The 118531-nt window shown below is 34.6% G+C and overlaps 10 protein-coding genes, 2 long non-coding RNA genes, 1 other non-coding gene and 3 pseudogenes across 33 annotated transcripts in view; 11 read left to right on the top strand and 5 right to left on the bottom strand.

Annotated features, from left to right (window-relative positions):
- Positions 1 to 3317, bottom strand: part of LOC7472654 (WD repeat-containing protein PCN) — a 5577-nt gene extending 2260 nt beyond the window's left edge. Inside the window, exons 1-8 of the mRNA XM_002301108.4 lie at positions 3006 to 3317; positions 2761 to 2904; positions 2286 to 2595; positions 2135 to 2198; positions 1838 to 1951; positions 1549 to 1711; positions 1177 to 1327; positions 423 to 1018 (exon numbers count right to left, since the gene is read on the bottom strand). Of these exons, the coding sequence (XP_002301144.1) occupies positions 423 to 1018; positions 1177 to 1327; positions 1549 to 1711; positions 1838 to 1951; positions 2135 to 2198; positions 2286 to 2595; positions 2761 to 2904; positions 3006 to 3170 (1707 nt within the window). The 5' untranslated portion in view covers positions 3171 to 3317. The remainder of the gene's footprint in view (positions 1 to 422; positions 1019 to 1176; positions 1328 to 1548; positions 1712 to 1837; positions 1952 to 2134; positions 2199 to 2285; positions 2596 to 2760; positions 2905 to 3005) is intronic.
- Positions 3318 to 8164: 4847 nt separating this feature from the next.
- On the top strand, positions 8165 to 35384 carry LOC7472652 (calcium-transporting ATPase 3, endoplasmic reticulum-type). Of its 6 annotated transcripts, none has more exons than XM_024595852.2 (34): positions 8165 to 8360; positions 8443 to 8493; positions 8629 to 8662; positions 9230 to 9247; positions 10576 to 10712; positions 13383 to 13457; positions 13867 to 13912; positions 14736 to 14795; positions 14897 to 14977; positions 15671 to 15756; positions 16084 to 16185; positions 16632 to 16685; positions 17059 to 17160; positions 17606 to 17664; positions 18165 to 18309; positions 18636 to 18743; positions 19983 to 20135; positions 20277 to 20381; positions 21080 to 21276; positions 22212 to 22323; positions 22918 to 23016; positions 23114 to 23259; positions 23431 to 23488; positions 24464 to 24556; positions 25062 to 25112; positions 25582 to 25713; positions 25940 to 26041; positions 26959 to 27013; positions 27567 to 27652; positions 28198 to 28346; positions 28818 to 28923; positions 29030 to 29083; positions 29866 to 29914; positions 34187 to 34856. In XM_024595852.2, exons 1-34 carry the CDS (start codon positions 8328 to 8330, stop codon positions 34213 to 34215), a joined length of 2967 nt encoding a protein of 988 aa, XP_024451620.2. In that variant the 5' UTR covers positions 8165 to 8327; the 3' UTR covers positions 34216 to 34856. The 6 variants fall into 6 exon arrangements, with proteins under 6 accessions (XP_024451620.2, XP_052306671.1, XP_024451618.2 ...); XM_052450711.1 differs by lacking the exon at positions 34187 to 34856 and adding an exon at positions 34893 to 35384 and having other exon boundaries at positions 8166 to 8360; positions 24509 to 24556; XM_024595850.2 differs by lacking the exon at positions 34187 to 34856 and adding an exon at positions 34893 to 35384 and having other exon boundaries at positions 8168 to 8360.
- Positions 35385 to 37953: 2569 nt separating this feature from the next.
- On the top strand, positions 37954 to 42630 carry LOC7467250 (70 kDa peptidyl-prolyl isomerase). Of its 3 annotated transcripts, XM_002302365.4 has the most exons (13): positions 37954 to 38381; positions 38488 to 38574; positions 38676 to 38933; positions 39036 to 39116; positions 39218 to 39298; positions 39460 to 39654; positions 40148 to 40237; positions 40338 to 40513; positions 40705 to 40827; positions 40921 to 41067; positions 41646 to 41773; positions 41848 to 41968; positions 42176 to 42630. In XM_002302365.4, the coding sequence occupies exons 1-13, from the start codon at positions 38183 to 38185 to the stop codon at positions 42296 to 42298; spliced, it is 1809 nt and encodes a 602-aa protein (XP_002302401.3). In that variant the 5' UTR covers positions 37954 to 38182; the 3' UTR covers positions 42299 to 42630. The 3 variants fall into 3 exon arrangements, with proteins under 3 accessions (XP_002302401.3, XP_024450273.2, XP_052306142.1); XM_024594505.2 differs by lacking the exons at positions 37954 to 38381; positions 38488 to 38574 and having other exon boundaries at positions 38865 to 38933; positions 39431 to 39654; XM_052450182.1 differs by lacking the exons at positions 37954 to 38381; positions 38488 to 38574; positions 38676 to 38933; ... (2 more) ...; positions 39460 to 39654; positions 40338 to 40513 and having other exon boundaries at positions 40214 to 40237.
- A 2310-nt stretch (positions 42631 to 44940) lies between these two features.
- LOC7472650 (uncharacterized) lies at positions 44941 to 54650 on the top strand. Of its 9 annotated transcripts, none has more exons than XM_052450700.1 (9): positions 44941 to 45307; positions 49432 to 49620; positions 49717 to 49821; positions 50237 to 50384; positions 51101 to 51190; positions 51815 to 51869; positions 51976 to 52098; positions 52669 to 52725; positions 52870 to 54650. In XM_052450700.1, exons 2-9 carry the CDS (start codon positions 49457 to 49459, stop codon positions 53001 to 53003), a joined length of 876 nt encoding a protein of 291 aa, XP_052306660.1. In that variant the 5' UTR covers positions 44941 to 45307; positions 49432 to 49456; the 3' UTR covers positions 53004 to 54650. The 9 variants fall into 9 exon arrangements, with proteins under 9 accessions (XP_052306660.1, XP_052306661.1, XP_024451379.1 ...); XM_052450701.1 differs by having other exon boundaries at positions 44942 to 45307; positions 49477 to 49620; XM_024595611.2 differs by lacking the exon at positions 49432 to 49620 and adding an exon at positions 49147 to 49290 and having other exon boundaries at positions 44942 to 45307.
- On the bottom strand, positions 46451 to 47453 carry LOC7472651 (uncharacterized). The gene has a single exon (XM_002301107.4). The coding sequence runs from the start codon at positions 47451 to 47453 to the stop codon at positions 46971 to 46973; it is 483 nt and encodes a 160-aa protein (XP_002301143.4). The 3' UTR covers positions 46451 to 46970.
- A 3243-nt stretch (positions 54651 to 57893) lies between the features above and the next one.
- LOC18096273 (UDP-glucuronate 4-epimerase 2-like) lies at positions 57894 to 58840 on the bottom strand (annotated as a pseudogene).
- A 963-nt stretch (positions 58841 to 59803) lies between these two features.
- Positions 59804 to 63578, top strand: LOC18096272 (lecithin-cholesterol acyltransferase-like 1; annotated as a pseudogene).
- A 1255-nt stretch (positions 63579 to 64833) lies between these two features.
- LOC7472647 (U-box domain-containing protein 30) lies at positions 64834 to 67456 on the top strand. The gene has a single exon (XM_002302362.4). The coding sequence runs from the start codon at positions 65440 to 65442 to the stop codon at positions 66781 to 66783; it is 1344 nt and encodes a 447-aa protein (XP_002302398.1). The 5' UTR covers positions 64834 to 65439; the 3' UTR covers positions 66784 to 67456.
- Positions 67457 to 73841: 6385 nt separating this feature from the next.
- On the top strand, positions 73842 to 76358 carry LOC7472646 (U-box domain-containing protein 30). Its single transcript, XM_024595107.2, has 2 exons — positions 73842 to 74023; positions 74642 to 76358. Exon 2 carries the CDS (start codon positions 74722 to 74724, stop codon positions 76069 to 76071), a length of 1350 nt encoding a protein of 449 aa, XP_024450875.2. The 5' UTR covers positions 73842 to 74023; positions 74642 to 74721; the 3' UTR covers positions 76072 to 76358.
- Positions 76359 to 83603: 7245 nt separating this feature from the next.
- Positions 83604 to 85326, top strand: LOC7467248 (protein PHLOEM PROTEIN 2-LIKE A10). Its single transcript, XM_024595882.2, has one exon. It carries the CDS (start codon positions 84010 to 84012, stop codon positions 85246 to 85248), a length of 1239 nt encoding a protein of 412 aa, XP_024451650.2. The 5' UTR covers positions 83604 to 84009; the 3' UTR covers positions 85249 to 85326.
- A 1649-nt stretch (positions 85327 to 86975) lies between these two features.
- LOC7472645 (phytosulfokines) lies at positions 86976 to 87697 on the bottom strand. Its single transcript, XM_002301106.4, has 2 exons — positions 87484 to 87697; positions 86976 to 87320 (listed from the first exon to the last, which is right to left on the bottom strand). The coding sequence occupies exons 1-2, from the start codon at positions 87580 to 87582 to the stop codon at positions 87195 to 87197; spliced, it is 225 nt and encodes a 74-aa protein (XP_002301142.1). The 5' UTR covers positions 87583 to 87697; the 3' UTR covers positions 86976 to 87194.
- Positions 87698 to 91892: 4195 nt separating this feature from the next.
- LOC7472644 (uncharacterized) lies at positions 91893 to 92880 on the top strand. Its single transcript, XM_002302359.4, has one exon. It carries the CDS (start codon positions 92079 to 92081, stop codon positions 92421 to 92423), a length of 345 nt encoding a protein of 114 aa, XP_002302395.4. The 5' UTR covers positions 91893 to 92078; the 3' UTR covers positions 92424 to 92880.
- A 1190-nt stretch (positions 92881 to 94070) lies between these two features.
- Positions 94071 to 97878, top strand: LOC7472643 (uncharacterized). 4 transcript variants are annotated; one of them, XR_008058471.1, is made up of 7 exons: positions 94078 to 94396; positions 94717 to 94828; positions 94906 to 95012; positions 95246 to 95306; positions 95914 to 96191; positions 96429 to 96633; positions 96800 to 97878. It is a non-coding gene; the product is annotated as an uncharacterized LOC7472643 (long non-coding RNA). The 4 variants fall into 4 exon arrangements; XR_008058470.1 differs by lacking the exon at positions 96800 to 97878 and having other exon boundaries at positions 94071 to 94396; positions 94655 to 94828; positions 96429 to 96751; XR_008058468.1 differs by lacking the exon at positions 96800 to 97878 and having other exon boundaries at positions 94075 to 94396; positions 96429 to 96751.
- A 5375-nt stretch (positions 97879 to 103253) lies between these two features.
- LOC18096269 (kinesin-like protein KIN-7N) lies at positions 103254 to 107584 on the top strand (annotated as a pseudogene).
- Positions 107585 to 109582: 1998 nt separating this feature from the next.
- LOC18096268 (uncharacterized) lies at positions 109583 to 114368 on the bottom strand. 3 transcript variants are annotated; one of them, XR_002980526.2, is made up of 8 exons: positions 114222 to 114362; positions 113714 to 113778; positions 113029 to 113076; positions 112791 to 112960; positions 112591 to 112715; positions 110684 to 111658; positions 110156 to 110564; positions 109583 to 110075 (listed from the first exon to the last, which is right to left on the bottom strand). It is a non-coding gene; the product is annotated as an uncharacterized LOC18096268 (long non-coding RNA). The 3 variants fall into 3 exon arrangements; XR_002980524.2 differs by having other exon boundaries at positions 113714 to 114368; XR_002980527.2 differs by having other exon boundaries at positions 110156 to 110309; positions 113714 to 114368.
- A 1829-nt stretch (positions 114369 to 116197) lies between these two features.
- LOC112326716 (small nucleolar RNA snoR8a) lies at positions 116198 to 116285 on the top strand. The gene has a single exon (XR_002980646.1). It is a non-coding gene; the product is annotated as a small nucleolar RNA snoR8a (small nucleolar RNA).
- Positions 116286 to 118531: the final 2246 nt, after the last annotated feature.

The raw sequence follows: 118531 nt of genomic DNA, 5'->3' as shown, positions 1-118531 counted from the left end.
ATACATCCTATTATTTTGATTTTTGATAGGACAGACAAATTGTTGTAACAGCAGAGAGCAATATTTATTAAATATTTTTCCCCATGTTAAAGAGAAAAGCTTGAGGTGAGGTTTTTTTTTTTTTTTTTGTGGAGGGTCTTTCAAAAATAATTATTGGGTAACACAATCACAGTAGAATTTTCTTTACCACCCAACAAAAGCTAGAATTACAGGACCTATTTCATGACGCAAAACTAGATTTTTTATGAGGTGACAGACTAAGCAGTATGTCCTGCAATAAAACATTGCACCTACAGTTTTACACCTAATTGAAAATAGGTGTTTGAATGGTTTCATTTAAATCTTGACTCGATGCAGAAGACCTCAGTGAAATTTCCAGTGACATAATTTAAAGAAAAAAGATCGTCATTGAAAATACTTACATATATCTTTCTATCATGTCCTGCTATCATCAATCGAGATGAATCAGCACTGAAAACCATGGAATGTGCATATGGCAAGTTCTGAGGGAGAGGCTTTTTATTAACAGTCCATGCACTTCTTCTGACTTCCTTCTTCAATTCAAAAAGGCTGGGTTTAACATGGTCTGAGTAAGCAAATAAAACCCCTGCATTCGAAATGGTGCTGCAAATAATTTTCCGAGATCTCTTAGTCTTAATTCGAGCTAGAATATCCGTTGTCGCACGGCCCCTTGATGGGCCAGGACCAGTATCAGTCATGGATCCACCTTTTGTTTTAACACAAAGAATATCCAACCAGGAAGATGATTGTACTAGAAGCAAACAATTTTGGTTGAATACGGTATTAAGAGCCAACTGAATTGGCACTCTTTGGGGTGCAGGGCAGATATCATGGGGCGAGAACTTAGTGAATTCCTGAGCAGAATAGGCAAAGAGCTTTGTGTCATCACCAGCAGAGATAAGCATAGGAACTCCCAAATGCGCCCATTTATGGTAACTAAACTCGATGGGCTTCTTCTTATGACGAATTCTTTTAACTTTATCATCAGGCATAGGATCTTCATTCAGAAGCACACAGTTTCAGTAAGTGAGAAACATCAAAATGCAGAATCCAAGGCAACAAAAATCATACACAAGTATTTGCAATATACATTACATAAATACATACTAAAGTGCCATGAAAAGTACAGCACAGGGTAAAAGATACTATACACACCTTCTCGACTAATTGGTACTGCCACTGTCAAGGCTCTAACATCATGTGTATGAGCTCTTACATAACCGACATATATCCATTTCTTCAACATTTTAGATGATGTGTCGTAAACAGATTCAACTGCCTCACTAGAAAGCTTATAAAGAATAACCTGCAAACAAAAGCGTAGAAAACATTAGCCAAACAGTAAACCCCATTCCCAAATGGATAGCAAATGACATTTTTGTCAGGCAAATGCAGAAATGAGTATTATATGGTAGAATAACATCAGGTTTTCTCGAGGATTGAATTTACTATTTACATCTCATAATGGACAGATACAGTTAGAAAATTATAGCGTGTTTAAGCTCCACATATGCGAAGTATCTGTACCTGACCATCGGATCCTGCAGAGAACACCCTGTTATGAGAAGGTGCAGCTGCCAGAGCATTCACATCACCCTTGTGAGAAGTGTGTGCCTGCAAAAGTGTCCCATGTTCAGAGTCCCAAAACTGAACAGCACCAGTACTGTCTGCACTAACAAGGGTCCCACATCTGAAATAAGAATCAATTATCAGATGTGTTGAAAAACTACAGCATGACCTAAAGTACACTGTACACCTGCTTCCTACACATACTTCGCCACAAAGAACAAACAAACAGGAATGCTTGTGTATCTACCTCAGTGCGAGTAAAGACCATATACAAAGGTCAGGTCCGCTACCCAAACCACCAAGCCCAGCTGTAATCCTGTATATCTCGTTACCCAGCTTAGCATCCCAGCACCTTACAAACCTGCAAGAATGCTGACATGCATAAGATAGTATATACTTGAAAATGAAAATCATTAAAAAATGCTTCGAGGCAAAAAAGCAACAATATTCCAGAACTGTTAGCTAATGTTATGATTCAATCTGAGGGTTTTGAAGTCAAAATCACTAAGCTACAAGTGAATAGAATATTGCAAGGAAAACTCACCCATCGCTAGTGCCTGAATATATTCTACTCGCATCAGGACTCCACGTCACACTTAAAACACGCCCTGCAAACAATCACATGAGCAAATAGTTCTTCACAATTGGGAAAGCAACAACTCAACAGAGGATTCACAGAGGTGCAGATGTCTCACCACTGACCCTAGGCAATGTTCTATTGTATATTAACTCATCCGAAGCAGGAATAGTGTATATCCGCACACACCCATCATCACAAGCAATTGCCAAACGTGGATCCTCGACAACTATTTGCTCATGTTGTTCATCCGATCCTGAATCATCTTCACTCTCGCTACTGTCTTCAGAGGCTTCACCACCTTTGTATCTATTATTTAAATATCCATTTCCAAGGTGCTGTGACTTGTGCTCTGTATGAATTTCTGAATCGGTAGATGGTGCCACCGCCATCTGCCAAATTGAGACCCCAGTTGACTCCAACACATTCTGCCAGTGCATTCAACAGCATACGGAAAGGTTAAAGAAATTTAATCAATTCTCAGTATTATGTAGCACCACATTCAGAGAGTACATTTGCGACTGTAAAAAATAGGCAGCAGAATATTCCATACAAATTCTTAACAGTAAACCAAATGCAAGCAATAATTTCACCTTCTGCTTTAAGTGAAAAATATCCCACTCCGAAACTGAACCATCAATGCTAGACGAAAACAATCTACCACAAGGTAACCCTTTCGAGCCAGCACGACACCACACAAGCGACGAAACTCGTGAGTTAGGGTCCCCGTGAATTGTCTGCGCGTAAGAATTCGCAAAATGATTAAGAAAAAACTCTAACTACTTAATTAAATTAGTTTCATAAAATAAATAAGACTAAAATTGTTACAATTAAGTACCAGCTGGCAGTGCCAACCGACGGAGCCAGGAGACACGAGCCAAATCTCGAGTGAGCCGTCTTCACGAGCGGCAGCGACCTGAGACTCGTCGGCGCTGGTGGCTAGAGATACAACTGGAGACGGCCTCCACTCGATTGAGCTGTTCCTATAAACAGCTCCTAGCATTTCTGCTTGGCTAAACTCAAAGCCAAAAGGAGAAATCGGCGAGCTATGTTACCTAGGGTTTAAGTAGTTAGGGAGTGATGATTTTATGAGGTGAGGAGGGAGGGAGGGAGGGAGAGCGACGTGAAAGAAGGCGACGCGGTGCGTGTTGGGTTTCTTATGAGGGTTAAAGCGCGTGATTGATTCCTGTGCATTGTTTATACCTGAACCGGACCCTTGTTGGACCGGTTTATCTGTCGAACGACAGTGTTTCTAGGGTTTCTGCGGTTGGGCCGAGGCCTCTCTCTCTATGAAAGAGAATTAGAAAGAATAAATATCAAATGTCTACGGTTGACCCTAATTGGGCCTTTAAGATGTACTTTCAATTAAAAGTTATCAATTTTATGGGTCAATGTCAACTGTTGGTAAGTTACATTTAAATACTATGTTAGGCTTTAATTGTGTTTATTAAGGTTGTCAAAAATAATTTTTTAACACGATATAAAAAATATAATATAAATTCGGATTGTAAAATTATAAGTAATTTTTTTAACTAATTAAATATTAATAATTCTAGTCAAAAAATTAAATTACATTAAAATCTGATAAAATGAGTCAACAATATTATAATCAATGAGTGATCTAAATAAAATAAGAGAGATAGATAGTATGAATTAATAAATTAATAACATGGAAAAATAAAAAATCTCAGAATAAAATTTCTCAATACAAAGGAATCATTGAAAGGTAGGAAGCACACATAAACCTATTGACAACCTGGTTATTCCCATCACAATAAGTCTTGATAGATCTCTTTTAAGTTGCAAGCTAATGAGTTTACATTAGTAATTAACTAACATAAATTCAATAATGAAATAAACCTCTAAACAATGTCTAATGCGCTAGAAAAAATTCAAATTAAAAATAATTATTTAAAAATAAATAAATAAATAAATAAAATAATAAAAAAGTTTTCATGTTAAAATTCCTCTATATAGCCTGAATCTCTAATTTTTGTATATTCTTGGCAGATTTGAGTTCTGATTTCAAACATGTCGTTATCTCCTGATTTAGAACATGTAGTTCTCTCTCGTTTGGATGAATTATTGGGCCTACGATATATAGTTGGACAATTTTATATGTCTGGTTTCTATCCCAACTTTAATCGAAGCAAAATTCCACCAATAGCTCTAAATATGTCACAAACAGCACACAGATGTATTGTTTGACATATTTGACAATATTAGTTTACTAAATTTGACCCTCTAAAATATTATGTTCTCTAACTCCATTTGACCTGAAAATTTACCACAATATATTTTCATGTATCTAATATTTTCCTATAAAATTTCAGTTTTATCCAATATACGGTTTGAAAGATATGTTCAATCTCGCAAAACTAGTCAGCAAACATTTTAAGGTCAAATTTGGACATGACTTGGTTCATATCACAAATTTAGTAAACTCGTAAAATCGGATCGAGTTTACTGATTTTGCACGAGTTAAGTATGATTTTACTGGTTTCGAGTTTTTAGTCCGATTTAGCACGTTAGATACATGTTGACTCGTAAAATTATAAGATTTTACGAGTTAACTCGCAATTTTAACAACCTTGTCGTACATTGTCATGGGATAGATAATGTAAAAAAATATATCATGTTCGGGTTTTAAAAAAATATAAAAAACTATTTGGGACAAATATGTAACCAAGTTAAGCTAATCCAGATATCTTGTTAAACTCGTAATCTAGATCACATGATTAAAATAACATGATAAAAAAAATACAAGCCTTTTTTTCCTGTAAAAAGACTTGTGCTAACCTTTTAAACTCGTGACCTAAATTATTGACCCCGAAACACCCAAACTAGAAAAAAATATGAATTGCAATTCCTAATCAATCATATATTGAATGACGAAATTGAAAAAAATAAACAATTTAGTAGAGGCACAATAAAAATTTAAAAGAATGAGACTCAAAATTGACATAAAAGATGAAAACAATATTTTAATTATATGGTGAAATTGAAAAGGATAGCGACTTTTACATATAGGTTAGGAAAAAAATAGAAATCAAAACAATAAGGACCAAGTTGAAAAACATAATACCATCAATTTGAATTGAATGATAAAATTAAAAACCAATAAGATTTTTACAAAAGAACTAAGGCCAAAAAATTAGAAATCCAAAAAATAAGAATTAAATTGAAAAATATAATATTTGGTGAGCTGAGATACAAGGATAAATTTGAAAATTAATAAAATTTATACAAAAAGGTTAAGACAAAAAATGAGAAATCAGAAGAATAAAGACTGGAGTTGAAATACCAACAATCAAGAAAGTCAAGCTATGGTTTACAAGGAGGAGAGAGGGAAGATTGGGAAAAAAAAAGGCTTATCGAAGGAATGTGTTGCACCAACAAATAGAGGACACAACGACGCTTTAAACTGCACAACGAAAAGGCATTTTGGACACTAGAAGGTGCTGTTGATGGGGCACAAGCACCTCCCACAAGTTACCCAAAGGGCACGAACGCCCCTCACGTGTTATGCCTTACAATTTCATCCATCACATTAAGTTTAATTTATTTTTCATATTAAATTTGATCTTCATTTTTTTTACCCTTTTTATAATTATTGTTTTTTCAATTTAATCCACGAGCATTAGATTTTAATTTATTTTCATGTCAAATTGGGTGACGATGAAGGCATCAAAGACATGATAAAGGAAGTGGAAGAAAACCAGCTGAGAGAAGAAAAATAGGAAATTAGGGAGAAGGCTGATTTTTCCCAAACTTTAGCTTCTGACTTCTTGATCTTCAAGGTATGGAATCCATCCCTATTTATAGGAGGTGGAAGATGGACATTATGTTTTTTTAGGACAAATCCTAGCCCTTGATTCAAACCATAAGGATTTCAACCGTTGGTTCAAAGTTGTCATTGTGAACTGTCAGATTTTGACAACTCAAGGCTGTCTGAGTTGGCTTTTTTGGGGAGACGTTGAGGCCGCTATAGTGTCAATTGGCTAGAAAAAATCATATCGGGTATGGTCAAGTGTCAGACCATTATGTTGGTGTATAGTTTATCTGATTTGGTTAAGAGATGAAGCATTAAATGCTCTAAAAATGTGGTCACCCGATCAGTTTTTCAGGTGAAAAGAAAAAGGAAGATGATGAACAGTAACTAGAAGACAAGTCATCTTATTTGTCTTTTTTTTTACTGTTCGGTCCAAACAACAATGTTTTGGTCAAAACACGTCGTTTCATTTAAATGAAACGACGTTGTTTTGACTTTTAAGGTTTTAATTAGGGACTTGACCAAAGTTTAATTTGGTCACTCGTCTTTTAATTTCTTTCTACTACACCCCTGATTGACCATAAACTTCTAGCTTTATGCAATTTTTTCATTTTGCTTTCTATAGGGTTATCTTATTCTTATGACCTACGATGCAGGTTAGACTGGTTTACTCGGGTTGACTCGAGTTGTTTTTTTTATGATTTTTTTATTTTTTTTTAATTTGTTCCTTTAGCATTGGTTGTTTAGGAACTAAGTTTTAATTTTTTTTAATGATTTGTTTTTTTTTTATATGAGTTATTACGGTCTTATGACCCAATTCATATATTTTTATAGCTTGGCAAGGGTTGGTCGGGTCAATCTAGTATATCTCCATCTCAATATTTAGAAAGAAACGATGTTATCCAATATGTTACTATCTTAATACTTAAAGAAGGTATTGTCTAATATGCATTAGATTTTTTTTCATGATTAAATTATTTTTCTATTAGGAAACATGTCGGCAACGAATTTGCTTTAATTAATATACACTAAAAAAAAAAGGAAAAGGAATATAAATGAATAGTTTTGTTTTTTCTTTCTCAATTTATTTTTCTTCAACTGTACCCTACTTTTATCAAATGAGCCATTGATTTATGATAAATTGTTATAGGAAAAAAACAATTAAAAAATACAAGACCAACGTGTAAAGTGCTGCAAAATGTGCTGATCAATCTAAAATTAACATGAAAAAGTTTTGTTTGATCCCTCTACTTTCATTTTTCACCGTCTTTGATTTTTAAAAGTTTCATTTTGCTTCTAAACTTTATTTTTTTATTTTTCAATTTTTTGTATAAGAGAGAAAAGATAAGTCATTGGATTATAATAATAAATAGAGATGACTATTGAGTTTCCACTACAAGGTGATGAAGATGGCTGGTTTTTATATCAACGAGTCTCGTTCAATTATAAACTTTTTTTTAAGTGTATAATCACATAGAAACCTTAGTAAATTTTATCAAATTTATGCTTTAAATTTTGAATTCACCATCATGATTTTTCTTATTATTAAAAATCACATTAACAATGGTTGCTTTTTTTTTATTCTACTCGTGATAAAGTACAAGCTAGGACAATCTAAACATATATTAATCCAAATATTACTAAAAACTTCAAAATATTTGGGGTTTAGGATACTATTCACATGAATAGTGAAACAAATTAGTTTTCTTTTATCATTTGATTTACTTTGGTAGTTTGACTTTTTTTTCAATTTAAATTAACAAATTTGTTATAATTTATTGATATATATATATATAATTTTTAATTTAATTTATTATATGAATATATTAACTTTTTAATTTAAAATATAATTTTTTATTTTTTTAATTATACGAATATATCAATTTTTTAATATGAATTTAAAATTTTCCAACTCCCTTTATTTTATTTTTCTTGAAAAAAAAAAAAATCTTTGTCCCGTAGCATAGCGGGGGAATTATTTTGAAAAAAAACTTGAAACATAACTGGCATAAGGTGACTCGCTGCGTTCTCTGCCTGACGAGGTGACTGATAAATAAACATTCAGAACGCTGCCCGTTATCGTCACATATCTCAATTTCAGGGCCGGTATCGAAGCCCAATTGTAGGTTCAGGACTCAAGTCTGCTCACGTCCAACCTCATTAAGCACCCCGCGTTTTTCGACTACCACTCCCACGGCCCAGCGTGAGGTTGCTTAAGCACAACGTCCCGAAGAATTAAATGCTCAGATTTTGAAACCGAACGAAGAACATGAAACACCCCCACTCCAGATGCCGGACTGAAGCGAAATTCACTAGAATGTCAAAAGGTTCGCTATAATAAAATTTTCAGTCTCCTCTCTCCCTCCGATTCAATTTCTCCGGTTCTCAATGGAAGACGCGTACGCCAGATCCATCGCCGAGGTAATCGCCTTCTCTCGCTTCTTTTACACTACAAGATTCGCAGGGATCAATTTTTAACAAGTTATGACTGCCTTTTGCTTAGGTTTTGGATTTTTTTGGGGTAGACCCTATGAAAGGGCTCAGCGATTCTCAGGTATGCGTGCGTTTCAGTTTTGCTTATCAGGAAACAGAACTAAATATTTTTGGCGTACAAGTGAAACCAACTTCCTTGGGATTTTTTTTTCCTTTCTAATTGGTTATTTAAGATTTATTGTCGGTGATGTTACAGGTGACGCTACATTCAAAAATTCACGGTAAAAACGGTATGTTCAAATTCTGACATTTTCATTTACTTAATCTCCACTTCCAGATTGTTTTCCTTCAAACTCGCTTTAACTCTCTCCCTTGTCTGTCTTCCAGTTCTTTCTTCTACTTAGTTTTTTTTTTAGTTCTCAGTCGCTACGGAATTAGGTTCGGTCCTTCTGGAATGTGATATCTTAGGATAGTAGTCTGGAGACCTTTTTTATGGATAATTTGTGGAGCAGTGAGTGGTGTTGTTTATCCAAGGGCACCAGGAAACAGAGATAGCTGATGTCCTAATTTGCCATCTTGTTATCGTGATTTCTTTGCTCGTTTCCCTGTAGGCGTTTCTTTTTCATTTATGTTTAAAATGTTTGCTGGTTATTTGCTCTATCGCTTGCAATCTGCTTGTATTTTGAGTGCTACGAAGAATCTAAACTGATTTTGATGTTCCATTTCACCAATTATCTCCATCTTTGAGCCATTGGTTTCTGTTCCACTATATATAGATATTATCGTTTTTAACCTTTTTTTCTTTTGCATCTAACGATTTGTGTCATTTGGCTGTATGCTTCACTCGTGGTCTGCAGTGCTGCCTGAAGAGACAAGTAAGTACATGGCACATGTCTTTGGTCTCCCAAGATTTTGTATGCGTACAAATTTTGTAGGCGTACAATGCCTTTATGTTAATCACATGAAATTTCTTGGGTCATCCATATGTCTATTGTCTAATATGCTAGTCACGTGCATTTGGTACAGTTGCTCACTCCTCTCTTTCTGTCTGATTTTTATGTTTTATCATTGACCTTAGTTGGGTTTAAGGCTTAGTTGAGTTGAGTTTGTTAATATAGTTTAGGTACCATGTGTTCAGGATGCTTAGGTTAATATGGAATCTGAACCAATCAAACTAAAATATGTAAATTGATTTCGATGGGAGGAACGAGGGGAAGAAAAGTATGCAAATTGATCTGCATACTTGGCCTCACATGACTTTTTCTAATGGTGGTTGAAGGTTTGACTGCATTTGGTAAATATTGATGTTCTGTCAAGGGAACTCGAAGTTGTTCCGTGAGGACTGCCGAAGGCATGGAGAGGAGGTAGAGAAAAAAAAAAAGGAGAGGGATTGCTAGATTCTTGGACTGCATCTTGTAAAAATGTTTCTTTGAGGTGTTTCTAAGTAGATTATTTTCCAGCGATTCATGGTTCTTAATTTTGTGAATGATTGTCTTGGACTCATCTAAATGCTTAAATACCTACTTTTTGAATGGAAATTTAAAAAATTGTAGTTCATTATTAGCTTCCTAATTTAAAAGTTTGAAAATTTATATGGTTGCATGTTGAACCTGGAGGTTGGTTGGGTTGACCTGCAACAGCCTTGCTTCTAAACCTGCCCATATCTCATTGCCACCTTCAGTGTAATTACAGTTGCTACATTGTCTTTTAACTTAATCAGATGTAGTCGAAGTATGTTAGGTTGGGTCTTATGTTTCTTAATGGTTTGATGTAGAATTAGTTTGAAGTTAATTGCAAGAGACTTTTACAAATGGGTCAAGGATAAGCTCTGAATGGTGATATTGGTGCTCATTAAGGCTTTGGGTGCTGTTTAGGCAATTTTCTTGCTTTTTGAAGGTGCGAGTTCTAGGGAGGGAAAAAATGGAATTTTGAGATGTTGGGAGTATCTATTCAAAGACAGTGAGATGGGTTTCTTGAAATTCTATATGCGTGGCTCTCCTTAATGCCTTTTTTATGGATGCAATCCTGTTGTAGATTCTTGATTGAGAATGTTGTTTGGATAATTAAACCTTTTTCTTTTTGATAAATCGACATAAATTGAGGGTCTATAATTGTGCTTCTTATTTTGTTTAAGCTATCTATGATGATGGATGTTGTTATTTAGAACTCGAGTCTTATGTGTTCCACATTTCTCTATATGCAGGGACTCCCTTTTGGAAATTAGTTCTAAAACAGTTCGATGATTTGCTTGTTAAAATATTGATTGCTGCTGCCGCTGTTTCTCTTGTTTTGGCTTTGATTAATGGGGAAACTGGCTTGACAGCTTTTTTGGAGCCTTTTGTAAGATATGCTTTCTTCCTTGTTTCATAAGAATTGGTTGTTTTTACATGCCAACAAAATGAGCTACTGTACTGATACTTAAATTTCATGAATAATTCATCTGTCTTTCCTTTAATTAATAAATAAACTTCCATCCTTTCCAGCTACAACTTTATTAGCTTTTTCACTAACAAAATTAATGGATATTTATGTATTTTTAATGCTGAAATGCATCGAGCATTCTCCACTAAAGTTATTCCAGCTTTTATGTATTGACTATCAAAGTCGCTTATTATCAAAGTTAAACAACTACTTTCTCTCAACTCCTTCTATATAATGATATGAATTGTTTTTACACCTTATATAAATTCAATATCTCAATGCTTTTGTTCCTTTTGTATTATTGTGTTGCTTATTTAATATATATCTAATTATTCTAATTTACAAAATTTGTTTTAATCTTTTCAATGTTCTCCTCCTTTTATAGTCACAATTCACAAATAAGGCATCACTCTCAGAGAGCTGATAAGGTTCTTTCGATGTCGTTTCCCCTCTTTGAATGATTGTGAAGCTGAAGATATATTTCCTAACCATGATAATGCAATGTAATTTAGGGGTTAGTGTAAAAAGTATTATTCTCAACTTTTTTCACAGGGACCTATTTGTTGCAGCCATGGTCATTGTGTTCCATATTGTTTCATAAAAGGCGATTTGAGAGTTCCTATTATTAGTTTTATCTTATATACTTTATGAAAAAGAATAGGTGTATGGTGACCGGCTTCATGAGATTGTTATGTCTCATACACTTAAAACTATCTTATTGCTACAGCCCTGCCTTTGGTGCTTGCTACAATGACTTCAAGTTTTGTCAAAATTCATCTGTCTATGTGCGCGCACGCGCGCGCGCTACGTTAGCGGATTTTATTCACTAAATCTTTGTGTTTGCTTCTTCATTCTGCCTAAGAAGCTGAATATAATGAGGGTGTGGTGATAGTTTCAGTAAAAAAAATCAGACATTTTTAAGGAATACTTCAATTATTTGGTGGGGCAATTTAGGAATCTGTGCGCACTCATTATTCTGTACTTCTTCACAGAAAGATTTTTATTGTAGCTACAGCCTTTTGTGCTCCTTCCCTTTTGTTGGTTTGTAGATACATGGACTTATATTGATTTGATGCTCTGAATCTTTGCTCCTCCTCCTCCTCCTCAATGTCGTCTTTTGCTAATATTTAAGAATGGGGTTTTGCTCTTAGAGAGCTGGTAGGGTTCTCTAATGTTGGTTGCCTGCTTTATGAATGACTGCGAAGCTTATGACATCACTACCATATGAATCAACAACCCTTCATGTGGTGCCTGCAACAATGACTTAAAGTTTTTGTAGAAGTCACTGTGTGTGTTCATGAATCATAGTTGATCTTCAAATTCTTGTTTTGCTTGAGGAACACATTGGTTATTTGGCAGCACAATTTATGAATTTTGTGCAAGGAACTATCCTGTACTTTTTCATGGAAAACCTTTTGTTACAACCATGGTTTCTTTCTTATTGTCTAGCCCTTTTATTTTTTGTCCTTAGAAAGCAGATCTTCTATTCAAAAAACAAAGTCTTTTGTTTTTCTACTTTTATTGTTTTTTTCTTATTTTTCAACTAACCCTTTTCTTTTAATTTTCTTAATTCCATGACTTGTATTTTAGATTCTAAACTTATGTAAGATTTAAACTGGATGCTACATGGGCAATGACACACCAAAAGTTTCATCCATGTCAGGATCAAATTAAAGTTAGGTTGCATACGTGACATATCTTTTCAGTATTGAAACGCATTGAACAATGTTCATTAATGATAAAATCAGACATTTTAATCAAACACTTCAACTTTGTTCCTTGCTGTTTGATAAAAGGTGAATATGAGGATCCCTGCTTTTCATACCTACCTTAAAAAGTCTTTTGTTGTTTTACTTTGAATGCATGATTTAAACAACCTTTCATCTCTTCATTTTTTTAGTTTCATTTATAAAGTGACTTTATATTTGAAATCTTAGAAGCTTTAGCTACCTGCTGCAGGGCATGACAAAACCCAAAATTTTATTTGTGTGGATCAAACAAAAGTTGGTTTTTTCTCTTATAAAATATGAAAGTTAGATATCTGCTTTCAAAGTTGGTATAAATAGATGCTATTATGGACAAATCATCATGAGTTTTCTATCAATGATGAAAATGGCAACATCTTTATTGGTAATGGGATTGTGCAGTTTTTTAGGTTTAGGATGGTATGGTCAGTTGGGTTAGCCTATTGTTGACTTGGTATGAATGTTTGCCAAAGTATACAATAAATGATTTGTGCTAATGTTGCTGGGCTGGCATTGCTAGGCCCATCATTGATTATGAGAGGTTTATCCAATTTAAGTGAGGCATTGTGGGCCAAACTGATTTTTATTGGTTAAAAGGATATGGAAATATTTAAAGTGCTTCATGCAAAGAAACTGGTTGACGTGATCTGGGATTTATTTTGGTGTTCCATCTATATCTTTCTTCTTTATTTCTTTCTATGCATGGTATGTAGTAGTTGGTACAACATGCAATTCTCATATATGGTTCTCCAAATCTATTTGCTTGTTTTTTGTTCGATGGTTTTTCTATCACAAGCACACATGGTTGTAACATTTTTCTATGTTGATTTTGTTATATGCTTAGGTCATCTTGTTGATTTTGGCTGCCAATGCAGCTGTAGGTGTAATTACAGAAACAAATGCTGAGAGGTCTCTTGAGGTAAGTTCTGGAGTTCTTATGGTTCACATAAACAGTAGCTGACATCTGGTTATGGAAAATATAGATGATGATCTTTAATTGTTCTCGTAAATAACGATCCATTAACAATTCAATCTACATAATTCTCTACACTTTCTTATCCTTATATACAGTTTTGTAGCAGCTGCCTGTTTAAGATTTGAAGGAAGTTGTATGGATGCAATGTACCTGTGTGCGTCTCTTGTTTTTCACCTAACGAATTTGGTTGCCTTTTGGTTACTTTGATAAATCTAAATGCACCCCTCAAAAGTGAAAGTACTATGGTTTTGACATCTGATATAGAAAATGACATTATTCTGCAACGATTACGGTTTTGGTCTACAGAGGTTCATCTTGTGTTGATGATGGTTCTCTCCTCTCTTGCATGCAGGAATTACGTGCCTATCAAGCTGATATTGCTACCGTGCTGCGAAATGGTAATTTTTTTAAAAAGAAACAACCAGATGGTTGTGATGATGACCTTGTAATTGTGATATCAATTTCTTGGTTCATTGCATGTTCTCTTTTGTTGCCGTTGAGGAGCTTTTCCTGTCAATTTTTATTTTGGGATTATTAGCTTTGTATAAAGTTTTATTTTGCAGTTTGCCCTTTATCTATGGGGATGCTACAGTGAGTCCCTCTAAGATATTATATTCCTGTAATATTACTAGCTGCTTTAGCTTTTGACCTTTGCTTAACTATTTAATGGGCAGGGAAGGATTTGGTTAGTTGCTAGGTGTATGTTTTGCTGATGAGGGATTAATAAAAACTATTGAAGCTATGCCAAATTCTTGTTGCCCTTTCATTGAGTAAGGGTTTCCTGTAGTCAAGTATCCCAATAAAGAACGTTTATCCTTGTTTTTGTTTGCTTTAGGGGATTGTTCTTCCTGGTTGAACTTGTGCAAGTCTTTGGGTCCTTCTATTTCCCCAGAGTGCTGAGTATTTGTGGTTCTTTCACTTTTGAGGCATTTTGACTATGCATATGTTGTTCAAGGCACGCCAATTTCTGTATATCCTTAACATCTTTTTTATTTTCTTTTTATTGGCCTGAACTATGCAAGTCCCACTGAAATCTGAACCTAGACTTCTTGATTTAACAATTGTTTACTTATATGGGTTGGTAGTTATATTGCTTGCAAATGTTCCTTTAAACTTATACTATATGTTTTTTCCATCCATTCAGGTGTAAGCTCGCAAATTATATATTGATTCTTTAGACATGTTGGATTTTTATCACTTCCTGTCCATTTATTGTCACAGGTTGTTTTTCCATCCTTCCTGCTACCGAGCTTGTTCCAGGTGATATTGTGGAAGTCAGTGGTATGTTAATCATGTGGTTTGAGTGATCAAGGTTATTTATTTATTATCATGAATGAAAATGCCAAGGATATGACATTAGGGTGTTTTGTGTTGTGATATAGTGGGATGCAAGGTTCCAGCTGACATGAGAATGATTGAAATGTTAAGTAATCAGCTACGTGCTGATCAAGCAATCCTTACTGGTACACCAGCCTTTTCCTTGGATAATGCTAACTATTTGTTAGATTACAGTCATCTAGCTCAGATGAGAATGATTTTTTTTTTTTCCAACCAAGAAAGCCATTATAGGCTTCTTCATAAATGAATGAATGTGATTTTTTGCTGCCCTTGCCATTCTAGTGTGGATTTACATCTCATGCCACTAGGCTATAGATCTCCCATTCTAACAGCCGCTCTTTTGACTGCCTCACATACTTAGCATTCACATGGTGACTCTTATATGGAGTAGGCCATGCATTGACACACAACAATCCTTTTCAATTTAGACCAGGTCATGTGCCACACTCCATTGCCACTCTTGTGGACTAGTTGATATATTACTTTCCCTAACATTTTGTTGTGGAAAAGGTCATACACCTCACTCTCCCATGATCGTTCTTCCATAGGCTAAGCATCCAAGGCATGTCTCTTTGTACCCCAATGTTTCACAGGTGCTGCATTCAGTGTTTCCATTTTATTTACTGCAGATACACATGGTCTGTACAATTTGGAGTTTACTTTTTGTTTGCATTTACATGGAAGAATTTGGTGAATTACATTACCAATTGACTGGGGAATGTTTATCTTCTACGTGGTGTTTTGGATTCTCTTTAATTATTTATTTTTGAAGCATGTTAAGGTTCCATCCAACTGATGATTTTGTTTGACTCCTTAAGGTGAGAGCTGTTCTGTTGAAAAAGAGCTTGAGGTCACCATAGCAACAAATGCTGTATACCAGGACAAAACGAATATTCTCTTCTCGGTATTTATTCTGAACTTTGTTGCAATCTTTCATCAAATTTACATAGAGGATGTAACTGTTGTTCCCTTGTGATAACTATTTCCTGTAAATTGGGTATATTGATTATGACTTCTACTACTGCCTTTGGTTTGATTAGATGGACTGAACTTGGCTCCCCTTATACTAATTGTGTATACCTGGTGGAAATACTTTATATCCAGAGTATTTGGTTGTCTCCTTATCTTTTAGGAACCATAGTTTGCTCTTCTTTTTTTTTTTCACCAGAAAATTTCAACCAGTATTTGCTTTTCCTATAGAGCCATTGAATAAATGTATATTGACTGCCAGGGTACAGTAGTGGTTGCGGGTAGGGCAAGAGCTGTTGTTGTTGGAGTTGGAGCTAATACTGCCATGGGGAGCATCCGTGATTCCATGTTGCATACAGATGATGTAAGCATTATCAATTTTCCAAGTCTTTGTATAAATTCTAATCTGCAAGTAAATTGTTAACTCTGTTTTGATCTTTCCCTGTTTTTCCCATTTTATCTTACCTTTTCTCTCTACAACTTTCTCTAGAGTCCTTAAGTTTGTGCTTCATGTAATTGGATTGAATCCTATTTATGCTGCTTGCTGATGAGTTATAAATAGACAGGATGAGGTTTCATAGTAAGAGGGGTGAGCTTTTGGCAATACTTATTGTAAGCTAGGTTTTCTCTTGATGCATGTGAGTTATCTTGTTTCATGGCATGCATTTTATGGAGACATCATAATTCGGGTTATAACTGGTCTGTGTCTAATGGTTTAATGCTCCCATCTAGAAGAAAACTCCTTGGTTGAATTATACTGCACACATGCAGTGTTTGTGTATAACTATGTGTTTCTGCAATGCTATTCAGGAGGTGACTCCATTAAAGAAGAAGCTGGATGAATTTGGCACTTTTTTGGCTAAGGTATTGCTCATCGGCCTCTCTCCCATTTTGTGCGTGGCAATGTTATACATGCAATTTGCTTTTACTTCAGCGGGATTAAAACAGCATGGAGATTTTTTTGCTAAGTAACTCCATGCTTGTAAAAAGGAATGGCAAATGAAAGTTCCATCCCATACTTGTCAAGAAAAGGAAAAAAACAGAAAATTTTCCCTCTTCCATATGTCTTAAAGTTGATATGTTGAGTTGAACTGAACAATTCTCTGAAAGCTTGGTCTAGTTTTGGCTTATTTATTAATTGACACACGTGGAACTCTTTTTTCTTTGCAAACATAAGCTGATACCTTTTAAGTATTATGCTATGAAGTGAATTACTGATTATTTGGTGCAAATTTAGGTTATTACGGGGATTTGTATACTTGTGTGGATTGTAAACATTGGTCACTTCCACGACCCTTCTCATGGTGGGTTTTTGCGCGGTGCAATCCACTATTTCAAGGTATTGTTCTGTGGATGAGTCCAATCTGTTTCTTACTGTCAGAATACAAACCATTTCTGATTTTGTGCCTCTTCTGCTCCTCTTCAATAAAATCTGTAATCAACTGCTTTATGGTATTCGTCGATAATTAAATAGTAATGGTCCCTGAAACCTCTAGATACTTAGTTGCTTGAAGGTATCATGCCCTGTTATGAATCAGATGAATACGATGTCTTCTTAGACATGCATGCGCACAGGGGTTCTGGTTGAAATTTCACTTCTATTGTGTGAAAAATAAGTGAATTATACCCGGCATATTATTTTTTATAATTCCACAATCCATACTCGAGTTTGTATCTGGCTGGCTGAATTACTCTTTTAGTGGCCTTCTTTGGACTACTTTGCTGTTTTATGATTCATTACTACCACTGCTGTTTACTCTGAACTACTTGCTGTGCCTGCCTAGATTGCAGTTGCTCTTGCGGTTGCAGCAATTCCTGAAGGGCTTCCAGCAGTTGTTACAACGTGAGTGCTTTGTATTTTACATGATGGAAATTATGTGGCTGTTATGATTTTAACCAATATAATTTAGGAATTTGCTCGCTGAGTGGTTCTGATGATGTGTGTTGCACATGTATGTAATAAAAAAAAAGAATGTAAATCTAAATAGAGGAAAGAATGAAGAAATAAACAAATAATTAAATGAAAGAGCTTTCTGCATATTCACTAAGAAGGCACCTTGAAAACGCCTGAAACATAGCACCATGGTGAAGCCAGAAAAAGTAATTTATCCATAGTAAGAAGGAAAGGTAATTGCTTTATCTGAAAGTAAGAAGGAAAGGTAATTGCTTAATCTGAAAGTTCTATGGCTATCCAAGTACACGTTGAAACCATTTCTGGATAATTGAAATTCTGAATGCTTTTCCAAAGCCATTTCTTTTTTATGTTTTCAGTATAATATGAATGTATCATTTTGGAATCTTAGTTCCCATATTTTGCTTCATCATCTCTCTTTATTCATTTAGGTGTTTGGCTCTTGGAACAAAACGTATGGCTCGGTTGAATGCCATTGTGCGGTCGTTGCCATCCGTTGAAACTTTAGGCTGCACTACAGTAATCTGCAGTGACAAGACCGGAACATTGACAACTAATATGATGTCTGTTTCAAAGGTGATCACCTCAAAACTTGTAAATACTGAATGCAAAGTTATGAGTCTGAGGGACAATAGTGATCTTTGAACTAGTCAGAGGCTAACGGGAAACCTAAGCCATCCTTTTTTGTCATTATTTATAATTTTTCAACAGCCATGATCTCTGGGACCTGTCGAGATTAAAGGTTTCTTTATTATCTAAAGCTCAGTGAGAGAAACCAATGACATTCATTTCTTGGTCAGAGCATTTGATTCAAGACACCTTTTGACAGCACCTTCTTTTGGGGTCATAGTTAGATACCTTGATTAATAAAAAATAAATTTCCTGTTATTTTGTTTTCGCAGATATGTGTTGTTCATTCCGTTCATCATGGTCCAACAATTGCTGAATACAGTGTGAGTGGGACAAGTTATGCTCCAGAAGGCATTATTTTTGGCAGTTCTGGCATGCAGGTACTTATTTTGTTTCAGATTGTTGGGATTATACCAAAAGTTCAGTATAAAAGTCTGTAATCAATTCATGAAGACTTATTGTAGTTGTGGTTTCTGTTTTCTGTTCATTTGGAAAAAAAAGGGAAGAAAAGCAAAAGTTGGTGGTTTTTCTTAATCTCAATCCATTAATTCCTTCCATCTTTGTCTTGTTTTACTTTAGCCTTTTCACTTATTCCCTTTGCTTTGATAATCATGTCTGCCTTGGTCTTGTAACCTCTTGGCTACAGGATTGAGGCCTCTGAACACCCGTTGTTTTTTTTTCTTTTTAAATGCCATGGAGTAGAGCCATCTTCAGAGTGTTTTTTCAAGTTTTTTTAACCAATGTGGCAAGAGAAATAGTTGTCATTAAGTAGGTATTTGAGAGAATAGTGGGACAAGTCAAATGTTGCAAGTACTTGGAATGTATTCCATGTAGAGGCGTGAATGATTCTGGTATTCTAGCTTGCCTTCTGGTTTAGATCTGAATTGCATGATTTTGGCATACATAGATTTTAGGCCCGTATACGGAAGAATTATATCAGGAGACAGAATCTAGGTTGATTGAATTTTGATCTCAGCTTTTATAATTATATCAGATTGTATGAGCAGATGTTTCAGGCTAGGGAAAGAACTTGTAGTGGGATTTTCTTAGCTCATCCATTTGATCTTGATTTTCCTCTGGTTTTTTCTAGTAACGATCACCAGATTCCCTACCACCATTACTAGCGGTAATTACCTGTAATTTAAGCTACAAACTTGAGCACAATGCTGCCCGGATCCCTTATACTACAGCTGCTTTTGAATTATGGTTGGAATGAGGGTATGACTCTTCAGAATGTTAGGTCTTTTCAATGAGTTTTGAAGATTATATATGGAAGCTTAAGTATTTTATCACATTTTTCTGACTCACCATGACAAGATATTGAGTATGCTTTGTGCAGCAAGCTAAAAGTGGCTGCGGGGAAGGTTCACTCTTCCCTGTTCTTTTTGTCAGATAATTCAATTGAAAATTAAGTCTCTGGTGCAGAATTGATTCTTCGTTTCTTCCACATCTTTAGATTATGGCTTCTCGATGCTTGTTTAGTCAATTTCCCTTACATAGGAAAAATGTTCTTTTGATTGTTTATTTCTTATGGAAACATGCTATTAGTTGGTTCACATGGTCCCTTAGGATTCCTTGTTAGTGCCACATCCTTTTAACCTTGATTTTTCTTTTTGCAGATTCAGTTTCCAGCTCAGTTGCCTTCTCTTCTTCATGTGGCTATGTGTTCAGCCATTTGCAATGAGTCTATCTTACAGTACAATCCAGACAAGGGAAGCTATGAAAAAATTGGGGAGTCCACTGAAGTAGCGCTACGTGTTCTGGCGGAGAAGGTTGGGTTATGTAGCTTGGCCTTATATAGAGCAGCTCAATATTACCATAGCTGTTCAGTTTTTCCCTTCCTTCTCTTCTCCATTTATGACCCCTCCTCAATTTAATGTGTGAACTTGTTTATTTTCACCACATCTTTCCAGGTTGGCCTTCCTGGTTTTGATTCCATGCCTTCTGCACTGCATATGTTGAGCAAGCATGAGCGTGCTTCATACTGTAATCACTATTGGGAAAGCCAATTCAAAAAGGTTTGTTTTTTGTATACTGGATGCTGTGTAATTCTTCCTTATGTAGAGTTAGCAAGTTAATTCAGGTTCTGTTATATAGTATAAGAATGTTGGACATGAATGGCAATGAAGGTCATGAAAGATAGATATATTTTATATAGCATTATATGGCTCTAGATTGTTTTGTTTTGTTTTCTTTCCTTTTTTTTTTGTGTGTGATCAGATCTATCTTCTCTTACTTTGTAAGAATACCTATGAGCTACTAGTCTATCTGTTGTTTTAGATTGTTCTTCATTTTGAGATTGTCATCATCTTTTCTGCTGGTTCATTGGTGGTTGATTTTTGACGCAATTGACTTCATACACCATATGTCCAGTACTTTTTGCACTTTATTAATTTTTTTTTCCTTATAATTTTTTACTTGCTATGGTAGATGTCTTCTCATCCACATATATTTAGTTTTCAAGATATATTGTGTACCATTTCTCATGTATTAACATATGCTTTCTTTAATATTCTGTTTCAAATATTACAAGTTATTTAAGGCCAATTGGTTTTATAAAATTTTCGTTCGCATGTTAAATTGGGCTGTAAGGAAGTGATTTCATAAATCCTTGAGAAATAGATTCTTCTGTATTTCAGCATTTACTCTTCAGCTGTTCATTAAAAAAAAAAAAATTGACTGCTGACGCAAGCTTTACCATTTTGATGCTTTATAGGTTTCTGTTTTGGAATTCTCTCATGATCGAAAGATGATGTCTGTCTTATGTAGTCAGAAGCAGAAGGAGATTATGTTTTCAAAAGGTGCTCCAGGAAGTATTGTTTCTAGATGCTCCAATATTCTTTGCAACGATGATGGTTCCACTGTTCCGTTTTCTGCCGCAGTCCGAGATGAGTTAGAGTCAAGGTTCCGCAGGTTAGAAATGATGCTAAAATTTTAGTGGATGTTACTTGAGCCTCAATGTTTTGGCACAATATGGTGAATTTCATTGTGCAAGAATTGAAGTAGACACATGTTTCATTCTGGGAGATATGTGGTTAGCATTCATTTTGGATAACTTTGAATTTAGTCCATGTAACTTATTAATTAAATCATGCATGTACTTAGTTGATTCATGGAAGCTCGAGTTGTCTAACATGTTAGAGAATAATATAAGTCATATCCTAGGACTTCACCTAACAGATTAAGCTATTGGGTTGAGATGGTTCTTGACATGGTATCAGAGCCTTGATGACCAAGTGGTCATGAGTTCGAATCTCACCATCTCCATTTATTTGATAAAAATTAAGCACAAGGTAAAATGGACCTGTGCAAGTTTCAAGCCCAAAGAGCTTTCACTTGAGGGGGTGTGTTAGATAATAATATAAATCATATCCTAGGACCTCACGTAACAGCTTAAGCTATTAGGTTGAGATGGTTCTTGACATAACAGAAGATGAACATATATATACATGGCTTTACTTAGAAAGGTTGATCTAACTGGCTGTATATGGAATCACCTTTCACCCAGGTGGGGTTATGTTCCCCTAATATTCATTTTCCTTAGGTTCTCTTCTCTTCACTGCCCTTCTATATTTATATATTTATCTTCCCTGAGTTTCCATAGAGCTAAATCATCCACGTTGTCTCTTCTGCCAAGGCGGTGCTTTTATGCAAAGTTTGACTTTCACTCCTTTTACTTTGTATGCTTACTGATTTTCTTCACAACCATTTCTGCTCTTGTAAATCCTTCTAAGATGAACCATTGTCTTGACTATCATATTTAAGATTCGTGTAGGCATGTTATATTAGTATTGTCTCTAAAACTCTACATTTTTGTTTGCAGTATTAATGCCATGTTTATTGGTCAGTTTTGCAGGAAAAGAAACATTGAGATGCCTGGCTCTAGCTTTCAAACAGATGCCCATTGGTCAACAGACTCTCTCATTTGAGGATGAGAAGGACCTTACATTTATTGGGTTGGTATGCTTTCTTTTCGAAATGGAACACTAGATTAAGTGCTCTGTATACTTAATGCCCTTCCATTTAATCATTTATGTTTATCTATATGCAATTATCTTAGATACCTTCATTTATACTATGAGGCGATGAAGCAACTTGTATAACAATAAATTTCATGGTGAACAAAGGTTTTTTTGGAAGGAAAATAAATCGGAGTGAATAAATAAGGAAGAGCTGAATCTGTTCTTCTTGTTCTTATATATTTTTTTTAACTACAAAAAATGAGTTCGGAAACCAGACCTATAGTTCTGAAACTTTGTGACCACACTCTGAAATCTATGTAGTTTCCAATCATCCGTTTTTGCTTTTATGTTCTATGAACCTTCTCTTATTTCCAGTTTTGTTTTTTTTTTTTTTGCACTGCATGTTATGTGTTTGTGGGTACATGACCGTTTGCATGTACCCTTTTATATGCACGTGTCAGTGTGCACTTGTGCACCTTCCTCCTCAGCTTGTTTGTATTTGTGGCTCAGAATTCCTGCACCTTCTAAGTATGAGGTTGATTCTTCCACTTCTCACATTTTCTTTGCATCTGCTCCTTTACTTCAATAAAAGGTTGGAATGCTTGATCCTCCTAGAGAGGAAGTGAGAAATGCTATGCTTTCATGTATGACTGCTGGAATACGTGTTATAGTTGTCACTGGGGATAACAAGGTAACTTAAATTGAGTGATGTATATTTTTCTGTTATATGGTATAAGCTACAGTTTCCCATCTCTCTGGTTGCCTTTCTAATACAATTACTTATTCAGTCAACAGCAGAATCACTTTGTAATAAGATTGGTGCTTTTGATCATTTGGAAGATTTTGCTGGACACTCATACACTGCTTCTGAGTTTGAAGAGCTTCCTGCTTTGCAGCGAACACTGGCTTTGCAACGCATGACACTTTTTACCAGGTATGGTTAATTCTGCATTTTATAGCCTTAATAAATTCTGATAGTCTGTCAAGCATCATGCCATCTTCCTATTGTTTTAACCTTTCCGTTCTTTCCTATACACATAAATGTTTGTTATTTGTTGGAATTTTAGTAACTTGTTTGGTGACATCCTCTTTTCTGTCTTGTTAGAGTTGAACCTAGTCATAAAAGGATGCTGGTGGAGGCCTTACAACATCAAAATGAAGTGGTAGCTCTAGTATTTCTTTTCATCAGAGTTGTTATATCTATATTTATACCTGCAAATATATACGTGCAATGCATGAACTAAGTTTTGGACAATATTATGCTATTATTGAAACAAACACTTGTTTGTTTTTATGGGTTGGAAGTTTTAGATTGTAAAGTTTGAATTATAATAAAAATAAGGAAACAATGATCTTTGTAAGATCCATACCATGAACAAAATTATCATGGAATATCTTGATGGGTTAATCTAAAAAGGTGATGTGGGGTCCCACGTGAGGATATAATGCTAGTAATCTATCAAAGGCGAATCATTAAGGACATTTTATAATTCTAAAAACTGTCATTTTCCAGAATAGGTTTGGCAAGGTCCAGCTTTTTGTATGCAATATTAGGTCAATAGCTTTAGTCATATAAAGAGGAGATCTGAGAAATAATTTATTTGTGAAAGCTTGTGCTAGCAGCTACTGAAAAAAATTATAAAGGATGACAAGAACTGGTTTCCATTGTGCAACAAAGAATGGTTACTGTAATGTATGAAGCTGTTTGATTAACATTTATGGTTAAAAGGCACTGATAAAACAATAGAAAAGAGTATGATGTTGAGAATTCATGACAAGAAAGCATGTGCGCATCTAAAATGCGAGGCATGGGATATGGGGGCTTGAAGCAGACGCATTAAAATGACAGTTGCTTTGGAATAGTTGCTTTGGAATAGAAATGTAAAGCTGAGGATTGGATGGCACATTAACTTTGATATTTACATAAAAATAATAGTTCCCCTTGGTTAAGCGTATGTTTTGTTATGGTGCTTCAACTGACTAAAATTGTCTGTATAAGGTTCTTTTGAGTGACCATAGAACCTTTTTTTATGTATTTACACGTGTATTGTTTCAAACATGTAGTGTGGTGTTCTCTGCCTTTAGGTTTTCTTGTGGTAATACTTCCCCATGGAAATCATTGATCTTGACTTGTTTAGGTGGCAATGACTGGTGATGGGGTTAATGATGCACCTGCACTAAAGAAAGCAGATATAGGAATTGCAATGGGATCTGGAACAGCAGTTGCAAAGGTAGGCAACCTTCCAAGGATGCATTTCATAGTACATTCATGGATGAGTCTGTTTCTATGCAGTGTACATAAAAACATGTCTCTTCTTTATGATCTCTCTATTCAAACACACTTACACATTTATGTATGGTTGCAAATTTTAGCAAACCAATGGAACTTAACCAATTGATTTGTTGCCTGAGTTACCTGAATGAACTTATTTCATTATTAAGAAAAAAATGTTTTATGTAGAATCTTAACCTTAAAGATCCAGTGCAAAGATTTTTTTCAGTTAATATGATTGGGAAGCTATATGCTGTGGTGCAACTTTAATAGTCAGCTTCATGGTTTTACATGAATAATATCAGAAGATTTGTGTCAGATGATCCAGTTAAAAGTGTAAAACATGATAAATTGTTATCAGCAGGCGCACACTTTATCAGTTTCTGTTATTTTTTCCAATATTATTATTTAGTGTAAATGCATAGACCCCTTAAGTTTCTGACCATCTTTATCCTTTTTTCCAGAGTGCTTCGGATATGGTTTTGGCAGATGACAATTTTGCTTCCATTGTAGCGGTATAGGACTCTCCCCCTCTTATCTGCTGTAATTTCATTACTTCTTGCTATGTCTGTACTGTCTGCTGGGTATTGTTTGACAATTGTTTTTGTTCTCCAAAAAGGCATATAATAGAATATAACATATACATGTCAAAGGATATAATGCTGACAAGTTTTCAGTTATCAGGATATGACAACTATTCCATCGATATATCTCTTCAAACTGAACTTGATATTCTATGATCATAAACAAATTATCACATCACAGTGTGGAGTGTCTGTTGTGTCCAATTAACTTAAAAAAATGACAGATTGAATTTAATAGTTAGTCAGGAAAAATTAGATCATACAAAAAATTTCTTGGAGGTGTAAGAGTTGTTTGTCTTGCACCAATTGTAACTTGTATGTGGATCCCCATAAATAAGTACCTAAGCTTTCAGATATGGTTTGTGCTATTCTATTTCTTAACAAGTTGATTACTTAGCAGGCTGTTGCGGAGGGAAGGGCTATTTACAATAACACAAAGCAATTCATCAGATACATGATCTCATCAAATATTGGTGAAGTTGTTTGTATCTTTGTGGCAGCTGTAATTGGAATACCTGATACCCTTGCTCCTGTGAGTACTTTAGTGTACCACTTTAATGTATCAATAGTGAACTCATTTTGCAGAAAAGAGAGGAAATACTAGAATTATTTTGTACCAGAAAAATACTCATTTGGGATTAAATACGTCGACATTGAGATAGGGAGAAGATGCTGGTCATATCATTTTGTTGCTTTCCTACAATTCAATGCTGGTCAATTGGAAGAGCTGGAATTTATTTTTTGTTTATCACATTTAGGTCCAACTGCTCTGGGTCAATTTGGTTACTGATGGATTGCCCGCAATTGCTATTGGTTTCAACAAGCAAGATTCTGATGTGATGAAGGCTAAACCTCGCAAGGTATTTATTCAATGATTTGGACATGTTAGTTTATCTAATAGGTCTGTCTAAATGGTTGGTTTGTGTGTGTAAATGGTTGCCAGCACTCATTGGTGCATTTTGAAACACAACCCAACCCTAAAACAAAAACAAGAAGATGAATGGCTCGACAGGCATAAATGAAGTCAGAAACATTAGGTGGGCTGGATGATAGGCTGTGTTTATGCTTGGGGCTTATTGGGTGGTAATATGCCAAACAATATGGCTAGGGTTAAGATGCTATGTGCCAAAAGGTTCCCCACAGATATTCTTATCATAATTGGAACCCATGGTTTTTTTGTGAATTGCCTTTTTCTTGGATTTCTGGATTGTTTAGAGTTTCATTTATTGTTTTATGTTTTCCTTGTTCGTGGTGTTCTTCACTAAGCTTTGAAATAGCCAGTAGCAAGCATGAATAAGTATTACAGGTAGGTGGGAAACTACGTTAGGTTTGGCCTGATGCCTGTGGAGATTGACTTAATGGTTCTTTGAAGGAGAGACATTCATTGATATGGTCCGACCTACATGTTAGATGGTCAGACTTATACTTGTTTTTCATCTCTTCACCTGTTTCTGAGATTGGTCTCTGCTGTAGACTTCTTGTAGATAGGGCCGTGCCTCTTGACCTCTTTAACCAGATTTAATTACCTTTGAGAATAAATAAAGAGCTAAATAACTCTCTCTCAAAAAAAAAGGAAAAGAATAAACAGAGTGAAAGGGCTAGATAGTTTGGGCTGACATTTTCCTTTTCTGCGTGCATAACTTTTTTTAAAGTTGTTCAATATGCAAGATTCCATGTTATATGATTTTTATTATTGAGCAGTAAGTTCTACTCTCATAGCTCATCACAATTTCCAGTCATCAATGTTGAATATCAACTTTTTCAATATAACGTGCAGGTGAATGAAGCAGTTGTTAGCGGGTGGCTGTTTTTTCGTTATTTGGTAATTGGAGGTAATAAATAATGATAAACCCATTTCATGTGGATTTCTATCATGCTGAACAAATGCATTACCTCAGTATAATTTGGCAATTTCATGTTCCTTGCAATGTGATTGATTCGAGGTGGTATTTTACCTGCATATGCCATAAATACCTTACCCTCATAGTGCCATTCATGCAGATATTCATATTATAGTGAACAAGTTATTTATGATAAAAAGTTTTCTTCAAATAATTCAATCAAGTGTTCGAGAAAACTATTTTAGTACAGGTAATTAAGGGTAATTCTAAAAAGAAAATTAATAAAATGTAAAAGGATTCTTTTGTCTGAAAAATGTGACACCTGAGATCCATATGATATATGATTAGGGATTTTCTGCATTAAATTCCCAGCATCATAATGTACCATGCAGGAATCCTCATCATGATGTGCCTCTTTTGAAAAGGGAGAAATAATTTATCATTTCTTCTGATCATGATGTGCCTCTTTTGAATTTATAATCAACCTAGTGCTGAATGCTCTTCGAATTCTAGAGGTGTTTGATGCAGTATCTGGTTGATGCAGCTTATGTGGGCCTTGCAACTGTTGCTGGGTTCGTGTGGTGGTTTGTGCACTCTGATAGCGGTCCCAAACTACCATTCAAGGAACTGGTAAGGTTTTATTCTGTTAGTGGGTGTGCTTTCTGATAGGCCAGAGTTGATTCCTTTCTGGGCACATTCTCCTTGTGTATTTTGACCTGGAGATCTGATCTGCAAGGCAAAGGCTAATAATAGTGAAGGTGCAGTTCTGTATTGAGATGGTTCCATGATTAGTACACTGGAGTTGCTTGACTTTCAGAGTCTTTTGAGTTCCTTTCTAGCAGTCCTGAACATTCCCAGCTTTCCGCATCTCCTTTTTTTGTGTTATTATCCATTGTTTTGAGATCAACATTATTAATTCATCCATGAAAACTAATGGTACCAAACATGAAGTTGATGCTGAATTTGTTTAGTCAAGTTTTGTGCTTATAATAATCGATTGGGACCCTTTCAGGTGGAAAGAAATGAAAAGAAAAAACCTAAATGACCAGTTAGCATGCAATGACTGGGTTTTGGTTTCTTTGTGCCCAGCATGGATAAATATATTTCACTAGTACTGTTACTGAGCATGTTCTTCAAATTCTACACCAGAACTTTTATTTTTTCATTTATTGCAGATGAATTTTGACAGTTGCTCGACAAGGGAGACAAATTACCCATGTAGTATATTTGATGATAGGCATCCATCAACTGTATCCATGACAGTGCTTGTTGTTGTTGAGATGTTTAATGCTTTGAATAATCTCAGTGAGAATCAATCGCTTCTGTGAGTATTCTGTTTGATTTCAAAGTTATTGAATATTTAGTGCTTTTTGCCGAATCAATTTGCTCAATTGTTTAGAATGCTTTGCATGTAGTTTAATGGTAGTTAGATGCATGAGATTTAGTTTTGACATTTTGTCATTATATTTCACTACAATAACTTGTTTTTCTCATTTAGACTCCATTTGGGAACGCGGTTGAAACCGCGTTCCCTTAAATTTCTTGCTATTTTTTTAATGTTTTCAGATCGTTTTGATGTGCTGATCTCAAAAATGATTTTTTAAAAATAAAAAAACATCATTTTGATGCATTTCTAAGTGAAAAGCACTTTGAACCGCAACCGCTACCACAATCCTAAACAGGCTATAAGTGATTATTTTTCCCTTTTGCCTATGGAGTTTTCATAGAAAAAAATAAACTAAAAGTTACATTAGGACAGACTTGGAGCTGTAATGCTTTCCCCTTTTTTTTCCAGTGTTATCCCTCCCTGGAGTAATTTATGGCTTGTTGCTTCAATTGTCCTGACTATGCTCCTTCACATACTGATCTTGTATGTGCACCCACTATCTACTCTATTCTCTGTAAGTTCTCTTTCCTTTGCATCCCGATATTATGAGGTAATAATTTTACTTTTACCCATAACCATTAGGTACTTAATAGAATAATTTGCAACGTATCTTGTTTCAGGTAATGCCGTTATCTTGGATTGAGTGGAAAGTTGTCTTATATCTCTCCTTCCCTGTATGTTGTGAATCTTAACTTTCCCAGTTTACTAATTTTGTCTTGTATCTGTGTTTTGATAATCATTTTTTAATGCAATGAGATTCTTGAGAGTTGAATGTAGTTGCTGGAATTTAGCTTAGAACTGTTTCCTTGTAGTGGTTTTACCTCTAATATGGTAAAAACAACAATGTAAGTCTCAAGGTTCCACTGTTAATGATATGTTTTAGTCTTTCATGCTTTTGTCTTCTTTTTTTTTTCTTATAGATGTTGTTCAAGCACTCTTGGACTGAGTTTTAATTGCAGTTGGGTTGGGATTCTATATGTTTTATGAATATTGTATGCAAGCTAGGATCATGATTTTTTATTTATTTATTTATTTTGGGGGTGGGGGGTTGGCACCCTTAAATTTTGGAAATAAATATATTTTAGTCTTTACATTTTGAAAACTTTTATTTATACCTTTCAATTTCACATGTTTTGAATCCCTAAAAGTCACTTGTTTTCTTTTTTCCTCCCTAATCCTAATTTCTTATTCCAACCCCGATCATGACAACCTCTTAGTTTGTTTTCTCATGAACTTTATGCCACTTCTATAACCTTTTTGCCTATATATTCTATCATAGGTGAAGTAAAATAGGGAAAGGTTACCTTTCCTGAGTTTTAGTCAATGTAAAGCCATTTGCATCTTAGATTGTTTTTTTTTTTTGGTTGGAAGCAAGAATTGCCTTGGTGAATGCATTTCAAATATCTTAAGCCCGGTTTCCTCCCACGGCACTTCTAATATAGTGTTTTTTGTGTAGGTCATAATTATTGACGAAGTTTTAAAGTTCTTCGCGAGAAATTCCAAGGGTAAGTTCACTATTTTGCTTCATCTTCCTTTTTTTCAACATCTTGTTCTTTGGTGAGAGATTTTATTTAGAGAGAATAATTAACAATTAGAAATCAAACTTGGACCACGATGAGAAGACATCTCCTTACTCTAGACATAAATTTCATATGTTTCTCTCCTCATACACACCTTATGCTTTTGATTGATGTATCTCTACGAGGGGTTGAAATGGGAACCCAAACATTTACGTGACAACACAACGCAACAACTTCCCAGACAAGCCTCTAATAAGAGAGAAGTTTAGAGTTCCTGGTGGGGATCATTACCCATATCAGACATTGGTAACAAGATCCATAGGTTAACAAGCTTTCAGGCACATTAGCTAAACATCTAGCCTATCATGTCCATCACTCAGTATTCCATCTCTTGACATGTTGCAAAAACTAGCTTGATTGCCCCATAATTTTATTTTCCCAATATGAGAATCCTTTGTCAACAAAAGGGTCTCCAATCAAGGTGACTTGATTGGTTCCTGACTACCCAAAAACATACATCTTCAACCAATGCCCTTTGTATGTCACAAGTAATATTTTTGTATAGTTGTATGTATGTCGCTTTGCTTTCTCCTTTTTTTTCTTCTCACCACATCAACATACTAACAATCATGAAATGGTTGTAAACTAAACCCATTTTTTTCCCACTTGCAACCCTTAATATCCCTCCTCCTGCCCTTAGTTTGAGGGTGTCTGTATTCTCTCCAAAATGTGCATTGTGTTGATATAGAAAAATTATCTAAGAGTTTATGGACCAGATTGAAGCATGAAGTTATTATTTTTCTATTTAATTTTAGATTTTAATTATTTATTTCCTACTGAGCTTGAGAATTTTAATTTAATACGTATTTTACTAGTTAGGAATTCTAATGCTAGATTGATTCTACTAATTAGATAAGTTTTAATTAAGAATCCTTTTTTATAAAGGATTTTAAGATTAATATAAATAGGGATGTCTAGTTAATTTTATAGAGAGGGAGGCTATTATACAAAATTAATAAAAATACCAGAGAATTTTCTCTAGATTTCACTATAGTTAGGTCTTTAACCTTAGGGCTTGAGAACAGTAGTTTTATCTTCGTTATACGCGACATCAAGTGGTATCAGAGCAGGTCAACATCCGAATTGATGGCGAATTGTGAAGAGAATTGTGGAGCAATTGGTGGCAACCATCTCCGTGACGGTGATCAAGGGATGTGGGTTGTTTGGGATTAGCTAAATCGCCATTCAGTAGCGATAGCAGCTTTAGAAAGGAGAGTGCAAACTGGGTTTGGCAACATTAATGCCAAATTTGATAACCTTACAACCAAGCTTGAGGCACTAGGGTTGTGCACAAACATAAATTGAGAAAAAAAATGAGGCACACACCAGGCATGGAAGATAAAAGACTTATTGAGATTTGGGAGCGGATGAAGCAGTTGTTGAGAGTTAGATTCTTGTCCTCTGATTATGATCAACTTTTGTTCCATAAGTATCAAAGGTGTTCTCAATGTTCTTGAACTGTGCATGAATATACAGTGGAATTTTTGCGTCTAGTTGAGCGAAATAATTTGCATGGAATTGATGAGCAACGAGTTGCTAGATATGTAGAAGGACTGAAACCTTCCATTAGAGATGGAATTGGACTTCAAATGCTACTCAATGTTACTAATGCATGAAATATGGCATTAATGGCAGAGATGTTGATACAAGATATAACCAATACAAGATTTGATTATCACATAAGTGTTCCTACCACAAAGCCTTGACTTACATCTACTGGGAAGGGTAAGCTGCCATAAACAAATAATCAATTCAAACCAGCTATTGTTGACTCCGGCTGTGATAAAAATAGGCTCAAAACAATTCCTAACAAGGATAACCAAAAAAGGGATAATCCTCATGCCAAACCCCCTCGAATAAAGTGTTATAAATGCAATCAAGAAGGGCATAGATCCAATGCATGTCCTTAGAGGCTTGTGAATGTGGTTGAACGTGAGAATGAAAGGTGTGGAAAAGATACAAAATTGTATCCGGAAGAGTGTTGTGAACCTATTGGTGAGGGTGAGTATAAGGATGATGATGGTCAGGTCTATGTGGTGAGACGATTGCTGCGCACACCGAAAGCTAATGGCGAGACAACATACAATCTTTTTCGTACTAGGAGCATGTTAAACCAACAAATTTTTTATCTTATTATTGATAACGGTAGATACGAGAATATTATTGGTAGGGAAACTCTTGTTAAATTGGGTTTGAATATTGAGATATATCGTGCACCTTACTCTATAGGTTGGATTAAAAAGGTACCAAAGGTAACAATAACAGAAAGATAAAGTTCTTTTTTCATCGGCAAGTAAGAATAAAGTTTATTATGATGTAGTTGACATGAATGCTTGTAACTTGTTGTTTGGTGTGCCATGGAAGTATAATGTAAATTCATGGCATAGGGACGAGTAAACATGTATAGATATGTTAAGGATGAGATTAATTTTACTTTGATGCCTCTGAAAAGGAATTCCTAAGCAAAAGCCTAAAAGTTTGGATGAAGGGCATTCCTTACTATTACCCAATCTTTGTTAGAAATTTAGAGAGATTTAAAGGAGATGAAGGAAGTACATGCTTTAATTGTGAAGTCTTTCTTGTTGTTCGAAGAAGTTGACAGGGCAGTTAAGGTCCCTGAAGTTGTTAAGCCTTTATTGCAGGAGTTTCTAGAAGTTATTTCAGATGAGCTACCATATGAGTTACCTCCTATATGTAATATCCAACACTAGATCGACTTGATATTGGGGGCTAGTCTTCTGAATTTGCCTCATTACAGAATGAGCCCAAAAATGAGGGAGATCTTGAGGGAGAAAATAGAAGAATTGTTGAAGAAAGGGATGCTTCAAGAGAACTTAAATCCATTTGTTGTCCTTGCTTTACTGACTATGTGTGTTGATTGTTGTGCCATCATCAAAATCACCGTGGGATGCGATTTTTTAATTCCACTATTGGATGACATGCTAGATTAGTTGTGTGAAGCAACAGTTTTTTCAAAGATTGACTTGAGAAGTGGGTTTCATCAGATTTGGATTCGACCAGGGGATTAGTGGAAAATGGCTTTCAAGACAAATGATAGGTTGTATGAGTGGTTAGTTATGCTATTTGGGTTAACGAATGCACCAATCACATTCATAAGGCTGATGAATCGGGTTTTGTGACCTTTCATAAATAAATTTGTTGTGGTTTATTTTAATGATATCCTTGTGTTCAGTCACAATGAAATAAATCATATTGAGCACTTAAGGAGTGTTTTGGATGTTGCATCAGCTCGGACAAAATATGCTTACAACAGTTCCAAGCATAATGTTACTAGCACAACAACATTTGAGATTGTGTACATGAAGCCTCCAAATCATGTACTTGATTTACATTAACTGCCCAAAGCTGCTAGATTTAGCAAGCCAATAGAGAATTTGGCTGAATAGGTGCAAATTCTGCATCAAAAGGTGAGGAGAAAACTAGAAGTATCAATTGCCAAAAATAAGTATGCACAGACAAGCATAGGCAAGTTAAATTGTTTCAAGGAGACATGGTCATGATTTTCTTGCGCAATGAAAGGTTTCCAACAGGCACCTATAATAAATTAAAGATGAAGAAGTATAGTTTGTACAAGGTGTTGAACAAAATCAATGACAATGCTTATGTTATAGATCTTCTAGATAGAATAGGCATATCAAAGACCTTCAATGTTATTGATCTTTATAAGTACTTTCCAGATACTGAACTCAACTCGAGGACGAGTTTTTCTAAAGTGGGGAAGACTGGTTTTTCTAAAGTGGGAGAGCCTACTGTAAAATAATTATCTCAAGAGTTTATGGACCAGATTGAAGCATGAAATTATTGTTTTTTCATTTTAATTACTTTTCTAGCTAATTTTTCATTTTAATTATTTATTTCCTACTTAGTTTATGACTTTTAATTTAATTAGTATTTTACAATTTAAGAATCCTAATACTAGATGGATTTTATTAATTAAGTTTTAATATTGATTTATTTTCTATAAAGGATTTTTGAATTGATATAAATAAGGATAGCTGATTTATTTTATGGAGAGGAAGACTATTATACAGAATTAATAAAAATATCAGAAAATTTTCTTTAGATCTCTCTACAATTAGGTCTATAATCCTAGGGCTTGATAACCCTAGTTTTATCTTTGCTATACATTGTGTCATAGTTCAAGTTTTGTTCACTTTTAACCCACATCCTGTTCAGTTTCTCCATCATGGCTGCCGCATCCTTGAAGCATCTACCTGTTTCACTCAATACCCTGAACACAAAAATGTCACCAATTACATGCTTGAGGGAGGTCTCTTACTGACGGGATTATCTCACTGGGGATAGGGGTGCTAAGCCTTATTAATAGAATGACGAGAAAGACGTGGAGTGGAGTGAGGGGTGGTGTGAGTTGGTGGGTGGATTTTTTTAAGGTTGGGACAGGGGAATGAAGGCGGGGCTTCAAACTTGCTCCGGATGAAGTGGGTGGGGGACTTGGAGGAGGGTGAAAGGTACAGTTAGGTGGTTGGAGACTGGGAGACATGCACTGGTGTTGAGTATGATTGAAACGGAAGGAGGGTGGAAGTTAACTGTAACAATTGCTGCTATCTGAATTTTTTTCCCCTTTTCAATGTAAAATGTTGTTTCTGTCTCTGGTTATTGGGGAGGTATGTCAATAGTTTTGAACCTTAAACTGCTTGTAGTTTAGATGATTAGATATTCACATCATTGAACTGGTTCAATATTTTGGAGGATAACATGTGGGGGAGCATATAAATGCATGGATATTTTATTTATTTATATGGGCACAGAGACACACACAGATGCTGGCAATGGTTATGAACTTAATTCTGGTGCCAAAATATATGGTGAGTAAAACAGTTATCAAACAAATTGCTAAGAGTTTCATGCTCCTTGGTTGCAGGCTTCAGGTTTGGTTTGAGATTCAGAAGGCCTGATTTACTTCCAAAAAGAGAATTGCGTGATAAGTGACAGGGAAGCCTTGTGCAGTCAAATTTTGTTCCTACACCAAGTCATACTGTACACAAATTTTCCTCCCTTCAATACATTAAAGTTGAATGGACCTTCATCTGGTTTCCCTTTGCATTTATTTGTCTGCAAGGGTGGAAGTTATAGAGAGAACTCTACACAACTCGCCTTAAATTGTTACTTCTCGTCACGCCAGATGCCTTGTAAGTTGTCACAAACAGCAAATGAGGCCCAGTCATGTTTAGTTTCATCATCAGGTTCCAAAGAAATGTTATTATTCTCTTGTTTTATGAACTCGGAGTTTGTTGTATCCTTGCGTGGTTAAATTTCTAATCAATTTTGTACATCCAAGAGGCATTGAACTGTAATTATTAACTTCAATTAACTTTAACTAGTTTACTGAAATACAATGGTGTTTTAACGTTCATCATTTACTCATTTACTGTTCATACATACGCGTATCACTAATGACTGTCATTTGTTCACACACAATTTGAAATTAGGTATTCATACTTCAGCATATTTACATTTCGATTCCTGTAGTTACTTTATCTTGCATTTTAATCCTTGTCTATAGAGAGGAGAGAATAGTGGAAGAAAGGGAGGAGAAAGAAAAGTTTGGTTATCATATTTTAGCAACAAAAACTATCAAGCTTGTTGTTATTGAATTCATCTTGAAAGTAAACTGGAGAATGAAAAATAAAATTGGGTTGATTTTGATGCATTTTTGGAAAAATCACCCCAAAAGTTTATGAAATCCATATTTCATTTTAATCCTGATTATAAACATAATGTTGTTTGATTATTCCCATCATAACAGGTGACAAAAAGTTGCAATGGGTCACAACCGCGTTAGCAATATGGATCTCAAGTGGCAGCTCAGGCGCTCCCTGAAGTTAAATGCTTCTGCAAAAGATAGATGATGTTATTCTTTGACATTAATGACAGGAGAGGGAAAATCATAGTCTTCGAGGAAAAAGAACTCGTAATCCACCTGGAAAAAACATTATGCCTGAAGTCGTGACTGGAATTTTGAAGTCAGTGCAACACCAACAGGTTTAGTTGGGTTTAATGTTTATACATTTATTTAATTAAATGTATGGATATACGTTTTGATTTATGTTTAGAATTTTTTATATAAAAAAATCTTACACGTTTATTTTTTTTTGTTGGAAAAAAAATTATTCTACTAGTAACGAAATACAGGTCAGATAGATGGTAAAACTCATTACATGTTGTTTTTACTGTTATGACTTTTATTATTAGAATATCGAATATTGAAATTAATTTTTTTAAAAATACATGAGAATATTAGATTAGTTATTAATAAGATAATTGAGAAAGCCTAATGAGTTTTTTTAAAAGAAATATTTTTATAATAATAAACAACAATGTTAGCAATTAATTATAGAATTTTTGTTACAGAATTATTGGAAAAATCTAGTAAATTAAAAGTTATAACCCATGATGATGATTAAAAACAATACAGGTAAGTAATTACATAGTTAATGAGTATCTTATCCATTCAACAAAAAAATGTTTTCCTAAACAAATAAAAAATATATATATATAAGGGGTTGGGGCTAAAGGTTTCATAAGTCTTTCATGCTAAGAAAATGAAAAAATAATTTTAATATTAATCATATTATTCTTTTCTATAAAGATTATAAGCTTTTTTTTTAAGAAAGTCAAAAGGTTTGGTAAATGCTGAAACGAAAATAAATAAATTCAACAAGTAGTTGGAAAGTCAATAATTTTAAAGTGCTTTAAAAATAACTTAGGGCATTGCAAGGGGGTGAGAAACTTCCATGCGTGTAACTGAACTCCTCAGCCTAAAAATATTTGGCTATTTTTACTTATTAGAAAATTTTTTTAAAAATATTGATGAAATAATATAATTAAAAAATAAATAGATAAAATAGCACAGTTTATACATTTAAAAAATATGATATTTATAGCTTATCATTATTTAAAATAATAATATCTAAAAAATTTATTAAATAAACAAGAGAAAGGAAAGAAAAAAAAAGACCTTTAAAACATATCGAAACCTTCGATTATAATATTATTGGTACTATAAAAAAAATATTAACAAGATAAATCTAATTACATCAAGAAATGTTATCAACAATAACTTAAGTGAATTACACTTGTCATAAAAAACAAGTGAGTCACTTGCCATCCTTGAGGGGCAAATGTTATATACTTGAGTCATTGTTGATGACATTTCCTGATGTTGTTGGATTCATTCCATCAAAATATTTCCAATAATATTGATGGTGTCATAATCAGAGTTTCGGTATATCTTTAGAGTCTTTTTCTCTTTCATTTTCTCTTTTATATTCGGCTCATTTAATATTTTTTAATATTGTTATTTTAAATAGTGATAATTTATAAATATCGTGTTTTTTAATTCTGACATATACAAAATATATTATTTTACTATTGTTTTTCAATTATTCTACTAATATTTTTAATTTTTTATATTAATTTAAAAAAATTAAAATGATTGGTTGCGTAACAGACTATACTTGTCTTTAACTAAGAAAAAAATTAATAATAATTAGTTAAAATAAATGGATTTAGATAACTAATCACACCATTATCAATGATTGGTGACGATTTTAAAATTTTTAGACGGTCAAGTCTCATAAATAAAATAATAAATATGGTCAAGATTCGTTGTCGTCACTGAAACATGACGATATATAGTAAGGTTGATTCAATAATAGTAATTGTATTTTAGAAGCAAATACAATTAAGATTTTTAATTAAAAAATAATAAACCATGGAAAATCAAGGATGAGTACACTAAAAAAACTATAAATAAAGCATATGAAACTACAAAAAAAGACACAAAGATAAAACACAAAATTTATAATAATAAATAAATTTAATTGAATTTTATGTATTAATAATAATAATAATAATAATAATAATAATAATAATGAAAATTAATCCAAATTTCAAATGCCTAAATATCGTAATTCTCCAAGCAAAATCACAATCCACAAAGCATGCTCCTATGCCGTAATCATCAAAATTACCTCGGACTCCTCGCGTCCCCGTCCCGCCACATTACAGACTCCAGAAGCTACTACTATCGAAAGGATCACTGCTACTGCTACTAACACCGTCAACATCTCTCATTTATCACCTCGGAAAACACAAAAACATTGTGCGACTGATCGGAGGCCGAGAAGTTGAAGTCGACGGAGTTATCATATGGGTGTAGAGAAAGGGACTCGTGATTCAGACATTGAACACGAGGAAGACCTCGATGAAGAACCAGGGGAGGTGATCGAATCAGCTCCTCCTCTCAAGGTTGGCGAAGAGAGAGAGCTTGGTAATTCTGGTATAAAGAAGAAGCTCCTCAAGCGTGGCCTTGGCTGGGAAACTCCAGAATTCAATGATGAAGTCACTGGTACTAATTTATTGTTTACTACAGCATTTACTTGTTTTAGTGATACTAGTGTGGTTTTTTGTGATGAATTTTGAGAGAAATTGCTGTTCGTGTGATCTGAATGCAGTTCATTATGTGGGCACATTACTTGATGGTACTAAGTTTGATTCCACAAGAGATAGGGATTCATCTGTGATTATGAAACTTGGTCAAGGTAAGTCCCTTTTAAGAAAAAAAGTTTTTTTTCCTGCTCGGAGTTGCTTAATTTGTGTTTTTAGATTGATTGATTGATTCTTATGTTTGTGGGTCTAATAGGGGAAGTGGTGGCTGGATTGGATCATGGGATCATTACCATGAAAAAGGGCGAACGTGCATTGTTCACGTTGCCTCCTGAATTGGGCTTTGGAGTGACAGGGCGTGATGCTGTGCCGACGAATTCTTTTGTTCGATATGAGGTTGAGCTTGTTTCGTGGATTAAGGTGGTGGATGTGAGCAAAGATGGTGGAATTATAAAGAAAATTGTGGAGAAGGGAGATAAGCACGACCGTCCTGGTGATTTAGATGAAGTCCTTGGTACTTCAGTTGCTCATTTTGTGATGTACTTTTGTTCCTTTCTGTTAATCATTTGGAATGCATGAGTGGGATGATGTGGGTGGGTTTCTGTATAAAATGCAGTGAAGTATCAGGTGGCCCTTGCTGATGGCACTATTGTGGCAAAAACACTAGAAGAAGGAATTGAGTTTTATGTAAAAGATGGTAATGTTGATCAATTAGAATTTTGTGGTTCTTGTCTGGGAATATCAATTATTTCTTGATGATGCCTACTTTTGTTTAATAAAACTTGTGCTTTTATTCAGGTCATCTATGTCCAGCATTGCCAAAAGCAACCATGACCATGAAAAGGGGAGAGAAAGTCAAACTAGTTGTTCAGCCTCAATGTATGTCTTTCACCACTGCTACAAATAATTCATGAGAGGTTATGGCATTGTTCATCTTGATATTGAGTCCAAACTTCATGCTTTTTTAGTTGTGTATCTCATAGGCTCCCTTCTTTTAAATTTTAATTTTAGGCCTTCATCTGGAAAAATGATGTTTGCAGATGCTTATGGACAGGAAGGAAAAGATGCTAGTGATGCAATCTGTCCAGTCCCACCAAATTCTACTCTGTACATTGATCTGGAGCTAACATCCTTTAAGCCTGTTATTGATGTTACTGGTGATGCTAAGGTCTTCAAGAAGATCCTGAAAGAGGGGGAGGGCTCCCTTGTTGCAAATGAAGGTGCAACAGTAACCAGTAAGTATTCCGATATTGGTAAAATCAATTAGGTAAGGAGTTTTTTGCAAAGTGACATCTCACTTGGGTCTAAAATGAAATTAGTGTGCCAGATATGTAAACCTGTCCAGGAAAACCTTAGTGAATGGGGATTGCTTAAATAGTTCCAGCTTCATGTACAAATACCTGCTTAGTTTGATAGGAATATATAGTTTAAATAGTTCCAGCTTCATGTACAAATACCTGCTTAGTTTGATAGGAATATATATGTATATTTGACATTGAATCCCTCTCTCTCTCCTTTTCTCAGTGAATCCATTTATGCCACGAATAACAGGCATTCAGAAATGACAACAGCAACTGACTCTTCCAATACTGCAAAAACTATTTACTTACTTAAGAACTGATTGATCCAGAGAGCAAAACATCCTTTCTAGCCCATAGATTTCTTAACCATGGCATTGCGTAAATGTATGCTCTGGAGATATTAATCTTTACAAAATTCTTCATGCAGTTAGCTATACAGCTAGGCTAGAGGATGGAACTGTGTTTGAAAGAAAAGGAATTGATGATGGGCAGCCTTTGCAATTTATAACAGATGAAGGTTAGTTTAACTCTGATGTGGTTTGATCTCTTCGTTATGGTATATCATTTACTGTTTCTGAGAATTGCTAATAGAATAATATTGCATTTTCTGTATCTAGAGCAAGTGATCGCAGGTTTAGACCGAGCTGTGGCAACAATGAAGAAGGGGGAATATGCAATATTAACAGTAAAGCCAGAATACGGCTTTGGAAACGTTGAAACAAAGAGGGATCTTGCTATTGTACCCCCATCATCAATCTTAGTCTATGAAGTTGAAATGTCAGATTTTATTAAGGTAGTCAGTTCAGTGATTGTATTGTAGAGCTACAGTTGAGATACTACTGGCTATTGTCAATATAATAAGACATGATAAACCACACAATCAGAGATGGCTATTTGTTAAGCTGCATCCCCCCTCCCCAAAGTCTCCTTTTACTGTCTGATTTAGGATTGTTGACCCAATACTTTCTGCTGTCTAACAAATAGGAGAAAACACCATGGGAGATGAATAATCAGGAGAAAATTAAGGCTGCCGAGAGAAAGAAAGAAGAAGGAAACCTGCTATTTAAAAGTGGGAAGTATCTAAGAGCTGGGAAAAAGTATGATAAGGTAGCTCAGCACTTGATTTCTCCCATATTTCATTGCTTATGGTCAGATCTAGAGATTTTGATTTATTTTTAACTGCATGTCCCATCCCATCAGGCTGCAAGTTATGTTGGTGAAGAGGAAGTTTTTGGGGATGATGAGCAAGAGCTGGTAACAGCAATGAGAGTAACTTGCTGGCTGAACAAGGCAGCATGTAGCCTCAAACTTAATGATTTTCAGGGAGCAATCAAGTTATGTTCAAAGGTAAGATGCATCAAGGAAAGTAGTCGCCAAATGCTGTCAAATTTAAAAAATCAGATTACTTGAAAAATTGTTTTTCAGTGAGAGATTATATTTGGGAGGAAAATTGATGATAAAATAATAAACATAAGAATTGAGTGTGAGGTATGGGATCTCTAAAGTTAATTCTGAGATATAAAAGTTATTTACTGGGTTGGAAAAATGTATGCTCGAGTTTGTCATTCTAGTCCCATAAGCTTTTACAAGTGAGTAGAAATTTGATGGCATAACAGGTTTTTCCGTTGGCACCCCTGAGAAATGGGTTCTAATTGCTATGCAGTATTTTCATAATTTCATTGAAAGGGGCAATGGCTAGATGCTATAAATGTCCTTCGCTCTTGTTGAAATGATGACTCTAGGCTGTTCAGTGTTCAGTAAAAATGATCTCCGCATTTTAACTGGTTATGGGTTGAAGAATGAAGCTTCTATTTAAAATGGATAGAGAGGAGCAAATTCTCTCGGCCTTCAGCATTTTATAAGGCTAGTTAGGGATGATACAAGACAAGATGACATTTTGTATTCTGTGTTTTGATCCATTATAGGTACTGGATATTGAGTTCTACAACATAAAAGCCCTTTATAGGCGGGCACAAGCACTGATCCAAACTACAGATTTGGTCTCAGCTGACATGGACATTAAGAAAGCTCTTGAAGTTGATCCTCAAAACAGGTACTAGAGGACAGAGCACTTTTTTATACGTTTATAGCTAAGATTTTCTCATGCGTGTTCCGTGTCTTTTTCAGGGAGGTGAAGTTAATTCAGAAGACATTGAAACAACTTCAAGCAGAAAGTAACAAGAGAGATGCAAAGCTCTATTCCAACATGTTTGCGGATATGACAAAGCAAACATCTGCCATAACCAAGGTAAAAAAGACAATAACCATGTCAAACACGCCTTAAATTTTAAAGCTGAAACGTTTGAGGTGCTTTTCCAGCATTCGGAGGAAATGCTGTGAAATGGTGTCAAATGCTATTATTTTATGATTGGATTATTTTACCAACTTTCATGGAACTAGTTTCTACCACTTTTGAGGAGGATGGTAAAGCTGACTGTCAATAATATTCTGACAGAAATTGAAAGTCGAGAGAGCAGACGATGACATGAAAAATGTAGAGGCTGTGGCAATGGAAATGGGAAATGTTGCTGATAGTTCATATCCACCTGACAATGCAAAGGCTGTTGATTCCTGTTAGCATCTTTGTTAAAGAAAACGTATGTATCATAATAACCTTACAACCAAGAGGGAAAATGCACGCACAGATGCAATAGAATTATTGTCTACTGTGAGATAACAAATCTCGTTCGCTGCTCATCTTTGCATTATAATATTAACCGTACAGGGAATGCAACATTTGGACACCAATGAGGAATTATTTTTTCCAGTTTCCTGCGTGCTCTATGTTTTCTTTTCATTCTATTTTTGTTCCCGTTCTTCATACCATGTTTTAGATTCGAAATTGATAATGTACTGCAAGACATGATTTGAAGTTTCAAATTAGTGGCTGAGAAGGTTAACTTTGTTTGATGTCCGGAGGTTTGATTAGTTGGATGCTTTTACTTGCTTCTTCGGAAGTGCGCTGTATTTGAGTGTGTACGTGTTTTAAAAAAATATTAAATTGTTATTTTTTTTTGTGTTTTTTTTTATGATTTTAATATATTGATATAAAAAAAATTTAAAAATTAAAAAAATATTTTGATTTATTTTTAAAAAGTAATATGCAGCAAGATACTAAATGCACACTAATTCAATTATTGCAGTCCTGACATTTGAGATGTGTATGGTATTTAAAGAAAAGTGTATTTTAGAAAAATAAAAATATATGAATAATTAAAAATTAAAAAATACTCTTAGTTTCATCTCTCTCTCTCTCTCTGAAACATCCATAAATTTATTTCCGCTTTCTGTTTCAAATCAATGAACCTCACCTCATCTTTTCTATTTCTAAACAATTTTATTTCTTTATTTTTGTCATTATATTTTTTTTAAAGCTCAATCACCAACCATGATTCAGCTTTTCTAATCACAAATCACCATAGATCGACAGTCTGAAATCAACACCCAAAATTCCGTATAAACCTTTTTATCTCATCCTCTCCAGTCTCCACCATCCACAAATCATTATCATCAAGCGGGAAATAGAGGCTGAAGTGATTGTTTGGGGTTAAGGGAAAAGCAAGAAGAAGGGATGTACAAGCATGCCATTGATTTACCGAAGACAATCACTTAAAATAAAAATAAATATTCTTTTAATATCAGCACATTAAAATAATCTAAAACATAAAAATAATATTTTTAACAAAAAAAGTAAAAAAAATTTAGAAGGTGCATATCGAGTTCTCAAATAAGCACTATATCTTTTTCTCTTCTCAACTTTTCTTACTACTTTTCCTCTCTTCCCTGAACTTCTAGTGATTGAAATATGACAATAATAAAATTTAAAACTAAAATACAATAATTTAAAAGAATAAGAATGAAAAAAAAATTAAAACTCTAGAAGTTGCATGGAATTTTTGTTGGCGCTAATTATAAAAAAAAAACTTATTTCTTTTTTATATTAATCTTGATCCTCTATTTGATTTTTAAAGGAAGCCAAAATTACATTTTATAAAATCAGTTGCTAATTTAACATTGAAATATTTAAATACACATAAAAAAAATAGCATGAGAAGAAAGGGAAAAACAAATTTGAACTTATAAAACAATGAAAACACAACTTTAAAGAATGTCATTTAAAAACAAATAAAGTATAAGTGATTAAATTGAAAAACATGCAAACTTTCAGGGACAGAAAAGCTTTGTGAATGAAAATTTTAATTTTTACGAGAGCGTGAACAGTAGATTCCAAACAATAAAATTGCATGTTGTTTTAGTTTTTTTTTTTTTTTTGTATAATATAATATATAATGATCTTCTTCCGGCTTCTCAAGTACAAGATGGTAGATGTGGCACAGCTCTGTGGTGAGAATTCGTTGACAGAGTTTGAATTCTGTTTTGCTGCCACGTCACCTTCAAGGTTCATCGTATATTCTTACATGATCTCTCTCTAGGATCTTGTCTTGGAATGGGTTTGGACTCTAATTTGAAACATGGCCTCTAATGGGCCAGGTAAATCTGTTTTTACCTTTTATTTATTTATTTATTTTATAAATTAAATACGTATATGTGTAGGCAAAATTGAATGTCTCGAACTCACACTTCGTTTAATGGTGAGATAGTTGTTTTCCCCTTACAAATTACTATAAATATTACCACCGTGTACTTGAAAAAAAAAGTTTTCACATGATTTATCTATTGAATTTTGTTAATCTATAAAAATATAATAAATGTGAAATGTAATAAAAAAAATATAAAGTCAAATTCTCTTAAAAAAAACTAAAACAATTTGAATCAATAAAAACATAAAATTGTGAAAAATACAATGTGAGATTCCCTTAAAATCCAATCAGTGAAAAAAAATACATATGTTTCATTTAATTTAATTTTATAAAAAAAATAGGAAGAAAAATATCAACTTGCTAAATAAACTAATTTTTACACATTGAAAAAAAAAAATAATGTCAAAACAAAATCTACATGCATATGCTTTGTTCTATTCTTTTACCTTCTTTGTTGCATTTTGTTTAGTATAATTTTATTTTTTTGGTATTATCATCATATGAATATAAAAGCGAACACGTCTAATCGTATTGATTGAAAATCAATAATTATAAGAAAATTCTAAAACATGGGGGGGAAAATGTAGTGCCTCTCAACAGTAAAATTATATGTTTGGCCTTCTCAAAACAAATCAAATAAATAACTATTTTTTTTATATTTATTGACATAAATAGTTACACTCGAAGCCTCTCCTTAGTCCTCACAAACCCGCCTCCTCTCTCACAAATCACAATTTTCTCCTCTCCTTTCTCACTGCTCTTTCGTTCTTTCTTGATCACCAATTCTCCACCCAAAATCCAGCAAAACCATACATAGCTAGCAACCTTTCTCCGTCGTTCAAATCACTACTCTCTCATTCTCTCTCGATCTCCTTCTTCCATCACCAAATCCCTCACACGAATAACCTTTCTCTCCATCCTCTACCACCACAGACACGGTAATAACCTCCTCCTCCACATCACAGTAGCGCCCCGCAACCCATTGCAATGAAACCCACACCAATAACCCAAAACGAAACCCAACAACATTCTCAATCTTTCTAGAGGTAAGTCAAATTTATCTCTTTCTGTTGTTTTTTATTTATTGCTTTAGATTTATTTATTTTTTCATGATTTTTCTTCTCTGTTAGTTTCTAACTTTTAAGCCATGATTTTACTTTTTCGGGCTGGTTTTGCTATTAATACTGATATTTTTATTTAAATAGGATTTATTGCCATGATGAAGAAATGGTAGTTACTTTTGTGCTATGTGACTCGTTGATAGAAAATATAAACCCCTGCGTAAATGTAGGAACTAGTGTAGAAATAAATGGAGGAGTAATAGAAACTTGGGATGAAAAGAAAAATGAGTAAACTATATAAATAAAAGGGAATATAATGTGAAATGGAGAAAATGGTCTCCAAGTATGGATGGATGAGGATTTATAATTTTAGTTTAAAATTCAGTAATGAGTTTTGATGGATAAAAAAGTTAGAAAAATTTAAAATAAACATGTTTTGAGAGAATGAAAAATTAATTTCAAGGAATTATATCATATTCGCAGTGAAAATAATAAAAAAAATTATTCGAGAATTCTTAGAATCTTGTTAAATAGATCTAGAGTTGTTTAAAAATTTCTTACCTAAAGATCTAATTTTTTTCAATTTTGAATAATACTTTAAAGGTTGAGTTGTCATAAATTATAAGTTGTTCAATTGTTTGGTCTCTAACAGTAATTTACACGAAACTCTAGTGAAAAATCTTTTAAATTCTTATTTAGTAGAAAAGAATTTTCATGTCTAAATTGCCAGCTCTATATTCTGTGACTTATTTAATTTTTCTGTATAATAAAGAACTACACAAAAATAAGAGGCATGTCCTATTATTTATAGGAAAATCTAAAAACCCTATAAATTATTAAAAGATCTATTTGTTCATTGAATAATATATATATATTAGTTTGAAAAAAAGTTTAGAAACTAAGTTCTTCTTTGAATTTTTTAGAACTAAAAATATAATCCATGATTATATTTTCTCCATGTGTTTCTATTAAAAGGGAAACATCTTAATATAACTACCGTGATTAGATCAGGTTTTGTTACATATCTATCCAAACAAATAATTTGCAATCGGAACTCCAATAACATTATCACCGCAAGAATCATTGTATGATGGCTGACTCCATCACAACCGTTACTATCTCCAACAATATCAATAATATTTTAATAATTTTATTATCATCTCCACAATTGATGTGAATGAAAAATAACTTACAAAAAAAAAAATCATAAACCAAACGCATCCTAAATGTAGTTTGTTAACTTGCAACTTGCAAATTCTCTTCTCTCTTTTGACGAATGAAGGATTAAAGAAAAAAACAGAGAGGAAAAGGTGGGGAAATAAACAATGGGGCCAACGATGTTCTTCATCATTTCTTGAGTATGGATTCGGATTTAATCCATTTGATATCCAAATATGCAAATGCTCTCATTAAGTATATATTATCACACTCCAAAAGCCCAAACGCCTTAAGCACAGAAATTAAAGATTCCCAAACTAAGCTCCATTACAGCCCAACCATTATCCAAGAACAACAGAAATAATTAAACCAAATTAACCACGAGGGAGGGCTCTTTACTCAACTCTCCCCATGGTGAATCCCTCTCAAAAAATCAGAAGGCAGCCTCTCTCTCTCTGTTTTTTTTTTTTTTTTTATGAATTTCAATTAATTAACCCTTCCTTCCAACAGCAAAGCTTCTGCTTCTTGGCCCCAACTGTGGCTTTACAACGGCGCCTGCGCCTGTTTCAAAATCACATGGTTTGTCTCCATCAATCCTTCCCATGATACCCATTCCAAAACCGCAACTCTTTGGCAAAAACATTTTGGATCCCACCATTATCGATGATTGCTGCTGCCTCAATTGCTGTATGAACATCTCAATTTCATTTCTTTGACCTAAGCTCCTGTCAGAAGCAGCTCTAACAAGCTTTCTGTAATCTTCATTGTCGTTGCACCTTGACGAGCCAATACTGAAGCTCCAGGGCAAGGGAGGGTATTGTCCCGTTGGCAAGGCCATGGAGTGGCCATAACCCATCCTCGTCGAGCAGTCTATTATGCTTTTAACATAAACGTCCCTTGCTTTACACAAAAGTCTTACTGGGATTGCAACGACTCGCATGAACTTGCTTTGGTTGTGTGCTTTTGTCTTCATGCTGGATTCTAGCTGGCTAGCTAACAAAAGAGGGTTTTGGAAAGTGATCAAGAGTGTGAATTGAAATGGGATATTTGAAAATAAGAAATTCGATACTAATGTTGAGAGACAGAAAGAAGGAGATGAGGTGATGGGGTTAGGTTTGTGGGTTATAAGTAGAGGAGAAAATGACGCCGATTAGGTTATAGGTATGAACTAAAACAAGGCAGGCAGTCGTTGGATTTGGACGTCTTTTTTTAGTTTTTCAACTAGCACACAGGGTTAGAAAACCTTGTAAACGATGGGGAGAGCATTGGTGCTGAATAAATAAAGCTTATTATTATTATTATTAAAAAGGAATGTCAAATAGCTGGATTTACTTCCAAAACCGGAAACTGAATTACCGAAGAAACCGAAGTGGCTAGTTATGGGGCGGTGCCCTACCACCTGCATAGATTATTGTAATGAAATTTTGTAAGCCCAATTGTTTTGAGTTCGGTCCAGAGAGGAGCCTATGGATTTAAGAAGGAAAAGTAACGACTTGTCAGTTTACCTAAATCTGCAGGCGCCCATAGTGAACCCTCTATAAAACATTGGCTTTAGCCGCTCTAATAAGTCAATGACAATCTTTTTAGAATGCTTAGTGCTTGCACTATGTTGGCCTTTACTGTGCTGCAAATCGAATCAAGTTGTGATTTTTTGGATTGTCTTTTATGTCACTGCTTTATTATCTTGAAGTGCTATGTAAATTATGCCAAAAAATGCTTCATTCTGCATCAAAAGAACTCAAGTCTCTGAGTTGAAGTGCCTACGTTCAAAATTGTTCTGGAATGGTGTGTATTTTTGTTCCAGTAGAAGTTTCTTTTCCATGTTTTTGACATTTACATGCTAATAATACAAAGTCCTTTTCTTGGTACAACCGTATAGCTTGGCCAAGCTACTCTGATATCTGTATTCTTTTTTTTTTTTTTTTTTCTGGAGGCTGAGCTTTCATATGCCAACATGAACAATCTTATGGCAGTGATATCACTTTATTATAGTTCATCACATGCAACAGACATTTTAAAAAAGTTTCAAATGTAACTTACTTGTGTACAATAATATGATTTGAGGCATTTAAACAGCACTGTATTAAATGCATGTTCACCTAATTGTTACTTGTATATAGTATCACTATCTTACTCATTAGAAATGATGCTAGGTTATAGAATTATCAAAACAACTTTTTACCTTCTTTATGTGGAAATATTCCTGACAAATGTCCTTGTAAGATGGATTTTTGGATGCTCTTAGTCGAGAACAAGGATTTATGAAACAACACAATACTAATTGTAACACATGACAAAACTATGATTTATGACATACTTTGTATGATTGGTGCTCTCTGTTGTCACTGTGGTCTAAACTTGCAGTTACAGGGTGTCATCAATTCTAACTAAATAATTAGTTAAAACATTTTTAGGAATTTAAGTTATTTAAACCATGTATAAATTTTTATTTAAACTATGTATTTTAAGGTGTTTGGATTTTTTTATTCTTTATTTTACTTTTATTTTAATCATGTTATATTGTTAATTAGTACTTGAGTATAATTGTTAATATATAATTAGTTAAAATATTTTATTTACAATTTTACGATCCGAGTTTATATTATATATTCCGTGGTGTCAAAAAAACGTTTTTAACAGCCTTGATATGTGGCTTTTATAAGCAGTGTTCGAATTCTAGGCTGCTGTCGTATCTATCTTGCAACCTCCTCTACTTTACATAAGCGGTCTCCACCATTTGCTTTTGCTGCTTCCATAAAAAACAATACAAACAACAACATGAGCTCTTCTTTTTCTCATTCCAATAGAGGGTACGTTTCTTATTCTTCTCACCTAATATAATTTCCCCTTTTCGCTTGGTTTTGTTTGATTTTTTTTTGAAATACTATATATAACTGTGTACCGATTCTTTTCTTGGAGGAGGACCGAATCATATTTTGTTTCGTTTATAGGTTCCAGAGTTCCATATGATATGACATGTGGGCTTTTATAAGTAGTGTTCGAATTCTAGGCTGCTGTCGTATCTATCTTGCAACCTCCTCTACTTTCCATAAGCGGTCTCCTCCTTTTGCTTTTGCTGCTTCCATAAAAAACAATACAAACAACAACATGAGCTCTTCTTTTTCTCATTCCAATAGAGGGTATGTTTCTTATTCTTCTCACCTGATATAATTTCCCCTTTTCACTTGGTTTTGTTTGATTTTTTTCTGAAATACAAAATTGGGCATTGATGGCAGAGGAAGAGGTTTGGAGATGCAAAACGATAGAGAAGGGTCTAGAGGCCGAGGCCGCGGCAGAGGGGGATCTAGTAAGGATAAAATTGATGCACTTGGCAGATTGTTGTAAGCACAACCTTGAACATTACACTTTTTTTTGTCGTTATAATTTGAATTTTTGTTGATATTATTAATTTTTAGTGGAAGCATATTATGAATGATGTTAAACAATTTTGTTGATTTTGTGTCTAATTTGTCACGTAATAATATAAATGATATATAGGTGATAACTTAAGTTTTTGGGCTTATATTGTTTTTTGACATATTATTAGTGACTTGTTAACTAACCGGTAACGGTTTTGAATCTCATTATTCCTTTATAACTAATAAATTTAAGCACAAATTAGTGTTAACTTGTACAAGTTTCAAGTTAAAAAAAAAGATATGTTAGAGAATAATATAAATCATATCTTGAGATCTTTCTTAACTGTTTAAGTTTTTAGGTTAAAATGATTTTTTTGACATAATTGAACATTTTCAGGACACGGATCTTGCGTCACAAGGCTTCAGAGTTGAACTTGAATATGCGAAGTGATGGGTTTGTCAAAGTTGAGGATTTACTAAAGCTCAATATGAAAACATTTGCTAATGTTCCGTTAAGATCACATACTGATGATGATGTTAAAGAGGTTGGTTCAGTAAATACTTTTCTTTATATACATTTGCATCTTTGTTCCTGTTAGGCAAATGATTTTCCTGGTACTATTTGATTGAGCATTGATTTCTCTAGGAAAACAATGTGGGGTGAGGGAGAATATAGCTCGCGTTATGCGTATTGCATCATTTTTTTCCTGCATTGATAGAAAACTTACTTACTTTGATGTTTCAAAGACTGTCTGACAGAGATTGACGAATGATTGCCAAGGGTGTTTGTAAATTCGTAGGACATGATCTTATAACTTTATTTCCCTTTTTAGACTTGGTTTCTTATCATACTTCTTTTGGAATACAAATTTTCCTACCATAAAAGTACCATTAAATAGTAAGTTGTGATGTTTGGGGGCATGTTTATTTACTTTCTTACTCCTATAATGTTGATGGCTAATGTATGTCTATGTACAAGGTAAGAACATTTATGATGGATAAAAGATACATGTATTTATATTCTATTTCACCATATTCTTATCCGGCTGTTAATGAAATATGATTTTTACAATTGCTAAATTTATAACAAAAGGTTTGGCTTTTCTGTAAAACTTACTCACACCTGGAGCTCATATTATTGAAACTTGCTCATATTATTGAAACTTGTCGTCACTCCGCACAATGAAGTTCTATACCTTTATTTATTTTTGTTTATGAATAAACTTCCTAGAGATAACATCTTTTGTTATTGCAAATTCAGGCTGTTAGAAAAGATAATAAGCAGCGACTTAGCCTCCTGGAAGAAGGCGAGGAGCTTCTGATACGTGCTAACCAAGGCCACTCGATAAAGGTGATAGATATTTACTGTGAAACAACAATCTATTCATCCCAGTAGGTTATCTTTGTGATTATGAGTAAAACTTGGACATTCAACTGTGTCTTAAGAGTGAGATTTTGCAATAATAACATAACAAAATTGGTTCTCATGCTTTTGCTGCCCCAACATGTTTGATAATTCTTGATATATTTATGCCTTTAATGATTGCTTAGGGCACTAGTAGCAAAGCAAAATAATTAGCTTAACTTATCTGGAAAATATCTGAATATCAATCTGGATGAAAATTTTAATCTTGTCAAGTTAGAACATTTGATGTATTTGTAATATTCACTTCAGGATTAAAGAAACAGAAAATGAGAAGATTTTATGCTGTTTATGAAATTTATGTTTACTTACAAATTTTATGCTCTGTTAACTTTGACATATATGTTCCTTATACTTGTGACCATCAAACTGTTTGTTACAGAACTACACAGGTCTCACTATTTTTCTTTGTACCACTTGAATTTATGTTAAAACTAGTTTACGTCTCAGTTCTCTGTATACTAGGGTGTTGTGTCATTCATTATGATGTTTTCTCAAAAGAAGAAGGATGTGCATTAGTTTAGTCTGAACGGGTTACTTATGCTTGTGCAGACAGTTGAATCTGAAAGTCTGTTAAAAGCAATTCTTTCGCCCGAGGAAATTACAGGTAAAAGTTACTACTATGCTATATTTCCATCCTCTCAAATAGGACTTTTCTATTTTCCCTTTTTTTTAGGTTATTATTTGGTTCATTACCTCCTTCCCTAATGCAGTGTGTGTACATGGGACCTATAAGAAGAATCTAGACTCAATTTTGGAATCTGGTTTAAAGAGAATGCAAAGATTGCATGTTCACTTCTCCAGTGGTTTGCCAACAGATGTTGAAGTGATTAGTGGTATGATACATAAGGAAACTTGCTTTTAAGTTGTTCTTTTGACATTCATGGCTTCATGTTCTAGAGATATCATGCGATCATTGTCTTTTAAGATTTGAAGGAAGAGTCAAAATGTAGAGTGCATGTTTTTTTTCCATGGGTTGGGGGTTGGGGGACAATAGAGTCTGCTTATCTGTTTAGTAAGAACTCTTCCCAAAATAGCAAGCCTTTACCAAAATTTTGTGGATCTGAATTTTACTCGTCAGCATCTACATGACTAGAAAGAAAAATTGCCCATGGTAACGAATGGCAGGTCATTTCAATAGATTTTACTTGAGTGCTCCAATGTTTACAAGAACACCTTTTTGTAGCCCTAATTTGAAAGAAAGCCAATGATGGAAGAAGGGAGGAAGTGCTTTAGTTGCTAGCTGGGAGTATCTTTTGTTGGTGCCTTTTGCAATTGTTTCTCAAATCTGAACCTTGACTAGCTCATGTTCAATGAAGCAAGGCTTTCAAATTGATAAATCACTTAGCATACTTTTTAAGATTGTTGATGGCTTTGTATGATATATTTGACTTTTCATCTTTCAGGTATGAGACGGGATGTTAATGTTTTGATATTTCTTGATGTCAGAAAAGCACTTGAAGGTATAAACATCAACACCTCTGATCTTTTCAACCAGATAACAAGTTAGATAAAATATGTATACATGTTGAGTACAAAATTTAGTAGGACAAGCATGGGTGATAACTGATTCCTTGTTCTGTGTTTGCAATTATGTTTGATTTCAGAGGGAATGAAGCTTTACATTTCAGACAATAGGGTGATTTTGACAGAAGGTTTTGACGGCACCGTACCTGTCAAGTATTTTGAAAGAATAGAATCTTGGCCTGATAGACGGCCTATACCCTTCCAGACGACCTAAATTTGATTGTAGGTGGTCCTCCTTTTGACCCATAAAGATGGTAGTTTACATTTGATAAGGCGTGGTTCTTCAGCTGCCATGGCATGCAAACTGGGCACATATTCAGCTGACGCTATTGTAAGTTAGAATGTTGCAAGGAAGGTGATGAAAAAAACCAAGCTGAAGCTTTCGCCCTGTTTGGAATTGCGCTTCAAATGTGATCAGGCGAAATTTTAATTTTTCTATTTAAAATTAATTTTTTAAAATCATTTTAATATGTTTATATCAAAAATAATTTTTAAAAAATAAAAAAAATATTATTTTAATATATTTTTAAATAAAAAATATTTTAAAAATAGCTACTCCAATTCTAAACATTCCCATCATTTGAATGTGAATGTGAGGTATTATGTTATGTTTATATTTGCTTGTCAATGGTATGAAACTGTGATGAATGATATGCTAATTGTTTTTAGACAAAAACAGGAATTGTAAACCTTCAAACGACAATTTGAATTATCATGTTATATAAATACACAATGAAAATTAAAAAAAATAATCAATTTTTAACCAAACTGAACTGGAACTGAATTGCTTAGTTATTTCAGATTTGATAATTAGGTCTGAATCGGCATTAATTGGGATTCTTCTCAGCCCAAACCAACCTCTAAAAGCCTCTCAATGTGATGGAGAGTAGAAAAGCCAGAACCCAACAATAAAGAACAAGTCACTTTCCTTGCCCCATTGTCTATAGTTAAAAACCCTAATTCCTTCCATTGAATCCAAAATAGATAATGGGGTGGAAGGAAAGATTGGTTAGTGATGAGAGCTTTCTTTAATCTCTTGTATTGTGAGCAACTGCTAGGGTCTAGATCTACAATCTGAAAGCATTTGCTGATCTCAATGCTAATTCTTGGCAAATGGTTGATCTTGCAACAATTACAAGACAATCAAGCTGGCGGCTGGAACTAGTCAGTGGGGAGCAACACCCTCAATCTTAGCCAAGTAATAAACTGCGACCAACGGGAACTGTTCTTATCTTGTGGAGATCACCGCCACCCTCAGTTCCACGGTCACAATTTGGTGATTGCCGCTTCTCTTATCCCCAACCAATGATGTTCAGTGGGCAACAGGAATCGGCCTATTATGTTGGTGATCAACAGTACATCCAGCGTCAAACAATGATGGACAGCGAGCGGCAAAGATCATAAGCCTTTATTTTGGTGATGAACAGTTATCTCACCCTCCAAGAGCGATGCCCGTCAGCCCGCGAGATCACCGTTATTCTCAGTCTCAGTCTCAGTCAATGATGATGACCAGCAGGCAGAACGGAGCAGTCGTGTCCTTTGTCAATGGACTTGTGGATGGATCACCGTTACCGGCCCTGTTAAACTTTATTCCATGAGATAACTAAAGATGTTTATCGCACAGAAGCCAAAATAGTCGACATGGTAAGAACCATTATTATTATGGTTCACCGTTATTCCACGAAGTTCTTAAACCACATCAATTTTTGTTCATTGAAGAACCATTATTATGCAAGAGTGTCCTTAAGGCTTGATGAAGTTTGTTTAAGGTGATGGTCAAGCAAAGGAAAAAAAAAATATGATCAAAATATTTACTATTGTCCAAATGCAAATTTGTTTTGTCGCTTTTTTTCTCCTGCCCTATCCCTGTTGTCTTGCTTTCGTGTTTGCTCCGCCTTGGGTTACCGACGGCTTCCGCCCTGATCCTTGTTATTTTGATATCCCGGTTGGCTTTCTAGGTCTCCTCAGTTTGTGCTTTATGTTGGTGGGGTCTGTTTTTATCTCCTGTTGCTAGTTTCAGTTCTTTTATTCTAGGTTCCTTCTCTGTTCTGGTAGGCCAGACTAAATACAAGAAATTTCCTGCCCTTTGTAATCAAGTTTTCCTCATTTATGTTTTTCAATAATAAATTTTAAATAAAAATAGTTGAAGGATTACATGGCATAAAATACTGGAAAATATGGTTTTATTTATTTATTATTATTATATTTTTTTAAAAAAATATGTTTCCGAGTGGGAGAGTACCTTAAGGGCATTTATGTAAACCTAAAAAAAATCCAAAACTTATATATTGGATTTATGTAGTGTGTGCCGATTTAATTTGTGGTGCCAAGGATAAAAGTTTGAAAATGAAGGGACCCGTGAGGATACCAACCAAAGTTCTCCAAATTACTACTAGAAAAGCTCCATGTGGTGAAGGTATTGATTCAAAATCTAGATTTAATTGATTAGTTATGTCCTTTTGTTTTATTGCTCTCAAAATTAAATATATTTGTGTTGATTTTAATTATTTTATGTTAATTGCCATTGAAATTTAAAAAATAAATCGTTTCTTTATATTGGATCGATCATGACAGGATCAATGTGTATATTCAATGATTTTATTTATTAATTTTCAGGAACAAGCACTTGGGATGGTTTTGAGCTCCGCATTCATAAACGAGTGGTTGATCTTTTTAGCTCAGCTGAAGTGGTGAAACAGATAACTTCCATTACCATTGAACCTGGCGTGGAGGTTGAGGTTACAATTGCAAGCTAAAGGATCTGTTTTTTTTTTTAATGATTTTCTTATGAATTGCAGAATGAAGTCTAGAAATTCTGGTTCTTGCAATGGTTTTTTGTTTCTTTTTAGAACAAGTTTGATTAGCTACATTGGATTTCAATTTCCTATATTTAATTGTTCTCTTCGATGAACTATTTGGTGAATCTTGAAGGGTTTTTTTTTTCTTTCAAATTATGCCATATTTCTGTTGATTTTTATCAGCTTTGTTTATCATGATGGATGGGATTTTGACAGAAATTTTAAGGGTGCGTGGATGTATTTATATTTACAGCTAGTCTCCTTCATGACAATCTCTAGATGTAATTAATTTGAACATTCAGTTTTCAATTTAAGTTATTAGTATGTATATATAGCTTGTTTACACTTCGTCTTTCTGGTTATTGACTCTATATTTACTGCCTCAATTACCCCAAGTTGTCAAAGACCAAGCCCTTTTCAACTTTTTGCGAGAGCCTACAGAGAAGGGATTGAAAAAAGGAAAAAAAAGGATTTAATCTCTTACATTTTGGTAATTTTATTTTTCCTTCCCTTTTCGAGAAGAGCATTTAGCGATTCAAAGAATAGAACGAGGAGGCGGCAAAAAGGGCCATGTTCATTTACTGCTTTTGTCAGTATGCAGCATGTATATTCCAGCTCCCTGTATCTGAAAGCAAGAAATTAGTATATATGGATGATGTTTTTGCAGAAGATGCAATATGCTTCATGAGGAATTTAAATGCGAGTCACGTGCAAGGTGTGTCGATGCTTTCTTTGCACCTAGCTGTTAGAATGGAATTGAATGCCCTGGCAGTGTCCAGCGAGTCGAGAGTTATTTCACAATTGGAGTTTGTGCAGTCCAATTTTCGGCTGTTAGCTTAAGCGAGTCCAGAGTTGGAGCCAAGGGGGCTTCCGCGCTGCAGTGAGCGGTGTTCAAGTTGGGGTTACCCTCCTCGACCTCAACTTATGAAGCTGACACTGCCACCTCCATTTCTGTTTTATGGCTGGATCACTGCTACGATTCATCGTTCAGTATGGTCTAGGAATCCAACCATGCCTTGTCCTGAAAAGGTTACATTTAATCCCATGGACATCGAGTTGATGATTTCTCTTTGCTGGGATGCCACCAGGGATTGCAGTCTTCTACAATCCCTCAAACCACGTAACAAACGAGGGTGTCATCGAGTAGTAGCTCTTCTAGAATTGGAAGAGAGAGAAAAACAGCTAATTGCAACAGCTTACTTCATGCTAGTTTATCCAAAATGCTCAAATATTTGATGAGAAGAAACTATTAATCACTGAGCAATTTACAGCAGACAGTAAGGATTTATAGAAGATGAAATGGGGAATCAAACTAATCAGCAAAGCATATGCTTCAAACACAAAGCAAGTGCATCTATACACAGACACACACACACACAACCCGGGATACCTTTCATTGGCATCCAAGAAAGTTTCTTGCCTTCCAACTCAAAGAATCATATCCACCAAGCTGAGATCATCCTCATCCATGCCATTTGGAATAATATTAAATTATATACTTTCCAGAAAGGGAATAAAGGCTATTCCAGCGCATAAGTTAGGATTATATGGAATGGAATATAATTGCACAGAGAGCAATTCTCCAAGTTTAAGTCAAGGAACCAAAACAAGTCCCCTGCATGATGAGAAGATATAGACAGAATACAGCAATGGAAATGGAGAGTAAAATTGCCATGTTTTCAAGAAAATACTTCAAAGTCTCAGGGAAAGATCAAAATAAACAATGATGGTTTACCTCCTCCAAATTCATTGCTTAATAACTAACTCTTGCATATTCTGTCTGATGAGTAAAAATCAAACCCAACAAAAATGCATTGAACTAGAAATTACCAAAAATTGCATATCCAGAAATGAAAAAAGGAACAGAAGGTTGGGCCAAGACCACAGTGGCAAAATTTAGTTTCGGAGAGTTGGGAGCTTAATAAATTTAATCAGCTCTGGCAGAAATGTGTCCTTCAGCATCACATTCATCAACAGAACGTTACAACATCCTGGAATATATCATGTATGGAGAAGAAAGGATAAAACTCTAGGTCAAATGCAACGCATAACTAATATCTATTGTTCACTCAGAACAGCAAAAACAAAGTGAGGGGCATGGTGGACTTTTGAATCAAGAATATATGCCACAACACAGACACAAGCTGGTCTAATAGAAACCAACCATCAAGATCATTCACAACAAGCAAGAAAGAAATAGCTGCAGCTGAAATTGTCATGGATATCATTACCACACCGAGCCTTTGTACAAAAAAAACACAACTATACAGTAGTCAAATGAATTCAATTTGTTCAGTAAGAAGAAATAAATGTGAAATTCACGTGTGCTATTTTATTAAATGATACAAGTCCAACAATCAGCATATGCTCTATCGGTCATGAATTCTACAATGCCGAAACTACAACAATTACATATTCCAAAAAATAGGAAACAAAAGAGAAAGATGGTTCTGGCTTTGTTTTGATACAGTGCAGGGAGTGCCCAACAACAAAATCCACCGACCAAATAATATTCAACATAGGACACGATATTCCTCCTTGTACAGCATCAATTAAACATATATGAAAGACAATTTTCATGCAGTGAACAACACAGAAATGTTAAGAAAGCAATTATAAGAATCATAATGAACAAGGAATGTTTTCCAAGTACTGAACCAAAAAAATTCAACTCATCTTGCAACAGCCTTCTTGTCTCCATAGTAACTGAGGTACCACGGCACGAATTTCTTCAACCCTGTCTGCAGATCCGTGGTAGGCTTATATCCAAATTCCTTCTGAGCATAACTAATATTTGCGTGTGTATATGGAACATCCCCGTTGCGTGGAAACTTCATAACATTCCTTTTAGCCTTAACCTTCAAAAGCCTTTCCAAAATACTGACAAGATCAGTAACTGGCACAGAAGATGTATTCCCCAAATTGAAAACCCTCAATTGTGCCGGCCCTTTCTTCTTCCCTCCACTCCCGGTACTCTTCTCTGCTGTATCCAACGAACCCAAACAACCCTTCACAATATCATCAATGTAGGTAAAATCCCTAGCAACAGTCCCGTGATTCGCAGCCAGTAAGGGAAAGTCCGTAAATATGATTGTAAGTGTACAATTTCCTCACCAGCTTTCTTACTAGCAGCGTATAAACTAGCAGGTTGATCAGTTCTATCTTTCTCAGAGAAAGGCACTTTAGTATTAAGCCCATAAACAGAACTAGATGATGCCCAAACAATAGCTGGTTGTGGATTGGTCCAGGCCATGGTTAGTTTGGGTCGGGCCTTCAATGGACCGAGATTACAATGTGGGCCGTGCTCTTACAAATTTTGCAAGTTTTTTATTTATTGGAGGAAAAATCTGGAAGTTAATGCCAAAATTGTAGGATATTCTAATTAGAGTTATCCTAATTAGAGTTATCCAAAATTGTAGGATATGCCAAAGTTTTTTTTATATATATATCATCATAATTAGAGTTAACATAATTAGAGTTAACTCATCAAACTCGTAAACTGGATCATTAAGTTCACAAAGTTTAATATTCTAATTTTTTTTAATAATTTTTATTTAACTAAACTTTTTTTAAAAATAAATCATGCAACGATGCTAAAGTTTTTTTTTTATACAAACCCGATGCTGAGATATTTTTTTGATATCACAATAACCTTATAAAAGACAAATTAAAATAAACTATCAATTTTAAATACCTATAAACACATCATATAAGGACTAAATAAAAAAAATATCAATAACCAAAGGGGAAAAAAGGAGCCAAAATGCAAAAAAAAAAAAAACATTACAGATTACTATTGTAATCCACAATGCTAATGGGTGTGGGGAAACAATGTTTTCCCTCCACCTTTTAGCTTTATATTTTTTTGATACCAATCTAATATTGAAATATTTTTTTGATATCACATTGATCATATAGAAGGCAAATTAAAATAGATTTTCAACTCTAAATCCTTATAAATATATCATATAAAAACTAGATTACAAAAATTAATAACTAAAGAAAAAAAAGGATCAAAATGCAAAATAAAAATAAAAATAAACATTATGAATTACTATTAATGAGTGGGGGAAAACAAACACATTTTGGCTTTATAATTAATATAGTCATGCAATATGATTTGCTTGATACACATAAATTAGATATGTATTGTTCATAAATTAAATAAGTATCATTCATTTACGATGCTTCACATTAGATGTATGCCATATAATATATGGCTCCACTAGTGGAATCTTTAGAATAAATTTGATACATTGATGAGAAAACACTATTTGAAGCTTCATATATTTTTTGATATGGCGTGGCTACATAAGGTCACCCATTGAAAGTTGGTTCTAAGTTTTTCAGAACTTATCATAGGAAAAGCAACTGCAAATACTAGAGGGAAGCAACTAATTATTGTCTTCCACAGTTTATAAAGATCTTTTTGTGCTCCCACTTCTCAATCAAAACCCAGTATCTTAGCTTAAAAAAATTATGAAACACTTTGTCGCAATTTTTTTTTTTTTTAGTTTAACGTGGGTGTCCGGCCAGCTTGCGCGCACCTCGACTAATCCCACGGGTCCTGAAGTTAACGACCATGTAAGCCTCAAGTGGTTATCATATGAGTAACCACAGGGCTCGAACCTGAGGCCACAGAGGGAGTAAACTTTTTTTTTTTACTTTGTCGCACTTTTTACTCCAACACATAGTAGGCAAATGGTTACCTTTGCTTCGGGGAATGCACTAAGAGTACCCTTTGTTGATCCATTACTTGTAAAAAGAGAGAAAAGAACTTCAAAAAGCAAGTCGTTGCTTTTGCCCAATGCAAAAATATTTGGTGAAAGAAAACTTGTCATGACTCTGAATGCTGCTCTACTTATTCAGCACATGAAATCTCTCTATTCCTTAAGGACATTGGACTCTCGGAAAGGGTTTATCCTCGATGAACCAGTATTTTATCATTAATCTTATGTATACATTTTTTTCTAAAAAATATCAAGATTAAAGAAAACTTATACACCGCCTTAAAAGAATAATGGTCAAATCTCTACTTGTCAATTCTTCCACTGCTACCATTGCTATAATTGTTGTTCATATTAACTTCTGTTTTAGACAGAGTTTAAATAATTAATTGAACAAACAATAATTAAAGTACAATTTATATCTCTGAAATAAATTTTCTATTTCAGTTTCTCCAGTGCATTCTTAAATTAACACGATTCTCTAGTGAGGCCTTCGAGCCTCATACTATTTTAAAGGATGAGCATAAGCCTCATGTCTCTCCAGTGCAGTTTTAGACTGACGCGACTCTCTAGTTGGGCTCTTAGGCCTCATGCTATCTCTAAGGATGACCACGAGTCTCCTGTCTCTCAAGTGCACTCTCAAACTTGCATGACTCTCTAGTGGGACTCCCAAGCCTCATGCTATTTCCAGTGATGACCACGAGCCTCCTCCTCTCTAGAATAGTCTTAGACTGACACAACTCTCAATGGGGCTCTTGGGCCTCACGCAGTCTCCACGGGCCTTCCAAATCTCTTTATCTTTCTGCGTATTTTTTTCCAGCTATATGCCCCAATATATACACCCCTTTTATTATACGAGTAAAACTCATCATTTTGCTCAAAGGGTAATTATTTAAAGTCTTCGTGTATTATTATATTGCAAAGACCAAGGGCTATTAATGGACTAATGTTTTATTAGTAATTATATATATATATATTCCAAAAAAAATATCGTGATCAAAGAAAACACGCTTGTATAATTTTTCTGAACCCTTGATTATGCTGGGCTGGTCTGCACCAGCTACAAAACAAGCCTCGAACAGGCGTGTTAGGCTTAACACATCACTAGGCCCAGAAAGCAACTGGGTTTGGTAACTGGGTTTGGCCCCTACCAAACCCAATGATTGGGTCTGACAGGAGTTGTCAGACCCAACAATTAGGCCTGATGTGCGTTGCCCAGGGGTGTTGAGCCCGAGGATTTTTTTTCATCGTACCCCAGGCATGGTCGGGCACTCTTTGCTCGTCTTGGCCTAACGCGTGGCAGAGTCCACTACACCTATAGATTCAAATATAATGTCCAAATCTAATGCCACACCACATATTTTTACATAAATCTTAAAATAGATTATTTCTTAATAATTAAACTTAATTTAACAAATATACACACCAACACCATTAAGTGCATTAAAGTCTCTCATGGCCTACCACATCTTTATCTCTCAACTAAATAATTTTAATGGAAGACAGGTGTATGGCTATGGTGTCTTGGGTATATTGAGTGTAGGGGTGAGCATTTTTGTTCGTTTCAATTTTCTCCTAAACGAATAACCAAACTAATTTTGTTTTTTAAAAAATAAAAACTGAAATCGCAAAGAATCAATTGAGGGGTGAATTGATGGACCTGGCTGTTGCATTTTTTATGAGGGTATAAAAATATTGGAAAAAATTAGAAAAGAATGGGTTGAAAGGATATCGGTTGTTGTTTTGAGGGGATTTGATGCTAGGTGTTGAGAATATATGAAGAACAAGAGGCATTAGCAAGAAAAATATGAAGAAAGTTGGACAATCTCTAAAAAATTAGTTGGGGCTCTAGATTATTTATAAGGAAAGATGGTAGTAGAAGAAGAAAATTTGAACCAGATAGATTTTATTGGTGTTTGGAGAAGTTTGGCAGTAAAGGTGGACCATTTGCTTTTTAATGGCCTTTTTATGAGCACTGTGAAGTTTCATGATGTTGGTGTTGAAATGTTTAATTATGATATAGAGATTTTGTTCGGAGTATTTGGGGCTTGGTGCTTAAGACCTGAAGCTTTCTTCATTAAAACCAATGATGGCTTGAAGTTGCTAAAGATAAGCGAGAAGCAGCTTCGAGACACTATCTTATGAGGAGGAAAAAGGATGAAGGAGAATGATATTATCCATTTGAATGTAGCCAGGATAATGAAGATATAAAACAAATGAAGTTTTTATGATTTAAGGATGGAAAAGCTTAGGGTTGACAAAGAGATTGAGAGAAAGCTTGAGGGGTGTCTGGTTTGATTTAGGCTTTAGGATTAGAAGAAAAGTTAGTATTTATACCTAATTTTCAATTTGGTCCAGTTCTATTTGAACTAGTTTGGTTCGGTTCAATCGATTTCAAACTTTGAATAACAAAACCAAACCAAACTGAAGCTGTTTTTTTTATTATTTTTCTAATCGATTAATTTGGTTTTTTTCTTAGTTATATTTTTTTTGGTTTTATCAGTTTTTTGGTTATTTTGCTTACCCCTAGCTGAGTAGAACACAACCCACAACTCACTTAATAGAAATTACTCTACAGTCCCTCCATCCCAGACAAAAGGACAAGGTTCAAGGGATATAAATACATCTTGAATCATCCAGGTAAAGAGTTCACTATTTCTATGCTTTACTGCATACATATTTTTCTAATATCTTTTTTAAAATATTATTACACTCTCTCTTATTATAAAGATACTTCCTTAAATACCTGAGTGTTCCCTAACCTACTATAAAGATCATTTTACAGTTACTTGGCTTTCTACATCAAACCATGCTTATTTTGGTCATCCTAGCCACGAAGAATGAAGCATGTTGCAAGAACAAATGACTAACGAATTTATCCACCTATTAGAGCCTTGTTCCTAATCACCTTACATCATCAATCCTTATAATGCCCGGATTTTGCCTCTAATTGAACAGCTGATGGCGCCAGAGTTTCCTATCACTTGTATAATTGGGAGTGATATTAGGACACCAGAAACTTCATTCCACGGGGAAAATGGTCTTGACGAGCAACTAGATATTGTTTATGTGGACAGAGATGGCACAATGAGGATGGCAAGCTTAGTAGCAATTGAGAAATTATGGGAAAAAATCAACCTCTCAAGGGTAGAAAGAATTGGTGGGATTTCTCACACATCAATTCTCCAGAATGATACGGCACTTGGTGAAATAACACGAGAAATTTCTTGTATTAATTCTGATGCTATCAGCACAGTTGTGTAGAGAGTTTTTTTTTAGTTTAACGTGGGTATTCGGGTCAGCTTGCGTGTATCTCGACTAATTCCACGGGCCCTGAAGTTAACGATCATATAAATCTCCAGTGGTCATCATATAAGTAACCATATGGCTCAAATTTAAAATTATAGAAAGAGTAAATCTTTTATTCCCAACTGAGAGTTTTATTATTATGGATAGATTACATAGATGAGTTTACAGAGCGCTGGAAATCCCTGATTCCGCCTAATGTGATGTGATTTGTGCGGTCACCTTGTCCAACGTCATGTCTTCTTCCATGGAGAATGTAAATGGGGTAAAATACATGGCGTTTCCCTTGCGCTTGCGGTATTTTTCTTTTTTAATGAAAATAGCAGGATCTCTATTCCCTGTGCAACACTTGGGAACAATAATTTAGCTCTGAATTCTGAATTTCTGATCCATTAATTAAAAAGGAAAAGAAAAGCGAGGAGGCAACAACAGAAAAGACAACCTGTACACCGCCTCAAAAGAATAATGGTCAAATCTCTACTTGCCAATTCTTCCACTGCTCACCATTGCTACAGCTGCTGCTTGCATTAACTCTTGTTTTAGACGGAGTTTAAATAATTAATTAAACAAGCAATAATTAACTTCGAGGCAGAGGAGGGCACAGAGAGAGGGGACGCACGATTCCCATCGGACACGTGTCACTCTCTAGTTCGCCCAAAAAGCAAGCAAAAGTGCATCAAAGTGGTCAAACAAGAGACCGGAAAGGCAACCCAAGGCGTACGTATACAGTCAAGACCCAAGATAACCGGTCAAGAGTTGAGCTGGCACTTTACGAAAGGCACGCTCTCAGCGGGCCCCGCCCCCACGGGACTTCCAGTTCCCTGATCCATCTAGTTTTTAATTTATTACAGAGATTAATAATTGAATAAGTTACCATGAAGTATTTTGAAAAGATATTAGTTATTCTATTTTCAGAAAGAAGAACTGTAGATACTTTATTTATGCAATATTTCACTCAATTGAAATTACCAGATAATTGCTAAATATTGAATCAATTTTTTAATTTTTTTATCTACAAATTCACAGATACCCATCTCTTTGGATTTCCATGATCCAGAGACCGGATATTAAGGTGATTGACTATACGACTGCACGTGTGGTGCACAGTTGCCAATGGTTTGAAACACTGGCTATAGCCGGTCACTCCCACTAAGCTCCTCTCTTTATCTTTTTTTTTTCTTCCTCGTCTAAAAAGTAAATAAAAATCAGGCATCTCATCTTAATGACAACAGTACATGAATGATTCCATTCCATTCCATTCAACACACACTTTTTTTTCCTTTCTTTTTTCTGGGGCCTCCATTAGAAGAGACTACATACTTGCTAGATAACTCTTTCATTTTCTCGACCTCAAATGCTCTTACTCTACTAGGTATGTTCATGTCCAAATTTCTCTTTTCAAATATTTTTTATTTTATCTATGCGGTGAATTTGAGTTGTGGAGGTTCTGTTCATCATCATTGTGTTTTTTTCACTCCGTTTTGATTGCTCTTTCCTCACTTTTTATGTGAAGTTGGGTTGTTGATGATTCCACCCTTTTCTTTGAACTTAAAGATGAAGTTAGTTTACTCACCACTTTGGTATTAGAGAAGAGGATTGCATGTTGATGATGATAATGATGGGAAAGACTGTTACTGTTTTGACCAGAGACTCTTTATGCCTTCTCTCCTTTTCTCTTTTCCTTTCCCGCACGTTGCTTGTCCCGTGGATTTGACGGGTCTTCTTCTACTATTATTCTTTTCCTCTTGAATTAGATTTAGATTTAGCTTCTTTTGTTGGATAGTGGGTAGTGTTTTCTTTCCAAAAGGGTATTCGCAAAATGCCGATGTATCAGCCAAATAGCCATAGAAATTTAAGGCTAGATGTGGGTGCTGGTGGACAAATCCTGGATCTAGAAACAGCCATTAAAGATGGCATTTTGGGCGGCGGCGGCGGTTTAGTTTGTGCTGGCGTGACGGAGAAATTGGATCTGAAGAAGATGATTGAGGAGCTTGAATCAATAGAAGTGCCATCCGTGTTTATATGTCCAATTTCATTGGACCCTATGCAAGACCCAGTGACTCTCTGCACTGGACAGACTTACGAGAGATCCAACATTCTCAAATGGTTCTCTTTGGGTCATTGCACGTGCCCCACTACAATGCAAGAGCTTTGGGATGATACGGTGACGCCAAACAGGACTTTGCAGCAGCTGATTTATAGCTGGTTCTCGCAGAAGTATTTGGCTATGAAGAAGAGATCAGAGGACGTGTTAGGGAGGGCCACTGAGCTTTTGGATTCTTTAAAGAAGGTTAAGGGTCAAGCTAGAGTGCAAACTTTGAAGGAGCTAAGGCATGTTGTGGTTGCCCATTCAATGGCGAAGAAAACAGTGATGGATAAGGGTGGAGTTGCCTTGATTTCTACTTTATTGGGTCCTTTTACGACTCATGCTGTAGGGTCTGAGGTAATTGGTATTCTTGTGAATTTGGATCTTGATTTGCCATCCAAGGCAAATTTGAGGCAGCCTGCAAAGATTTCCTTAGTTGTGGATATGTTGAATGAGGGTTCGATTGAGACCAAGATTAATTGTACGAAATTGATCGAAATGTTGATTGGAAGAAAAGATTTGGGATCAGAAAATGTGTCAAGTTTGAGTCTTTTGGCGGGTTTGTTGAGGTTGGTGAAAGATAAGAGACACCCCAATGGAGTATTGGCTGGACTCGGTTTGTTAAATACCATATGTTTAGATGAATCTGTTAGGAACTCAGTTGTGAGCATTGGGGCAGTTCCTCCATTAGTGGAGCTATTGCCCGGTTTGAATAATGAGTGCTTGGAATTAGCACTTCATATTTTGGAGGTTCTGTCGACCATTCCGGAGGGTAGATTGGCTTTGAAGGACTGTGCCAACACAATCCCTAATGTGGTCAAGTTTTTGATGAGCAAATCAGAGAGCTGTACTCAGCTTGCATTATCAATACTGTGGGCGGTTTGCAATCTTGCACCAGAAGAATGTGCAGCACTTGCTGTGGAGGCAGGTTTGGCAGCGAAACTACTTCTTGTAATACAGAGTGGCTGCAATCCTGTGTTGAAGCAGCGGTCAGTTGAGCTCCTGAAACTGTGTAGTCTAAATTACACGGCTACTATATTTATTTCCAAGTGTAAGCTTTCCAGAACGATAGAGTGAATGAAATTGGCAGATTGTTGATATATAGCATTTCTTTTACCTCGCAAGAGGCGAAGGAGCTCTTGGGATCCGATGGAACTCGTGGTGGGGGTTGGTAAGGTACCCCTCTCACTCGCCTGTGTATATTAAAGAGCTTTGATACATAGCATTGATTTTCCATAATAGAAGCATCATAACGTGTATCTTAGGCTAATCACATGTTGTGTACCTGGCAATCCACTGTCTCTAAGCTGGTGGTTTTACCAAAAATCTCTTAGCGAGCGAGGTTGTTGTTGAATTCAGCTGTTTTTGTTTGCCAAAGGGACTGAGCTGGGTCATGGATTCGTGATTGTTTCCATCCTCAACTAATGTGTAAAGTATGTCTCTAATGGAGGTTCTGGTGGTTTGGAAAGTAAGGAAGGCGTTTGGGAATGTGCAATTCGTACAGGGATGTATGGTCAGTTGTATTTGTAGTTACTTGTATGTTGTTCCGTTGATCCCCAGTTTTACACCCTTAATTTGTAAGGGTTTTGTGGGGTGGAAGTATATTCTTTTATTTCAGTTCTCAAGTATCTTTTACCCCGAGTCTCAAAAGCTGTAGAATGGCAGAGTTTCTTGCTTTCATTGTAAAATCATGCTTGAAGAGCACCCGTTCGTATTTATACATGCTTAATCTATTCCATTTTTCACTTTTGCTTGGGGCTTCTTTCAAATCATTCTTGTCTGTGTATTCACTCTCGTAGTTCTCTGCAATTTGTGCTTTTTGCTCTCTAAGGTTGGGATGCAGAGTATCCTTGGTGCTTAATAATTATCACTCCACATTTTTTTGAAAGATGTATTTGAATGGGGGGATAGAAAGGAAGAGATCATCAAACTCGACTTTGTCTGGAGCTTTTGAATGTTGTTCTGGAGAAGCGGGGATGATGATATGGCATAGAATTAGCAATTACAGTCCTGTAATCCACGGTTGTTTGCTCTTATAGCGTTGGAGCTTGTATGTTAATTTACAGATTTTGGTCACAGCAAAGCAAGGGAATGTAGAACTATGATTGGATTGTTAGAGACGTGGCAGGCCTACAAGAACAGCAAACTTAATTGGCATTAACAGAAAACTAGGGTTTTACCAAACTCTTCCTCCCATTATATATATATATATATATATATATATATATATATATATATATATATATATATATATTATCATTTAATATTAAATTTATTAGTTACAGAAGTTCATAGTTTTTTTCAATTTAATTTTCATAAAATTCTTTTAAACTCATGATCCGGACCACGAGTTTGATGGATTAAATCGACTTTTTTTTTTCTAATTAACTTTTTTTTTATATAGTTTCATTAACAAAAAAACTAAAGGAGGAGGGGGTTTTATTGTACCCCTCCTCACATTACACTATTTACTTGAATAATTTTTTTTAATCTTTGTTATTTTTTTTAATTTTAATTTTATCATTCAATGTTAGATTTATTGAGTATTGAACTTCATTATTTTTTTCAATTTACTTTTTATGAAATTATCACAGACTCATGACTTGAACCGTGAGTTTGATGGGTTAATTCAGTTGACTCGAGTTTTTTTTTCTTTTTCTAATTGACTTTTTTCTTCTTAATTTCATCCTACAACATTAGATTGATTGAGAATTAGACTTTGTAATTTGTTTTGGCTACTTTTTATGATGTTATTCTAATCTTATAACTTGGGTTATGAGTTTGACAGATTAACCCTGGTTGACTCAAGTTGTTTTTTTGTGCACCTATTGTAATCGATTTTTTTTATTTCATCTTTCAACACTAGGTTGATTGAGAATTGAATTTTATAATTTGTTTTAATTTGCTTTCCATTGGGTTATCCCGGTCTCACGATTCGGGTTATGGATTTAGTAGGTTAATCCAAGTTGACTCGAGTTATTTTTTTAGGTCCTTTTTTGTAAGTGATTTTTTTAGTTTTTTCCTTTAACATTGAGTTTATTAGAAATTGAGCTTCATCTTCTTTTTTTTGGTGATTTGCTTTCTTCGATAACAAAGAGGTAGAAAAGGCATGTTTCACTAAAAAAAAAAGAGATGCAATCCAAAAAAAAAATGCAAAATAGCAAAGTTCCATAGCAAAATAATTGACAATGCAACACCGTTCTTAGATCAACTCCCCCAATACTATTTGTGTCTCGTACATTTTCCAACCACTTGTTATGTTAAAGATGATCCAGTGAAAATGTGGTAGATGACATTATCTTTTACAAACTCAACTTGTCTATTGCTCATCGGCTTACAAACTTGTTATTATGTAATTCTTGCAATTTTTAGTTGAGTGGCTTTTGATAAAGGTGAAGATATTTGATATATCTTGTTTGCAACAATCGCAATGAATTATGAGGCAGGACAACATGAATCTTTGAAGAACTCAATGCGTTAAAGGAAATAATTTACAAACTTTAATTAACCAGATAAGTATAAAAAACAATATTTTGATGACGATGTAAAAAAAGGACAAAGAGGCATATTCATAATGAACTTCTCAATATTGGCTTCCATATGTGAGGGCTTCCTTTTAAAGCGAATGATTTGTCTTATCATATTTGTTAATTAAGTCATCTATTTTCTCAGGAAGTTATCTTGTTTTTGTTCAGGTTGGTCAGGTTGAGCTCTTCTATTTGCTTCTTATAGATCTTGGTAGGGGTTGATGTTTAAGGATGAGCTTATATTTCTTCTGCCAATAAAAGACATGCAATGTTGCAAAGCTAATAAATATGATATGCATGCGAGAGAACAAAAAAAAGGTAAACTAAACATGAGTTCACTCTTCAAGGGGTGGAAATGGTCATCATTTGAAGTTATTATCACACTGGTAAGAAAATTCATATTCATCCCAGTCAATTTGTAATAATCTAGACTCTTTTATAATCTATGTGACAACTATTTACCACCCAAACATCCTGGAATTCAGGATGCCACATGTTAAGCTTTTCTTGACATAATTTATAGATAACACATACAACCTAAAGTTATGTTCTAATATTTAAGTGAACATAAATATGTTTTCTACCGGGTCTCAAAAGGGTATCAGATCTGTCCAATGAAGATCTTTATAAAAACAATATAGGGGCGTTGTGAGAAATGGTTAAGGCACGTACGTCCATCTTTACCAAGCATATACTCAGATATGAGTTCATGCATCAAAACTCTGACCAATAGTTATAAGGCAAATCATCAATTCCCCACCTAACCTAGAAGCTTATATATGTGTGCTTTTAAAAATTAAGACATGTGGTGCATGGGACGACACTATACAATGCATGATCAACATGTACAAAAATTAAAGCATATAAGAAACATTAAAGAAAATGCATGTTAAAAATAAATACACATACCAAATAATTAAAACACAACAATCAAAGAAAAAACAAAGCTTAGTCCACAGGAAGTCCCTAGTGGAGTTGCTATTTTGTCGCACATGTGTGACGTCTCGATGAACGTTCTCCCGAACTTGGATCTTTGAGGTGATGGGTGGAAAGGACAAAGAATTCTTGTTTTTTATTGGAAAAAAAAAAGATGGATTCACCACCTAATATTTTGATCACTAAAAACCTTAATTGATCTCATAGTTTGGATAAGAGGATCCAGATAAAGAGACTGGTTGTGTATAAGAATGATGTATCATTCATAGTATATTTTACTTAAGATAAGATGCATTGTTTATTTATCTGACATAAAATAAGGTACTGTTGTGTTTTTTAATTGTTTGTTTGTCTAATGGTTAAAGTGAATCCATCCCGATAGAGTGGAACATAGCTTTATGGGTCACACCTAAGCATTCAAAAATCAAAGTATATTTTTTGTATTTTTTTTCTATCGGGGATATATCTTAAATATAAGTTTGTAATCATTAATGTGAGGACAAACACAATAAGTTTTTTTGATATTTATAAAATATAGGCTAAATTCTTATAGATTTTATAAATTGATTATTAAATCTAAAAATACATGCAAAGATATCAACAAAACTATTTTTCTTTAATTTTAGTATTTAAAAATGCTAAGTCATGCCATGTATTTTATTTTTTATTATTGATGTTTTTTCATTTTTTTTAGACCTGGCCATATAAAATTTAAAATAAAGTTGTATTTATTTATTTATTAAAAAAGATTTTTATTGTTTTCATGGAAAGGAATCGGTTTATTTAATATCAAAAAAGTATCTCACATGTAGGTCATAATTTCAAATATTAAATATAGAAGGGTAAAAAAAATAAGAAATTCAAAATTAATTGCAAAATAATCTTCCAAAAATTAAAAATTAGACCAAAATCATTTAGCAAGACGCAAATAATATTTTTATCAAGCTATTTTAAACATTATATCAACTTAAAACCAAGCAATACCAAAAATACCACACAAATCTTATTAATTTCACAAGTTTCATTTAAATTTCATGATAATTCAAATAAATCAACATAAATCTAAACATAATCCATGAATCAAAAATCAATACTCAATGCAACATAAATTCAATCACAATCCCAAAATCATCATTTAATGTTCAAATAACAATTACAATCTTAAAAAAATAAAACTCATAATCCAACATAAATTATCAAATTAAAAAAACATCAATTCAAATAAAATAATATCTAAAAAGTCCAAAATTATACACAATAATAAATATTTTATCCTAAAATTTTCACAACATTGCAATAATTTTTTCAAAATTTTGAGGTTATGAATCAATAAGTATTTGAACTGTATTCAAAATCTACTGTTATTGAGGTCGAAGGACTACTGAAACAGTGGTGGTGCATGTATCCATGCAGCACCACTGTTGACATGTGTATTCATGCGCCACCGCTACTAGAGGGGAGTGGGATTGTGGATCTAGTGCTCCTCTATCTCCTCTTCGCTCTTATAATAATGGTGAAGCTCGACGCTGCTCGAGGAATGAGATTTGAATACCTCAAACTTTGACTTTCTCTCTCTTCCTCTTTCTTTAATTCATCCTCTTTTATGTACTAAGAGCGTGTTTGACAGTGTGGTTGCGGGTGCTTTTCAAATAACTTTTCGTGCCAAAATGCATGCCAATGATATTTTTTTTATTTTTTAAAAATTATTTTTGACATCAGCACATCAAAATGATTCAAAACATATAAATCATATTAAATTTTAACAAAAACAAAATTTAAATTTTTTGGAAACGCAGGTTGAACCGCGTTCCCAAACACTGCCGTCTTTCACCACAGTGGAGGTCGTGTCTCCTTGTCTGTTTTCACTGTGAGGAGGAGCTAGAGCAACGTCGGTTGAGATGTGGAGGAGCTGCCATGTGTGAGGCTGGTGTAGAGAGAAACCATGAGGGGAGTTAACCAATGGTAAAGAGAGGCTATGGGTGCTGATGGATAAGTTACTCATGTTGGCTGAGGCTATGGTGGCTCACAACGTACGTAGAGCTGCTGGGCATTGCATTGCTGGAGAGAAATGGATGTCGTGGGAGGAGATTTGGGGTGGAGAAGCAATGTCAAGGCGTCAGTTGGAGAGGCTGATTTATGGTTGGCGGTGGTCAAATGATGCGTGGCGATGGGGGCAAAGAGAGGCTGGTCTGGGTGTTGGTATGGTGAAGGACTTTGACAACGATAAAAGAAACGAAGGTTGTTGGCTGGGTGAGATATGATAGGGAATGTGAGTTGGTGATTGGTAATGCCAGATTTGTGGCTTGCAGGTGAGTTTTGGTGGTGGAAATGACCGTCGATGAAAGAAGGATTGTGGTAGGCTTGTTTTGGTTTTAACAGAGAGAGGGATGAGGGTTCGCTGTGTTTGGGGGGCTCTAGATGAGGGAGAGAGGTCCCGTTTTTTTTTTTTTGTTTGCCTTTTCTTGGTTTTTGGAATGCGTGAGTGTGGGCAAATGGTTTTTTGGCCTTTTCTTTTCTTTTTGTTTTTGGCTAATGCTTTTTTCCCTCGTGTGTGAGATTTTTTCATTATTTATAAGTAAAATAATTTGTTTTTTTCTTTAAATTGCTTAGTTTTAGGTAAATTTTGTGATCAAACAGTTTAAAATCACTTTGAATCTTCATTTTCTTTATTTTGTTTTTTGTATTTTTGGTTCTCTTGTCTAAAATTTTTTTTTGTTGTCTTGAATTTTGTTTTTTAAACAAAGTTAATGGTTACCCGATAAAAAAAATAAATCAATAATTATTGAAATGAGAGCTTTAAAAATTGAATGCATCGGAAGTAAATTTTTAAATTTTTATTTTTTTTAAAAGATGTTGAAAATATAAAAAACGACGCAAATACATCAAAAATATAACTTATAGATTTTTTGCTATTTTTTGGTTGTTTTTTAAAAAAAAAGGGGATAAAAAATCCTGTTATGAAATTAATTAAAAAAAATTCAGCATATTTATTAAATTTGAACGAATGCATGATATAAAGATTGCATTATTAAAATTATTCTAGGAAGAAACTTAGTATTAATTAACTTCCAATATAAAAAGAAATAACTCTTATAATGACGCAGCTATCGTTTGAAATGGTTGGTTAAGAAGGTTTTTAAAGTGTCTTCTCAATTATTTTTCATTTAAAAACTACCAAATTAATGTTATTTTAAATGTTTTCATGATTTTGTTATATCATAAAAAAACACTTAAAATGTATAAATATGATGCCTTTTAAAACTAAAATACTTGAAAAAAAAACATATTTCGTCGCATTATTAAATATTAAATAAACACTGGTGAAAATTTTTTCAACTCATATCATTAGGTGCAGAAATTTTCTCACCATCAATAAAATGGAGCATATGGACTGATACGCAACAAAAAATAGATGATGGAAATTAGTTCAAGTACAGGGCACTCAAAAGGGCTTTTCGCCCCTTTTCTATAAAGAGGGGCGTTGTAGGAAACGCGCTTCAATCTGGAGGGCCCATGACTGGCCACACGGATTGAGGATGCGGTGCCACCAAACAAGGGTGGGACCGTAATTTCAAGAACTGTCCCATAAAGACTTTAAGAAAGTGGGTTGGGTTGTATATTTATACGGTATTCAAATTTAATTTTGATTTTTTGAGCGGTGCGGTGACCTCCAATACAATACAACAGCGAAATCTTCAAGGGTCTTTTGATAATTTCAAGCTTATGTTACCTGCCCTACACAACAAAGAACAGCAGAAGGCAGCACTGCACAGTTCACAAGGTATAGCTTTTTATTCTATTTTATATATTTCTACTCTACACTCTTCTTCCCTGTATCGCCGCACCATAGGAAGGTATGGTTCCCATTCTTTCATGCCTTCGTTGCAATTGTTTCGATTTTCATCGCTTTCTTTTCTTTTCTTTTCTTTTCTTTTCTTTCATTTCATGTGGTGAATTTGAGCTGTCCAGGTACTTATTGCTGCTCACTGTTACTTCACTTCTTCTTTTTGTGTTTGTGTGTGTGTGTGTGTGTGTGTGTGTGTGTGTGTCCCTTTTAGTTACTCTTTCCTTGTCATTATTAGCCTTTTATGTGAACCTGGGCTGTAGACGATTTCGCTTTTTTGTTTCCTTTTTGAGTTGCGTGAGAAAGCTTTAGTGCTAGAGAAGTAGAATATACATAGAATCATAATGTCTTTGATGATGACGAGGGAGAGTTTCTTACTTACACTCTATTAACCAGATATAGAGATCAGATAAAAGAGCAAAAATAAATCATGCAATGTAGAAAATGTCTCCTTTCATTTGATTCTTTGTGTATTATGTATGTGAATGAGAGAGGGAGCGAGAGAGAGAGGGTGCCTTCTGCCATCTATCCTTTTCTTTTCGTTTTCTTTCCCACACGTTTCTTGTCCCGTGGATTTGATGGTTCTTGATATTTTTATTATTCTTTGCCTTTTCCTGTGACATCTCAGGGTTCTTTGTTGAATCAGATTTTATCTCTTCTTGTTGGCTAGTGGGGAGTGTTGTTTTCTTTCTTAAACGGAACCCCGAAATGCCGATATTTGAAGCAAATAGCTTTAGAAACGTAAAGCTAGATGGGAGTGCTGGTGGCCAAGTTCTAGACCTAGAAACTGCCATTAAGGATGGCATTTTGGGCGGTGTTACCGGCGGCGGTTTAGTTTGTGCTGGTGTGGCGGAGAAATTGGATCTGAAGAAGATGGTTGAAGAGCTTGAATCAATAGAAGTGCCGCCGGTGTTTATATGTCCGATTTCGTTAGACCCAATGCAAGACCCAGTGACTCTTTGCACCGGACAGACTTACGAGAGATACAACATCCTCAAATGGTTCTCTCTGGGTCATTGCACGTGCCCCACAACAATGCAAGAGCTTTGGGATGATACGGTAACGCCAAACAAGACTATGCAGCAGCTGATTTATAGCTGGTTCTCGCAGAAGTTCTTAGCCACGAAGAAGAGATCAGAGGATGTGCAAGGAAGGGCTATTGAACTTCTGGATAATCTGAAGAAAGTCAAGGGTCAAGCTAAAGTGCAGACTTTGAAGGAACTTAGGCAGGTTGTGGCTGCACATTCTACGGCAAGGAAGGCTGTGCTGGATAATTGCGGGACTGCCTTGGTTACATCTTTTTTGGGCCCCTTTACCACTCATGCTGTCGGGTCTGAGGCTGTTGGAATTCTAGTGAATTTGGATCTCGATTATGCAACCAAGTCGAATTTGAGGCAACCTGCAAGGATTTCCTTAATGGTTGATATGTTGAATGAGGGTTCTATCGAGACCAAGATTAATTGTACCCGATTGATGGAAATGTTGATGGAAGGGAATGATTTTGAGCATGAAAACATGTCGAGCTTGAGACTTTTAGTTGGTTTGTTGAGGTTGGTGAAAGACAAGAAACACCCAAATGGGTTATTGGCTGGACTTGGTTTGTTAAAGAGTATTTGTTCACATGAATCGGTAAGGGGCTCAGTTGTGAGCATTGGGACAGTTCCTCCATTAGTGGAGCTATTGCCAAGTTTGAATAATGAGTGCTTGGAATTAGCGCTTTATATTCTGGATGTTCTTTCAAGTATTCCCGAGGGAAGATTGGCTTTGAAGGTTTGTGCCAACACAATACCGAATGTGGTGAAGTTATTGATGAGGGTTTCCGAGACATGCACGCGGCTTGCTTTGTCGATATTATGGGCAGTTTGCATGCTCGCACCAGAAGAATGTACTGCACTTGCTGTGGAGGCGGGTTTGGCAGCCAAACTACTACTAGTAATACAGAGTGCTTGCAATCCTGTGTTGAAGCAGCAATCGGTTGAGCTATTGAAATTGTGTAGTCTAAATTACACATCTACCATTTTTATTTCCGAGTGTAAGCTTACGAGAACAATACAGTGAATGTGAGAATTTGCTGATATATACCATCCGTTTCACCTGTCACAAGATGGAAAGGGGCTTGAGCTCGGGAGATTAGATGATGCAAAATGGGGTCGTAAGGTATTCTTTTCTCTCGCTTGTATATATCAAAGATCATTGATACACTGTATTGGATTTACATGATAGAAGCGTCATAATGTGGATTTAGGCTAATTGCATATTGTGTAATTATTAATCCACTCTCTGTAAGCTGGCAGTTCGCCAATTTTTTCTAATATATAATAACCCAAAGAGGTTATGTTGTTAAATTGGGCTGTTCTTTTCTTTCCCTTTTCTTTCGCCAAACTGCCGCCAATCTGATCCTTAGTTTGGTGATAGTAGCCATAGTCAAGAGAGCGATAACGTCATGGTTTTTTTGCCGGAGTTGGGTGATGACAATTCGGTGAGTGGATGTGGGGAGGGAATAACCCTTGCAGATGGGCTTGCATTTTTCCATTGTAATTTAAGTTAATTTTCAACATCCCATTTGGGCTATCGCTCTCTGTGGAGAGCGCGTATATTTTCCTAACTGTTTAAATTGGTGTTTTACTGTGACTTGGTCATTGCAGTATTTGTGAGTGAGGACTCTGCAGTCTGCATTCAGTGTAAGCTCATGATCTGTATCTTTTATTGGGACTTTTTAACTTTCCTAGTTTGTAGCTAGTTTGTAGGTTGTAAGCTTAATCGTTGACATAATAATTCATGTCAGTTTCTCACTGCAATATCAAATTAAAGCCTCTGCCTGTGTGCACCCCACACGCATTTGAGCCTTTTCTGTTCAAGAATAGTAATAGCAGATGAGAACCTGTTGATGCGTTGATTGAGTTGATGTTTCAACCTCTCTCTCCTTCCATTTTCTTTGCATCGTTTGATGGGAATTGGAACAGGCAGGATTGTTGAAAGTTAAATTTGGGTTTCGCTGAATGGAACTGTCAGATGGTTGCAGAAGTCGCTGCTGCAATTCATAGAGCAATGTATTTTTCCTACCGTATATTGAATTTCAATAGTTAAAGAGACGGTGGAGCAAATGGATTTAGGTTTTGGATCTGCTGGTCAAGCCAGGTCCCGGAGTCACCAAAATTTCAAGGACCTGCCCGTTCAATATCAATGCGCTCAACTAGATGCGTTATTACCTAAAAGTACATGCTTTTCCAGTCGGAATCCCGTAAGACAGTTCACTGCCAAGATTTGGATAAGCAAGAAGGATTCCAGGGGCCCTGGATTCCTCTTTTGCTGTCACCTCCTTCGCCAAAAAAAAAAGGCGGGGGGAATTAAAAATGAGTGGGAAAAAATTGCTGAAAAGGAGAGCAAGCAATAATCCTCGGAGGAATGTCGACGCCTTATCCCATCTTCGAATGAGAACCAGAATCGATGCTAAAATATAAAAACAAAAGGCTTGAATTAGAAGCTAGTCAAGTTTTTGTGATATTGCAAGCGTTTTAACCTTTATTTTTATCCCTCCATATTGACTCAATAACAGCAAAAGTGGATCAATTAGAAGCCCTTTTTTTTCCCCTGCACATTTTATGGAAGAAAATTGACTGTTGTCGTCTTTAGGCTAGCTTCTACCACCATACCCGAATCATAGATACTCTATAAATGGACTGAGTATTGCATGGCATTGCTCAACTTATCCTCAAAACTAGCCTACAAAGAGCATTGTCCAAGGGGACAGCTGGAAAGTGTGGGATGAGAACTGAGGGGTATTACCTCAGTCTCAAGCCCATTTGACCTTCCCTTTAAAGAGAAAGAAAGAATAATGATGATGATGATTGGTCAGCAACTCTGACCACCTCGACTAACATCACTCATTTGGTTCAAAAATTTAATAGGAGAATAATTTTATTAGCTGAGTCTTGTAAGACCCTCTGTCGCCATATTCAATGATCAAAAAACGCAAGCGAGCTTCGTTGTTTTCTTGTCCTGTCTGGATTGTCAAAACATAGGAGTATGCTTTAGGGCGTATTATTGACAAGCAAGATCATGATGCCACGAGTATTGGTTGTTTTGTTTTTCATGCCTAGTTGGTGTCTTGACTCTGTCTAGGTCGACAGCACTTAAGCTTCACATCAAAGGTGGTCAGGTTAAGAAAATGTGAAAAACATTGCTTCACATAATAAATCTTTAGCCTTCTAACTTGTCTGCCTGTAAATTCAAGGACTACGTCCAGCTAGCATATATACCGAGCTTAATTACACGATCCTTTGCTGCGTTAAATTGGAGTAGGCAAGCTCAGATTGTCCACACCTATCGCAGTTGTGAGGACCGGCTTGCCGATTTAATTTGGCCTTCTCGGTTGTTTGGGGATCGTTTCTCGGGTGATTCTCCGGTTGGAATCCTTCTTTGAAATCTCCTACCAGGATGATGATACGGTACGGTACAGAAGAAGCGTTACCCCGAAATGGTCACCTGCATTCATTTCTCGGCGGAGGCCCCTTATTCGTGCCCATCTATGATCCAGTATCCACCCTACATGGTGTACGCCATGCAGAACAACCCAGATAAAGAAGCCCAGGATGTAACCTCCAGGCCCGGTTGTAGCCTGCCTCGGTTCTTGCATTGTAATTCATACCCAATTCAAGCAAAATAAATCAAGCAACCATTCATTAGTTGCATTGTGGATCAGATCTGCGGCTAGAAAGTGACCCTTGAAATATACAAAAAAATTAATATTTTATTTTCGTTTTAATATAAACATTCATAAAATACTATTCATTGAAATATAATTTTTTTTAAAAAAATTATCCTTTAAAAACTCATTTTTTTTCTTATTCTTTTCAATTTTATCTTCCAATATTAGATTGTTTTAAAAATTATACTTTATAATTTTTTTAATATTTTTTCTATTGGGTTATATATTAGTCTCATGAATTTTAGAATTTTTTTTTCTCAATTTCAACTTTTAACATTGCACCTATTAGAAGTGGAGTTTTCTAATTTTTAAAGTTTTTTTTTTCAATTTCAATTTCACCCTCCAACAACTCAATATTTTTCTTAAAAGTTTTTTTTTTATCAATTTCATCTTTCAATGTTAGGTTGTTTAGGAATTGAGCTTCATATTTTTTTTAATTTGTTTTCTGTGGAGTTATCTTTGTTTCATGGATTTAATTTTTTTTCTTTCAATTTCAACCTACAACATTAGATCTATTGGAAATGAAGCTTTGTAATTTTTTTATTTGTATTTAATGAAGTTATCATGGTCTCATGATCCAGATCGTGAGTTTAATATGTTAGCCTAAATTAATTTGAGTTTGTTTTTTCACTTTTTTAATTGATTTTTTTTTCATCATTTTAATATTAGGTTGGTTGAAAATTAAGTTTGTATTTTTTTTATTTGATTTCTAAGAGGTTATCTCAATCTAATGACTCAGATTGTGAGTTTGGCAGATTACCCCGATTTGATTAAAGTTGTTTTCTTGTCATTTTTTGATTTAATATATTTTTTTTCAATTTCATCCTTAAAATTGAGTTGATTCATTAGGAATTAATATTTTTAATTTATTTTGATTTGTTTTTTTATAAAATTATCACAGTCTCATGACATGTGTTGTAAATTTAATAGATTAACTAGTTCAATTCAATATGTCTCAATATTGTTTTTTAAATAACATCCAATTTATTGTTGTATCAATATTTCAAAAAGATATTTTCTAATTCAAGTAAATGATTAAGATCTCTTTATTAGAAAACAAGTTGGTAAAGCTTAGATTATTTTTGTTTACATTAAAAAAATTAATTTCTGACCCAAAGGCTAGTTATCTAGTGACTCTTTAACTCCGCTGCTAAGTGTTCACAGGTTAGTTAGTGGTAGCTGTAGTAATATATTGAAGACAAATTTGCGGGTGTACGGATTTGAGTATAAATGTTTGCTTTAGATTTTGATGAAGGAAGAATTGACTTTTAGTGTGTTGTTTGATAATATTACTTAGATGTGTTTGCAAATGTAAATTTCAATAAAATTGATTTTATTTTCATAATTTTTAATGTAAATTTAAATAAAGTTGGTAGTGATTTTGAAACATAAAAATAAATAGGAATGAGCAGCACTGCACCATGTTTCATAAAAAATTTAAAAAAAATAAAAAAATATTATTTTGATTTTTTTCGACACGAAAAACACTTTGAAAAGTAACCGCAACCATACTCCCAAATAATCACTAAAACATAATTCTAAGTATAGTTATCTATTGTATTAATATTATTATATCTATTACATTATGATTTATTATACAAAGCTCATTAGAGTTAGGTTTTATATATATATATATATATATATATATATATATATATGTAACACATATATGCATAATGAATGAATAAGAAAAATACATCAAAGGCTGTCATGGTTTTTTTAAAACTCTTAGACATCTCTCTTGTTCTTCTCTTCATCAGTTTTCTCTCCTATTTTATTCTAATATCAAAGACTGATTTCTAAAATCTTTACGCCATTAATCTTTGCATCAAAACAGAATCGATTTATGGAAGTAATCCTTTATTATTATTATTATTATTTCAGCCATCTTCATCCCTCTTGACAACCACTTGTTGAAATTCTTTATTTCTTTTCCTACTCAAAGCTTCAAAAAAAACATGTCTTCCACGTCACAACCCATGAAAAATCTCTCATCACGAGCACCATCGACACCATAGGTGGAGGCATGGCAAAGGCTGGGGTGGGCTTTAGCCCAGGTTAAGATTTTATCAATATTTTTTTGATTAGTTTTATGTTAAAAAAATTTGTAATTCTCAATTAAGTTATTAAAAAATTCTGAAAATTTGCGTGGAGCTTTTTAATATGATGCGTTTGGGTTAAAATTTCAGAATTTTTAGAGAAATTTAGAAATTTGATGAAAAATCACAATTTAACCAGTTTTACGCTATTGATGTAATTTTCAATCCGACCATCAGATCGAGCTGAAATTTTACGAGGGATCTTAAAATATATTGAATAAAATCTGGTTAAAATTTTAGGATGAACGGAGCTTGGTAGTGCTAACAAAAAAAAAAGACCGTCAAATAAAAGTAAAATGGTTATTTGCCATTAAAAAATAAAACAAATCAGCTCCTCCTTCCTTTTATATGTTGCCGACTGGGCAGAAATAGAATAGGAAAAGAAAGAAAAGAAAAGGCGAGAGAGAAATAGAAAAAAGTAAGGGAAAAAAATCCAAGAAAAAAAATAAAAAAAGTGGAGAACAACCTTGTAAACTTACAAAGTCCAACTTATAAAACACTAATCTAGGAAAGCATCAAGTGAAGGAAAGAGGAATTGAAAGAGGGAAAAAATTTAATTACTTTATTTTCTAGTTGACATGAGATTGTTATTTTATCCCGGTTGAGGGGTTGTTATAATATCGATTCAGATTCGATTATAGATGAATTATATTCCACAAAACATCGAATGATGTAACTTTAATAGTGAATTTATTTTTACTTTCACTTTAATTTTATATACTTTCAAATTTATTTTTTAATATTTTGGGTAGTGTATTTGAATTAAAATTTTACTGTTAATTTCAAAAATTTATGTACATGAGTTAATAATCGATCTTAAAAAATATTTATATATTTATTTAATAGCTCAGGATAAAAAAAATTCCTAGTCCGCCCTTGATCGACATCCTTTGTCAATCCTTTTGGCATCGATCTTATCACTGTCAACCCTAATGGAATCGTCAGTTGCAACCAGCTCTTACAAGCTCACCATTATCTCTCTTTTAAATTCACAAACAACAATTATATCTTTTGGCAGTCATTTAAATTAATTAGTAAATGACGATCATCCATGCCCTACCAGAACCACACCATCATCGATAACACCATAGAAGTTAATCCAACCTCTGTCATGGAGGTATAACAGGGACAACTACCTGCTCATGAGCACACTAATTATCTCCCTCTCCACTGAGGTCCTATCTTTAATTATTGGTCGTGTCACATCTTATGCCATTTGAACCACTATGACATCAACATTGACCTCTTCTCTGCATCGTGCATCAGAAATGACATCGTGTAGACGCAAACCCTCCCGAACTGAATCAAGTCTATCACGACAAATTATGAACCAATTAATGGCGTGGGTGTGTAGAGTCTCATTAGTTGCGTCATGAACTACAGCAGCGACTCGTCTTTGACCCTCCTGTTACAGAACCAAGTGGAAGGAGGTAAGGAGGGAGGGCGGAGAGGATTAGCGACAACAAGGAATAACGACGGCACTAGGAGCGATGACGGGGACAGAATGGTTTTTAGACGAGAGAGAGCACTAGGCTAAGAGAGAGGAATGGGAGAAAAGGAGGGGGAGTTTGTAACTTTGTAGTAGCGCGCGCAGCTCTTAATTTCCATATTCTAAATGGTTGGCTATGCATGGGAAGTAGTGCAACTCATTCAACGAAGTTTACGCAGGCTGTGCTGCTCCTACAATTAAATGCAAACCCTTGTAGTTATGATGCTGAGAATAACATAATTGTTTGAAAAAATTAAAAAAATCTTCGAGGATTGCATTGCTCGGAGTAGTGCAACTTCTGCAACTATACTATTTCTTTAATTATTTTTAAAAATATACTAGTTTTTCATGTTTTTTTTTTCAAATACTCTAATTTAAAAACTCTCCAATTTTCATTTAATATAAAATATCATAGTATTAACTATAAATGGCATAGACAAAATGAAGAAAAAAGGAGTATTTGTTAGCGTCTTTAAAAATCTCATTTGGAATTTGCAATATGTACGCTGTAAAATTTCTCTTCGATTTTTTTGCTTTTTGTTACCGGGAGCACCGGAGAAGGTTGAACTTGAGATCTGAGTTACATCGGAACTACGTTTCTTCTTAAACTACAAGTTAATTAACAGAGTTTCCCTCATGTCATTTACAAAAAAATAAATATCTGTCGAAATTGTTGAATCCCATATTCTTTGATATTATATTATATTATAGTAGTAGTTGTTTTATAAAATATATTTTATTTAAAAATATATTAAAATAATTTTTTTTTTAATATCAGTATATTAAAAAAATAAAAATTAAATTTCTAACCATCAGCGTTTTGATGCAATGCAAAAAACAAATCCCGTAGCGATTCAACTACCAATACAACAAAGGGTACAATCGAGGAAAAATAAAAATAAAAATAAAAAACCAAAGGAGATGGTTGTTGGGAGCACAAATACTGTTGATAATACATAACGATATGATTGATTCATGATAAGTAAATCTGTCGTGGAAATTGTCCAGGGAGGCCAAACTCATTATCTTTCTTCCTTTCAAGATTCCGGTCGGTATTGAGTTCAATTTGTTTTTTTTAAAAATAATTTTATTTTATTTTAAATAATTTTTTAAAATTTTTTTAGATTATTTCATGTATTTAAAAATAAATTATTTTAAAATATTATTTTATAATATTTTAAAAAACTATTTTTACTACCATCTCAATACACACGTGGAAGTCTAGAATCAAACAAACACAAGCACCGCCTGCGGATTTTTTTTTTTAAAAAAAAAAAGAGGAAAAGAAGAGAAGAGATCCATAAACAGATTCAAAGTCTACCCTTATGAACCAATCAGCTCTCATTACTTCTACTCCGTTTTTGTCTGTTGTGTTGTCAGCTTGCCATCTCTCTTCCCTCACCTGAACTGTAGCACTGTACAATCAAATCAGGTTCCCTCGTCATCTCTCGTTTAATTGTTTTTTTTCATACAAAACTTCCAGTTTTCAATTCTCATCTGCTTACAATTTTATTTACTTAAAACATCCTGTAGTGATTCAACTACCAATACAACATCCATACATACATATTCATATATCCAACAACACTTGACAACATTAAAACGAAACCGAACCCTAATTTTCTCGCTTTTATAAACAAACCCATTATCCTTTCCCCAATTTCACAATTTAAGCCCTAGGGTTCCAATTTGCGGAAACGATGGATCTTGAATTGGTGATAAAGGGTTTAGATTTTTCTAGGAGAAAAAAGAAATTGTTGATTTTTCTAGCCGTGTCTGGTGTATCTGGCTATGGGGTTTATAAGGTGTATAATTTGCCTGCTGTGGTAAGAAAAAGGAGGAGATTTATGAGACTTATGGGGGCTTTGATTTCTATTGCTGAGATGGTTTCCGATTCCGCAGAGACTATCAGTATTGTCTCTAAGGATTTGAAGGAGTTTTTGCAATCTGATGCGGATAAAATCCCCAATAGTTTAAAGCAAATTTCGAAGATTGCGAAATCGGATGAGTTTTCCGAGTCTTTGATTGGGGTTACTCAGGCTTTGACTCTTGGGGTTCTGCGAGGGTATAATTTGGAGTCTGGAAATGATAAGAAGTTAGGGTTAGGTTATGGGAATTCGAGTTTTTCTGATGAAGTGATGGAGAGGTTGTTTTCTAGTAAAGGGACCGGATTTGTTTCTGTTGTGGTCGGTAGTTTTGCGAGGAATTTGGTTTTGGGGCTTTATTCGAGTGGCGAGGATCAATCAAGATCGAGTTTATCAGATGTGCCTGGATGGATTGGTGTGGTTTGTGATGATAGGTGTAGGGAGCTCATTGCTGATTGCATACAAAAGTTTGTGAGCACGGCGGTTGCTGTTTATCTTGATAAGACGTTGCAGATCAATACTTATGATGAATTTTTCACTGGCTTGACAAATCCAAAGCATCAAAACAATGTGAGGGACGTTCTGGTTTCTATCTGTAATGGAGCTGTGGAAACACTAGTGAAAACATCTCACCAAGTGTTGACCACCAGTTCGACTGCAAAGTCGGGTTCTGCTTATTCAATTGTTGAGCAGGGTGAAGAATTGGGCGTGAACAAAGATGATTATCTCAAGCGGGAAGCATGTATGAAAGATAGGAAGTCTTTTGATGAGGTTCAGAATGGTGGGTGGGTTGGCACGGTTTCATCTGCTTTGTCAGTGCCAAGCAATAGGAAGTTTGTGCTGGATGTGACCGGGAGGGTTACATTTGAAACGATAAGGTCCATTGTGGAGTTCATGCTGTGGAAGATGTCGGATGGGGTGAAAAGAAGTCTTAATGTGGTTCAGGAAGAGGTTGTAGACAGGGGACTTGAAGTAGTCAGATATGTTGGGGCTAAGTCCTCTGTTATCGTTACCGTGTGCCTTGCCTTGTATTTACATGTTCTGGGTGGCTCTAGGGTTCTCTTAACTGCCTAAATTCACAGGGCTCTTCCTTCCCCGTGAAGCAGCTAGAGAGGTCTTGCATGTATATATCCTTGTATCACTTCGTTTAAATGATTTTAAAGTGCGCATCCTCATTGTAAACATTCAAGTCTTATTAATGGAATTGCTCTTCTTCTTCTTTTTTAAGGAAAAAAAAATCAGATTTGATGCATAAAAATTACGATCTTACGAACACTTGAATGTTTACACGCAATATGCATAGTTTTATGTTCATATGGAAGCCACAGTTCAGTGCTTTTGGTTCCTGTTCATATGTTACACAGTCTATGCTAAGTCCGTGGCCATTGAAGTGAAGAAAATTGAATTATTTTCCAAACGTGAAGAAGAGTGAGAGATGATGTATTGGGAACCAATAGAATTATAGCAAGTTATCTATGTTTCATATGATCAAGCATCCTGAGTTGAGATGAACTTAGTGGTTGGGTCATTTGCAGAGGATAGAATAGTGAGTTTCCTGTTGATTTCCTGTGGTCAACAAGTTATTGCAACACAGAAGTTCCGGTATGTATTCAGACTTTTTCTTTTTTTTTCCCAAAGGAGCTGTTGTGTGTTCATTTGAAGCTCATCTGTTTGAAAATCTGCATACTTGCTATTTCTTACCCACTCCATCTATCTTGAGTTTGTAGTCCTTTTTTTATTTTCCCTCGTTGCTCTTAGGAAAAAATTGGGATACTTTTATAGTCTCCATTGCCTTGGCAGAGATAAGATGAGATTGATAGACATTCATCTATTATGCTAAAAGGAATAATGGGGATTATTCAAACAAGTGATGATTCTATAGCAAGAACATTAGAATCTTTTCAGAATTGAAAGTGGATCTGAATTCAAAACTCATAGTGGAGTTTGAGTGGAATAGTCCTGATGGGTTGAACGTGTAGTTCTTCATGATGTTCCCTACCCCATTACTTCAATTGAGACGGTAGTTAAATAATTCTTTGACCGATCCATTGTATTCTGCCACTGCAGAGCTTGTTCTTGTGCCTGGTTGACGCAGTCAAACATCCACTAGAAAAGTAGAAGTTCAGACATAGCTGTTGATGCTATTTTAATTTACGCTTGAAAGTGATATTCTAAGCTGATTGGAAACACCTGTAAATTATGCTAACAGGAAATTAGCATTACTAGCTTATGGTGTGAATTCTGGAGCAAGTCTACGAAATGTTTTGTCACTACTTGCTGCTTTCATTGACCGGAGAATGCCAAGAACCTGTGCTCAAAGAGTACCCCAGGCTTCCAAGTCGTCAATAAAGAAATTCCTTAGGCTGATATGATGTGATAACACATGCTTTTGGACGAAAGAGTTCATTGCACTTCTCCAAGTAATTTCCATGGAGCTTCATTTGTCATGTCCAAAAGTAGGACAAACTCATGACTTTTTCGAGGCACTGGAATTATCGGCATTAAAAATTGAAGGCGCCACGGTTGTTTACACGTCTTGCACAATTTTGCTTCGACTGTATGTTTGACTGTTTGCAAGTGTGTTGCAGGCTTTTTCTTTAGGAATTCATGAAATAATATTTATTTTTATCATCCGCATATCAAAATCATTACACACGGGGTGCTAAAAAGTTAATTGATTTATTTTCTTGTTTGGAGGGATTTCCCAAACATGTCACCAACCATGAAAACTTGTATTCTGGGAAACCACTAGCCCATTTCCAACTACAGAACAGTACTAACGAGAAACTACACATAAATAATGGATTGCACACGGTGGTGCTAAAAAGTAACTTGATTTGTTTTCTTATTCTGGTAATGAATTATTTCTGATCACAACGTAAAGAAAACACGTCCAAGAACGTAAAATCTTGAGGCTATAACACAAAAGCAAGAAGCAGGATAGACTTCTTAATATATTATTACCAACAGATGCAATTAACTTGAATCATTATTGATTTTACAATTTCACGATAACTAGCTCATGGCTTGCGCTTCTGTGTATATATATAATCCACATGAGCAGCGAGGGTCCTTCTCATCAAGCACTCCTCTTCTCCTAGTCCTTCACAACTCTCAACAACCGCAGCCTCAGCTGCCATGGCATCCTAAATATCACACAGAAATCAAGAGCCCAGAATCACAACAAAGAAAGAACCAAGTCACCAAAATCAACGTATTATTAGAGTCTATGAACACAAATAAAAACGGAGACATGATGATTGAAATATATATATAGAGAGAGAGAGAGAGAGCAGGTTAGGTTTTCACCAGAGAGTCATCGGATAGGACCGGCTGGGGGCGAGTAGAACAAGTAAGCGCGAAGCTGAGGAGAAGGGCTACGGTGAAGAGGGTTGTAAGCTTAGACATTTTTTTTGGGTTTTAGTTGCACTTTGGGTTTCTTCTATGGGTCAGAATGAAGAGAGAGCAGGAGAGGTGAATTTATATATAGTGGAGAGGAGAGAGCGCTTGAAAGAGGTGAATAGGTAAGGTCAAAATTCGTTTGAAGCTGATGTATATGCTGTATAATAATCAATTAGGTCACGACAAGTTGACGGGATTGCACGGTTTATGACTATGCAGTGACTGTCGCTACGCTAGACATAAAAAAAAAAAAAAAAAAAAAACAGAAGGAAAATTAGTAACACGTTGACGGGAGTTTACATGCCAAGACATTTGGATTGGACGAGTACATTTTTAAATAGTAAAGATAACGAGGATAGATAAGAAAAGAGATGAAAATAAAAAAAACATTTTTGATAATAGTGTATAAAATAGAATGATTTACTTTGTATTATATTTGATGGTGAAGATAAAATATAAAAAAATTTATCTTAATTTTGATATATATTATTATCAAATTTATATATCTAAAAATATAATTATATATTTTTTTTTACTTAAAGTGTTGAAATTAATAATAATATAATGACTCTAGGTATAAAACCTAGATTGGCCTCATGTGTAGACTCAAAACTTGACTGTCTTGGCGGGTCAACTCGGGATCTAGGTTTTGGGCTGGTCTGGATTTAAAAAAAATAAAAAAAAGAATTGATCCGATCTAAATTGATTAAAAACTCAGGTAGATCCATGATCTGGTCAACTCGAGGTAAAACTCGGGTCAAAGACTCGTTGACTTATTTAAAAAATTAATTTTTTGATCAAAATAACATCATTTTGATCCTTTTAAAAAAATTTGGGCTGGGCCGTGATTCGAGGCTTGCTTTAGATTGATCTCCATACCAGGTTTTAAAACTATGATAATAATTAATTTTATTTTTAGATATCTTAGTTCAATAATTTTAAAATTAAAATCTTTTTACATGGATATTTTAGAGATAAATAAATCATAAATATTATATGTGGAGATATATATATTTTTATACCCTTACTTTAAAAATACATAAATTTCCTTTAAAATTATCTTAAAATATTTATTTTTATATTTTTATCATTATCTTTTTAACCAAACATATTTTTATTTTTACTATCAACCAAATCCACGGAAGAAAAATCATCTCTCTTCGTGAATTAATTGTGTGATCGACTCAAACGGGGAGATGCATTTCAAGTTTTCTCCATTCCCATCCTCTCCACAAAAATAAGTTTCCGATCCCTTTAGTGCTGTGATTTGAATGGATTTCCTACCCATTTAGACATGTACAAAAAATTTAATGCTAGATTTGATGGTAATTTTGCGGGGATATTATATTAAATTCATTTAAAAAAACAATCTTAGGTATTTGAATTGGCAGATTCCAAACCCCATGATTAACTTTAACTGTAAACTAAAACATATGGGTGCTTCACTATAAACACACTCTCATATTTTCTTGTTCACTTCAATGTTCATAGCAAGTTTTTTCTCTTTTAGGTCCCCAAATGTTTATTGTTCTATACTTTGATCATTGCATTTTTTTTCTTTTCAATTTAGTCCTTTCAAATTATGTTACCATGATTTTATGTGCTTATATCTATCTTGGTTTGGTTCTCTCACTTACTAAACATTTTGACATTAAATTAATGACCAATTTTATGAAATAAAGTTTTAATTTATTGTTGGAAAATAAATTGAGAGACGTGGGACCAAAATTATCATAAAGAAAGAAACAAATTGATACCCAAACTCCATTCTAAAATTGCTATTCATACCCGACCTGAAACAGACAAGTACAGATTTTTTTATATCCAAACCTAACCTAACTGGATTTGAGGTATCCATAACCCGACTTCAATCACTCAATTGAAGAAGAAGATGATGAAACTACTGTGTTTTTATGAGATGGGTACTTAACTTGAAAACTTGGTAGGGGTATATTTAAAGTGATTTACTGAGATGGGTTGGTTATAAACTGAAGCTTGATGCTTTGCAAGTGATTATGGAGAGGGTGAGACCAAGATATTACATAGAGAGAAGAGGGGGGAAAGACTAAACTCTACGATATGTGTCCACAGCAAGAGATTATCATATAAACAAATACAAACACAATGTCGAGATATCAAACTAGGTTCTTTTTGCAGTTGGCAGGCCAAACAACGATCGATGCTGGTTAGGAGAAGCCAAACAATGGCACTGGTTAGAAGAAAACGATGTCTTCTACTGGTGTTGATTTCATTGAATGAAGTGCCAATCTATATATATATATATACACACACACACACTAAAAATCCTTGACATTTCACTAACAGGAAAGCGGGCTTTTTCCTCGAACGGCAGAGGAAAACGAAGACCCCGCCTAGCAAACAGAGAATTAGAAAGCTGCAGATTTCAATCCCCTGCAATCTTATTACAAATTACAGAGATTCAGTAAGACAACAAATGATAATATTAGGGTTGATTTCTGTTAGCCAGCCAAACTGTTTTGAATCTTAATTATAAAAATAGCATCTCCTTCGACCTGAGAGAATGGCCAAACTGTTTTCTTTATTATGCATTCGCACATTTTCATAATTTCATGCCTTGATTTGAGAGGCAAACATTTTGGTGGTAAAGAAAATCTCTCTGCTTTTCTATCCAGAGGAGGATTGTCAAGTATGTGATGGATGGGGTCACCACCTATGATGAGATGCAACTGTTCCACTGGGAGGCATCATCATGTTTCTTTATTATTCCAAGTTTCGTCATATTTGCAGTCTTTAGCCTTGATCGGCTGCTCCCATAATTTGCTGCAGGTAAAACTTCTGTAAATGTACAGCATGTTCTTCGTGTTGGCTCCCCAAGAAAGGACGTGGATCCCTCAATGGCTTCATGCTATTGCCGCAATTTCATGTTAAAATATATCGATATTCGGTGACAAGATAGATGGTTTAATCAGCCAGTGCCATCTCATTAATTAGTTTCATTCATAGTAATCAATTGTGAATTCTTCCTCTCTTCAAGACTAAGCTGTGAATTCGAATTTGGAAGAACATTTACGTGCATAGAGCTAAATACAACCAAAATGAGCAAAACGAAAGAAAACATACACCCATCTCATCATTAGATATGGGATCCCTTCAAAGGGCACCATCTAACAAAAGTGAAAAAAGACCTTCTAAAAAGACACTTTTTTTTTTTAATTAGTACAATAAATAAAAAATGTTAGAATTCATTCGGACTCAATTGGATTTTCAAAAAGCTGTTTAGTGCTATGGCCCAAACATAAAAGAGGTTAAGCCAAAGCCCAAAGATGGACAACCTAGTTGTTCGCTGTCGGGCCACGTCCATCAACGACAACCTGATTGTCCAGTGTTGGGCCTAGGTTGAAATGGACACCCTGTTGTCCATTCTTTTTTTTTTTTTCCCCACAAGTACTATTCTCTTTTAACTCAATATGTACGTGCTACGCTACGAGAATAATTTTTTTTTATAAAAAATAATGTTCATGTGCTATAAACGCATTTCAAAAAGAAAGAAAATTTTGTGACTTGGGTTATGACTAGATAAAATAAATTAATTTTATTTTAATTAGATAATAATAGAATATTTAATCTATAATATAATGAAAGGGTATTTTAGAAGGCATCACACATGCCTTGAAAATATGAGGGCACCTCCCACATGCTAGTACTTGTGTCACATATGCCTGTATTTTTTTCTCATTTAAATAATATTTAATCTATAAAAAAAAAACATTACCCTTTATTAAACTAGTAATAATAATAAAAAAAAAATTTGTGGTGAGTACTTTTTAGTTTCAAGATTTAAGTAATTATTTTTTTTTGTTTGAAAATGTGAAAAGACTTTGATATTCATGTTTGCCAGTATAAAACAATCGAGAAAAAACATTTATAGCCCTATCAAAACTTTAATTAATAATTAATAGGTCACGTAAAAATACAAAATTAATCCAACACCAAAAAAAAATCATTTTTAGTAAACAGTGAAAATAAGTAGTTTTTGTTAATTAGAAAAGGTTGTAAAACGTCTGGGTTGTTTTTCATAATAAGATACGAAAATAGGCATAAATTGGAAAGGACTGTTAGCACATTGTTATATCAACAAATGCTAATGACTATTGGATTTGGAATCCAAGGAGTTATTTATTTATTTATTATTATTATACTAAAACTTAATTAATAGTTTAATCGAGAACTCAGTGTTTGGGACTTCACGATTAAAAGGAAAAATCATTTCCAAAAAGGATCCAACAAACTGATCTGCAAACAATAGTTCTTCGGTCCATTTACAACTCATGTAGGGGCATGAATGAGAATCACAGTGAAGTGTCTCTCATGAGTCATAAGTATTTACAAGGACATACTTCTTAATTGTAATAACTGACAACCTTAATACCAGGCCCGTTGAGACCTAAGATAAAGCCTGAGGCTTCTTTTTCTCACCTCTCTTCCTGAGGCTAGCTACTACACCCTGGACCTTTCAGTTCATGGCTGCAACTACCAGCTCCACGAATTGCTCTAGCTTCTTCAATCCTCGTTCAAATTCTGTTGAGCCAAGGGTCCGGACCTCAACCAGCCATGGCTCATCACCCGGGTGTGGAAGGCTTGATGGGGTAGCCATGTGGTTCATCAATGGTGTGGCAGGTGCTTTTTTTGCATCCATGGAGAGATGTTCTTGCATCCGTATAGCCACTGAAGATGACGGTGACGAAGCTAATGATGCACCGTTGATTCTCCATGATGGTAACACGAGGCATCATGAAGGTGGCGCTATTAACCGGAGAAGGACGGGGAAAGGCAAGAGGAGTACCGGAGCATTCGATGAGGACTAAAATTATGCATATGGCTCCATAAGCAAACTTGAAAAGAAAGGTTCGCTTCGGTAAGTTGTGGGGTTTTAGGATGTGTGAGGTTGGTTTGTTCTTTTTGTTTCTGGAAAATGGTAAGAGGGGTTGTGTTTGATGGTCTGGTCTCTTATGAATTACGATACTGTGATCGATCAAGATGAGTGAAAGCAATTCAATAAGAGCGCTCAGATTATATATGTTGATAAATTTCCACTAATTAAAAGTTCTGTTTCTCTTGTGCTTTTGGGTTTGTGCAACGGTAAAATCTCTCCAGTATATGTTTTCATCATTGTAGCTTTTTAAAGAAAGTTTCAACTGTAATTTTGATCGATCAGCTAGCTATGTATAATCATCTGGGTCGTCGTCTTTGGTATCAGATCAATTCATGTGTTGCTTTCTTCTGCTTAAGAGCCTCATCAAGTACTTGAGGCAGCTTGAACAATTCTTTTCTTTTCTTTAAATTGTTTCATTTATTTATTTATTTATTTCGTCTTACAAATATAGAATAAAAAGTAAATTCGGCACTAACGCCTAAAGCCTTAAAGGTGCTTTAAGCATTTAAAAATGGCAGTGCTTTATTTAAAAATGATATTCCCCCACATGATTTTGAATGGTGCTGTCATTCTTTATCATAAATCATAATGGTGTTTGTTGTTGGAAACCTTCTTTTACTGTAACTTGGCACTCCACGTCAAGGAATCCGAAGACTGGGGACTATTTTTATCATAACTAGAGCCAACAGTAACTTGCTTGGATTGATTGTTTTTACGTGGTAGCTTACTTTTCTCATATAGTGTTTCTAAAAAATTTTGATTTTTTTAAATAAATTTTTTATATATTTTTATATCGTTTTGATGTGCTGATATCAAAAATAATTTTTTAAAAATAAAAAAAAAATTATTTTACTGTATTTCTAAGTAAAAAGCACTTTGAATCACCACAACTACCACAATTTCAAACAGACATTAGTGTAAGCGGAGGCTATATGCTAGAAACCCTCATTTTCTATCCTGCATCAACAACTTTACAGGGGATAGTATTTAAGTTGGACGTGCTACCCGAATACCATGAAAAAGATCCACGTTTTTAAGTGCGTCGTGCATGCATCAATTATTTTTTGAAATAATATTTTTTTATTTATTCAATTACCTAATTACCCTTAAATCAATCTAATTATAACAAAAAAAAAAGATGAAAAAAAAAAATCCTTGAACGATAGGTAAGGAATTTGTTACTTTAAAAAGTGATTCAATAATTTCACTGTATTTAAAAAAATGAAAAAAGTAAAAAGCTCATGGATATTAGTTTAGTTGTTTATATATATATATATATATATATATATCACGGACACGCTCCCGAGTCCCGAGCACTATCCACTGGAAAATAACCAATCTCAAAAACCAAACTACAATGAAGAGCTCATCAACTCGAGATCGATCAACTATCACTCACTTGCACGTGAATTGAAAATGCAAGAACTCGCACTGCACCCTGGAGACCCTGGAGCGACTCCTTACCACTTAACTACGAACTAAAGTTCTATTTTAACATGCTATAAAAATGGGAAAATCAATTTATCCCCTGTTAATATAATAACAACAAATCGACTCTAATGAAAAAACTATTTTACCTCTGATATCCAATATCCAGCTCATTGTTTTTGTCTCCGAATGGCAAAAACATCATTACAAATTACAATATAACAATCCACGCTGGTCTAGTCTGGACTGAGGGCCTTTTTTGATATCGATCACATGAGTGATAAAAAAAACGCCGCACAGTGGATCAGCAACCAATCGCACATCCTCACCGATCATTTTGATGACAAGTCAAAGAAACATGCAATGTCGATAAATTCTAAAACCATAGCCCGGTCGCTGGCTGTTGAAAAATTAATCGACGCGAAGACGAATTTGAGAAACAGAAATGCTAGGGGATGGCAGAGAGACTCCTTCCAGGTACTGCGGATTCTGTTCCTTAATTGGGTTTTGCTTTTCAAAAGCTGCTGCAGAATTATTTCACTTTTATGTTGATGGTATTTGAAGATTGAATAGCGTTTTTTCTTAGGATTTATTTGTGTGTGAGATTTTATTATAGAAATTGTTATTTAATTGGCAGTCATGAGTTGTTGTCTATGGTGAAGAACACTCCAAGTTGTTAGGGAGAAGCATTAGCTAGTTTTGTTTTTCTGTTGATAATGAACCGTGTTGTTGTAGAGAATACGAGGATATGATTTCAATGATAATGTGGATAGTACCGCTCCTTACTTTGTACGCAGTTGGGCACCTAAGGTAAAGAAGCAGCATACAATCGTGCCTTAGCTTGATTTTGCTTGAGGGAAAGTTGTTGGTTGTTCGTGGCCTTCTGCCCACAGCACGCTCAAGTATATGGTACTTAGACGTGACCTTTTTGTACATGGAAGAATTGATTTTGCTAAGGTGCTTACTTTCTTTACTTTCTCAACTAGTTGGATAATTTAGCCAGTGAAAGTTCAGCGGATGTGGATTGGAGGCACTCGTTTTACTTGAATTTGATTGCACATTCATCATACACAGCAACTGTGGCAATTTGCAGGTATTTCGTTCCTCACATCATATCTTTGCGTTCAACTTTATGTATAGTACTTGCAGCATTGCTAAATATTGCTCTGGAACTAGAGAAAAAAATTGAAATTTAAGATTTTTCACCTGCTTAAAAAAAGTCTATGCTGTTAGAATACCGAATTAATCCTAAACTGGCAAGGTTTATTAGCCATGTTCCAAAGAACTCTGTGATTGTGGATTCTTGTTTGTTGTTTTCGTTTTCAGTCAACAAGTCCTTCGAAATCATCAAGCCGGTTAAGATACACAGTTGTCTCCTATATATAAGGTACTTCCCAGTTTTTAGGTAGCACAATCATTTCTTTCGGAAATTTTTAAACATTTTCCTCCTTCTTCTTAGTTAAGTGAAATTCTATTTCATGGAGTGAACTTTTTCTGTGGTGTCCCTGCATGTTGTAAAGACTGTTTATGCATCTCCAAGTCGTGTAGATTTTCATTTGGACTCAAAAAAGGGAAGTTCATTTGTTGTTAATAAGCTATTCTCTTAATTCATCCTTTTATCTTCAATTTTTACCTGACACTATCTCTGATGCATATCTAGGAAGTAGAGACACCAACTGCATATCCAGATATCTGTTTTGCAATCGATGACTTCAACTCCACTTTTGATGCAGTGGTACTAGGCTTATTTCATGACAATTCACCATTGTGCTTGTTAATGCTTTAATTTGCAAGATCTACAGTGTACATTTTTTTATTGCAGCAATGTTTTTCTCACTAAAAGCTGTACTGAAATTAACTTTATTGCTGAATTGTTCTGATTTCTGATTATTGCTAAACTATTGCAGCTATGAGCTCTGTCTTTGTGTGGCAAAAATGAGTTTTTTATTTGCATCAAGAATTTTATTGTTGACAGTTTCTGAACTTATATGCAGCTTGCAGAGGTATTAGACATTTTACGACCCCGCTGGGATCAACCACAGGGCAACGAAGAGGGAGAGTAATCGAAACCCTTGTTTCAAGAGGGCCAGTAATTCTATTTTCCCATTTAATTCTTATATTTCTCTCTCTATCTCCCCCACCTCCTCTTCAACAGCTGGCAAGTCTTGATTTGGGAGTCTTCTTGGTCAATCCCCTGGGAAAACAGACAGACTCCACATGAAAGGTCCAGGAGGACAGGGGGAAGTTGAAGTAGCTGTTTCTGGTGTTGCAGGTTAAAGCGAAATCCTTTTCTTCCTAATATCTTGATCCTTTTTTCTTTCTTTTTTTCCTTTTTTTTTTCTTGGGGGGCGGGGGGTGACTCGTCCTACATCCCCTCTTTTTTTGGTTTTGGGTTTTCAGACTCCAACTTGTTTTGCCAAAGAGCAGCTATTTTTTATTATTTGATTAGATATGTGATAGAATGCATGGAGATTTCCATCATACTGAAATTAAGGTTTCATATTATCAGATCAAAGCCAGCACGATGTTGGCCCCTTTTCACCTGTTACTTCAAAGAACGGATTTGGGATTGGCTCAGTTTTTTGAAAAGCAGCATCTGTGGCATCTGTGGCAGCAAAGCATGGTCTTCTGATGACGAGATTTTGCCCCTCAAATGCTGCTTAATGTCCATATCATTGCCCTGGGAATATATCGTTTATGATCTTTTATTCAAGGTAAAATCACTGTTTTTGCTTCTGTATTCCTCAATGAAGATAGGTTCAATATTGGATTGTGGTATTGTATTACTCTTTACTAGAAGCTTCTTTATTTCTATCATCTTTCTCATTTTGCTATTAGCTGTGCCAATTGGTAAGCTTAAACTCAGTGTTGCAATTTTAGGATATGAACATTATCTTTCCATGTTCATTCTTCTGTTGGGGGCTGGTACTGATTTCCTCACATGTACAAAAAGAGTGCTAATACATTTAATAATTGCAATATCAGGGAAGTCCTCTAAATATACTACATTATCATTTGTGAAAATTTACAAGGGACCAAGTGATCGCCTACAAGTGGAAATTAAGTGTGGGATTAACAACTTTCGGATGATAAGCTTTAGTGGAACTTGTAATTTAAGTTGTGGATGAAAATTCCCTTATGGTTAAGTAGTGTTATAGGGCTGTATTGTGATGTTGTGATAATCAATCACGTACGAAACTAATGTAAGCGGCGCCAGTTGATGATTTCCACTCTCGAACTTCAATAGGCGTCCTTTTCATTTAAAGCAGCCGAATGTTTGACATTTCAGCAGCGCATTGGATCATTTGCCGGATCAACTTTGAACCTCAGCAATTCTTTTGTTGGATGAAATCTGATGTCAGAATCATGTTGTCTATGTGTCGTTTGCATATTAAAATCCATTCCTACCAGGTTCAATGTATAGTTCTGTAAGTTTCATTTTTAACCATTTCCCACCCCCACACTCCTTTTTGCGGGCTGCCGTGGCTAAGAAAAATTTCAGCCATGCTTTCTTTTCGCCAGGTAAAGAAAGAAAAGCTCCGCAGGTAGTTATCAGGATTTGAGGATTTAAATGTAAACTTGTTTGTGCGGGGATGCTGCGACCAATTAGCATACCGGATGCTAATAAAGGCAAGAACTGGACGATTCCCTTCGGCCTATCCTCATTAGTAGTTGGATCTTTTCTGCCTATGTCCAAGACTTTCCAAGACGCCCTTTTCCGTGTAGCTTAAGGTTTCTCCTTTTATTAGCTGACGGGAGACTGTTGGTTCATTCTTTTGCTTATCTGAGGTGCTTTATTCCAATTCCTTGGTGTATAAGCTTTGTCCCTTCCATTGAATGGTATTCAATATTCTTCCTGCGAAACGGATGCAGCTAAAGAATTCGCCAAAATAGTACGCAACTTTGTGTTATTTGTTGTGTTCTCATTTACGAGTCAATGTCATATTGCTACGATGCCTGTCGTATAAATTGGATGTTTTGCCATTTTCACCCTTCGTGTTTGTGTCTCTGGTGCCAAAGAAGTTGATGAAAACGTCGAGAATAAGAGGAACGAATAAAAATTATTAACGTGATTAACTGTAGAATATGCATTTGAATCAGAAACTGATGTGGAAGCACGGGAAGCCTTAGAATTAGTGGACGTTTTGTAATGCAGTTTTTTTTTTGTTTTGTTGACATCAATTTAATGATGATTTTTCAGTCCGGGCATATTTTAAAAACCACTTTCAAACATCCCTAAACAGAATCTAACCATCCATCATTTGTTTTATTTCCAAGAGATTTAGAGATATGATATATCGATCACTGTCCGTGATGGCCCGCTCGCTAGTAATCTAACCATCCTATCCTATCCTATCCTATCTGCGTACGCCATGGTGGGATTGAACAGCCGACCTCAATCCCAAGATAATCGACGCCTTTTTTTGCACGCCACACGCTAGATTCTGTTTATTTTTGTGTTAAAATTGTGTTTTGTGATTTTTAAAAGATAATCGACTATCTTTTCACGAAGTACTGCAGTGCAATGTTTTTTCTTTTCTTTTCTTTTTTTCTGGATCTACACCTGAAATTCAAGTAGAATGTTGGTGCTATGTTAATTAACCCAGATAACCTTATAACATTACGATTATACATTGGTACTGCTATGTCTTCTGATCACCGAACAACAAGAAGAGCCATAAACTTGCTTAATTAGCTTAGTTTAAGGAAGGCAGTAGAAAATATCCGAAAAGTTGGGTATATATCTGGATCGGATGATTTATTTAATAGCCATGATCTGCAGCACATGAAGGCTACTTTGGTCCTGAAACACGATAAAGGTTGCAGGACGCTTAGATTCATTTTAGTTGATGAAACAAAAGTTAAAATAACAGCAGATAAAGGCTTGCATGTTAGTCTCCACTATAGTTGCTTTTCATATTGTAACATTCTATAACCAGAAATTAACTGCCAACTACGAAAACAAACAACAAACAAACTTGGAATATTCATGGCTCCTGTAAGTTAATACATAGTCCAACGCAATGTGCTTGCCATGATCGTAAGAAGCATATACTGTCTGCAAAAAGGTCTTTTGGGCATGCATTTCTATTTGAAAGCAGCTAGCTAGATAATCAATTTGCTTTCGGGTTTCGACGTTGTTTGTTTTTGCGGTAAGAACACCGTTTTCAAAAAATTACAACTCTTTTAGTGTTTTAAAAAAACAAAAACAAAAATATTATCTTGATGAACGCGTTAAATCACTCAACAATAGAAACTGTTGATCTGGGAAACAAGAAAACTTGCAAGTTTTGCTTTGGAGAAAAGGATGTGTAATCTAAAAACTAAGATTTGCCTTTCTAATTTCTTGCGTGCAACGGAGCCATAATAACCTTTCTCTTTTTAAAATTAAGCAGTTCTGCTTTGGTCTTGCTTTGTTGCTAGTTTCCTGTCTTTATACATGCCTACTCTTTTCGTTCCCTTGATGATGTGATTCTTGATTAATTTTTTCCGCTGTTTTGGTATGAATATAACTGTCTATCGTGCATTTTTAATATTAATCTAAACTAATAATTAGATTAACTATAGAATCAGCAGAAATTCTGCTGAGTTGATGATTCATTAACACAGTAAGCATAAAAGTCCTCTCCACGCAATGCCTAAATAATTAAAATGATTGAAAATTATTAACATGTTGAGTTTCAATCAAACCATGCATGCATGGACTAATAAACCACGACAGAGTCCACTTCACGAAGTTCATGTCCATCTCCTTCGCTTCCCACACGACTGGTTGACACAGTCAGTGTTTAATCTGCTAAGAATAAGCTTTTATTAATGTAATTTGTTGTGTTATGTTGTTTTCGCTTGATTCTTCGTGATTAAGCTAACCTAATTTTTTCTCCCTGACCCACACTCAATTCTCCACGAGAAATTCAAAAGGCAGACCAGAGCAGATAAAAGCACTCCCACCACCTTCCACGGAAAGCTGGGTCCACGTGAAATAAATGCACATTTTCTGGACGAAGATGCCCTCGTCCTTTCTTCATGTGGGCCTCGAATGTCTTCTCCCTTGGTGCATAAATAGCCAACCTCAGCAATGCATTCTTCCCCTGTTCCCTTCCTTTCCTCCCTACGGTTCAATTTGAACCGGTTCATTAATTTACTTCTGGTTTACTCATCATGTCCTTTGCCCAGGAAGCAGTCCAGTTCGAGTGCCCGGTTCAAGGCCCTGGGTTCACGGACAATGAAATTCAAGAACTCTTATCTCTCCTCCGGTCACCCTCTCCTGGCCAGAACTCTGGTTCAAGCGGATCTAACCAAGCACTTTACTCTCTCGACGAGAGGAAGCGCAGGCGCATGTTATCTAACCGGGAGTCAGCCCGAAGGTCCCGCTGGAGAAAGAAGAGGCATTTAGAGGACCTCACACAACAATTGAACCGGTTGAAAATTGCAAACCGGGAGCTCAAGAACCGGTTGGGTTCAATTTTAAACCAGTCTCACGTATTATGGAGAGAGAACGACCGCTTAATGCTCGAATCTATAGCCCTCAAGTCCAGACTTTCGGATTTATGCTATGTTTTCGCTGCCATGCAAAAGTCACAACAACAATGTTCCTCATTATAGCTTAAATTATAACCAAAATAATCAGGCCTGATCATAAAGTTCTAATAAACTCACAAGAAAATATAAGAGCCCTCCCTCTCTCTCGAAGTGAAGGGCGTGGGTGTTAATTATTACTTTAATGTGGCCGTTCTTCAAATCCTGTTTTATGCAAAGCTAGCCCACGTTTCTATAGCATGTGAAGATTACTTTGAGACCCTGCCTTTAATTTGGTCTTGTCTAGGACTTCCTTTTTAGCAGGATAGCCTCTTTCTTTTTTCCTTCTTTCAAGCTCTTCCATCTACTTGCTTAGCTAGCTTGTGATGAGGTTAGGTCCTTCAGAATGTAATAGAGCTTCAGAGAGCAGCGTTCGCGGGCTCATTGGCTTCATGAATTGGTAGCATCGCTATATATATCGTATTCAACTAAGGCATGGCTTGTGTAAATAGATGTATTTTTTTGGAAAGTGGTGCCATGTTTGTGGGATTGCTACAATGCCGACACCAATCAATTCATGCAAATGCTCATTTAAATTATTTGCTTTATATTTAATATTTCTTTACTACTTTTCCCAATTCTAATGATTTAACATGCCACTGTTCTATATATCTGTTTCTACAATATATGTCTATATGTTTATTTTAAAAAATAAATATTCAACCCACTAGAAATTAAACACGGTTAAAATAGCTGCTAATATATATCAGAGGTGATGGCCGAGAGTGTCTCGTAAAAAGGGCCCTTTTTGTTCCAGATGCGAGGAGTGGATCCGGATCATAAGATTTGTAATCCCCATAAAATCATAAAAGTAGGAATCAATCTGGAGGAAAAAAGAGAGCGAAAAAGCAAACTTGATTATATACGTGTATTCATGTCCCAATCACTCAAAGAAGAACCGCAAAAGATGCATGCATGGTTCGTTTTCCTTAGCCAAAAAAGTGATCAGATGGCCAATCATGAGATCAAGCTCTCGCATATATGTCATCTTATGGTTGATTAATGTGTAGTTGCGATTGTTGACTCAAGTTCAACGCAAAACAATAGACTTGTGACTTGTATATATTGTAATGTTTGTTTTTGTATTTTAAAAAAAAATTTAAAAATTTTGAAATTTTATTTATTTATTTAATTTTGTTTAAAATTAATATTTTTTTATTGTTTTTAAATCATTTTGATACGCTAATATTAAAAATAATTTTTAAAAAATATTTTAATGTATTTCCAGATAAAAAAACACTTTAAAAAACCGCAGTCATACTTTCAAACACTCATCTTATCTTCCTTGTGCCTCTTTCCTCACTTGCAAGCAGGCATGGAACTAAGGGAGACAAGCAGGGCTCGGGCCCCTATAAAATATTTTAATTTTTTTATTTAGTATTTAAATATGAAATAGTATAATATTTTTTATTTTAAATAAATAGGCTTTTTAATAATATATCTTGTTATATTAATTTTGACCGCCCCTGTCAAATACTATCAGCTCCACCCTTGCTTGCAAGTTATCTCGAGTTGCAAAGAGGGGGTAATGTGTTTGAAAAGTTATTTCGACCCTTTTTAGTACTGCAGTGGGTCATTGCAATTCTAAATTTTAAAAGGAATAACTAGAAGTTTGATGAAATTCCTTTCGACATGAAGCATGTATTAAATGGTATTTAGAAAAGTTGTTTTGATGTATTTTTAAATAAAAAGTACTTTAAAAAGTAATCATAACTACATTTTCAAACACTCCTGAGACCATTTCCCTCGTGCCTCTTTCTTCACTTGCAAGTTTTCTCGAGTTACAAAGAGGGGTCGTGTGTATTTAGTACTGTGGTGGATAATTGAAATTTTAAATTAAAAAAGAAAGATCTAGAAGCTTGATAAAATTCCAATTTGATGCGAAGTACGTATTAAATGGTATTTATAAATATAATAATAGTTATATTTTAAAGTGTTTTTTATTTAAAAATATATTAAAATAATATTTTTATACTTTTAAAATTTATTTTTGATATTCACACTTTGGAACAATTTTAAAATATTAAAAAATTAAAATTTAAAAAAATTAAATTTTCATAAGGTGAAACTGAACCCAAACTAATATAAATTAGAAATTAACTGCGAATTTTTTTTTTTTTTTTTAAGGATGAGAGTCACATCACAGTCATGTCATGTTTTGCACGTGCTATTCTAAGATATGGATATTGGCAATTCTTTATTCCTATTTGAGATTTTCCACCCACGAAGGCGTAAATGAATTGAACTAATCATGATAATTAAACCATATTATAAGAGAAGAAAAGAAAATAGCAAAAGGGTGTATATATAGCCTTTCTTTTTGACAGGCATTTAAAGATTGATTTCTCCTCTAATAATTGAAGTGAAATACTTTCGTCTGAGAGCCTCATTTATGAATATATTTTTTTAACTTTGAGCTTTGATTTAGGTACATAAATATCCTCTAGATATATATATATATATATGGATATGAGAAATTCAATGTTTTATGTTAAATATGTAATTAGTTTTAATATGATTTCATTTTCATAACTAAAAGCCTAGTATATAATACTAGTAAGTAGATATATATTCTGTTTTTGTTAATCTTTTACTGTTAATATAATTTGGGATAAATATTCCCTAATGCATAGTATTTTATTAATTAAAATATATAATCAGCGGTTGAGATCAAATATGGCTACTATATATTATAAACGGCACACGGGTCTCTACCCATGGGCTAACATAATATGGCCGAAAAGAAGCTCCATAAATTATGACTGAACCATTGCTTCGGACTGCAGGTCCAGACCCAAAGCCACTAGCCCAAAAAAGGGGAAGAAAAAAAACGAAGAAGTACAATCGCTTCTAGCCTTCTAGGGACATCTCCGTAATTAAAAATCATTTTGAAATCCCAACAAATTTTCGAAAGCAGCGCCACATCCCGCCTGTGAATATCTAATTCAAAACACCGAATTCCCAAATCACCCACCAAAAGAGAAGAATAAAGAAAAAGATAGAAAAATGGAGAAGATACGTGTAGCAGTTAGAGTGAGACCAGCTGTCACTGTATCTGAAGACACCACCATTAATGGAACCTGCCGGAAAGTGGAAGAAAATTGCATCTCTCTTCACAAATCTCATGGCACTATACTCCTATCTCCTGCATCTCTTATGCCTTTGGTACCTGATTATATTCTTCAAATATTCCTCTCTATTTCCTTGTTCATTTCTGTATTTTATTCACTCGATTCTTTTTGGTAGATCACGTGTTTGATGAGAGTTGCACAAATTCTAGAGTGTACGAGCTCCTTACCAAGGATCTTATTCATGCTGCGGTTGACGGTTTCAACGGTATTGTGATCCACTAGAGAGGTTACGCTGTTTCAAGTGCAGTTAATCGGCACTTTGGAGAGACGAACATGAATGCTCGCAGCAGTAGATCTCACACGATATTTAGAATGGTAGTCGTGGACGTAAAGCTATAGTCAGACACGATTTCTTCGATGGAATTTTCTTTAGTTCCAAGGATCTTATTCATGCTGCGGTTGACGGTTTCAACGGTATTGTGATCCACTAGAGAGGTTACGCTGTTTCAAGTGCAGTTAATCGGCACTTTGGAGAGACAAACATGAATGCTCATCTCACACGATATTTAGAATTGTAGTCATTGACGTAAAGCTATACAGACACGATTTCTTTGAAGGAATTTACTTCTGTTCCAAGGCAATGCATGTCACATGTCAGGTGATTGAAAGTAAGGGGAAGGACGCAAATTCTAGCGATTCTAATACATCCCTTCCTCGTGATCTTCTTGTAGATTTTATCAGATGCAGCCTCGCTGAAGCGGCAGAAATTAGAGATAGAGGAGCAGAGTAAGAAACTTCAGGTCAAGATCATGCGATGTCCGTTGTAATTTCTGCACGGTAAAGATTTAGAAGATACTTCATTTAGTTAAATTCTTGTTCAGGGATCCCGGGCTGAAGTACTGGAGCAAGAAATTTTAAAATTGAGAAATGACATGCTGAAGGTGGATTATACTCCTAACATGATCTGGACCATTATCATGAGCATCGCTCATAACATGTGTTAATCTGCTCATTTTCCAATTTCCAGTATGAATTAGAGAGAGAAAAGCTTGAGATGGAACTGGAAGAGGCGAGGAAATCACACAAGGAACGTTATCAATGTATCAAAGAGGAGCAGATGAAAATTGACAATCTCAATACCCGCGCCACCTCTTCAGATCGATGGTGTAAGAGCTCTAGCCAGGTATAATTCAAGCAAAGCAAAACGCTATAATTTCTCGTTACTTTTATGATTTATTCAGAAGAGGTCACCACTTGGATAGCATAACCTTCTTTCTAGTAATTGGATAGAACACAATTGGTAACAGATCTTGGTTTTGCCATCATCCACTGTTGATCCAATCTTCTTGCTGTAACCCAGAGTAACTTGCCCTGGTTCTAGGATTTCTCAATCATATATGTCCATATCAGTAATGCAGCATATCAAAACTTTCTTAATGATGAATTTATATGACTACTGGTATGATTTTTAAGGAAGCACCTGAAGGACGCCGAAAAATATAGCTATGCAAATCAGAGACCTGGTGCAAATTGAGCGTGCGGTGATGCATGTAAAATATGCAATCTCAAACCTGTTTCCTCCTGGTCTTTTATCGTCAAGCTTTGCGTTAAAATAACATGGAAAATAATAAATTTGTATTCATTCAATATATTACATGTAATCATTACTATTCTTTCTGTGTTTTCTTTTGCATTAAAAAATTTTCGTCACTTCTATTTGGTGACCAATGTTCTGATAATAAAATCACTATTGGTGGTAGGAACAGAATGCTGGGAAACAGAGCCTGGAGGAATTCAGTGGCAGCAACATTGTCTTCCAAGAAGATGTTTTTGGAACCCCTACCTTGATTCAATCCAAATGACTCCTGCAAGAGAAGTTCAATCCTTTCCTTCTAGTGATGTGACACCAGTGAGTTTATGTTAAATTATTCATGTACTCAATCTTGTTGTCTGTAACTGTTACTTGTCTCTTTCCTATGTGTTAAACTAAGGAAAAAGACTGAGATGACAATATTATTTACTCTTCAGAACTTGTGTCTAAAAGAAATGGAACAACTAGAAGAACTACTCACTTTCCACTCATATTTCTCTTTCTTCTATATGTTGGTCTGATTCATTTTTTGTTTGATTTTTCTTGTTTGCATGTGGATGGTTATCTCTCCATTTCATGCATAGGCCCAATAACAATAACAAAGTTGAATTAGAAGCTATGGGTTTCCATCTTTGGAAACTTATAAAAAATAAATAATTTAATGAATAAAGCTTACATCTTGGTATGGCCTTTATTAAATCAGCCTTCGGGTGTTGTAGCATTTTGAAACTTTGGTTGATGAGTGACTATGGTAGCAGTTCCTTTTTATGTTTCTATGTTTAGATAATAATAGTAGTTCCAACCAGCCACATAATTTTGTGTAGCCATGCTAATTAGACTCATCCGAATCTCTTTCAGGGTTATTCAACTGAGAATTACAAAGTAGAGGTCCAGAATCTCAACAGGCAACCAGATCTTGTCCTTGAAGAGAAGAATGAAGTCGAGGCTTGCCTACAATTTTGCTTTCGCCATTTCTCAATTTTCAATTTTCTGAATCGGTTGATGATTCAGTGAGTTAGCTTGATATTTGAAAGTGGAATGTTTTTGTTGACTGTTCAGTATTGTCGTTTGCTTTCTTCAAATATTTCATTGGATACTTTTTTATATAGTACGCACCATCACTATTGGCAAATTTGATTTAGAAATGCATCCAAATTGCAGTTTATAGCAGAGGAACGTGCAGTATGGCTGGTATTTGAAACATTCTAATAAACAATTTTGATAACTCAAAATGTGTCCATTTTTAGTTCTGCTGGAATTTCTTTCGAGGCGCATTTGAATGCAAAGTGTAAACTTGCAAGTATGTGACCATGAGACAAGACACATCTGAATCTGATGAATTTGTTTATCTTATTTCTGTCTTTCTAAGTGTCTTTTCCTCTTTCGAAGATATCCTAGGTGCTGCCTGCATTTTAAGATATATATAGACGTGGGAGTGTATAAATGTAGAGTTATATTCCATGGATCTTATTTATATTTCTGACTTTTACAGGGAACCAGTTTTCTGTTTGCTGTGGAGCCCACATAAAGCATGTTGTCAAGTTCCAAAAAACTGAGGCAGAATTGATCGTTAACCTACTTTTATGGTATACTACTTTGGAGATGAAAGAACTGCTTGTAGATCAAATCATGTATACACCTTTCAGGCTACATTACATTGTTTGAAGGTTTAGTTTTGAGATGTGACAAAGGAATGCACTTTGGGAGAAGAACCTGCTTCTTGGAAGAGAAACGGAACAATGAACTTGATGCTATCAAGGAAAAACGCCATGTCTTGGAGGTTTCTGAAGGTTTATAGAGAAAGATATGATACCCTGGAAAGAGAATGTTGGCTTTTGAAAGAAGAAAGAGATTCTTCGCTTGAAAAAGTCCCCGAATCATCTAAAAAACTAGCAGTGGTTGTTGATCAAAAGGAAAAGCATTTTGAAGGATTTGAACACTGAAGTAGAGAGAAGGGAAAATCTTGAGAGAGAGATCAAAACTTTCAGTGTTGATTTTGCTACTTGGAAGCAGATTCTTGACTCGAACATAACAGCACTGTTTATTACCATGCATACTGAAGAAATAATGATTCGTTTACAAAGCAAAATTCGACTTCATTACCTCTTCAATGTGGCAGAACCGAATCATTAAATGTGGACAATGACTGAACACGTGTTCCAACAGGATGTGTACGTCCGTTGTGGATTTTGATTCTAATATTTGCGTGACCAAAAGATCGAAAATTGACATCACCTCGTGGTGGCATTGCTTGCCTACTCAGTCTTGCAGGTTTCATCACCCAGAGTCCCTTTCAGTGAGTTAGCACTCATCACCCATGTTCGTCCCTCAGCCTTTCTTTATATTTTTTGAAATATTTTGAAGGTGACAATTTTCAATCTTTTTCCTTTTAGTGAACTTATCATTTAACCTTTTTACCCTTCATCGCATAATTGGTCAATTATAACTTCTTTGTTATTGTATACTACATCATGTATTCAAATAAATAAAGAAACATTTAATTTTCTTGCAAAAAAAATAAATATAATAAAAAGCACTTTTGATTATCAAACTTCGGTATTTAAAATTGTGATAAAGGTTGTTTTTTAAAAAAATTACTTGAAAATACATTAAAATAATATTTTAAAAAATTTATTTTTGATATCAACACATCAAAAAAATCTAAAATTATAAAAAAATAAAAATAATTTTCTAACATAAAAACAAACACAGTCGAACCACGTCTTATACGTGGAAATGTCAAGTAGACACTCGAGACATATAGCCAGCCAAGCTTCATTAACTACCCCAAAGTAAAAAAGAAAGAAAGAAAGGGAACAGAAAACAGAACGAAAGAAAACAAGTTTTCCCTCTCACGAAGGCATTGACTCAAGCAAAGATGCACAGTTCCATAGCATGGGAGCGAGTACATACGCAGTTATGCGTTTTGGATTATTGATTAGATGGTGATGGGTCTAAGGCCCACAGTTCCCATTCACTTATGAGCGTTTCCACGGTATGGGCCCCAATTGACCCACGATTGAAAGTCGATCATAATGCCATGAAAATCATCACACGGATCATCATTGGGGACCGGATTGTAATTACGTTCTGTCGCATCATTCAGCATGGCAGTTTTTTTTTTTAATTAGTGTTAATATCTGTATCAACTTATATATATTTTAATTAAATTTATAAATTTTAAAATTAATAATTATATAAATTTTCAATGGCTATAAGATTTATAAAACTCAAATTAATAATTTATAAAAAATAAATTTAAAACTTTGCCCAAAATCACACCACCCTATTGCCTCCTTCACATTGTTTTCGATTTACCAATTTAAGCGTATATTTTGCCCTTATTTTCCTATACATTAAAATACTTGTGGTGGATAGATTTGTTTAGACTCAATTTTTTTATTTGTATTCAAGTTCTTTTATTTTTTATTTAATAATTATAGTTTAATTTTTTAAAACTAATTCTCGATAGATAAATTATGAAATGATATTTAAAATTATAAATACATGAGATAATATAAAATAAAATAAAATATTTAAAAAAATAATGAAAATACAATATAAAAAAAAACTCTTTGCAATAGTTATCCACATAGTTTTTTTTTGTCACTTGATTTTTTTTATTTTCAATTTAATTTTTAATAGTAAGATAACTTGGAATTGGGTTTGATATTTTGTTTCAGTTGATTTTATATGGATATGGCTCTCAGGATGTTAAAAATATAGATTTTGACGTTGAGTTAATACTCAATTTGATAAAATAAAATTTAATTTTAGTAATTTAAACTATTATAACTTTAAGGATTCAATTTCAAACTGAAATAAATATTCCATCTTTTTTATTAAAAAATAACATTTTAGTAATATTTTATCTCAAACATAATATGATTAACATCAAATTAATATTCAATTATAACTTTAGTCTAAAGGATTTAGACTATAATTTTTAAATAATATCAAATTATCTCAAACACATAATTAATCGCAAAAGACAAAATCTCTCATTCATGATTTTATTGATAACAAATATTTTATTATATATTATTTTATTATAGTGATATTTTCTAAACTAATATTAAATATTTGATAAAGGAGAATATTTGTATCTAATTTCTCACTTTTTAGAAAAAACAATTAGGATACATTCCCATTGGTTTGGGCTTCTTAGTTTAAAATCTTTATTTTTATATGTACACTTATTTTTTTGATAGTGATGTTATCAGTTAATATACATATTTTTTACACATGCCACGTGATTTAATCGAATTGAACAAAATGATAGAAAACTGAATAAAACATGTATTAAGAGGGGAAAGCCTATACAATACCAAAATCCATAAAAAAAAAAAAATACACGACAGAACATGGCGTTAGCCCGCATATACATACTCCATATATAGGCTTCCTTGATAATTAGATAGATTGGTCAAACGATGCTTTTCAAATAAATATGCTTTTCGTTGCTAATATAACTAAGAACACTACTAAACAATCACAGTAAAAATAATTACAGCAACACAAGCAGTCCCATAACGTGTTGGGTACCCTCTCCAAAAGGACAAATTTTTTTGGGGGACCATACAAGCATAGCAACGACTTGTATCTCTCACAGGGGAAGGGTGGGATTGCACAAGGTCAGAAGGCTGCCAATAATGACAATAAATGACACGGCTAAAACACTTGAATAGAAGATACCAAACCTTGTGATTACAGGGTGATCTGGAACTCAAATGGGTACCACCAAGAGTTAAAGCCATATAGCCTGGAGATGAATGACAAGATGTCTCTGTCCCTCACTATCCAAGACCTAAATGTCCGTTCTCCCTACTATTTCTGCTCTTTATTGGCCCCAAACTAACAGATATGCTCAGTGTATCCCACTTCCTCCAGAAACTTGAAGACACACCTGCAATGGCTATCACAGAAACAAAACCAGTTAAGCAACTTCGAGAACTCCTTCAAGAGCAACAGGAACCTTTCATCCTAAATATTTACCTTCTAGAAAGAGGGTATTCAAGAAAGAGCTCGGATTCAGAAAGTAGCTCCAGGTTCTGCCATGTGAATTCCAGGAAGTCGCAAAAGCGATCTGTCGGTCGTGGACTCAACATAAGCAAAAGGGTCAATCCACAAGGTTCGAAGGTACTGAGAGCTGTATTAAAACAGGTCATTTCCATAAAGCAGATGCTAAGAATCAATAGTTCTGATCATAGAGGTGGAAAACTTAAGGTCAATGAGAAGGGCAGAAGTAACCAGCAAGTTGCAGAATCAGATATATTTTCAACTGCTAGCAGCACAACAGTGTTCAATTCAATTTCTAAGAGTGAAGTAGAAGCGCCGTGTGCAACGCAAAAAGATAGCTTGTTAACAACAAACACTTGTTACCAGCCACTCAACCTCCATAATCCTACAGACGAGGTAGAAAAACTATAATTTCTCATTGACATCATAATTTTTAGACAGAAGTTGCATTTACATTTGTTTCTTTAAATGCCTAAGGAATACAGACTTGGTTCAGTTACTCACAAAGCTAACAGACTGCTGCAGATAGAAAGCTCCAACAGCGAGGCATAGAAGATAGTAGACAACTCAGCCCAGCATCAGTGCTAGAAGGAATACCTTCTCATGGACGTTCCCCATTTCAGAACAGTTAGGATCTTTATCTGCTATAAACTCAGCATAAGCTTATGATTTTGCTACCAGCCTCTTTTAACTTTTTCTTAACATTGAACTCTTTAACTTGTTCTAACAGGTAATACAGAGGACTCCAGTACAGCAGAAGAGGAGAACCCTTTAAAAACTGGAGTTCATTTACCAAAAAGGTTGACAGAAGACTGCATTTTATCAGCTTCTCTTCGGAAAGTACTTTTCTACTCACCAAATGAGAAACCAATTTGCGCAGAAGCCACAGAAAGACAAGAACTCGTTCAGTCTTATTTTTCTCCACAGTACTTGAAATCCAAAATGGTTCTGCAGCAAACAAAGCAACTTCTGTTCGACTATGTGAAGGAGATTGTTGAGACCAAAGGAAGGGAGATGAAGCAGCAATGTCATCACAAGCAATTCTTGGGGTCGGAAGAGCTTGGATCAATCATTGGTGAAAAAACAAGGCCATGGGATAAACAATCTGGTAATGAATCAAACTTGACAAAATTGCTGAATTTAGATGTACTGAATTCAGAACAATTGAGTAATTACAAGTCAGAGAGAAGGGATAATGGGTTAGATATTGGAGATACTGTTTTTGATTTACTGGATTCAGAACAAGACTGGAATGGGTTTGAGCTACAGAGGGAAATTGGGTCAGAGATTGGAGATACCATTTTGGAAGAGCTTGTTAATGACATAGTAAAAAACATGATTGATTTCTCATCATTGATTACCACATGTTAAGCTTAAGCTATTTTCAAAAGTTAATTAACTCCCAACTCTTCAACTTTTTGTCACCACTTTCCATCTCCCTGAATTCAGATATCAATCTCTGCTGCCATAGGTTGTTTGCTGATAAAAAAAACAAAACAGAAAGATAGTTGGCATTCCATTAAATAATAACTTTTACATCCATTTTAATAAATATAATAAAATAAGGACACTTTCAAGCAGTAATCACTATCCATAATTACAGAACTTCTAGCATTATCCATGTATCTTTCACTGTGCTAAACCACAAACACCCCACTCAAATAGCACATCAAGATCAATCAGAAGGTGGCCAAGCCATCATATGGCTGTACGAGGACCACACTTTCCATGTGCCACCCCTGGATTACTTCCAGTCATAGGAGATTAGGACCACACTAGTGGATGCTAATGTTTTAACCACCAAAAGTAATGCAAATAGTTGAAAGCTAAGACATGGTATAGGAATCTCTAATTATATGGGAAAGTTGCTGTTGGTTGCACAACCACATTGAGTTCTGGCTCCATATCCTTTTTTCCAAGAGATGGCTTCTGTATAATCCAGTCCTGAAGTTTCGATCATAGCCAAGTTGAATTAATCATTATTATCAAAACAAGAATAAGATTAGGAGTATCCATTTCCCTTGAAAACCTTTTAGCTTCCACTTCTGTTCTCCTAATTCCATTTTCCTATTGAATTATTCCTGCTAAAGTAAAATTTATCCTTGCATTTCTTTGCCCAGCCTTTTCAAGCCAAAGTCATATTCATGGTCCCTGATACAAAAATCAAAAGCACCCTATGCTCTCATCTTATCAAACCAGCAGTTCTTATGGCCAGCCAAACTTTCAGAATCTATTAAGTTCATATTATTTCCAAAACAATACCACGCACAGTAATTTTTGCAATAAATCCAATGCACAAGGAAAACACTGAAAACTACATCCAGTATATACCGAGGACCAGCTATGAAATGCTCATTTCTAGTTGGTTCATTTGAAGTGTCAATCTAAAAAGAAAGGGAGAAAGGAACTACCGAATTTCCCCATCTTCAAGCTCCTCATAACCACCATTTCTATGGGAACCATCCTGGTTATCTCTCTTGTGCCTTTTCTGCCTGCTTTCATGGCTTTCACCATCTGATTTGGGGGTGTATGCATGCTGCCAAGAAATATCACCATGAAAATTAAAACATTTCCCACAAGTTAAACAACAAATACACCAGCAGAATTCTACCTTTCTCAATTTTTTACCGTCACTGCTATGTCTGCGTGATTTTTTAGACTCCTCCTTCCCATCCTTGACAGAATTTGCATCACCAGTGGCACTTTGATGCCGTTTCCGGTGTTTCCTATCTTTGTCCTTTTCCCTCTTTTTATCCTCCTTGTGGCCATAACCATGGTGATCTGCACACATAAAGGTTACATATTTAAATGGGGGCAGTTAAAAGAAGCAGCAGCGTTTATTATCTTACCTTCCCCAGCTTCATTGCATCCTTTATACGAGTTTTATCATCATGATACTGTCAACACAAAAAAAGAAAGGTTAGACGTGTGTTGCAGGTTTCAAGCAGAAAATATACAGCGGGACAAAACCGTCATGTAAATATAAAGAAAGTATATTAGATATACAGTGCATAATTTGAATATATGGGCTGCAAGTAACCAAGACAGAAATTCTCACATCTTTGTGTCGGGGCAATAAAAGCTTGTAGTAACTAGTTAAATTATATACTAATAAGAACTGATAAACTTGGAAATATAGGATATGACAAACAAGAAGCTTAAAGCTGTACTAAGACTGGTATTTTGCAACTGAAACTGGTGAAAAACATGAAAACTCCATGCATGTCATAGTGAATTCACTACTTGCAAGAGGGTTGCAAAACCAAGGTCACCAATCAAAACTATCACATGAAAAAATTACTAGCTTAAATAAAATCTAATGATGGTCCACTACTTAAAAATGACCTCTAATGTTGATCAAAACCAAAGCCAGCTTACATTTTTCAAACAGTTGCTATTATTTATCTCTCTCATGATATATGTATTATTGCAATATGGTACAGGCAAGCACACAAAAATAAGCCATCTTGAGAGAGATTTCAGGTTATGATACAGGAAAAAAACAGAAGTGGAACTAGATTTTTTTATAGTTACCCGTCCACCGCCAGAAAACTGGGGGTTATTGGCCATTCTAGCGCATGCACAAGCTATTTCGACAGCTGCAGAAATCAAAAGGATATAATTAATAACCACGCATTGAAGACTAGAATCTGTCGCTAAAAGATACAACAGCCACAAAAAAAGCGACAGCATGCATCATTTTATAATTGTATCAGCTATTCATCATATCAAACAGACAGCCAGTGACAAGAACACCATTTAATTGTCTTCACCATACAAAATCAAAACCTAGATAATCAACCGAAATTCCTAGCCAAGAAATTGAGAGACATGGCAAAATTATCGTTACATGACATAATGTTAATCAAGAACCCTTTGGAAATGCCAAGAATAAAAAAATATACGAGTAGCCAATCAAGAGGTAATATGCACATTATTTCGAGTTTTCAATTTTCGCTATCAGTTACTCAAGTAACCAGACAGAGCAGGCAAATGCAACAACGTAATTGCAAGAAGTGGATAACAAAGAAGACTACGAAACATTAGTTGCAGTTGGAAGAGAAGGAATTCAGTGAAGAATTCACGGGAGAAATAAGAAAGTCCTGATCTCTCTACGCGCGAGTCTCAGGTGTTAGGGTTTAAGGGGGAAATAGGAGGGCAGGGGATTTTGACTTGCCTGAAATCAAGTAGGCAGGTCATTTTGTGCTTATAACTACTTTTTTCGTTTCCCTAATATATCCCTACATTTGGCTGAATTCACGATCATCAACCACCACGGGACTTCAAAGCGGGTGCGGGTTTGGTCCAACTCTCTAAAGGATATGTAGCGGGTTTAGATGTGCCTTTTTTTTTTATTTGGTAATATTTTTAAAAGTGTTTTTTAAAAAATATATTAAAATATTTTTTATTTTTAATATCAGTGTATTAAAACTATATAAAAAAATTAAAACAATCAATTTAAATTTTTTTCAACCCAAGTATATTTTTAAAACATATCCAAATATAATTTCAATTGAAATACTAAACAATTTTCATGTTCATTTTATTTTGGGTCGTGGGCCTTTTTTCCCACTTCATACACTTGTTCTCCAGGTGCAGCGAAAGGTTCGGCTCCTGTCAAAGTTAATTATCGCGGAACAAGCTTTGATTGCCTGGTTTTGGCTTACAAGATTGTGCTATATGATATAAGAATCGGTTTGTATTTTAAAAATATTTTTAAAAACATTTATTTATTTTATTTTATTATCCATTTTAAATTGATATTTTTTTTGTATTTTTATATTATTTTGATGTTCTAGTATCAAAATTTAATTTTTTTAAAATAAATATATTATTTTGATACATTTTCAAATGAAAAACACTTTTAGAAAGTTGTCATATAAAAAACATTTTTAAGTGAAAAGAAAATCTAGTTTGGTTTCAATAAAACATTTTTCTTTTATTTTGAATGAAAAACACTTTTGAGAAATTATAAAAAAAAACAGAAATGTCCTGTTATTTGTAGATTATATCAAATCTGTTTATCAATTTCCTGATTGCTAAATATTTTATTTTGAATTTTTTTTAATTTCATCACTTTGATTTAATTTTATTTTTATATCAATTTTGGTCCTCGTTCCCTTGATTTTTATTTTTTTTTCTCATATCATTTTTTAAATTGAAATATTTTACCTATCAAATTTGGTTCATATTATTTTTATTACTATTTATTTTTTTAAAATAATTTATAAATTTTTAAAACTTCATCATCTTTCAACTTTTTTATTTGTCAGATTTTGTCTTTATTATTTTGATTATTATTTATTTTACTTAAAATAATTTATGAAATTATATTTTTTTAATTTATCCTCCTTCAGTTTTTTTATCAATGAAATTTGATCCTCATTATTTTAATAAACTTAAAATAATTAAAACATTATAAGTTATTTTCTAGTTTATTTTTTATGATATAGGTAAACACTATAAAATATTTTTCTACTTATTTGTTATGACACTGATAAACATTGAAAAATAATTATTTTTAAAATTTTATTTTTAAAAAAAGTATCTTTACAAAAAAAAAAAAATCCTTTCCAAGAAATTGTAAAATTTCTATATATCTCTCTCAACAAGTTCTTTAAGCTAACGCCAGTTTGTTACAATCTGGGTCTATAACTTTGTACAGAGCCAGCAATGTCGGTCCGAAAGCTGTTTAAAGCTAGTTAAAAGCCCGGTTAGAATCTGGGTGGGCCAGCCCAATAACAATCTACATCAAAAGTACATAAAACGGCATCACTTGGAGCCTCTCTGTAATCGTGCAAGAGGATTAGGGTTTTTCCGTAGCCGCTCTCTTTATCTATAAAAGGGAGGCCGGGGTACAAGTCCCTCTTGAAGCTTCACGGCGCCTAACAAGCAAGGCGTTCCGCCGCTGCTATATTTGCCATTTTAACTTATTTTTCTCTTCTTCTTTTTTTGTTTATACATGTATTATTAATGGATTGTTTTATCTATGGATATTGGAAGAGATTAAAAGGAGGGTTGGTCGCGATGATTATAAAAATTCCTCGTTCTGAATGCTATCGCCATGGCATGACAGACTCTTCTACACCCATAGAATATGAGCACCAACCTCCCTTATATCTTTAATTTTGGATTCTATCTTTCTCAGTTCTCTGTTTTATTTATATTTGGTTTAAACATTAAAGTACTTTTGATTTCAATTAAAGTTTTGATTGTTTTGGAGTATTTTTGTTTAATGTCCTCAAAAACATCTCCATATCAAATTTAGGTTATTTTTGCTGAATTAAGCGTGCAGGTGGTGGAAATAATTTAAAGATTCGTAAGAGTTTGACAGTGTATTGCAAGGCATTTACTTGTTGCACTGTGTTTCGTCAACTCTATGATTATCCGGTGGTGTTTAAAGCCCTAGTTTGATGGAAGAAGAAAATAAGTGGATCTGGGTTACGCACGCCACCATGTCTCGATAATTCAGTTTTGACTTTTGTTTTTTACTTGGACCTGATTTCGTCTCTCTCAGTTTTCCACTTGGACATGGATGCTCTGTGTAATTTAATGATGAGTTGCATCAACATAAACCCTTGAGCATAAGATCATGCCTAAATAAATTGTGTTTTTACACGAAATTTTTTTTATGCAAATCGAAAAATTTATGATTGTATCTAGTTAAATAATTTTATTTATGTAAATAAATAAATAAAGAAGAGATTACGGTAATATCTAATTAAATAAAAATTTGTATAAATAGATAAAAATTCAAAAATAGATGTTGAAAATTCAAAAAAAGCTAAATAAATAAAATGAAAAATGAGATATCAACTTATACATAAATTTAAAAATTATTTTATAAAAGATATATTAATAACTTGGAACTAGGGTAACACATTAGAAAAAAATCATGTTTAGTCATGAAACTAGGGAACACACTAATAATTAATCTAAATAAATCTGGATTAATCTATAAAATTATGTTTTTAGTCATGAAATTAGGGTAATACACTGAAAAAAAAAATTAAATAAACTATAAAATCAATATTTTTTATAGGTTTTCATGAGTTACGCACACAAAAGTTTTATACACGCAACTTTTTTGATGATGCAGACCAAATATTATTTCTATGTTAATGACGTTATCATCACCAACATTTGATATACATAGCATAATAATTATTACATGATACAATAACTAACATAGTTATTAACCGGTCAATGTTAACGCATTAATTTCTTCACTAATTATAAAAAAAAATTAAAAACTAGATGTATAAATACATTTAGTCACATAATATAATCAAAAAACAAAGCATCATACAAGTTCTAGGCATACAAGTTCATAGGGCCATTTTAGCCATACAAATTCGAGAGCATCCACGAACATGCAAAGTCAAGGCCAAATCATGGTTGGCCATACAATTTCATATGCCATTATATCGAGATATACGCTTTTCAAAACTTCATTTTATTTTTTTCTCTTCTTGAATATTATTTTCTCCTCCCATATTTATTAAGCATCATAGCATCCCTGTCATAATAAGAAACTAGTTTTTCCCTCTCACCCATCATATTTTTTCATGGCTAATAAAACTTTAGGACATGATAGGTAATTCATCTTCATACCACAAAACCTCTTGCTCCTTTAACTCTTCAATAACTCTTTTAACAATTACATGTGCTCGGCAACATTGTTCCAACCATGCAATAATAATTTCACTCTTCCATTCTATTAATAATAAATACAATATGCAGCTCCACTACATGTTTTAAATGTTTTAAGATACAACGACAATTTTAATTTCATGAAAAAATAAAATAAAATAAAATAACATACAAAGTATACACGATACTCCTTCTATACAAAAAAACAACTATCGCTATAAAAAACACTCATCCACAAATCTTAATCACTAACAGATATGAGATCAATGAATATTACATTGTAATAATGAATATCACATTTAAAATCTGTTTATATGCTTCTAAATAAAATAAAATAAATTCAAACACGAGATATGAGATTGTAATAATAAACACTATTCCCCCTAGATGAATTTTTTTTACTTTTATCATAAACAGGACTCCCCACTCATCTCTTTAAAATTGTGTCACTACAGAAGCCAATTTAAATAATTACAATGATCTTACATATCCCAAAGTGCACATAAAAGCAGAACAGCCACAAACCAATAGGGTTTAAACTCCGGAGGACAGGATTGGGATCATGGGATGTGAGTCATGTGACTTTAAACACTGTGATGTATAGGCTAATAATTATTTATCTCCCATTCAATTAAGAAGAAAAAACAGGCTACCACATATCTGACTAATTTCTATATCAAAGCCAAAGCCCAACGTGAA

Source organism: Populus trichocarpa, chromosome 2, assembly GCF_000002775.5.
Source record: "Populus trichocarpa isolate Nisqually-1 chromosome 2, P.trichocarpa_v4.1, whole genome shotgun sequence".
Taxonomy (NCBI): Eukaryota; Viridiplantae; Streptophyta; class Magnoliopsida; order Malpighiales; family Salicaceae; genus Populus; species Populus trichocarpa.
Note: the sequence above shows the minus strand (reverse complement) of the source record. Positions and strands in the feature narration are given on the sequence as shown.

What these genes read in the sequence shown, in the direction of transcription:
- LOC7472652 (XM_024595850.2), top strand. Translation starts at nt 8,328, where the DNA reads ATGGAAGACGCGTACGCCAGATCCATCGCCGAG. An exon ending in AAGGGCTCAGCGATTCTCAG is followed by an intron (nt 8,494 to 8,628) that starts GTATGCGTGCGT and finishes GTGATGTTACAG; the next exon opens with GTGACGCTACATTCAAAAAT. An exon ending in ATTTTGCTTCCATTGTAGCG is followed by an intron (nt 25,113 to 25,581) that starts GTATAGGACTCT and finishes ATTACTTAGCAG; the next exon opens with GCTGTTGCGGAGGGAAGGGC.
- LOC7467250 (XM_002302365.4), top strand. Translation starts at nt 38,183, where the DNA reads ATGGGTGTAGAGAAAGGGACTCGTGATTCAGACATTGAACACGAGGAA. An exon ending in ACTAGTTGTTCAGCCTCAAT is followed by an intron (nt 39,299 to 39,459) that starts GTATGTCTTTCA and finishes TGATGTTTGCAG; the next exon opens with ATGCTTATGGACAGGAAGGA. An exon ending in AAACATCTGCCATAACCAAG is followed by an intron (nt 41,969 to 42,175) that starts GTAAAAAAGACA and finishes ATATTCTGACAG; the next exon opens with AAATTGAAAGTCGAGAGAGC.
- LOC7472651 (XM_002301107.4), bottom strand. Translation starts at nt 47,453, where the DNA reads ATGAAGACAAAAGCACACAACCAAAGCAAGTTCATGCGAGTCGTTGCA.
- LOC7472650 (XM_052450700.1), top strand. Translation starts at nt 49,457, where the DNA reads ATGTGGGCTTTTATAAGTAGTGTTCGAATTCTAGGCTGCTGTCGTATC. An exon ending in ACCAAGGCCACTCGATAAAG is followed by an intron (nt 51,191 to 51,814) that starts GTGATAGATATT and finishes ATGCTTGTGCAG; the next exon opens with ACAGTTGAATCTGAAAGTCT. An exon ending in TGTCAGAAAAGCACTTGAAG is followed by an intron (nt 52,726 to 52,869) that starts GTATAAACATCA and finishes GTTTGATTTCAG; the next exon opens with AGGGAATGAAGCTTTACATT.
- LOC7472647 (XM_002302362.4), top strand. Translation starts at nt 65,440, where the DNA reads ATGCCGATGTATCAGCCAAATAGCCATAGAAATTTAAGGCTAGATGTG.
- LOC7472646 (XM_024595107.2), top strand. Translation starts at nt 74,722, where the DNA reads ATGCCGATATTTGAAGCAAATAGCTTTAGAAACGTAAAGCTAGATGGG.
- LOC7467248 (XM_024595882.2), top strand. Translation starts at nt 84,010, where the DNA reads ATGGATCTTGAATTGGTGATAAAGGGTTTAGATTTTTCTAGGAGAAAA.
- LOC7472645 (XM_002301106.4), bottom strand. Translation starts at nt 87,582, where the DNA reads ATGTCTAAGCTTACAACCCTCTTCACCGTAGCCCTTCTCCTCAGCTTC. An exon ending in TCCTATCCGATGACTCTCTG is followed by an intron (nt 87,321 to 87,483) that starts GTGAAAACCTAA and finishes TGTGATATTTAG; the next exon opens with GATGCCATGGCAGCTGAGGC.
- LOC7472644 (XM_002302359.4), top strand. Translation starts at nt 92,079, where the DNA reads ATGGCTGCAACTACCAGCTCCACGAATTGCTCTAGCTTCTTCAATCCT.